This window comes from Oryctolagus cuniculus, chromosome 7 (assembly GCF_964237555.1).
Source record: "Oryctolagus cuniculus chromosome 7, mOryCun1.1, whole genome shotgun sequence".
NCBI classification, from domain to species: Eukaryota; Metazoa; Chordata; class Mammalia; order Lagomorpha; family Leporidae; genus Oryctolagus; species Oryctolagus cuniculus.
Genome location: NC_091438.1, coordinates 61,954,447 through 62,075,944, shown reverse-complemented (window position 1 = coordinate 62,075,944; position 121,498 = coordinate 61,954,447). Strand labels below are relative to the sequence as shown.

At 39.0% G+C, this 121,498-nt stretch overlaps 2 protein-coding genes across 9 annotated transcripts in view; both read right to left on the bottom strand.

Moving 5' to 3' along the window:
- Window positions 1-16,372: 16,372 nt before the first annotated feature.
- Window positions 16,373-90,300, bottom strand: LOC100344835 (mitochondrial adenyl nucleotide antiporter SLC25A24). Of its 3 annotated transcripts, XM_008264782.4 has the most exons (11): window positions 89,987-90,300; window positions 75,892-76,018; window positions 68,579-68,666; window positions 64,369-64,480; window positions 51,541-51,699; window positions 45,138-45,290; window positions 24,726-24,776; window positions 23,391-23,498; window positions 20,435-20,602; window positions 18,453-18,603; window positions 16,378-16,671 (listed from the first exon to the last, which is right to left on the bottom strand). In XM_008264782.4, the coding sequence occupies exons 1-11, from the start codon at window positions 90,167-90,169 to the stop codon at window positions 16,496-16,498; spliced, it is 1,476 nt and encodes a 491-aa protein (XP_008263004.1). In that variant the 5' UTR covers window positions 90,170-90,300; the 3' UTR covers window positions 16,378-16,495. The 3 variants fall into 3 exon arrangements, with proteins under 3 accessions (XP_051712179.1, XP_008263004.1, XP_002715499.1); XM_051856219.2 differs by lacking the exon at window positions 89,987-90,300 and having other exon boundaries at window positions 16,373-16,671; window positions 75,833-75,949; XM_002715453.5 differs by lacking the exon at window positions 24,726-24,776 and having other exon boundaries at window positions 16,384-16,671.
- A 13,403-nt stretch (window positions 90,301-103,703) lies between these two features.
- The window catches only part of LOC100344331 (mitochondrial adenyl nucleotide antiporter SLC25A24), a 91,846-nt gene continuing 74,051 nt past the window's right edge, over window positions 103,704-121,498 (bottom strand). For 5 of the 6 annotated variants that reach the window (XM_051856215.2, XM_051856216.2, XM_051856213.2 and 2 more), the window contains 4 exons: window positions 121,227-121,334; window positions 117,862-118,029; window positions 113,149-113,290; window positions 103,704-103,878 (listed from right to left, as the gene is read on the bottom strand). In XM_051856215.2, coding sequence (XP_051712175.1) covers window positions 103,712-103,878; window positions 113,149-113,290; window positions 117,862-118,029; window positions 121,227-121,334 — 585 coding nt within the window. In that variant the 3' untranslated portion in view covers window positions 103,704-103,711. The remainder of the gene's footprint in view (window positions 103,879-113,148; window positions 113,291-117,861; window positions 118,030-121,226; window positions 121,335-121,498) is intronic. The other variant, XM_051856217.2, reaches the window with a different exon arrangement.

The following is a 121,498-nucleotide window of genomic DNA, read 5'->3' as shown; positions in this document are numbered from 1 at the left end:
GATCTCTCTCTCTCTCTCTCTCTCTCTCTCTCTCTCTCTCTCTCTTTCTATATGTTTCTATTTCTGACTTTCATATAAATAAGTACAGTTTTAAAGTGTTCTTTCAATAGTTATATAAAATACCAGCTCCCAAGGGGAACCAGGGCAGGAATAGCAAAGGTACAAGATGAGCAGAGCCTATCTTCTTTCACCAGAGAGTGAGTACTCAGAGTATAGAGAGGGTCAAAAGGACACAGAGTCAGCTTGAAGGCATTGGCACTGGCCAAATCCAAGAAAATGTGGATATCACAATATGTGGTGTTAGCGTTTTATCTCTCGTTAAATGAAACAGGAACCCATCAGTCCACATGAATGTACATACAAATGGAATAAGAGAAACTTCTGTGCAGTAGACTGCCAACTAGTAAATATTGACAGAATTAGAATATTACCATTTGATGATCAATATGGCAGCAGTAATTTATTCAAGCAAGAAATATCAACAAAAGCTAATACCAGTGGCTGGCAGTTGGATCACAAACATGACATTTACCTCGCTTCAAAAACAAAACACCACACATTATGAATGATAAAGGAATAGTTTGCAGTGGAGAAACCTAGCATATATCACCTTCCTCAGATGCTCAAAGTACAAGTCATAAGCAATGGGACAAATGCAGATCAGGTGCCACCTGGTGGGATGAGGGAGAACAAAGGGTCATTTCCATGATTGGCCCAACAAAAAACACAGCCTGAATCTAATCAATAGGATGCTCTACAGAATCATCAGTCTGTAACCTTCAAATATGGAATAACAGTGAAGGTCAGGGGATGACGAAGGAACTGTTCTGGGTTGAAGGAAACTAAACAAATCACAAGTAAGCACAATGTGATCTCAAAGGATTATATTGGTTCAGTTGATGAAATGTGAAGGAATCTCTGGATGAAGGTATTTGGGCATTTTTTATAAACTGTGCCTGCAACTTCTTTGTAAATTAATTTTTAAGTGGAGAAAATTTTAACACCTTTAAAAAGCCCTTCCTAATATTCTTAGCTGTGACATTACTCAAATTTGCCTCTGATGCATTTTCCCTTGCAGTAGCAGCCTGAATAAAACTGGCTCAGTGTGAGCAAAACAAAAACAAAACAAACCTTGTAGTACTTTATTGTATATCAGTCGTATCAGTAGTGTGAAATAGTAAAGGAGATCAAGGTGACGCTACACAGAGGAACACCAGCCGTGTCACCAAGGGTCATGGCTGGGAACGGAGTCACAGCAGGTCACTGGACTCCCTGTCTCTCTCCACTCCTCCAACATTGCCTGTATGGGGAGGGGAAGCTGGGCTTAGGAAGCTGACATGCAGGCTGTGAAGGTGAGCGGGAGCCATGGTTGATCCATACCCACAGAGGACGTCAAGGAAAAGGGAGACTGTGTTCTGGGGGCAGGGCATGTGATCAGCTCTCACCTGAGAGCACCCACCGTTGGGTAAGGTTAAGTTGGCACCAGTTTCAAAAACACCTCTGCATGCTACCTCTCTTCTACTTGCTTTGGTGCCAAATTTACAGAAGAAAGGGTGAATTAAAGATACACCAAATAAACCCTAATACCCACTTTTCTTCCTATTTGTGTAGAAAAATTGTCAAACAGGCACTAACAGATGAGGTACAGTGTGTCCAATACACTCTGAGTGTAATTGGTAGAGTTTCTTACATACTTACAGAGTACTTCAAAAAGTTCCTGGGAGGGGCCTGCGCTGTGGCATAGTGGGCTAAACCTCCTCCTGCAGTGTTGGCATACCATATGGACGCCGATACTAGTACCAGCTGCTCATCTTCTGATCCAGCTCTCTGCTATGGCCTGGGAAAGCAGAAGATGGCCCAATCATTTGGGCCTCTGCACCCACATGGGAGACCTGGAGGAAGCCCCTGGCTCCTAGCTTTGGATCAGCCCAGCTCTAGCCCTTGTGGCTATTTGGGGAGTTAACCAGTGGATGGAAGACCTTTCTCTCTCTCTCTCTCTCTCTCTCTCTGCCTGTAACTCTACCTTTCAAATAAATAAATATTCTTTAAAAATTTGAGGGAAAATGAAATTAAAAGACAGGCTTATTTTGGTGCAAAATATTTTGAAATATACGGATAATCCTTTCATAGTATACATTTTTGTGAACTTCTTGTAGACCCCTAGTATTCATGGATTTCAAAATTTTTTGCACCAACCTAAATTTATCTTTATTCTATTTTCCAGGAACTTTTGGAAGTACCCTCCTAGTCTCTGAAAATATTCCTAACCATTTCAAATTCTCTCCACTTTGATTTCAAGATATATGCTATGAGAAGATTTGGATGGTGATATTTGTTAGGTGGTATATGGGTACAACTTCACTTATATGAAAATGGCATCTTCAACTCTGCAAAGGGACCTTGTACTTAAACCTGAATTTTGATTCTTATTCGGAGACATCATCAGTTTTCCTTGACATCCAGGTCTTGTAAATGTTTACCTGCTTCTCAGCAGAAAAGCAGATTCAAAGAAGAAGTGGCCGAAGGGCAGCTGGTCAGGAATGTCTGAGCCACGTATGGTGACAGAAGTGACCACTAGGCAGAGGAGAAACTGAGATTTGAGCTAGAATTTAATCACATCACAGGCAGCAATAACTGTCAAAGCAAACTAGCAAAGAGAAAGTGTGTCTCTTCAAAAAGGTTAATTATTATCCATGTTCTTCACTTGAGAAGTCAGGCAAATTAATAACACATTGATCATTAATTTATGTAGGGTAATTCAAAGAGAAGAGAAATAGTTACTTTGGTCTTTTTATATAAACTACTCCTACTCGTATTACAAATATGAAGTAGAACTAGAAGTAAAGAGATCCAAATGTTGAGGAGTTAGGTACCATATAATCTTCATCGTCATCATCATCATCAAAGTCTAAGAAGAAAAGGACTATAATTAAGACTGAAATAGAGGAGCTAATCACAAGAGATTGGGCAAGAATCTCTTGTGCACCGTGTGAATTGGCATATCCTCCCATATACTGTATTCGCTCAGCTCTGACATGTGTATCCAGTGCCTGCCATGTGTGATGCACAGCTCTCCCTCCACAGCAGACAGCAGTGATGGCAGCCACCAAGTCTCCATCCTCGTGGAGGATATGATCTAGTCCAGGGAGACAGAGAGTAACTGAGTCATACTTGAACTGTTCTACAGCTAAATCTGAATCACATAAATAACAGTGAAACCAAGAATCTATAAAACTATTTTTTAAAAAAGTACTCCCCTAACATTCATTTAACAGTTGTGCTGTGCAGAGAGAAATCTCAAACACGTATTTCTTAAAGTATCACTTGTATTTTTTAAAGTATCACTTTCTTTTAGGAATTTTTTGTTTGCTTGTTTCACACATTTTTGCTACATATTTTCAGAAACTGAGTGTCCTTCAAGGGTAACTTTGTAATATCTTCAAACACATCATCACTTACATCCTTGTGATCATGTGGACGTGTTTGGATATTTGTCACAAGTTTAAAACTAAGAGAAATTGACTTGGTACTTCTGAAGGAAAGGCAGCCTTTAAGAGAAAATGACCGCAATGAAATGTTGCTAAAAGCTCAATAGAGGGCGCCATAACTAAAAGATGAAGAATTGTAAAAGTTGAGGGGGCAGCGCCAGCAAGAAGGGATAAGAGGAAAGAAAGTAAATACACCTTAATTTTTTTACATCGTTAATATGGTTACATATCCTTAAAATATAAAAGATGTGATTTAAAACCTGGATGTAACACTTTTTTTCTGTTTTGAAAGAATTTTCTGTCCATATTCAGTCACTGTGTACACCAGTATAACTGAAATAAATAGGAGAAAGATAATATATTTATCATTTAAATTGTTTTATATACATAAACAATTATCACATCAATATCCTCCCATCAATAATATCAAAGGTTCATACTGAGTCAGAACTTTTTATAATTCCTGTGAGTGATTTCTCAGTGACTCAATCACCATGTTAAGGCCTGAAGTAACATTATGCTTTAAAAAAGGGAAGGCGGGGGGACAAGGGCAGGGCCAGCACTGGTGCTGTGGTACAGTGGGCTAAGCGTCTGCCTGCAATGCCAGCATCCCATATGGGCACCAGTTCAAGTCCCAACTGCTCCTCTTCTAATCCAGCTCTCTGCTATGACCTGGGAAAGCAGTAGAAGATAGCCCAAGTGCCTGGACCCCTGCATCCACTTGGGAGACCTGGAAGAAGCTCCTAGCTTCTGGCTTCTGGCTTCGGATCAGGCCAACTCTGGCCATTGTGGCCATCTGTGAAGTGAACCAGTAGATGGAAGACCTTTCTGTCTCTCCCGTCTCTACCTCTCAAGTAAACAAAATCTTAGAAAAGGGGGGAGGAGCTGATATGAGATGGTTTATTTTGTTTTTTTAAGTGGTGGTAAAGTATATAGCATTTACTATCTACACATTTTTCCGTGTACAATTCAATAGCATTAAGTAAATTAACATTATTATGCCGTCAATCTCCAGAGTGCCTCATCTTGCAAAACTGAAACTGTGAACCCATTACACACTAACTCCACCTTCTTCCCCTTCCCAACCCTGGTAATGAACCACTGTTCTACCTCTTCCCCTATAAATTTGATGACTGCAAGTACCTCATATAAATGAATCATACCACGTTTATGCTTTTATGATTGGCTTATTTCACTTGATGTTCTACATTTCCAACCATATTGTAAAATGTGTCAGAATTTCATTCCTTTGTAAGGATGAGTAACATTCTACAGAACGAATACTCACATGCCAGCTTTTTTATGCACTCATCCATAGATGGACACCCAGACTATTCCCACCTTCTATCTACAGTAAATAATGCAGACATAAATATGGGTGAACAAATAATTCCTCGAGACTCTGCTCTGAATTTTTTTTTTGATATATACCTGGAAGTAGAATTGCTGGATCAAATGGTAATTCTATTTTTAATGTTTTGAGGAACTACCATGTTGTTTTCGGTAGCAGGTTCACCATTTTACATTTCCACCCAACAGTGCACAAGGGTTGCAACTTCTCTACATCCTCACAACACTTGATAGACTGTCTCCTTGACAGGAGATATTTTGGTGGCTGTGAAGTGGCAGCTCATTAAGGTTTTACCTTGCATTTCCTTAAAGATTAATGATGTTGGACCTCTTTTCATGTGCTTTTTGGCCATGTGTATATCTACTCAAGTCCTTTACCCATTCTTAATCATTGTTTGTTGTTGCTACTTATTCTGGATATTAACTCCTTCTCAGATATTTGATCTGCCAGGGTTTTCTTCCATGCCATGGATTGCCTTTCACTCTGTTGTGTCTTTTAGGGCACAGAAGCATTTTTTTAAAATGTAATACAACGTATCTATTTTTTCTTTTGTTTCCTAAAGTTAGTTTTGTAACCCTTGAAACTTTCTGTTGTCAAAAAGTACCATTTCTGAAAGTTGCTGAATACTGGTTCTTCTTCATTGTTCTTGTTAGTCACCCCTTCTAATGTCTAAACAGTTTCAAATGTCTTCATTATACCTGTATGTGTATGGCAAATTTGCAGTTGCTCTTAATTTTTATATTATATTTTATGTTTTCACATAAACTTTATATGTAACCTTAATGGGATATAAAGAGCTAGTGTTTAAGAGCCCAAGTGCCAGAAACTCTGTGAGTTAACTATGCAAACAGGGAAGGACTGCAGCTGGGACTTAAGTAACACAGAACCCTGAACTCCGAAAGTCCCCAAAAGCTGTATCTCTGACTTTGACCTCATGTGGGCTCCTGCTTCCAGATTCTTCCACATGCAGATCCATTTCTTCTCTCTGATTTACTTTTCAGAAGCTCAGGCACTGGAGAAAGCCAAGCCTATCTTGATACACTCTACAGAGAGTGTATCAAATCCTTTTAAGGAACTCTTAGACTTAGGTTAGGTGCTCACCCCTGGAGCAATAGACAGTGTATGTGAGCCTGGGGTTAGGCCACAGCATTGCAGTTTCCACTGGAACCCAAAATAGGGAGTGGAGGAAAGGACATTTTCCAAAAGAGGAAATAGAGCTGTTTTCCATATTAAATATAATTGACTTAGGTTTCAGTGTATCAGATATATTTAATCCAATTAAGCAAATGCTCAAAGTCAGTTCCACATGAAAAAATTCAGAAAAGAAAGCATCTCTGAAATTATTTAAAATGGTGAAATGAAATCCAATTAAAAACTAAATTCATAAGCAACTTTGGAGGATCAGAGATTTTATTATAAAGTACAACAGGACTAAGAGACTATTAAAGAGAAATTTGAATTAAGATACCGACGCAACAGATAACTATTCCAAAATATGATGCAAGACCATAATGCAAAATTTTCAAAAGATGTGACAGAAAGTTAATTTGTGATTCTTGAAACCCTCACCCCGCTGCAGGTTGGAGGGGATCAGATTAGATGAGAACTCTGAGAGACAGCAGCTGCTGTACTGAGTGCCCCCTTCACTCACCACACCTCAGTCCCAGGACAAGGGATGCCGGCCCCTACCTCCAGCCTATGGTGAGAAACCTTGATGAGACCACCTGAAAAAACTGAAGTGAAGCCTCCTGGGTTTTGAGGACACATCAAATGCAATTACAAATGTCAGTTGACAGTTCAGGGAAGCGGCAAGTTACTCTCCCAAAATAACGAAGACTACGGAGTCCTTCTCCCATAGCAGGTGTGTGTTCCAGGTAACAGAGAGCAGTGTGGGATTGTCTTAGATCTTCTCAAAAAGGGCTGAATTTTCTCACAAGTAGTTTTTGGTAGATTCCTCATAATTTTCTACATGGATTATGATATGCCTTTGAATACAATCGCATGAACTCCTGCCTCAAGAGAGAATATCTGGCTGGTGCCACGGCTCAATAGGCTAATCCTCCACCTAGCGGCGCCGGCACACCGGGTTCTAGTCCCGGTCGGGGCGCCGGATTCTGTCCCGGTTGCCCCTCTTCCAGGCCAGCTCTCTGCTATGGCCCGGGAGTGCAGTGGAAGATGGCCCAAGTGTTTGGGCCCTGCACCCCATGGGAGACCAGGATAAGTACCTGGCTCCTGCCATCAGATCAGCGCAGTGCACCAGCCACAGTGCACCGGCCGCGGCAGCCATTGGAGGGTGAACCAACGGCAAAGGAAGACCTTTCTCTCTGTCTCTTTCTCTCACTGTCCACTCTGCCTGTCAAAAAAAAAAAAAAAAAAAAGAGAGAGAGAGAGAGAGAGAGAGAGAGAGAGAACGTCTTACCAGATTTTTGGAGGTCTTCCTGGACAGTGACTTACCTGTGTGTTCCAGCCCCCTCAGTCTCCCTGAACTCTGATCTGTGTTTCCTGAGCTCAGTGAGAGAGCCATACTCAGCTAGGGTCCCCCTTCTTGCACTGAGGCCTGGTAATTTCTTCCATTCAGAATGCACCGAGCTCATTTGTTTCCTTTTTCTCAGGGATCATAGTCCTGTATTTGATACTTGAAAATAATTATTTCATTCAGGAATACTAGCTTAGTTATGATCAGAAACAGAAGATTATATTGGCCATTTATATCTCTATTTTTGTGATTTACCCATTTTTGGCCCTTTCATATATTTTTATTGAAAGATTTTTTAAAAAAAATTTTAAACAATCTATGCAAACTCACTTATTTGAGGAGTAAAATCTAAAAATTAAATATTTCATAGATTTTTTTCTATATTTTTTCATCCTATGTATCAAATGTTTTCCTAGTTTGTGGTTATTATAGTTTTATTTGAACAATTTACTTACTAAGTATAAAAACATTTAGTCCATGCCAGTATTGTGCTGCCAGCAACAATGCTGGCATCCCATATGAACACCAATTTGAGTCACGGCTGCTCCACTTCCAATACAGCTCCCTGCTAATGTGCCTGGGAAAGCAGTTGAGGATAGTCCAAGTCCTTGGGCCCCTGCCACCCACATGACAGATCATGATGAAATTCTAGGCTCCTGGCTTCAACCTGGCCTAGCCTTGACCATTTTGGCCATTTGGGGAATAAACTAGAAGATGGAAGACTCATTCTCTCTTTCTCTCCCTCTTTCTTTCTGTAACCCCACCTTTAAAATAAGTAAAATCTTTTTTAAAAAAAAAGCATTTAGTCAAATGTATCAGTATTTTTACAAAGCAGCTCTATTGAGATATAATTCACATAGTATACAGTTCATTCTTTTTCAATACAAAATTCAGACTTATTCAGAAATATGTAGCCATCACAATTCATTTTAGATAATTTTCATTATCCTCAACACACACACACACACACACACACACACATGTTAGTAGGCTTTCTATCCTCCGTATCCTCCAAACCCTAAACAACCACTAATCTACCCTCCGTCTCTATAGAGTTACCTATTGTGGGCATCTCACATGAATGGAGTCATACAACATGTGATCCTTTGTGACTGACTTTTTTCACTTAGCTTAGTATTTTTAAGGCTCATCCATGCTACAGCAGATGTCAGTACTTTATTCCTTTTTATTGATGAATAATATCCCATTGTATGGGTATAACGTATTTTGCTTATCCACTTATCAGTTGATGAGGATACTTGAATTGCTTTCACTTTCTTACTATTATGAATGTACTGTTGTGAATATTCATGTACAAATTATTATGTGAAAATTATTTCATTTTACTGGGCATATTTCTAGGCAAGAAATTGCTGAGTCAAATAGTATATTTTTTTAATATTTACTTGAAAGGCAGGGAGACCACAAGAGAGTGCAAGATCTTCTATTTGCTGGTTCATTTCCCAAATGCCTGCAACAGCCAGATCTGGACAGGCCAAAGCCAGGAGCCTAAACTCAATCTGGATCACCCACATGGGTGCAGGAAGCCAAGAAGGGCCATCATCTGCTGCCTCCCAGGTGCAGCAGCAGGAAAAGCAGAGGTACCACAGCCTACTCCCCCAATATGATCATTTTGGTTAACCACTTAAGGAAATGCCAGACTATTTTCCAAAATGCTTGCACCATTTTACATTCCCACCAGCAGCTTATAAGGGTTCCAGTTCCTCCACATTTTGCCAAAACTTATTTTTTCATTACGGTGTTCCTGGTGGGTACACAGTTGAATCCCATTAGAGTTTTGATTTGCATTTCCCTGAAAACTAATGATCATGAGCATTTTTCCATGTGTTTTTTGGCCACTGGCATATCTTCCTTGCAGAAATTTCAGCACAAAGCCTTTGCCCATTTAAATGATTTTTTTTATTATGTAATTGAGAAGCAGAGAGAGGGAGAGTGCTCCCATCTCCACCAAATTCCCACCCAATCCAGGTCTCCCACGTGGGTGGCAAGAACCCAATTATTTGGGCCATCACCAGTGCCTCCCAGTGTCTGCATTAAAAGGAAACTGGAGACACGAACCAAAGTCAGGAATCAAACCCAGGGACTCCAAGATGGGATGTGAGTTTCTTAACCAGTGGCTTAATTGCTAGGACAAACACCTGCCCTTGCCCATTTTTTAAAAGTTGAGTTATTTGACTTTTATTATAACTAGCAATAGCTCTTTCTATATCCTGGAGGCAAGTCTCTTATCAGACATATTAATCATAATTTTCTTTCATACTATGAGTTGTCATTTCATTTTCGTGGTAGTGTCTTTGAAGCACAAAATTTTGAAAATTTTAATAATATCCAGTTTACTTTCTTTTGCTACTTTTGCTTTTATGTCACATTTAAGAAATCTGTTCCTAATCCAACTTCTCAAATATCTATGACCGGGGTCGGTGCTGTGGTACAGTGGGTTAAAGTAAAGCTCCAGTCTGTAGTGCGAGCATTCCATATGGGCACTGCAGCTGTTCCTCTCCCTATCCAGCTCTCTGCTGTGGCCTAGGAAAGCAGTAGAAGATGGCCCAACTCCTTGGGCCCCTGCACCCTCATGGGAGACCTGAAAGAAGCTCCTGGCTCCTGGCTTCAGATAAGCTCAGCTCTGGCTGTTGTGGTCATTTGGGGAGTGAATCAGCAGAATGGAAGACCTCTCTCTCTCTCTCTGGCTCTACCTCTCTCTGTAACTCTTTCAAATAAATAAAATAATTCTTTAAAAAAAAACCTATGACTATGTGTTTTGTTTTATCCCTTATGATGTATGTATCCATTTTGAGTTAATTTTGGTGTATGGTGTGAGGTAGGGTCAAGTTAAATCTTTTGCATGTAGAAACCCAGTTGTCTCAGCATCATTTGTTTAAAAAAACCATTCCTTCTCCATTTACATTGGCACTCTTGTAAAAAATTCATTGATTGTAAGAGTATTTTTGAGCTGTCAATTCCATTCTATTCATCTATATATCTATCCCTATTCTAGTATTACACTGTCTTAATTACTATAGCTTTCTAGTGTCTTTGAAGTTGGGAAGTGTCAGTACTCCAATTCTGTTCTGCTGTTTTGAGATTATTCTGTGACCTTTGAGTTTCCAGAAGTGATATGACTACAAAAGGCAGCTATTTTAAGTTGTTCCCCTAAGCTATAAAGCTTGCAAAGATACCCTTGCTTCCCTCTCATGAACTCCATTGGAACTTATAATATTTTTGAAAGATTTATTTATTTATGTGAAAGAGTTATAGAGAGAGCGAGAGATCTTCTATCTGCTAGCTCACTCCCCAAATGGCCACAGGAGTTGGGACAGGCTAAAGCCAGGAGCCAGGAGCTTCTTCTGGGCCTCCCACATGGGTACAAGGTCCCAAGCATTTAGCCCATCTGCTGCTGCTTTCCCTGGCACATTAGCAGGGAGCTGGATGGGAAATGGAGCAACCGGGTCTGAAATTGGCACCCATATGGGATACCAGCATTACAGGGGGAAGCTTAACCTACTAAGCCACAACTCTGGCCCCTTGAACTTACAATTCTAATCCAGAAATGTCCACGTTATTCAACTATAATGAACAAAAATCAATATGTTCAGCATATAGTCTAAGTTATTATTTAAGACAAAACAACAGTAATACTCTTGTAAATGGAAACTCACACACACACACACAAATGCCTGCTACAAGTAGATGAAAATTGTAAGCTAATATTTCTACCATTTGTATGTATATATGTATGTATACATATGTGTGTGTGTGTGTATATATATATATATATGTAATGAAGCTATAACAACTATGAAGGACTATCAACAAACCGGATAGAAATATTTGGGAAAGAAATGGCCAAAGAGCAGGAAGTTGTGATTAGGGCAACTGAAGATATGAAGTGGGGACTAAAATAACTCATGAAAGTAACAGAAGAAAAAAATTAATTTGGAATTTTACTTTGAAGGCTGCTCTAAAATTTTCCTCTGTATCTTTGGTTTTGGTGGCTTGCTGCTCTGTGTTCAGATAAGTTTTGTTTCTATCTCAATTTGTTGAGTATTTCCAATCTGTACATTTGTCTTTCACCAAAGTAGGGACCTTTTTTGGCTATTATGTCTTCAAATATTTTTTATGTATCATCCTCTCTCCTTTATGTCTGGGCTCTAATAAAATTTATTTTGACTTATCAATATTGTGTCACAGATCACTGAAACTCACTTTTCCCTAAATTTTTCTGTTCTTCAAATTAGATATGCTTTTTTTTATTCAGGGAGAGATTTATATAGAGAGATTTCCCATCCACTGGTTCGCTTCCCAAAGGTTTTCAATGGGAGTGTGGTGGTGGGGAGAGGGCACTGAAGTTGAAAGCCAGAAATTCAGTCCAGGTCTCCAAATTGGATGGTAGGAACCCAACTACTTGAACCATTACCACTACCTTACAGGGTCCATATTAATAGGAAGCTGGAATAAGGAGCTGGGGCCAGAAATCAAACGTAGGCTCTCCGTAATCACTAGGCCAAACCTCCAACCCTAGATAGTTTCTATTGCTCTATTTATTGCTTTTTCTTCTGCTCTTTTTTTTTTTTTTTTTTTTTACTCCTACCTGCATACGATTAAATTCTTTTCAGACGTTTTTCAATTCTAAAATTTCTACTTGGTTATTTCATAGTTTTCACTCCTCTGCCAAGTTTCCCAGCCTTTGATCCTGTCCATTTTTTCCTTAATCTTTTAATCTATTTATAGTAATTGTTTTATGCCTTTTTCTGCTGATTCCAACACTTAAGATTATCTAAAAGTCTGTTTATATACAGGTTTTATCTCTTGATTATAGGTGATGTTTTCCATTTTCTTTATCTGTAATAATACTGGACTTTGTTGACAATATATCATAGACTATGGGTTTTGTTTTGTTCACTAAAGAATGTTGGGTTTTGTTGTCAAATATTAAAGTTGCTGTCAGATCACTTCAATTCCATGAAGTTCTAGGCTTTTTTAGGGCAGGTTTATTTCAGCTCTTTGTCCTAAGGAGTATCATTTGATACTGGACTTAGTTCTAAGGCATGCCCCTTCTAGGGTTTTAATACAAAGTACACGGAATTTACTTAAGTTCTGCTGACTTGGCAGGATTTAAACTTCAAATTATCTTCCCAGAACCAGTCAAGTGCTGAAATTCTTACCTGACACATGCTATTTTATACTTCACTCCTTGAAGTATTATCCCTCTCATATGCAGTTTAGGAGACAATCAAGGATTTAAGAGTAATCTGCATGCATATTTTGGATCTCCTCACTCTCTGGCTGTCTCTTTATTAGGTTTTTCCTAATTTACAACTGGTGGGTTAGCTCCAAAGGCCAACATCTGTTTATTCAGTCCTGCCTGTATTTGAGTGTTCTACTCCATTTGTGAGCCAGAAACTGGGAAGAATCCTCAGGAATAATTAAATGTGGTTATTACCTGATTTACTTCCCTTCTTTTAATGGTCACATCCTTCCAAGTTTCTATTTTTGATTATGCTGTAGTCTTGTCAAATAGTTCTTTTTCATATTTTGTTCAGAGTTTACAATTGTTCTTTGTTGGAGGGTTTGCCAGTATGTTATTCTGCCACTACCAGAAACAGAACTCTCCAGATTCTGTATATATTTTAGAAGTTAAAATGATGGGCTTCCCTGATGGACTGAATATGGGGTATGAGAGAAACAGAACTCCAGTATGAATTCACAGGTGGTGGTATTGCTTGGTTGGTTGATTATGGTTTCTCTAGTTCTGTTTTTGTCATGACACAAAGTAATGAGTTTTAGTGAGGTGATTTAGGCTGATGACTAAAGATTCAAAAACAAAAGCTTTTATGAAAAAGTGGAAATATATTTTGGGAGGGGGGAATAGCAATAACACTTTATCCATCTCTAGACCCTTTGACATATGAAGTGTAGTTCTGTTTTCTGCTACCATCTAGTCCCTTGATCATATACAATCTGGTACTAACCACAACCACAAGTAATTCCCTGCTTCAGTCAAGACCATTCCTTAAGCATATGACCTACCCTATGCTATCCTGAATTTGCCTGTTCTAGATTCTCAACCATTTTCCACTGCTCAAGGAGTTTAAGGGTGTTTTAAAGATCTGTATTAGCTAGTGTGGACTATCATATCAAACAGCAAAAACAGTTAACTTAGGCGGAAATTTAATTTTTCACAGTTTTGGATGCTGGTAAATTCAAATTAAGATGTCAGCCCCTCAGTTCCTGGTGAGAGTTTTCTTCCTGACTTAAAGATAGCCACCATCTGTCTTCACATGGCAAAGAGAGATTTACCGACTAAGGGTTAGGCCTTCAAAATACGAATTGGTGGGGTTGGAAGACAGACAAAATTCAATTCATAGCATTACCCATGCTTGTAATGTCAATAGCCTTCAAAACCAAGATGAGTATAAACAAAAATTTGTCTTGCATGGACTGCACAAAATGATAAGCTGTCTAACCTCATTCTATTGAAGCATAGCATTGTTCTAAGATGATGCTCAGGCCTTAAATAAGATATAGATTCCTAGTATTATTGTGGAAAGAGTATTTGCTATGTGTCAATACAACTAAATTTATTACCAACTGTATAATATTGGATAAATTACTTACCTGAGTCTGTCTTAATATAGTAGTGACCTATTTTATAGAACTTCTGAGAGAATTAAATGAGACAAAGTAAGTTTAAAAAAAGCTACTAGAACTGTTACCTTTTGGTTAACAAAGAAATGGAAATTACAATGAAACAGGTTCACTTTATGTGGAGTCAACACTTGGTTATTATTGGTAAGTGAGCTCAGATAAATAATAATATTTATCTCCTCCAGTCTTTGAGACCCTTTAGGCTTTCTGTCTGAACTGACTACTGTCTAACATCAGAAGAAACAGAAGAGGACACAGTGCCACTACTTTGGTCATAACTATTGTTTGGTTCTAATTTCTAGGAGGTAAAAAACAGAAATGTGGTTCTTGAAAAAACTTGCCCACAGAGTAGCCATTATGAAGCTGTGACTGCAAATTACTTTCAATTCTAGTACAGTTGTACCCTGTGTGTCCCAGCTCCTTCCTTGCCTGCCAGGGGAGACCATCTTTATATATTACATAACTAATTTGGATTGTGTGATGGTTTTTGAAAAAGATTTGGCTCCTGAACTCATGCAGATGTTTAAACACTAAAGCCATATGTTAATGGTGTAGGAGCATGGAAACTTAATCCATTATGGTGTTTTGGAGGTGGTCCTAGTGGGAAGTCCTTGGATCATTAGAGGTGTGCCCTCAGAGGGTAGTTCTCATGAGAGTGTTGGTTATAAACCTGAGTTGGGCCCTGCCTCTCTCTCTGCTTCCTGACTTGCCATCTGATTCTTCCTCCATCTGTACTTGGTGCGCTCTCTCTTTTTGAAAGATTTTATTGATTGATTTATTTATTTGAGAGATGGAGTTAGAGACAGAGAGGGAAAGACAGAGAGTAAGGTCTTCCATCTGCTGATTCACTCCCCCAAGTGGCCACAACTGCCAGAGCTGGGCCAGTCTGAAGCCAGGAACCAGGAGAATTTTCCACGTCTCCCAAGTGGGTGCAGGGGCCCAAAGACTTGAGCCATCTTCCACTGCTTTCCCAGGCCATAGCAGAGAGCTGGATCAGAAGAGAAGCAGCTGGGACAAGAACTGGTACCCATCTGGGTTGCCAGTGCCACAGGCAGAGGCTTACCACACAGCACCAGCCCCATTGGTGCTCTCTCTTGCCAAGTAATACTCAGTGCCACCTCAGAACCCTGCCAAGCAAGCAAGAAGGCAATCACCAGATGCCAAAACAATAGGTATACCCAGTCTTTGGAGGATTAACCTCCAAAACTGTGAGCCTCACGTGAGATTTGCCTTTCTCTGGTCTGGTAGTCTATGGCATAAATATAACTCAAACTCCACAATTTTCTCCATTCCCCTACTTAGACCTCAGCTCCTCTCTGTACACAAGTTTCCTGGTCTTCCCATAGGCTGAGTAAAACACCCCTCAAAAAACTTTCCTCTATTTGTTTTAATTCTACATGAATTTTCTTGTTACTTACTTGGTTTCCCATGTCCCTTGTGCCCTGGAGAAGGTATGAAATTATCCTGGTTACTGGAAAATATTAAGCTTCACTATAAATTAATAATTTTGCATTGTGAGCTATATGTCATTTAAATCTAGCACCAAGAAACTAATCATTTTGCGGAAATCAGTGTAAATTTTTCATCATCAAAGCTAAGTATCAGACCCTGAACTTTAGTCAGCTCAGCTAAGCAGACCTCCATTTGAGATCTATCAGTGGCTAACCAGCCCATTTTCACTGCCTCGACCCACTTTAATTCCAAGAGAATATGATTTATTCTTTTATAACAATGAGCAGATATTCATATATCAAAGGGTTGACTTAACCAGCTATTAAGTTCAAATAAGAATTGCTTCAACAATTATGAAATAATGGATTTAATTTTTAAAATTCTTCCTCTCAATTGTTTTTTAACTTAAGATAAAATTTATCTAATGCTGATTTGTTATCAATGTCAATTTCCGTATAAAAGATGAAAATTTCAATAAGTGAAATGAATTAGCAGTGTTTGTAAATTCAAATAAACATGTCTGGAGAAATAAGAAATATATTAGCAGTGTTCCATCCACAATATCACAGAAGGAATCATGAAACAAACTTTCCATTTTTCTTGATGAAAAGAAACAGAGACTCCACTTATTTATTAGACATCAATTTTAGATGCACTGATTTTTCTTTTGGTATATAAAACATTTGAAAACGCAGCTTTTAAAAAATGTTTTTAAATACAAAAAGGCTAATATAAACTCCTGTACCTAACCAAATGTTTTAGAATGTTACTCTATGGAATTTTCAAGTCCAGTCAAAAAGAAATTTCAAGCTAGAATTCAAGGGAATTTACATTTCCAAGTGGTAAATGTAAATCAAATCCTGTGGGTATCAAGGTTTTTTAAATTATTAAATAACTTTACCAACATCATTATTTAATTTATATATTTTATAATTGGTAAAGAGAAAATATTTTAACAATAATTTAATACATTTTCTTTTAGGATAAGATCTCTTTATAATTCAGGAATTATCCTACAATTTGATGATTATGTCAATGACAACAATTTGGTATTTTGCATTTCTATTTTAATCCAAAGTATGGTTTCACTTTTTCATAAGCCACACAGCCGATGATTACTGCAGGAAGCAACTTTATGATGTTAGGGGTGATGCCCCTAAAAAATCCCTTTTTTCCTTCTTTTTTATATATTTCTCGAATGAGTTGAATCATTGGTGTTGTTTCCTTTTCTGCCAGGGCTGTAAATTAAGAAAACCAGTGTAATTCAATATTTAATCTTTAGATGTTAATATAGTCCAGTGATAAATAAGAATTTATGAAGACTGAAATTACTTCAAAGTATACACTCTCCTATCTATAAGATACTCCTGTGCTGTCCAATATGGTTGCATTAGACAATCATGACAATTTAATTAATTAAAATCCAATAAAACCAATAATTCAGTCCCTAGGTTGCACTAGCAAAATTTCTAGTGCCTGATAGCCATGTGTGACTGTGTCATCCGCACTAGACAGCACAGATATAGAATATTTCCATTATGACAGAAAGTTCTAGTGTACAATGCTTGAAAACCTTTCATGAAGGACCTCAAAGGAGCATCTGGAATGGGGTATGGCATGGATAGTTGGACAGAGGAAGGATGGGTGATGGGATGGGTAGATTTTCCAACTGGATGACAAGGAAAATTAAATCAAAAAGTCTGACTAAACAGAGAATGTTAAAGAATAACCGTTACCATATGACCCCTTAATAGGTTATCAAGAAGGTTAACAGTAGGGTTATGAAGGAGGTTTTGCTTCTTGAAAAGGACAAAGGTATTTTCTTAAAATATAAATTCCTGGGGTTGGCGCTGTGGTGTAGCGGGTAAAGCTGCCACCTGCAGTGTCGACATCCCATATGGGTGCTGATGGGAGTCCCAGCTGCTCCACTTCTTATCCAGCTCTCTGTTGTGGCCTGGGAATGCAGTAGAAGATAGCCCAAGTCCTTGGGCTCCTGCACCCACATGGGAGACCCGAAAGAAGCTCCTAGCTCCTGGCTTCAGATCGACACAGCTCTAGTCATTGCGGTCATCTGGGGAGTAAACCAGCAGATGGAAGACTCTCTCTCTCTCTCTCTCTCTCTCTCTCTGCCTCTCTGTAACTCTGCTTTTCAAATGCATAGATAAATCTTTTTTAAAAAATCTAAATTCCTAATATTTCACTCTGAAGGGAGCAAAACAGACATCCTCCCTAAGTATATTGGAATAAAAAATTATTGAGTTCAATTCCACAAATTTATTAAGTTCCTGATTCCTGATACAAAATACAGCATGACGGAAGAGCTAAGGGGGAATTATATGTTCAAATGGGGTAAGTATTAATCAATATGAAGAAGGCAAAACCTCCTCTATTGACCTGCACAGCACTTCCTAACTGTAAACTTTTTTTTTTTTTGACAGAGAGAGAGAGAGAGAGAGAGAGAGAGAGAGAGAGAAAGGTCTTCCTTTACCGTTGGTTCACCCCTCAATGGCTGCTGTGGCTGGCACACTGCAACCAGCGCACCGCGCTGATCCGAAGCCAGGAGCCAGGTGCTTCTCCTGGTCTCCCATGCGGGCACAGGGCCCAAGCACTTGGGCCATCCTCCACTGCACTCTCGGGCCACAGCAGAGAGCTGGCCTGGAAGAGGAGCAACTGGGACAGAATCTGGTGCCCCGACCGGGACTAGAACCTAGTGTGCCGGCGCCACAGGCAGAGGATTAGCCTATTGAGTCACAGCACCAGCCAACTGTAAACTTCTTAAAGAGATCATCACTAACTGAAAGAAATCAGGAGAGTTCTACACAAAACTTTGGAGAAGACATAAAATGTAAATTTACAAGAGGCTCTATCTAATAATATAATAAATTCAAGATTCATGCTTTAAATCAGAGCTTTTGCTTCACCAATTCTACAGTTTTTGTTTTTGAAATCTTCAATGTATACTCACTTAAAAACTACTTTTTAACTTAGTTATCATTACTTCATTAAAACAACAACTCACCTTCAGCCTGCATGCGAGTTCTAATGAGGTTCAGAGGGAAGCTGGCTAATTGGCCACAAGTATGAGATAATGTACTGCAGCCCAGCAAAATCATTATCCCAGGATCAACGGAGTTTTCTGCATAGTGGTCTAGCCAATAATTCTTCAAAAGCTTGCAGAGAAGACAATAGTAAATATTCTTTACTGCCATACAATTCTAAATAGGAGAGCTCTTCAGTACAGAAGGTCTATTCCTGCCTTTGTTTAAGGGATTGGTATACAGATGTTTTCAAATAAATGTATTTATTCAACCTCAGTTCAAGTTCTATGTTTGTGTGTCTCTGTATGCTTTGTTAACTTTGCTTATTTGTTTTTGTTTATGACGATATTCAAACACCTGAGCAAAACCCTGGAGAGTTTCACATAGATTAATAGAATGTTGGGGCTGGCGCTGTGGTGGAGCCGGCATCCCATATGGGCACTGGTTCGAGTCCCAGCTGCCCCACTTCCAATCCAGCTCTCTGCTGTGGCCTGGGAAAGCAGTAGAAGATGGCCCAAGTCCTTGGGCCCCTGCACCCATGTGGGAGACCTGGAAGAAGCTCCTGGCTTCGGATTGGCTCAGCTCCGGCTGTTGCAGCCATTTGGGGAGTGAACCAACAGATGGAAGACCTCTCTCTCTCTCTGCCTCTGCCTCTCTGTAACTCTGTCTTTCAAATAAATAAATAAATATTAAAAAATAGAATGTTGTAGATAGGAAGACTACACAATCTACTCTAGGTGAAGAAAACCACATTTTCTTTTTATAAAAGAAAGGTTAGTCTTTCCAAATCTGCCTTTCCTCAAACAGAAGTGGCTAGAAGAAATTATTGAGAAATAGTGGCTTTAAAACTTCACTAAGTGCTTTCAGAACTCTTCATTTATTAAAGGATAGCAACTTTACCATTATGTATTGGGACAATTATTAAAATGCATAATTTGTGCTTTTGAAAAACTGAACTTCTTACTCATGCACTATTACAGTCATCTAATGATAAAGAGAAATGTGCCAGAGCACTCTGGTGTGAAAGCAGAAGATACTGAACCATAGAAATTAAAGAACAGAGAGAGCCCAACATAAATAGCAGCAAAAATTTATTTTAATAGGATCACATAGCTAAGAATAGGAAAAGAAATACATGCTATAAAATTATATAAACACCTACAGAAATATAATTATACTTTTTAAAGTGCTAAGTACAATTAGCCAACTTTTGCATGACGGTGGCACTACTCGCCAAAAATACTGCTGGGTTTATGCTTTTGGAGAGCTGTCCTTCCTGGATTAAGAATGATTTAAGTTTTTCTAATCACGTACTCTCACTGGTTCTTATGACCAAATGGGAACTATCACAATGGTTTCCCTGAAACATAAATGATCATAAAAGTGAAATGATGGGCTGAAAAGGGGACAGGGGTGCCCTGGAATCTCCTTGGTCAGTTCCACCCTGTCATGGTGTCTGTCCTATCTCCCTGCTGCCCCTCCTCCCCAACCCCCAATTACTCCTCTCCTCAGCTCTCACTTTCACAACAGTGCAATAATACTTCAGTTTTCTGAATCCTACCCATACATCAGAGTCATCTAGGCAGTTTAAAAATCTGAGTCCTAGGGCTGACTTTGAGGTATTTAAATCAGAATATCTCAAGAGGTAGACCACAAAACTTATTTTTTTTAAGGAACACACGTAGGTAATTCTGCTATGCATCCAGAGGTGAGAACCACTATTTTACCAAAATTTAGGTCTGTAGTTATTATCAAAAACTAATTCACAATAAAAGCAAATAATTATTAGAGTACTAGATGTCTAATACATATATATGTATCTAATGATAAGTACAAACCAATTCAATTCTCTGTCAGAAGCTACTATTTAAAAAGTAATTTATGACCATATTTTTAAAATAAAACTTGTTGGACAACATCTTCTAATCTAACATATAATATCATATTATGATAATAAACTCACCTCATAAACAGCAAGATCTAAGCCTGCATATGGTACGATGCCCAGCATGTTAGGGAGATAACCCTTGAAAAATGTTCTGACACCTCCATGTTTCAGAAGCTTCTTGCCACAATCAGTGATCCCTGAATACTCTCCTGTCGTAGCTACTGCCAACCTGGTCTTCAGTACCTAAATGTGAAAGAATATAATAAAGATATATTGATCAAGTCCACCCAACCCATCTAGCAATCCTGTCAGCTATAATATTCATGTTTCCAAATTATTATATAAATAAAAAAGAAAGCAATCATAAACATATAGTTTTTAATAATGATTTTTTAAACATTTCTTTCTTTCTTTATTTGAAAGAGTTACAGAGAGAAAGGGAGAGACAGACAGAGATCTCCTATCTGTTGATTCATTCCCCAAGTGGCTGCAACAACCAGGGCTCACCCAGGCCAAAGCCAGGAGCTTCGTATCTCTCTCTCTCTTTCTCACTAATTCCCTCACTCCCTCTCTAACTTTTCAAATGTAATGTAAAACATTTTAAAATCTTTTTGAACAAAAAAAGATAACTCAGTCACATAACCCAGATAAATCTTCACCTCCTCCCTTTGGCTATTTTCCCTGCTTTCAGTTTTTCAAGTTGTAATTTCTTAAGACAGCTTTAACAGGAGTCAATCTCCTTTAGTCTTAACAAGCAATTGTTATCACTTCCCTGCATTATGGCAATTATTTTCCCATTTCTTCAGTCTTTCCCACCCTAAAAAGTTTATCAAGATTTCAGCCTCCAAAGTCTTATTATTTAAGGAATTAAAACTAAATTTCTTGGGCCGGCGCCGCGGCTCACTAAGCTAATCCTCTGCCTTGCGGCGCCAGCACACCGGGTTCTAGTCCCGGTCAGGGCGCCAGATTCTGTCCTGGTTGCCCCCCTTCCAGGCCAGCTCTCTGCTGTGGCCTGGGAAGGCAGTGGAGGATGGCCCAAGTGCTTGGGCCCTGCACCCCATGGGAGACCAGGAGAAGCACCTGGCTCCTGCCTTCGGATCAGCGTGGTGCGCCGGTCACAGTGCGCCGGCTGCGGCGGCCATTGGAGGGTGAACCAACAGCAAAAGAAGACCTTTTTCTCTGTCTCTCTCACTGTCCACTCTGCCTGTCCCCCCCACAAAAAAAAAAAAAAAACTAAATTTCTTAAAGTGCATTCAAGAACCTTTCTGATCTGACCCTAATACTTCATTTTTGTTACTGTCCAATCCAAACAGAAATGTCTACTTTTTAAAATCTCCATTCTTTTGTTCAAGCTGTTATTTCCACCTAAAATTCCCTTCCTTATAATCTCTGACTGACCAAATTCTAAACCAAGCTTTCATATTCTATTTTTTTTGCATCAAAATAAACATTTCTTTTTTTTTTAACTTTTATTTAATGAATATAAATTTCCAAAGTACGATTTATGGATTACAATGGCTTCCCCCCCATACCGTCCCTCCCACCCACAACCCTCCCCTTTCCCACTCCCTCTCCCCTTCCATTCACATCAAGATTCATTTTCGATTATCTTAATATACAGAAGATCAGCTTAGTATACATTAAGTAAGGATTTCAACAGTTTGCTCCCACACAGAAACATAAAGTGAAAAATAATAGATGATTTTTTTTAAATGATGATGAAATCAGATCAGACCTATTGTCATGTTTAATCCCAGTGAGAGTCAAGTTGGGAGTTGATAATTTCTTTTCTTTTCTTTTTTTTTTTTTTTTTACAGAGGATCAGTTTAGTATGCATTAAGTAAAGATTTCAACAGTTTGCACCCCCATAGAAACACAAAGTGAAATATATTGTTTGAGTACTCGTTATAGCATTAAATCTCAATGCACAGCACATTAAGGACAGAGATCCTACATGAGGAGTAAGTGCACAGTGACTCCTGTTGTTGACTTTACCAATTGACACTCCTGTCTATGGCATCAGTAATCTCCCTATGCACCAGTCATGAGTTTCCAAGGCTATGGAAGCCCCTTGAGTTCTCCGACTCTTATCTTGTTTAGACAAGGTCATAGTCAAAGTGGAGGTTCTCTCCTCCCTTCAGAGAAAGGTACCTCCTTCTTTGAAGACCTGTTCTTCCCACTGGGATCTCACTCACAGAGATCTTTTGCCAGAGTGTCTTGGCTTTCCATGCCTGAAATACTCTCATGGGCTTTTCAGCCAGATCCGAATGCCTTTAGGGCTGATTCTGAGGCCAGAGTGCTATTTAGGACATCTGCCATTCTATGAGTCTGCTGAGTATCTCACTTCCCATGTTGGATCACTCTCCCCTTTATTTATTCTATCGGTTAGTGTTAGCAGGTACTAGACTTGTTTATGTGCTCCCTTTGACTCTTAGTCCTTTCATTATGATCAATTGTGAACTGAAATTGATCACTTGGAATAGTGAGATGGCATTGGTACATGCCACCTTGATGGGATTAAATTGGAGTCCCCTGGTATGTTTCTAACTCTACCATTTGGGGCAAGTCAGCTTGAGCTGATTCTCGTAAACTCCCTAGCTAGAAATAATTTCTCCCCTTTAAATTCCCATAGCAATTTATATTGATATCTCTTCTAGAATTCGTATTTCCTATTTTACTTCATTACTGTTGTACATGCTTTATTCATCCTGCCACACTCTAAGCCACATGACAAAAATCCTTCTCTGACTGTTCTCAGGATCCTGCAAAGCACCTAGAAAAAAATGCCTGCAACTTATAGAGTAAATAATATAAATCTGCCTGGTTAATGAGTAAGTATTTCTATCAACAAATCGAATAACCTTTTTGGTCTATCTATAATGCTGTTGAGACCAACTGACATGACATAAAATTTAAATTCTGTAGTTATAAAGCTGTTAGTTTTACAAAATATTGATCTGAATTCATTTATAAGAAGTTTCAGTTTTCATTAAAAGCATGACTTTAGTTAAAAGTTTATAATAATACATACCTCCATGGGATAAATACAGGTCTGGGCAGTTGCTCCAGCCAATGAACCAGATATAAATCTTTGAAGAATTCCTATACGAGTATCATCAAAACTAAGCCATTTCTTATACTGGATGAATAAAAGTGTTGAAATGTATATTACTAAAGTGGAATATATAGTTTCTAATTTTATAACATTAACTAGGATAAAATTATATTAAAAAATTATACCAGATACCCAATATTAACACAATGCGGTAGAATATCTGATTTTAATTTTATGAAATTAATTGTCCAGTAAGTAAAACCCCTCAAGTCTTCTTTTGCCTTTTCTCTGTAGAACAAGTCAACAGTAATGTTAAATCACTTAAGCATATTTTTGAATGTTTTATTTCATAAGAGAAATGCAAATGACACAAAGGGGACAAGGATTATCATTTTTTAGCACCATATCTTACACATGGAAGGCACTTAGTATTGTCTGGTTACTGGATAATCAGGAATAGTAACCTAATGTTGGAGGCTCTATTTGTTACAAGGAACAATACATCCCGGTTAGCTCAAGTTTAAGGTAGGTTATTATAAGAACCTATGTTGAAAAGGGGAAGATAGAACTCTAAGCCTAATAGTCATGCTTCAGAAGGATCTAAAGGGGCCTAATGGGTAAAGCCACCGCCTGCAGTGCCAGCATCCCGTATGGGCACTGGTTTAGGTTCCGGCTGCTCCATTTCCGATCTAGCTCTCTGTTGTAGCCTGGGAAAACAGTAGAAGATGGCCCAAATCCTTGGGCCCCTGCACTCACATGGGAGACCCAGAAGAAGCTCCTGGCTCCTGGCTTAACATGGGCACAACTCCAGCCATTGTGGCCAGTGGGGGAGTGAACCAGCGGATGGAGGACCTCTCTTTCTCTCTGTCTCTCCTTCTCTCTCTATGTAACTCTGACTTTCAAATAAATAAAATAAATCTTTTTAAAAAAGGACCTAAAGTAAGGAATTTCATGGAGATTTAAACTGGAAAATCATTTAGTATCCAAGACAGCTCTAGAAAGCATGTGTTCTGGCTACTTCCGAGGCAGGATGATTTTGTCTTTTCTGGTGACTGATTATCAATGTGACTCAGCTGCTCTCTATGAGCTGACTTTCTGGTTCTCAAATCAGTAACTCCCCATCAGAAAGTATGATTGTTCCAGTTAATTCAGAGGGACCGCTATCTGTTCCCAGTAACCATTATGCTCTTTTAGGAACAGGGTTCACTCAACTACAGACTACCATTCTCCCTTTCTCCCTTGTAGTTAGGTTATATGGCTAAGTAATTAATTTTGGTCAATGAGATATGAGTGAAAGTTGAGTGTACACACCTTTTGCAACATCACCTTGAAGATGCTTGTCATGTACTCCTCCTCTTTATTCTGCCTGGGAAAAGGCAAAGATCCTTTGAAGCCATGTGCTGATGATGATAGTTACATAAGCCCTGCATCACTTACTTCTATCTTATTTAAGCCACTATGTTTTGGAATCCCTTTGTAACAACTGCTTATAATGGATCCTAACAAGCACAGGAATCAGTTTCTGGATAGAAGGTGCTGCCACAATGAAAACCTAAAATATGTGGTACTGGCTTGTTGAGGCACAGATATTACAGGTTAAGAAGGTGATTATTATTTTATTTATTATTTTTGTTATATTTGAAAGATAGAGAAAGAGAATAATATTCCATCTGGTTGACCCTCCAAATGCCCGAATCAGTTGGGGCTGAGTCAGTCCAAGCCAGGAGCTAGGAACTCAATCCAGGTCCCCCACATGGGTGGCAGGGACCCAGATACTTGAGCTATCACCTGCTGCCTCCCAGGGTGTATAGTAGCAGGAAGCTAGAAGTAGGAGGAATGGAGCCAGGACTTGAAAAAGGCACTATGATATGGGATGTGGGCATCCAAGCAACATCGTAACTGCTGCACCAAATACCCATTCTCATGACCTTTTTAGTGCTTTATAGGAATGCTTTGAGAGAACTGCCTCCTGCTATTACTTGGAAGATAGATCACGTGCTTTTTTGAGTCTAAAGTTCCAGAAAAACTAGTTGGGCAGTCACAGAGTGTTGGTTAGTGTTGCCTGCTCTCTGCTGAGTTTAGCACAATCTATGAGACGTGAGCTAAAGTATCTCTCTATTTTTCCGCCTCAGGACATTCTCTGAAGCCAGTTTGCAAGTAGACAGGGAAAGTAAGAGAGCTCATCCCACAGAATTCTCTGTCTAGCCTGAGAGTTAAGAAATGTGGACTTCAGGTTTGGTAGAGTTACTTGCTTCTCCACACTATTAACATTGCCTATTAAGGGTGTTGTCATTCAATTTCAATTTGTTTTTTCAGTTGTTATCAAAGTTGCCTGCTACAAAAATGGGGGAGACAGGCAAGCAGGGAGTGGGTGTCAAGAAAGACCAAGCAAAGAACATTGAAATAGAACACTGAAATAGAATAAAACATTGGAAAAGATCTCTGAATATGAATATTCTCGTGTGGTGTTAACGGGAAGAAGACAAAAAGTGAAAGACTTTTTTGCAAGAATTGTATTGCTAGAAAAAACGTAAGTGTAGCTTACAAAATCTTGTGTTTCATTGATATACAAGACAACTCTCAGGCCCCCAAACCTAAGCAGGATGAAAGCTGGCCAGGGTAGACACTTCTGGAGCCACATCACATCTAGACCATTCAGTGCAGGCTCACATTACCAGAGCCTCACCTAAAGCAAAAGCCTCTATCTCTTGACTTTCTGCAGCAGTGCCTTTTCCAAAGCTGTAGGAAATCATCCAGCTCAGATGTCTGGAGAAGGTAAATTACCCAGCAGCAACTCCAATATAATGTGAGATAGGAGCTGGTAGATAAATGCCTCAGTTTCCTTCCTTCAGATAGACAATTTGGGGAGGCATTTCGTATACTTCATAGAGATTGCAGCAGGATGAAGCTTCTGCTGGCTTCAGCTAAAACCTAATTTATGCAGCCTTATATCAAGTTTTCTTCTCCCTCTTCATTGTCACTACTTCCTTACTCCTGCTTCTTCCAAAATAAACTAGCTGCAGCCATGGGGCCATCATCATAGCACAGCAGATGCCAGCATCCCATATCGGAGTGCCAATTTGAGTCCCACATACTCTGCTTCTGTTCTGGATCTCTGCTAATATGCCTGGGAAGTGGCAAATGATGGCTCAAATACTTGAGTGCCTATTGCCCACGTGGTAGACCTGGATGGAGTTATTGGCTTCTGGCTTTGTTCTGGGCAAGCCCTAACTATTGCAGCCATTCCGGGAGTGAACCAGTAAATGGAAGATCACTCTCTTTCTCTCTCTTTCCTTCTCTCCCTCCCTCTCAAATAAATAAATAAACCTTTTTAAAAACTACCTGCATCTAGACTGCTTTGAAAAGGCTCCAAACTAGGATAACTGGTGTCACTTCAAAAGTGATCCAAGAAAGCCAGTCTGCTGTTGTTATTAGAACCAAATCAATGAACAGTCAAGTGTAACAAAGACCCAATGCACAGCAGGAAATAGGAAGTGAGCCTATAGCACATTGTAGAATTACAATTACTAAGATTCTTAGTCCTGGTGGCTTGGGATGAACTACTGGTACAAAGGAAAGTATTACAGGAAAATTCACAAAGACATGGATGTTAAACATCATACTCTTTTTTTATTATTATTATTTTTGACAGGCAGAGTTAGACAGAGAGAGAGAGACAGAGAGAAAGGTCTTCCTTTGCCGTTGGTTCACCCCCGAAATGGCCACCACAGCCGGCGCACTGCGCCGATCCGAAGCAGGAGCCAGGTGCTTCCTCCTGGTCTCCCTTGTGGGTGCAGGGCCCAAGCACTTGGGCCATCCTCCACTGCCTTTCTGGGCCACAGCAGAGAGTTGGACTGGAAGAGGAGCAACTGGGACAGAATCCGGCACCCCAACTGGGACTAGAACCCGGTGTGCCAGCACCACAGGCGGAGGATTAGCCAAGTGAGCTGTGGTGCCGGCCCAACATCATACTCTTTAACAACCAATGGGGTGGGGGGAGCACTGTGGCACAGCAGGTAAAGCAGCCACCTGCCATGCCAGCATCCTATGTGGGCACCAGCTCAAGTGCTGGCTGCTCCACTTCAATCCAGCTCTCTGCTATGGCCTGGGAAAGCAGTAGAAGATGACCCGAGTGCTTGGGCCCCTACAACTACATGGGGGACCCAGAGGAAGCTTTGGATCGGCTCAGCTCTGGCCACTGCAGCCATTTGGGGAGTGAACTAGCAGATGGAAGACCTCTCTCTCTCTTTCTCTCTCTCTCTTTCTCTCCCCACCCCCTGCCTCTGTCTCTCTGTAGTTCTGTTTTTCAAATAAATAAATAATTCTTTTTTAAAAAGTAATAAAAACCCCCAGAACCAGTGGGGGGAAAAAACAATGGATCAAAGAGAAAATCAAAATGGACTTTTAAAGAATCCTGACACAAATGAGAAAGAAAACAAGACATATAAAACCTTATAGGCATCAAAGGCAGTACTAAGAGGGAAGTTTATAGAAATAAATGACTAGATTAACAAAGAAGATAGATAGCAAATAAACAATCCAACTTTACACTGAATAAACTAGAATGGCAAGCAAAAAAAGAAATCTAAAGTTAATATAAACAAGAAAATAACAAAGACTAAAACAAAAATAAGTCAAATAGACAATGGAAAAACAATAGAGGGGTCTGTGCGCCAGTGCTCGAAGGGGAGTGCATGCCACACAGACAACAGCGGGGAGACTTGGGACGCTCAGGGCTCCAAGTCCACACATCGGCGCTGGAAGGGGAGGTGAGCTCAATAACCCGAGACATTGGTGGAGAAACGGGGGTCAGAATCTAGAGGGGGGCCGGAAAGTGCAGCAAACTCACTACCGGAAAGAAGGAAAAAAAAAGCTTTGGGGTTTCTCTTCCCCCTAACCTTGCAAAGGTTACAAGGCTGCAAGGCTTGAAGAATTCCCAAGAGACAAAGAGCAGGCCCCCTCTCTGGATTTGCATATCAATGGGGGAGAGCTAAGGAACTGAGTCACTACAATTCAGTAGCCTAGGCAACCCAGTGGGAGTCCAGAGAAGCCTAAAGGGGCTCTGGAACTCTGCGGGTAGAAGCCAAAGACTGGAAGCGAAATACCATCAATTCTGCACAGCCGTGCCATGCGGTGTTACTTACCCCCTGAATAAATAAAATAAATAAATAAATAAATAAATAAATAAATAAAAAGAGAGAGATTTACCACGCATAACCTGAGGGTGTCACCTTTGCACACCCTTAACCAGGAAGAACCAGGCAGAGCTCTCAGGCCGCACCCATCTCAAGCCTCCAAGGCTCCTCCAACAGCAGGCAGTCCACTTAACACGGACACAGTATAAAATAAAAAAATAAAAAAATAAAAAAACGCACAGTGACACAAGAAGAATTAACTATGCCGAGTAACAAACACAGAAATCGAGGGAACAAGATCAACGATGACACTATGATGCCTCCAAATAAGCAAAACACCCCAAGCCAAGATTATGAAGATGATGAGATAGAAGAAATGCAAGATACGGATTTCAAAAACTTTATGATAAGAACATTTAGAAGTTTTCAAAAGCAAATCCTTGAACTACAGAAATCCTTAATGGACAAGATTGAAAATCTCTCTTGTGAAAATGAAATTTTAAGGAAGAGTCAAAATGAAACTCAGAAACTAGTAGAACAGGAAAGTGTTATAGTGAAGAGAAATCAAAATGAAATGAAGAGCTCAATAGATCAAATGACAAACACATTAGAAAGCCTTAAAAACAGAATGGGTGAAGCAGAAGAGAGAATATCGGACTTAGAAGATAGAGCACAGGAAAACATACAGTCAAACCAAAGAAAAGAAGAGGAAATTAGAAATCTAAAAAATATTGTTGGGAATCTACAGGATACTATTAAAAAAACCAACATTCGAGTTCTAGGAGTTCCTGAAGGCATGGAGAGAGAGAAAGGATTAGAAGGCCTTTTTAGTGAGATACTAGCAGAGAACTTTCCAGGTTTGGAGAAGGACAGAGATATCCTAGTACAGGAAGCTCATAGAACCCCCAATAAACATGACCAAAAGAGATCCTCACCACGACACGTGGTAATTAAACTTACCACAGTGAAACATAAGGAAAAGATCCTAAAATGTGCAAGAGAGAAATGTCAGATTACTCTCAGAGGATCTCCAATCAGACTCACAGCAGACTTCTCATCAGAAACACTACAGGCTAGGAGGGAATGGCGAGACATAGCACAGGTGCTAAGAGAGAAAAATTGCCAGCCCAGAATATTATATCCTGCCAAGCTCTCATTTGTGAATGAAGGTGAAATAAAGACCTTTCATAGCAAACAGAAATTGAAAGACTTTGTGGCCACTCGTCCGGCCCTGCAAAAGATACTTAAAGATGTGCTACACTCAGAAACACAGAAACACGGCCATCAATATGAAAGAAGGGAAAGGAAGAACACCTACCAGTAAAAGAGCATGGGAAGCTCAAAGCATATACTAGAAAATATTTCCGGGAAAATGGCAGGGCAAAGTCACTACGTATCAATAGTCACATTGAACATTAATGGTCTGAATTCTTCAGTTAAAAGACACCGTTTGGCTGACTGGCTCAAAGAACACAACCCAACTATTTGTTGCCTACAAGAAACACATCTCTCTAACAAAGAGGCATGCAGACTGAAAGTGAAAGGTTGGAAAAAGATATTCCATGCCAACAGAAACCAAAAAAAAGCAGGTGTAGCCATATTAATGTCAGACAAAATAAACTTTAATACAAAAACTGTTAAGAGAGACAAAGAGGGACACTGTATAATGATTAAGGGATCAATTCAACAGGAAGATGTAACTATTATAAATGTATATGCACCTAATTACAGGGCACCGGTCTATTTAAAAGATATGTTAAGGGACTTAAAGGGAGATTTAGATTCCAATACAATAGTACTGGGGGACTTCAATACTCCACTCTCAGAAATAGACAGATCATCCGGACAGAAGATCAACAAGGAAACAGCAGATTTAATTGACACTATTGCCCAAATGGATCTAACAGATATCTACAGAACTTTCAACCCTACATCTACAGACTTCACATTCTTCTCAGCAGTGCATGGAACCTTCTCTAGGATTGATCACATACTAGACCATAAAGCAAGTCTCAGCAAATTTAAAAGAATTAGAATCATACCATGCAGCTTCTCAGACCACAGCGGAATGAAGCTGGAAATTAGCAACTCAGGAAACCCCAGAAAGTATGCAAACACATGGAGACTGAACAACATGCTCCTGAATGAACACTGGGTCATTCAAGAAATCAAAAGAGAAATCAAAAACTTTCTGGAAGTAAATGAAGACAACAACACAACATATCAAAACTTATGGGATACAGCAAAAGCAGTATTGAGAGACAAATTTATAGCAATAGGTGCCTATATCAAGAAATTGGAAAGGTACCAAATAAATGAGCTTTCAGCGCACCTCAAGGACCTAGAAAAACTGCAGCAAACCAAACCCAAATCTAGTAGGAGAAGAGAAATAATTAAAACCAGAGAAGAAATTAACAGGATTGAATCCAAAAAAACATTACAAAAAATCAGCAAAGCGAGAAGCTGGTTTTTTGAAAAAATAAACAAAATTGACACCCCATTGGCCCAACTAACTAAAAAAAGAAGAGAAAAGACCCAAATCAATAAAATCAGAGATGAAAAAGGAAACGTAACAACAGACACCACAGAAATAAAAAGAATCATCAGAAATTACTACAAGGACCTGTATGCCAGCAAACAGGAAAATCTATCAGAAATGGATAGATTCTTGGACACATGCAATCTACCAAAATTGAACCATGAAGACATAGAAAACCTAAATAGACCCATAACTGAAACAGAAATTGAAACAGTAATAAAGGCCCTCCCAACAAAGAAAAGCCCAGGACCAGATGGATTCACTGCTGAATTCTACCAGACATTTAAAGAAGAACTAATCCCATTTCTTCTCAAACTATTCAGAACAATCAAAAAAGAGGGAATCCTCCCAAATTCTTTCTATGAAGCCAGCATCACCTTAATCCCTAAGCCAGAGAAAGATGCAGCACTGAAAGAAAATTACAGACCAATATCCCTGATGAACATAGACGCAAAAATCCTCAATAAAATTCTGGCCAATAGAGTACAACAACACATCAGGAAAATCATCCACCCAGACCAAGTGGGATTCATCCCTGGTATGCAGGGATGGTTCAACATTCGCAAATCAATCAATGTGATTCACCATATTAACAGACTGCAAAAGAAAAACCATATGATTATCTCAATTGATGCAGAGAAAGCATTTGATAAAATTCAACACCCTTTCATGATGAAAACTCTAAGCAAATTGGGTATAGAAGGAACATTCCTCAATATAATCAAAGCAATTTATAAAAAAACCCACGGCCAGCATCCTATTGAATGGGGAAAAGTTGGAAGCATTTCCACTGAAATCTGGCACCAGGCAGGGATGCCCACTCTCACCACTGCTATTTAACATAGTTCTGGAAGTTTTAGCCAGAGCCATCAGACAAGAAAAAGAAATCAAAGGAATACAAATTGAGAAGGAAGAAGTCAAACTATCCCTCTTTGCAGACGATATGATTCTGTACTTAGAGGATCCAAAGAACTCTACTAAGAGACTATTGGAACTCATAGAGGAGTTTGGCAAAGTGGCAGGATATAAAATCAATGCACAAAAATCAACAGCCTTTGTATACACAAGCAATGCCATGACTGAGAAAGAACTGCTAAGATCAATCCCATTCACAATAGCTACAAAAACAATCAAATACCTTAGAATAAACTTAACCAAGGACGTTAAAGATCTCTACGATGAGAATTACAAAACCTTAAAGAAAGAAATAGAAGAGGATACCAAAAAATGGAAAAATCTTCCATGCTCATGGATTGGAAGAATCAACATCATCAAAATGTCCATTCTCCCAAAAGCAATTTATAGATTCAATGCAATACCAATCAAGATACCAAAGACATTCTTCGCAGATCTAGAAAAAATGATGCTGAAATTCATATGGAGGCACAAGAGACCTCGAATAGCTAAAGCAATCTTGTACAACAAAAACAAAGCCGGAGGCATCACAATACCAGATTTCAGGACATACTACAGGGCAGTTGTAATCAAAACAGCATGGTACTGGTACAGAAACAGATGGAGAGACCAATGGAACAGAATTGAAACACCAGAAATCAATCCAAACATCTACAGCCAACTTATATTTGATCAAGGATCTAAAACTAATTCCTGGAGCAAGGACAGTCTATTCAATAAATGGTGCTGGGAAAACTGGATTTCCACATGCAGAAGCATGAAGCAAGACCCCTACATTACACCTTACACAAAAATCCACTCAACGTGGATTAAAGACCTAAATCTACGTCCTGACACCATTAAGTTATTAGAGAACATTGGAGAAACCCTTCAAGATATTGGCACAGGCAAAGAATTTCTGGAAAAGACCCGGGAGGCACAGGCAGTCAAAGCCAAAATCAACTATTGGGATTGCATCAAATTGAGAAGTTTCTGTACTGCAAAAGAAACAGTCAGGAGAGTGAAGAGACAACTGACAGAATGGGAAAAAATATTTGCAAACTATGCAACAGATAAAGGGTTAATAACCAGAATCTACAAAGAGATCAAGAAACTCCACAAAAACAAAACCAACAACCCACTTAAGAGATGGGCCAAGGACTTCAATAGACATTTTTCAAAAGAGGAAATCCAAATGGCCAACAGGCACATGAAAAAATGATCAAGGTCACTAGCAATCAGGGAAATGCAAATCAAAAGCACAATGAGGTTTCACCTCACCCCGGTTAGAATGGCTCACATACAGAAATCTACCAACAACAGATGCTGGCGAGGATGTGGGGAAAAAGGGACACTAACCCACTGTTGGTGGGAATGCAAACTGGTCAAGCCACTATGGAAATCAGTCTGGAGATTCCTCAGAAACCTGAATATAATCCTACCGTTCGACCCAGCCATCCCACTCCTTGGAATTTACCCAAAGGAGTTTAAATTGACAAACAAAAAAGCGGTCTGCACCCTAATGTTTATTGCAGCACAATTCACAATAGCCAAGACCTGGAACCAACCTAAATGCCCATCAACGGTAGACTGGATAAAGAAATTATGGGATATGTATTCTTTAGAATACTATACCGCAGTAAGAAACAACGAAATCCAGTCATTTGCAACAAAATGGAGGAATCTGGAACACATCATGCTGAGTGAAGTAAGCCAGTCCCAAAGGGACAAATACCATATGTTTTCCCTGATCAGTGACAACTGACTGAACACCAAAAAGGAAACCTGTTGAAGTGAAATGGACACTATAAGAAATGGTGACTGATCAGCATAGCCCTGACTGTTAATGGACAACTTAATACATCATTATCCCTCTTAGTATTTTTTTTGTCTGTTCTACTTAATATGACTGGTTTAATTCTGTAATTATCACACAGTTATTCTTAAGTGTTGAAAATTAACTGAAATGTGATCCCTGTTAAACATAAGCGTGAGAATAAGAGAGGGAAGAGATGTATAATTTGGGGCATGCTCGGGCTGACTTGCCCCAATTGGTAGAGTTGGAAACATACCAGGGGATTCCAGTTCAATCCCATCAAGGTGGCATGTGCCAATGCCATCTCACTATTCCAAGTGATCAATTTCAGTTCACAATTGATCATAATGAAAGGACTAAGAGTCAAAGGGAGCACATAAACAAGTCTAGTACCTGCTAACACTAACCGATAGAATAAATAAACGGGAGAGTGATCCAACATGGGAAGTGAGATACTCAGCAGACTCATAGAATGGCAGATGTCCTAAATAGCACTCTGGCCTCAGAACCAGCCCTAAAGGCATTCGGATCTGGCTGAAAAGCCCATGAGAGTATTTCAGGCATGGAAAGCCAAGACACTCTGGCAAAAAGATCTCTGTGAGTGAGATCCCAGTGGAAAGAACAGGTCTTCAAAGAGGGAGGTGCCTTTCTCTGAAGGGAGGAGAGAACCTCCACTTTGACTATGACCGTGTCTAAACAAGATCAGAGTCGGAGAACTCAAGGGGCTTCCATAGCCTTGGAAACTCATGACTGGTGCATAGGGAGATTACTGATGCCATAAACAGGAGTGTCAATTTGTTTTGTTTGTTTGTTTGTTTTATTTTTATTTTTTTTGACAGGCAGAGTGGACAGTGAGAGAGAGAGACAGAGAGAAAGGTCTTCCTTTGCCGTTGGTTCACCCTCCAATGGCCGCCGCGGCTGGCGCGCTGCGGCCAGCGCACCGCGCTGATCCGATGGCAGGAGCCAGGAGCCAGGTGCTTTTCCTGGTCTCCCATGGGGTGCAGGGCCCAAGCACCTGGGCCATCCTCCACTGCACTCCCTGGCCACAGCAGAGAGCTGGCCTGGAAGAGGGGCAACCGGGACAGAATCTGGCGCCCCAACCGGGACTAGAACCCGGTGTGCCGGCGCCGCTAGGCGGAGGATTAGCCTAGTGAGCCGCGGCGCCGGCCAAGGAGTGTCAATTTGTAAAGTCAACAACAGGAGTCACTGTGCACTTACTCCTCATGTAGGATCTCTGTCCTTAATGTGCTGTACATTGAGGCTTAATGCTATAACGAGTACTCAAACAGTATATTTCACTTTGTGTTTCTATGGGGGTGCAAACGGTTGAAATCTTTACTTAATGTACACTAAACTGATCTTCTGTAAAAAAAAAAAAAAAAAAGAAATTATCAATTCCCAACTTGACTCTCACTGGGATTAAACATGACAATAGGTCTGATCTGATTTCATCATCATTTAAAAAAAATCATCTATTATTTTCCACTTTATGTTTCTGTGTGGGAGCAAACTGTTGAAATCCTTACTTAAGGTATACTAAGCTGATCTTCTGTATATTAAGATAATCGAAAATGAATCTTGATGTGAATGGAAGGGGAGAGGGAGTGGGAAAGGGGAGGGTTGTGGGTGGGAGGGACGGTATGGGGGGGGGGGAAGCCATTGTAATCCATGAGTCATACTTTGGAAATTTATATTCATTAAATAAAAGATAAAAAAAATGAATTAGAAAAACTATTAAACTTTATTTATTTCTATCAAAGACTATGAGAAACTTTATGTTTTTCCTTTGTCATTGACAATCAGAAAGCTTGATCTGAATTTCTTTATGCTTTGGGTTATAATGTGTGGCATAATTTTCTTTGTAATGTTACTCGTTCTTTTTTAAGTTTGTTTCTCATTGTAAAATATATTATACTTGAAATAACTTATAAACTTTATTAGGAGGAAAAGTAAATTACAAATGCATAAATTATATGTAAAGAGGTAGTACTTTATTTTTTAAGGTGAACTTTTACCTATTTTTGTTTTTGTCTATTTTTCCCTGAAATTTTTTCCCAAAAATTTAATCCCTAGACCATAAGCTGTGAACACTTAAGTCTGAACCAAAAGTTATTTGTCTCACCATGAATTCTCCATAATGTATACAGTATATAAAATAAAATATGTACATTAAAAATAAAAAAAGAAAAACAATAGACGAAATCAATATAAATAAGCCTTTTTTGATAGTGAAATTTACAAAGCTTTAGGTAAACTAAGGAATAAAAGACAAGACTCAGATGACTACAATTAGAAATGAAAGGAGGGCATTATAACTGATGTCACAGAAATAAGGATTATAAGAGACTACTATGAAGAATTATATACCAACAAATTGGATAACATGGAACAGACGAACAAATCAAAAGAAAAAAATACAACCTACTAAAGCTGAACCAAGAAGATATAGAAAGCCTGTTTAAACAGACCAATAACAAATAAGGAGATTAGATCAGTAACCAAAAATCTCCCATATGGCTTCACAGATGAATTCTACCAAATATTTGAAGAAGTAATACCATCAAAATCTCAATGTCATTATTTGTACAGAAACAGAAAACAAAATCCTAAAATTTATATGAACAAAAGACCCTGAACAACATGTCAGTGTTGAACAAAAACAACAAAGCTGGAAGCATCAGACCTCCTGATTTCAAAACACATAATAAAACCCAACAGCCCAAAGAATATGGAACTGGAATAAAGACAGATATCTATACCAAAGGAATAAAATAGGGAGCCTAGAAATAAACGCATATATATAATCAACTGATCTTTGACAAGGGTTGTGTAAGTTCCTGATCTATATTTTCTCTTATTTAGTAAGTTGCCTTTTCCTTCTACATATTGTTTGTGTTGCTGTGCAGAAGTCCTTGTTTTATTGTATTCCAACTGTGTATCTTTTCCTTTGTTGTCTGTGCTTTTTGGTGTCACAGACAAAAGAATAGGTTCTCCAATAAATGGCACTGGGGAAACTGAATATCCACATACAGAAGAAAGATACTGGACCCTTATTTCACAGAATAAACAAAAAATCAACTCAAAATGGATTAAAGACAAACATAAGATCTAAAACCATAAAACAACTAGAAGAATATGGAGAAAATACTTCTTGACATTCATTGTGGTCATAAATCTTAGCCGAGTGCAACTATAGGCTAAACCCTGTGAGTCTTCCTAATGAATCGCTGAACCTAAGGGTGGTTTTATGGACCCTGAAACAGTCTGAAATTTCAGTTACTTTATTTACACCTTTTCTGCTATGACAAATGACTTTCATATTTGCCTCATATTTGCATGGCTACATTTTTTATATAATTCTATGCATGCTAGGTATAAGGCCCTCCTTTCTCTCCTAGCTACAAGGAAGTGTATTATCATATAAATAGGTTGCAGTCTAGTCATTTAAAAAATAATAGTATATGCTCATAAATGCTTATGTTAGCTAATGTTCTAAATACTTTATATACATGTTAATTCATTGAATTCCCCCAAACAACCTTAATCATTATTCCCTCTATTTTGAGTTAAGGAGCATTTAAGAAAATCTTAGCACAGATTACCCCATTTTATATAGCCAGCAAGTGGTAGAGCTAGGACTGGAATCTGCCTCGAGAGTCAAAGACTTTAGCTACTGCTAGATGCAACCTCCCTTTGAAGAAAATTATTCATAAAATTTGGTATTTAATTATTATTAATAATAATATACAATTAACTCCAGTCGACCTTTGTAAGTCAAACTAAAACATCATAACACTGATTGAGAACTTCTACTCTCACATAGCATCAAGCACCGTCCTTAAGGTTGGATAAACTTATAAGTAAAAGAAGTTTATTTGACTCATAGTTCTGGAGGATCAAAGGCATGGCACCAGCATCAGTTTGGCTCTGATCCAGCAATCCCACTACTGGTTATATATCTAAAAGGCAGGAACATGTATCAAAGAGACACCCATACCACCATATTTATAGCAGCACTATTCACAATAGCCAAACTATAGAATCAATCAAGGTGTCCATTATCAGACGAATGGATAAAGAAAATCTAGCATATATATACAATGGAATGTTATTCAGCTATTAAAAAAGAATGAAATTCTACCATTTGTAGCAAAAAGGATGCAACTGAGGACATCCTGTGGAGTAAATAAGCACGACCTAGAAAGACAAATATTATATGTTCTCCCTTACATATGGGAGTTAAAAATTTTTAAAAAATAAAAAAAAACAAAGAAATGCTTATATCAGTATTGCTGCAACTACAGTTTTATCAAATTTTGTTTTATATCTTTGTCAAACTAACAGTTAAGAACGTTATACTACTATAGTTTTAATTATCTGTGATTATTTTGTAATTTACTATATATAGGTGAAACAGTCAATTTTCCATTTGATTATTGCTTACAGCCCTTAACTATATTTCTTCAAAGAGTCTTTTTGCTTTTAACTTGACTATAATGAAAATTAAAAATATGCTATCTCAAATGTGAATGAGAGAAGGGGAAAGTGCTAAATATTTGAATATATGAAACTACCACACCTAAAAATCTAATGAAAGCAAGATTTTATGGAACTATACACTATTTGACATTCACAACTACAAAATCAGCTGGGCCTCTGCACCCAGCAATCTTATTTTCTCAGTCCATTTGCTTTCCAACTATCCTAGAAAATTATATCATATATCCTTTTCCCTCAAACTTCCAACACGTCCTTGCTTCCAATTTCACTGAAGAAACTGAACCATGAGAAACAAGGTTTCCACAACCCTGCCAGCATCTGTGCCCATTTCATAGTACTTTTATGACGGCAGATAAAGTTCCTTATCAAGGTGAGCTTCTCCCATGACATCAGTGTCTATATTCTCTCCCCACTGAAAGATTTCCAGGAAGTTCTCTTAGCAGTACTCCTCTCTCTTTCCTGTACTGTTAGTCGTCCCCTCTCTACTGGATCATTTCTATAAGCATACAAACATTGTTTCTTCCATTTCTGGAAAAACATTCTCTTGATCTAAACCCCATCTAGTTGCCACTCTACTTCCCCTTTCCTTTTCACAGTAAAACTCCTTGAAAAAGTTGTCACATAGGCTCCAAAACAATAATAACAAGGACTTCAACACTCCACTATCATCAATGAACCAATCAACAAGACAAAAAAAACAACAAAGAAACAATGGAACTAATCTACACTATGGATCCAAAGGTATTTAATTAATATCTACAGAACATTTCATCCCACAGCTGCAGAATACACATTCTTTTCATTACTGCATGGAACGTTCTCTAGGATAGACCATAAGCTAGGCCATTAAGCAAGTCTCAACAAATTCAATAAACCTGAAATCATACCATGTATCTTCTGAACACAATGGAATGAAGCTGAAAATTAACAATAAATTCTAGAAAATATACAAACACATGGAGACTGAACAACATGCTGCTGAATGAACCTTGGGTCACAGAAGATATCAAAGAAGAAACTAAAAAATTCCTAGAAATGAATGAAAATGACATCACAACATATAAAAACTTATGGATATATCAAAAGCAGTGTTAAAAGGGAAGTTTATAGCAATTAGTGCCTACATCAAGAAACTTCAAGGGCATCAAATAAATTATGTAACAACACATCTCAAGGACCTAGGAAAACAAGAACAAACCAAACCTCAAATTAGTAGGAGGAAAAAATAATTAGAATTAGAGAAGAGATAACCAAAAGTGAAACAACAAAATGATACAAAAGAGCAGTGAAATGAAGAGCTGGTTTTCAGAAAAAAATTTTAAAGGCTGATACAACATTGGCCCAAATAACAAAAAAAGTTGGGGAGGACTCAAATTAATAAAATCAGAGATGATAGATCTGGCTGAAGAGCCCATGAGAGTATTTTAGGCATAGAAAGCCAAGACACTCTGGCAAAAAAAAAAAAAAGGACCTAAATGAAAGACCTCTGAGAGTGAGATCCCAGTAAAAAGAACGGGCCATCAAAGAAGGAGGTACCTTTCTCTGAAGGCAGGAGAGAACTTCCACTTTGACTATGACCTTATCTAAATAAGATCGAAGTCGGCGAACTCAAAAGGCTTCCATAGCCTTGGCAACTCATGACTAGAGCCTAAGGAGATTACTGATGCCATAAACAAGAGTGTCAAATTGTTAAGTCAACAATAGGAGTCACTGTGTACTTACTCCTCATATGGGATCTCTGTCCTTAATGTGTTGTCCAATGTGAATTAATGCTATAACTAGTACTGAAACAGTATTTTACACTTTATGTTCTATGTGGGTGCAAACTAATGAAATATTCATTTAATATATTCTAAATTGATCTTCTGTATATAAAGATAATTGAAAATGAAGAAAAAATCAGAGATGATAAAGGAAATGTAACAACAGACACCACAGAAATAAAAAGAATCATAAGAAATTACTACAAAGAGTTGTATGCCAACAAATTGGAAAATGTAGAAGAAATGAATAGATTTCTGTTCACGTACAATCTATTAAAATTGAGTCAGGAAGACACAGAAAACCTAAATAGACAATAACCAAGATGAGGAATAAATCAGTAATAAAGACTCTCTCAACAAAGAAAAGCTTGGGCCAGGCAGCTTCACTGTTGAATTCTACCAATCCTTTAAAGAAGAACCAATTCCAATTCTTCTCAACTATTTAAAACAATTGAAAGTTAAGGAATCCTCCCAAACTCCTTCTATGAGTCCATTATCACCTTAATTCCAAAACCAAAAAGGATACAACAAAGAAAGAGAACTATAGACCAATATCCTGAATGAAAAAGATACAAAAATCCTAAACAAAATACTACCAAATAGAATCCACCATCACATCAGAAAGATCATTCAGTATATAATGATTAAGTGATCAGTTCAACAGGAAGATGTGACTACTATAAATGTATATGCTCCTAATTACAGGGCACTTGGCTATTTAAAAGAAATGTTAGTGGATCTAAAGGGAGACATAGACTTCAATACAATTGTAATGGGGAAACCAATATCCTACTTTCAACAATGGGCAGATCAACCAGACAGAAAATCAGCAAGGCAACAACAGAGTTAATCAACACTGTAGCCCAAATGGATCTAACAGATACCTACAAAACTGTCCCTCCTACAGCTGCAGAATACACATTCTTCTTATCAGTGCATGGAACTTTCTCTAGGATAGACCACATGATAGGCCATAAAGCAAGTCTCAGCAATTTTTTTTAAATGACATAATACTGTGCATCTTATTTGAGCACAATAGAATGAAGCTAGAAATCAATAATTCAAGAAGCTCTAAACATATGAAAACACATGGAGATTGAACAACATACTCCTGAATGAAAATGGGTCACTGAAGAAATCAAAAGAAAAATAAAAAAATTTCTGGAAATGAGTGAAGATGACAATACAACATATCAAAATTTATAGGATACAACAAAAACCAGCTCATTTTCCTGATCTTTAAATTGTTTTTTTTTAGATTCAATCTTGTTGATTTCTTCTCTAATTTTAATTATTTCTTTTATTCTACTAGTTTTGTGTTTGGTTTGCTGTTGTTTTTCTAGATCCTTGTGATGCATTGATAGCTCATTTATTTGGTTCCTTTCCAATTTCTTGATGTAGGCACCAATTGCTAAACACTTCCTCTTAACACTCTTTTTGTTGTTTATGTGACAAGACTAGTGTCTCCTAATACTAACTGATAAAAAAGAGAGAGAATGATCCAACATGGGAAGCAGGATACACAGCAGACTCATAGAATGGCAGATGCCCTAAACAGCACTCTGGCCTCAGAATCAGCCCTTAAGGCATTCAGATCCAGCTAAAAATCCCATGAGAGTTTCTCAGGCATGGAAAGCCAAGACACTGTGGCAAAAAAAAAAAAAATTACCTAAATTGAAGATCTCTGTGAGTGAGATACCAGTGCAAAGAATGGGCCATCAAAGAAGGAGGGACCTTTCTCTGAAGTGAGGAGAGAACTTCCACTTTGACTGTGGCCTTGTCTAAATAAGGTGGGAGTTTGTGAACTCAAGAGGCTTCCATAGCCTTGGCAACTCATGACAAGAGCCTCAGGTGATTACTGACGCCATAAATAAGAGTGTCAATTGTTAAATCAGTAGTGGGAGTCACTGTGCACTTACTCCCTATGTAGGATCTCTGTCCTTAATGTGTTGTACTATGCGAATTAATGGTAAAACTAGTACTCAAACAGTACTTTATACTTTGTATATCTGTGTGGGTGCAAACTATTGAAATCTTTACTTAGTATGCACTAAGTTGATCTTCTGTATATAAAGATAACTGAAAATGAATCTTGATGAAGAATGGGATGGGAGAGGGAGTAGGAGATGGGATGGTTGCAGGTGGGAGGGAGGTTATAGGGGGAAAAGCTGCTATATTCTAAAAGTTGTACTTTCGAAATTTATATTTATTAAATAAAAGTTAAAAAAGTAAAAAAATAGAAATGTAGACCAGAATAGAAGCCCCAGAAATGAATCCATGCATCCATAACTATCTAATCTTCGACAAACAAGCTAAAATAAATCCCTTGAGAAAGGACAGTCACTTCAACAAATGTTGTTGGGAAAACTGGGTCTATGCATTCAGAAGTATAAAACAAGGCTCCTGACTTAAATCTTATACAAAAATCAACTCAAAATGGATCATGGATCTATATGAATGACCTGATACCATCAAATTACTACAGAAAAACATTGGGAAAACTCTGTAAGATTTTGGCATAGGCAAAGGCTTCTTGGGAAAGACCTTGGAAGGACAGTCAGTAAAAGCAACAATAGATAAACAGTTACATCAAACTCTGAAGCTTCTGCACTACAAAGGAAACACTCAACAACATGAAGAGATGACCAACAGAATTGGAGAAAATATCTGCAAACTATGCAACTGATAGAGGATTAATATCCAGGATCTATAAAGAACTCAAGAAACTCAGCAACAACAAAACAAGCAATTTAGTTAAGAAATGAGCAAAGGACACAAACAGGCATTGTTCAAAGAACACAATACAGATAGAAAAACAGAAACATGAAAAAAAAATGCTCAGTGTCAGCAATCTTCAGGGAAATGCCAATAATAACCATATTAAGGTTTCCCCTCACCCCAGTTAGAATGACTATCATCCAAAAATCAAAAAATAATAAATGTTGGCAAGGATGTGGGAGAAAAAGGTACCCTAACCACTGTTGGTGGGAATGTATACCAGTATCACCGTTATGGAAGACAGTACAGATATTCCTGAGAAATCTGAAAATAGATCTACTATATGACCTGGTCATCCCACTCCTGGGAATTTACCCAAATGATATGAAAGCAGCATATGTTTATTGTAGCTCAATTCACAATAACTAAGACATAGAATCAACCCAGATATCCATCAACTGACGACTGGATAAAGAAAATGCAGTACACACACACACACACACACACACGTACTATGGAATGCTACTCAGCCATAAAAAAGAATCTTTTGCAACAAAATAGATGCAACTGGAAACCATTATGCTCAGTAAAATAAGCCAGTCTCAAACAGACAAATATGTTTTCTCTGATATGTGGTAGCTAATATAAAATACAAAAAATACATAGGAATGAAGTGGACATCTTGTGATTTGATTGGTGGTTGTAGTCCTTGTTTATGCTTCTTCAAACAGTGGCCTTCCTACTTTTACTTGTTGAATATTATGGTTAGTAGTGCATCAAGTCTGTGATTACATAGTAGATTGAAATTATTTTTGTAAAAGATAAAGAAAAAAGAAAAAAAGGATGGAAGGGGATTGAGGGTGGGAGAAAAGGAAGGTAGGAAGTATGATAATCCTCTTAGAAGTCTACGTGGGAAATACATGAAATCTGTTCTCTTTATATTAATAAAATTTTTTAAAAAGAGTTGTCAGTTTTATCTTCATTTCCATCCTCTATTTCCCTCACAGCTGTTGTGATCTGATATGCCATATATATTTCTTTGTAGACTCCAACCTGTTGTCCAATTTAAATTCCACAGAAGCAAGTGGAGTTTCTCTTTGGTTGGTCACTTGGTTCTGTTTTCTGTTTTGTTTTATCTACTGTGACATGTCCATCACCTAGAAAGTGTCTAAAACATATGAGACACTCAAGAAACATTTATTGTTGAAAGAAATACTTGTTGAATGAGTAAGCACATCTTTATTTAAGTAAGATATATGTTTTTTTCTTTTTTTAAAAAAAGATTTATTTATCTGAAAGGCAGAGTGAGAGTGATAGGAGAGAGGGAGACAGAGAGAGAGAGGTCTTCACTAGTTCATTTTGCAAATGGCCACAAAGGCCAGTGCTGGGCCAGGCTGAATCCAGGAACCAGGAGCTTCTTTTGGGCACTCCAATGTGTGTGGCAGAGGCCCAGAACTTGGGCCATCGTCTGCTGCTTTCCCAGGTGCATTAGCAGGGATCAGAATTGGAGCACCAGGGGCTCAAACTGGCACCCACATGGGATACAAGTGCTGTAGGCTGCAACTTAACCTGCTGTGCCACAGAGCTAGCCCCAAGTGATAGGTTTTTAATATGTGCATTACTACCCAGTCCAATGTACTATTTATCTGTTTGCTTTTCAACTGCTTAAGAAAGGATACTATCAATCTTTTGTATTTTGCTAAAACTTTGAGGTTCTATAACATAGTGAACAAGGTCCAAAAAAGCACTTTGCTGCTACAAAAAGTATAAATAATAGAGAATTAAGATTTGCAGAATTAAGATTTGCAGTGAGGCTGGAAAATACGGAAACACAAAGAATCAAAATAAACTCATATTAATGCTATTTTTCTATTATCTTTTAGAAGTGCCCTCGTATTTGAAAATATATATCCCATCCTAAAATGAATTATTTTAGCAAAAGTAAAATCCTAAAGATTAACAAATTTTAAAATTCAGTACATATTTCATCTGTTAATCATTTGACTAAATTTAGAGGTTGACCCTCTAATCATTAATTAATATACTGAAAACTCCATAAAACATTCATATTATTCAAAGGAAAAATAATTATGAAATTTTGGTGAGGGGTTGAAATGAAAATTACTAATAGACATCATACATAATAATCCACAGAACTTCTCTTGTAAACAACAGCAGTATGAAAATGCAAAGATAATATGAATAAGCAAAGTCATTAATATTTGCATTGATAACTATTGCTTGTACAGTCTAGTTTTCATCAAAGAAATATTTAGGTTTTTATTAAAAATGTTCATTTTTAATAGAAATTTTAAATCTTGATCTTCATTTCAAATTCCACAGTCAATAACAGTTTACCTGCTCATAGGCCCCAATCTTGATTGCTGTCTCTGGTGCAATTTTAAAAACATTTACACCATTTCCTCGCCAAAGAGAAAGAATACCTCCCTCTTTTACCATCTGCTCAAATCCACTAATCAATTTCATTCTCCTTGTCTTTAAACTTTGAACCTAGAAACAAATAGCAGATTGAATGTTTTATCAATTTATTTTCCAGGCAATAGAGCATAGGTTTTGCTATTTCTAATGAAACAATTAGACTCAATGTATAAATCCATGATTTTCAACATCATCTTCATTTTCCTTCAGAAACATATAAAATTAATACATTAATTTTGCTCTTGTCCCCAAATACATACTTAAAAGTTACAGTAGTCCTCTGTTATTTGCACCTTTGCTTTCTGCAAGCTTGCTTTCTACAGTTTCCAGTTTAAAAATATTACATAGAAAATTTCAGAAATAGGCAATTCATAAGTTTTAAATTGCACAGCATTCTGAATAGTGAGATAAAATCTCAACCATCCCCCTCCATCTTGCCCTGGATGTGAATAAACTCTGGCCAACATATTCACACCTCTACTTGTCCCTTGGTCACTTAGCAGTAGTTATCAGACCAACCGTCATGGCATTGCAGGATATGTGTTCAAATAAGCCTTATTTTGGGAGGAGAGAACTTCCACTGTGACTACGGCCTTGTCTAAATAAGATCAGAGCTGGTGAACTCAAAAGGCTTCCATAGCCTTAGCAACTCATGACAAGAGCCTCGGGTGATTATTGACGCCATAAATAAGAGTGTCAATTGTTAAATCAACAGGAGTCACTGTTGCACTTACTCCCCATGTAGGATCTCTGTCCTCAATGTGTTGTACTATGTGAATTAACAGTATAACTAGAACTCAAACAGTACTTTATACTTTGTATATCTGTGTGGGTGCAAACTGTTGAAATCTTTACTTAGTGTATACTAAATTGAATACTAAATTGATCTTCTGTATATAAAGATAATTGAAAATGAATCTTGATGTGAATGGGATGTGATGGGATGGTTACAGGTAGGAGGGAGGTTATGAGGGGAAAAAGCCACAGTAATCCAAAAGCTGTACTTTGGAAATTTATATTTATTAAATAAAAGTTTAAAAAATAAAAAATATCAAATCACTAAAAAAAAGCCTTATTTTACAAAATAATGGCTCCAAAACTCAAGCAGAGTGATGTTGCAAATCAGAATATGACAAACAGAAATTATAAAGTGCTTCTTTACATGAAAAGGTAAAAGTCACATAACTTATATTACAGGATATTGTTATAATTGTTCACTTTTATTATTAGCTATTGCTGATAATTTCCTACTGTCCCTAATTTTTACAATAAAGTTCATTGTAGGCACAAATGTATATATAGGAAGAAACACAATATGTTTAGGATTCAGTACTGTCTCTGGTTTCAAGAATCTACTGAGGGTCTTCCACAGATATGGGGGGAACACTGTAATCTAAACCACTGAAGAATAAAATAAGGAAGAAAAAATATCTTAATTATCAGAGAATTTCAGCGTAAAGGATTTGTGTTGTTGCTAACAAAATAAGACATGATTATTAAAAAGTGCATTGAAATATGCACTAAAAAAAGAAGGGATGAAAATACAACAAATTTTCAACAGTGGATTCTCCTAGGTTTTGTCATCCAAAATTGATACATTGACTTCCTAAACCTCATTGTTCAGAATACAACATTCTTTGGAGAAAGGGTCTTAATAGAGGCCAACAAGTTCAAGTGAGGTCTTTAGGGTGGGCCCTGATCTGACAGGCATCCTCATAAAAATGAAGAAATTTGGACACAAGGACATGACATACACAAAGGGAAGACAACGTGAAGAGACATATAGAGGAAATTGCCACGTCAAGGAGAGAGACTGGAAATGGATTATCCCATACTGCCCTCAGAAGGAACTAATTCACCAACACCTTCATTTCAGACTTGTAGCCTTCAGAACTGCAACACAGTAGATTTCTGTTATTTAATCCAGTTTTGGTTTTGTTATAGCAAACTAGTACACAAAGGTTCCACAAACAACTAATGTCATCCTGTAAGCTATCTATGTTCTCTCATTTTCTTAACATATTATTTTTGATAAGGAAAATGTTGTTTTAAGAAAGTAAAAAATCAAACCATTAATAAAATATTCCCTGTCAGTAATATAAAAAGATGATAATGAGAGAGCAAGGCAAAATAGCCATTCTCATCTCATATAGGTAGAACAAATCTGGAAAATAACTTACCAATACATATGAAAGTACTACAAAAATTCTGTGGAGGGACCAGAATTGTGGTATAGCAGGTTTAGCTGCCATCTGCAATGCTAGCATCCCATATGAGCACTGGTTCAAGTCCCAGTTGCTCCACTTCTGATCCAGTTCCCTGCTAATGTGCCTGGGAAGGAAGTGGAATATGGTCAAGTACTGGGGTCCCTGCTGCCCATGTAGGAGACAGGGATGGAGTTCCAGGCAACTGGCTTCAGTCTGGTCCAGCCCTGGCCTTTGCAGCCATGTGGGGAGGGGCCAGCAAATGGAAGATCTCTGTCTCTGCCCCTCTCTCTATAACACTGCTTTTCAAATAAATGAAAAGCTTTTTTAAAGTTTGTGGGAAAATGAAATAGATAAGTTTATTAGTGCATAAAATTTTGAAACTCATGCATAGGTTTTTCATAATACCCATTTTCCATAAACTTCTTAAAGACTCCTCATATGGATGGATTTCAAATTTTAAAACTTATTTATCTGAAAGGCAGAGTTAGAGAGAGAGCAATAGCTCTCTCCCAACTGCTGCTTCACTCCCCAAATGGCTGCAATAGCCAGGGCTGGGCCAGACCAAAGCTAGAAGCATAGAAGTCCATTCGCTTCTTCCACATGGGTGGTAGAGGTCCAACCACACAGGTCATCTTCGCTGCCTTCCCATGTTCATTGGCAGGGAGCTGGATTGAAGTGGAGCAGCCCAGACTCAAACTTGTGCTCATATGGGACACTGGAATCCTCATAGGCTAGGTGGTGGTTTAACCCACTGCACAAAAACGCTAACCCTCAAAAAATTTTTGTAGCAAGTTAAACTTATCTTTAACTCTAGTTTCCATATTTTGAAAATGCCCTCATCTTCACATGTGAAAGCAGAAATGTCCATATCATTACTTTAAAATATTTATATCATTATTTAAAATGTTCATACCACTAGGCAAATTTCTAGGAATTTTTCTCTACAAGTACAAAAAGAGTCATAAAAAGAGATCTCCATCATAAAATTATGAATAATTATTTTTAAAAGAGGAGTATTAAAAACCACCTGCATGTCTAGCAATAAGAAAAATTGAGAAAACAAATAAATATTGCATCGTCATTAAAAACTCTAGTTGAAGAACATGAAGTAACTATAAAAATATGTTCAGGTTATATTGTCAATCATAAAAATAACAAAAAGTAATTGCTACTCTGTAAAAAATGCCTTTACAAAAGTCTAAAAAGTAATTCACTGAAGTGTTAATAATGATGATTTTGGGTGATGAGAGGATAGACAACGTTTTGGCTTTCAGCTTTTCTATTTTCCAGATTTTTCTCAGCTGGCATATATATTCATTGTGTTCTAAAAATACAATGTATGAAATCTCAAGCAAATAACTATAGAAACTTTAATGCGACTTTGATAAAAGAGTAACAATGTTATTTATTCATCTTATTTCTACCAAAACCACAGCACACTCAATTTTTGAGCATTCACTAGATGCCAGAATTATGCTAAGCACTTTATAACATTAAATTTAATTCTTTTTTTTTATTTGACAAGTAGAGTTCTAGACAGCGAGAGAGAGACAGAAAGAAAGTCTCCCTTCCATTGGTTCACTCCCCAAATGGCCGCTACTGCTGGCACTGAGCCTATCCAAAGCCAGGAGCCAGGTGCTTCTTCTTGGTCTCCGATGCGGGTGCAGGAGCCCAAAACCTGGGCCATCCTCCACTGCCCTCCCGGACCACAGCAGAGAGCTGGACTGGAAGAGGAGCAACCGGGACCAGAACCCGGCGCCCATATGGGATGCTGGCACCGCAGGTGGAAGGTTAACCAAGTGAGCCACGGCGTCGGGGCGCCGGCCTAAGTTTAATTCTTAAAATAACCCTGTATGATGATCTCCTGGGAAGATGGACCTAACTGGGAGTGACCCGTGGACATAAAGTAGCAAAGCTTAAATTCAAACCCAGGGCTCTCTGACTCTTCATTTGCGTAAAATAACCTCTGGTCTTACAACACACATGTACTTCATAATACTCCTCTCAGTTGTGTGAGACTCAACAGTAATACCTCCATTAATAAAGAGGATAAGATCTAGTTAACCTACTCAGTGTAAAATATGTGTATAACTGAAAGGAATGAGATCCAATAGCATTAAAGGACAGAGACTCCCTCCTTTCTTTCCTTCCTCTTGCCTCTCATTACATTATTATTCTCTCCCCATTTCTCACTTATCTTTCTTCTATCACCTTCCTTTTTTTCCTATTTCTTCTCTAGTTCCTTTCCTTTTCTGTCTCCCACCTCTTCCTCTTCCTATCCAGTCCCTGATTCCTTTCTCTTTTCACTCTTTCCATGTTCTGCTATTTACTCCATTCATTTTCACTCTCCTAATCCACTGACCCATTTTCATCCCCTTGGAGAGCCCCTACCTATCCCTACAATATCCACATATGCCTTTCTGTCTTGTGCACAGCAAGTACACATAAGGGATAATTGTTGTCAATATCACCTTCACCATCATCACACATATAGATTGCTTATGTCTATAAGATCCTAGTGTATAACACATATGCTTTGCATCTTTGCATTTCTAGCAGCTAGCAAATGATGAGCACACAACAAATACATCTTCTTTATTTTTCCTCTTGATTCCCTCCCCATCCTTCTTCCCTTCCTGTATGTCTCCATCTCTGTGTAGCCCTGTACTATATTCATGTTTTTTCCTTTACAACTCATTTTTATTTTTTACAGATCCAGTTACTGTGGAAGCTGAATTTTTCTGTTTCTACCCACAACAGAAGATTTTCCACTCCTGATGTTTCCTAACAACTGGTTGAATTTATACCCCTGACTGAATGGAACACAGGCCACACACAAAATCAAACATGCAGAAGGATGATGGGGTGTTTTACTATCTTATGTCATTTAAAGTATATTCCCTACACAAAGCCTTAGCCAAGACATCACTAAATATTTATGTGAGAAATAATAAGCCAAGAAGAAACAGCATTTACTTTCTCTGAACATTCCTATAGTGTTATGTGTATCTTCTGTCTGGGTACACAGCACGTATATCACATTTTATTACATACATAATTTTATATTTTCCTGATTATACTCTAAATTCTCTAAAGGCAAAAATTATAACTAATGTAACTGCTGTAGCCTCTAATTCCTATTAAAGTATCTAATATATAATAAGCTTTAACTAAATAAGCATTACAAGTTTTACACAATTTATTTATATTTTATAATAATAACTTCACAATCCATGACCAAAATGTCACCAATATTACCCCAAAAAAGACAAACACTCAGATATGCAAGTTTAATTACAAATTTAAACTAGATTGTGGATTACTGATTTTTATATCTGTGTAAAGAAAGTATTCAGCGGAGCCGCCGCTGTGGCGCAGCCAGTTAACACCCTGGCCTGAAGCGCCAGCATCCCATATGGTGCCGGTTCTAGTCCCAGCTGCTCCACTTCTTATCTAGCTTTCTGCTATGGCATAGGAAACAGCGCAGGATGGCCCAACTCCCTGGGCCCCTGCACCCATGTGGGAGACCTGGAAGAAGCTCCTGGCTCCCGGCTTTGGATTGGCACAGTTCCGGCCATTGCGGCCATCTGGGGAGTGGACCATTGGACAGAAGACCTCTCTCTCTCTCTCTGTCTCTGCCTCTCCTCTCTGTGTAACTCTGACTTTCAAATAAATAAATAAATCTTTAAAAAAAAGTATTCAGCAATTATTAAATTTTAATTATGGATTTTATTAAGCCATACACTATTTAAAACTACTACTGACAATCTATTACTCATTGACATAAAGGTAACTGGACAATATATTATATACTATATACTATAACTTATCATACATGATTCTTTATACTTCACTCATGGATTTATTTCTGAAAAACCATTACTAACAGGGTGGTTTTATTAATATTCCAAAGAAAAATTAATTTGAATTACATAGCAGTATCTTTAATAAAATTAAGGAATCATTTAAATATTGAAAATTTAAAAATTTACAATTAAAAATATATAAAACTGTAATGAAAAGTCATATGAAATGTGCCAAAATGTTTAAGATAGTATTCAAGGGCTTTTCCAGTTACTTCAACTCTTACAGGCTGGGTAAGATGCGCCAACTACCTGCATCATGACTTTCAAGCGGTCAAAAGGTGCTGTGCATGTCCTTGCGACGGCACTAGCTATTCCTGCTGCCACCAAACGCTTCCACCAATCTCCAGACTGCTTTTCTTGTTCAGTAAATTCATCTGGAATGGCTATACTCTCTCCAATGTCAACTGCCTAATAAATGAAAAAGAGAGAGAGAGAGAGAGAGAAAAGAACAAGACAATAAAGTGCAAACACTTGACAAACTAAAAGGATAACTTTTTATAAAGACAAAATATAATTTTATAAGAACAAAAAAGTTACAGAATATTAACAATTTCTTGATACCTGTACTAGGCCAAATGGTTTATAATAACACCTGCCATATAAATTTCTGTTAACTTAAAGTTAGTGATAAAATTCTCAAACTATCTAGATAATCACTTTCATGAAAAATGTAAATCCCAAGAGCAGGAATCATGTCCTAGTCATTCACCACAGTATCTACCACACACTAGGTAAGAAATACATATCTTCAAATTTTCCTTGCTTCATTTAAACTTCTTAAAATTCATTGTACACTTAGTCTGAGTCAGAAATTTGTAGTTTGTTTTAAAAAATATCTGTGCTTTATTGAGTTCCACATTTTACTTTATTTTCAGTAATCACACATGCTCTTGCTAAGCCTATCCATTTGCCTAAATGTGAAAGCAGTGTAGTTCACAGGAAAGAGTGTCAGGCAACTCAGAGGATCTCAGTTCCATCACCTGTCAATCATCATGGGCAAATCACTTCTCTGCTGCTTAGTTTTCTTGACATCATTTACTTATTCAACTAATTTCTTATTTTCCAAGCACATTCTCACCTCAGAGCCTTCAGACTTGACTTTCTCTTTACCTAAAATATTTTTCCTTGGGTCTTTCCATCACTTCCTTTCTTATAATTAGCACAATCTTAAATGAGTTAGTTTCTTTTTTTTTTTTTTTTTTTTTTGCTTTATTGCTCTACTAGAAAGTCAACCCAACAAGAGCAGCAACTTGGTCTCTTGTGTAGTTGTAAACCTAGATGATGGTAATTTAAAGAGCTTGATTAAAAATTAAAGATAAAAATTAAAAATGTAAACTTAATTTCTCAACATAAGTTCCATAAAGTAAAAACACTTTGATATGCAATATTACAAGCCATTTATTTCATCCACACGAACTAAAGTTCCTGGAAATTTAACCATGTTAATATAATATATTTTACGTTACTCCCTGAAGAAAACTGGGTGCCTTATCAAGATTTTTTTGAATTATGGAACAAAAAAAGTCAGAAGGAGACAAATACGTATTATAAGTTGGGTGCCCTGTGATTTTCCAGAAAAAAACTTTTGCACAATTGCCCTTTTTGATGAGAGGATTGAGCGACTGCATGGTTGTAGTAGAGAGGACTCTTTGGTGGAACTTTCCAAGGCATCTTCTTGCTATAGCTTTGGCTAACTTTCTCAAAACCATCTCCTAATAAGCACATGTTATCATTCTTTGGCCCTCCTGAAGGTTAACAAACAAAATGCCTTGAGCATCCTAAAAACCTGTTGTGTTGACATTTGCTCTTACCAGTCCACTTCGGCTCTATCTGGACTACTCCCACCTCTTTGTCTTCAGGACCATACTGGGAAAGCCATGTTTCCCTTCCTGTTAAACTTTTCCAAGAAATGCTTCACCACCTTGATCTAATTCATTAAATTTCCATCAAAACTTCTGCTTTTGTCTTCAGTGATTCCAATCACAACAGTTTTAGCACTAATTGAGCAGCAAGTTTACTCTGCTTTTAATTTTTCAATCAGAATTTGTAAGCTAAACCCACTGAGATGTCTAGGGAATGGCTATTGTGTCAGCAGTTAACTGGAAGTCCTCTCAAATTAGGTAATGAACAAGATTAATTTTTCTTTGCAAATTGCTGTGAATGTTCTACTGCTTCAGGCTTTATTTTCCAACATCATCCAGCATGATGTTGGAAAAATTAGTTATCAATTTGTAAACTACTGATTTCTGTGAGGCATTGACCCCATAAACTTTCATAAGCCATCAATGATTTCACCACACTTTCTCCACCATAAAGCTGAGGCTTGTTCTTGTTCCAATTTTAAGAGAATTCATGTTTCTCTAACAAGGACTCTTTGAAACTTATGTCTTAGCCTAGTTAGTGCCTCAAACTAGGTCCTGTTCGGACATCTTTATAACCAGTTAATGAATTTATTTCAATGAAAAAAATTTAATTCAGTTTTTTCAAAATGGTAATTTTCTAGGGCTGGCTCTGTGGCACAGTGGGTAATGCCACCTGCAATGCCAGCATCCCATATGGGTGCCATTTCTTGTACTTTGCTTAGTGCTAACAGCATTAAAATGCTTACTCTTTATTTTTGTTATTTTTTTAACTTTTATTTGGTAAATATAAATTTCCAAAGTACAGTTTATGGATTACAATGGCTTTCCCTTCCGCCATAACTTCCCTCCCACTCGCACCCCTCCCATCTCCCGCTCCCTCTCCCATTCCATTCACATCAAGATTCATTTTCAATTATCTTTATATGCAGAAGATCAATTTAGTATATATTAAGTAAAGATTTCATCAGTTTGCACCCACACAGAACATAAAGTGTAAAATACTGTTTCAGTACTAGTTATAGCATTAATTCACATTGAACAACACATCAAGGACAGAGATCCTACATGAGAAGTAAGTACACAGTGACTCCTGTTGATGACTTAACAATTTGACACTCTTGTTTATGGCGTCAGTAATCTCCCTAGGCTCTAGTCATGAGTTGCCAAGGCTAAGGAAGCCTTTTGAGTTCTCTGACTTCGATCTTATTCCGACAGGGTCATAGTCAAAGTGGAAGTTCTCTCCTCCCTTCAGAGAAAGGTACCTCCTTTTTTGATGACCTGTTCTTTCTACTGGGATCTCACTCACAGAGATCTTTCATTTAGGGTTTGTGTTTTTTTTTTGTTTTTTTGTTTTTTTTTTTTTTTGCCAGAGTGTCTTGGCTTTCCATGCCTAAAATACTCTCATGGCTCTTCAACCAGATCCGAATGCCTTAAGGGCTGCTTCTGAGCCCAGACTGCTGTTTAGGACATCTGCCATTCTATGAGTCTGCTGTGTATCCGCTTCCCATGTTGGATCGTTCTCTCCCTTTTTTACTGTATCAGTTAGTATTAGCAGACACTAGTCCTGTTTGTGTGATCCCTTTGATTCTTAGACCTATGAGGATGATCAATTGTGAACTGAAATTGTTCACTTGGACTAGTGAGATGGCATTGGTACATGCCACCTTGATGGGATTGTATTGGAATCCCCTGGCACATTTCTAACTCCACCATTTGGGGCAAGTCCGTTTGAGTATGTCCGAAATTGTACATCTCCTCCCTCTCTTATTCCCACTCTTATATTTAACAGGGATCACTTTTCAGTTAAATTTAGAAACCTAAGAATAATTGTGTGCTAATTACAGAGTTCAACCAATAGTATTAAGTAGAACAAAAAAAATACTAAAAGAGATAAAGTATTAAATTGTACATCAACAGTCAGGACAAGGGCTGATCAAGTCACTATTTCTCATAGTGTCCATTTCACTTCAACAGGTTTCCTTTTTGGTGCTTGGTTAGTTGTCACCGATCAGGGAGAACATATGATGTTTGTCCCTTTGGGAAGATAATCATGATTTTTTATCTTCAATTTTTAATGTGATGTATCACATTGATAGATTTGCAAATGCTGAACCATCCCTGCATACCAGAGATAAATGCCATTTGCTCTGAGTGAATGATCTTTCTGATATCTTGTTGGATTCAGTTGGCTAGTATTATTACTGATTCAATTTCTGTCTTGGTTATGGGTCTGTTTAGATTTTCTATGCTTCATGGCTCAATTTAGATAGGTTGTATATGTCCAGGAATCTATCCATTTCTTCTAGGTTTACTGATTTGTTGGCATACACAACAAAGAATCTGATGATTCTTTTAATTTCTGTTTTGTCTGCTGTTACATTTCTTTTTTCATCTCTAATTTTATTGATTTAGGAATTTTGCCTCCTTTTTTGGGTTAGTTGGACCAATGGTGTGTCAATTTTGTATATTTTTTCAAAAAGCCAGCTCATCATTTCGCTGATCTTCTGTACTATTTATTGATTTTAATTTTGTTTATTTATTCTCTATTTTAATTATTTCTTTTCTCCTACTAATTTTGGGTTTTGTTTGCTGTTGTTTTTCTAGGTCTTTGAGATGCATTGATCATTCATTTATTTGGTGCCTTTTCAATTTCTTGATGTAGGCACCAATTGCTATAAACTTTCCCCTTAACACTGCTTTTGCTGTATCCCAAAGTTTGATATGTTGTATTGTTGTCTTCATTTGTTTCAAATTTTTTTTTTATTTTTAGCTCTTCTATGACCCACTGTTCATTCAGGAGCATGTTGTTAAGTTTCCATGTGTTTGCATACAATCTTGAGATTCTTGACTTGTTAATTTCCAGTTCATTCCATTGTGGTCTGAGAAGATATATGGTATGATTTCAATGTTTTTGAATTTGCTGAGATTTGCATTATGGCCTAGCATGTGGTCAATCCTAGAGAAAGTTCCATGCACTGGTGAGAAGAATGTGTATTCTGCAGCTGTAGGCTAGAGTATTGTAGATATCTGTTATGTCCATTTGGTCTATAATGTTGCTTAACTCTGTTATTTCCTTGCTGTTTTTCTGTCTCATTAATCTGTCCATTGCTGAAAATGTGGTGCTGAAATCTTCCATTACTATTGTATTAGAGTCTATATCTCCCTTTAGATCTATTAACATTTCTTTTAAATAGTGAGGTGCCCTGTAATAAGGTACATATATGTTTATTATAGTCATATCTCCCTGTTGAATTGATTCCTTAATCATTACATAGTTCCCTTCTTTGTCTCTTTTAACAGTTTGTGTTAAAGTCTATTCTGTTCTTCTTAATAAGTTTATCTTAGGATGACTATGCCAGTTCCTTTTTTGATTTCTGTTAGCATAGGATATCCTTTTCCATCCTTTACTCTTTTTTTTATTTTTTTATTTTTAGCTTTTAATTTAACTTAAAAATTTTAAATTTAAGGAGAACATGTGGTATTTGTCTTTCTTTCTTTCTTTTTTTTAACTTTTATTTAATGAATATAAATTTCCAAAGTACAGCTTATGGATTACAATGGCTTCCCCCCCATAACGTCCCTCCCACCCACAACCCTCCCCTTTCCCACTCCCTCTCCCCTTCCATTCACATCAAGATTCATTTTTGATTCTCTTTATATACAGAAGATCAGTTTAGCATACATTAAGTAAAGATTTCAACAGTTTGCTCCCACACAGAAACATAAAGTGAAAAATAATAGATGATTTTTTAAATGATGATGAAATCAGATCAGACCTATTGTCATGTTTAATCCCAGTGAGAGTCAAGTTGGGAATTGATAATTTCTTTTTTTTTTTTTACAGAAGATCAGTTTAGTATACATTAAGTGAAGATTTCAACAGTTTGCACCCCCATAGAAACACAAAGTGAGATATACTGTTTGAGTACTCGTTATAGCATTAAGTCTCAATGTACAGCAAATTAAGGACAGAGATCCTACATGAGGAGTAAGTGCACAGTGACTCCTGTTGTTGACTTTACAAATTGACACTCCTGTTTATGGCATCAGTAATCTCCCTATGCTCCTGTCATGAGTTTCCAAGGCTATGGAAGCCCCTTGAGTTCTCCGACTCTTACCTTGTTTAGACAAGGTCATAGTCAAAGTGGAGGTTCTCTCCTCCCTTCAGAGAAAGGTACCTCCTTCTTTGAAGACCTGTTCTTCCCACTGGGATCTCACTCACAGAGATCTTTCATTTAGGTTTTTTTTGTTTTTGTTTTTGTTTTTTTGTTTTTTTGGCAGAGTGTCTTGGCTTTCCATGCCTGAAATACTCTCATGGGCTTTTCAGCCAGATCCGAATGCCTTTAGGGCTGGTTCTGAGGCCAGAGTGCTGTTTAGGACATCCGCCATTCTATGAGTCTGCTGAGTATCTCACTTCCCATATTGGATCACTCTCCCCTTTATTTATTCTATCGGTTAGTGTTAGCAGGTACTAAACTTGTTTATGTGCTCCCTTTGACTCTTAGTCCTTTCATTATGATCAATTGTGAACTGAAATTGTTCACTTGGACTAGTGAGATGGCATTGGTACATGCCACCTTGATGGGATTAAATTGGAGTCCCCTGGTATGTTTCTAATTCTACCATTTGGGGCAAGTCAGCTTGAGCATGTCCCAAATTGTACATCTCTTCCCTCTCTTATTCCCACTCTTATGTTTAACAGGGATCACATTTCAGTTAAATTTCAACACTTAAAATAACTGTGTATTAATTACAGAATTAAACCAGTCAAATTAAGTAGAACAGACAAAAAAAACTACTAAGAGGGATAATGTATTAAGTTGTTCATTAACAGTCAGGGCTATGCTGATCAAGTCACCATTTCTCATAGTGTCGATTTCACTTCAACATACATCCTTTACTTTTAATCTGTGTGTATCTTTGTTGGTAAGATGTGTTTCTTGTAGGCAGCAAATAGATGGGTTTGGTTTTTTAATCCATTCATCCAGACTATATCTTTAAACAGGAGAGTTGAAGGCACTTATACACAAGGTGACTTGATAAGAAATTACTTGGTCCTGTTATTTTTCCATAAATATTCCAATTATTTACTTTATATTTCACTTGTTATTTTACTGGGAGATTTTCTGCCTTCACCTTCTTTCATAGTGATGATCAAGTTTCTGTGTTTCTGTGTATAGCACATCCTTAAGCATCTTTTGTAAGGCTGGACAGGTGTTGTCGCTCCCCCTCTTCATGGAGGAACGACACTAAACCCTGCCTGGGCTTCATATCCGAGTCACGGCACCATTATGTCGCTCCCCGTCTTCGTGGGGGAACGACACAGGACCCTGCGCTGTTCTTTCGTCTGCTCGGCCCTCCCCGGGTTTGCTGCTGGTTCTTCCCGGTTGGCTACTATCCCTTCCACCTCCGTGGAAGGGCAGTTCCCCCTGGCCGCATTCCCCACTTCCGCAGGGGAGCGGCACACCGCCGGCCGGTTCTCTCGGGGGCTGCACGGGTTCCCTTAGATGTTCCCCATAGATGTTCCTGGTGCATGCCGTCTCTCTCCTCCTTTATAGTCCTCCTCCGCCAATCCTAACTCGGCTGCCCACACGCCGAGTACGCTGCTCTCCTCCAATCAATAGCAAGTCCTACAGTTTATTAGTTGAACTGGAGGCAGCTGTGCGGAAGCTGTTTACTTCTCTCCCAGCGCCATATTGTGGGAGAGCAGATGCATAGAATAAGTCTTAATTCCAGTAACTCAGTCCAGTCCGGATTGCTCCCCACAGATCCCCCTTTCTTTTTATTTTTTAGCGTTGATACGCGCCTGTCTTCGGTGTCCCGCGGCACACACTCTGCTCTACTTGCTAGAGTTGCCACAGGCTCTTACAAGTCCTATCAGGCAAACCGAATCCGGGTCCTCTCTTCGCCATGTTGTGAGGAGGTTTTTAGGCGCTGATGCGTGCCTGTGTTCGGTGCCCTGCAGCGCATGCTCTGCTCTGCTAGAACTGCCTGCAGGTGCTTACAAAACCTATCAGGCAAACCGAATCCAAGCCTTCTCATTGCCGTATTGTGAGGGAGACTTATTAGTGTTGGTTCGTGCCTATCTTCGGTGACCTGCAGCTCATACTCTGGTCGAGCTGCTTGCTGGCGCTTACCGCCTTAATCAGGCAGACCGAATCCAAGCCTCCTAATTGTTGTATTGTGGGGGAAGCCTTACTGATGTTAATTCGTGCCTGTCTTCGGTGACCTGCGGCGCATAAGCTGCTAGCCGCCCAGGTGCTCATCGCCTCACTTAATCAGGCAGACCGAATCCAAGCTCTCACATTGCAGTGTTGTAGGGAGGCCTTTCTATTTCTCTATTTCTCTATCTCCGCGCATTCCTATTTCTCCCATTTTACTTCTACCAGCATTCCTATTTCTCTCACTTTACTTCTAAACTTCTGTTTCTCTTATCCCCGCAGCTTCCCGCTCTCATTCCATTTCTAAACTTCTGTTTCTCTTATCCCCGCGGCTTCCCGGCTGCGCCCGCCCCGAGGCTGCTTCTCGGCAGCTTTCCGGCGCCTCGCCCTGCCGGCAGCTTCACGGCTCCGCGCGGCTTCGCGGCTCTGCGCGGCTCGGCTTCGCGCGCTCCGCGGTCTCCACGCCCTTCGCGTCTGTACCACGGCCTCGCGCCAGCCCCGTTCCCTATCTACTTGTGCCCCGCACGCTCTCTCTGCGCACGGCAGCCTCCGCGAGTCACACAGCGTAGCTTACGTGTCCGCCACTAGCATTCAATCTAAGTTCCCCGGGCTAGCCTGGCGAATTCAACCCAGCATACGTCTCCGCCCCACGGTTTGGCTTCCCGTCCTTTGCTCCCCGGGCTAATCAGACGGATCCCAACCAGGCTCACGTTTCAGCTTCTGGTTTCAACTTTTCGCCCCCTATTCCCGGGCTAACTTGAGAATCCCAAAGTGGCTTTCGTATCCGCCTCGGCCTGCCCCCCGCGGCTTCAATTTCCCTAACATTTTTCTCTACCCGGTATGTTTCCCCAAGCTTTCCTCCAACAATACTCCTCCCTCATTTCTCCTGGCCTCTCCCCACAGTCCATATCCGAGTCTGTTTGTTCTAGCTTTCACTTTCGCTTTCGACCTTAGAGATTTCTCCCAGCTTCCCCCCGTAGTCCGTATCTGAGTCTATACCTAGGCTTTCAATAGCTTCTTCCGGCACCCATTTCGTCCGGCTTTTCCCTAGGCTGTTTGCTAGTCTCTCTCTCCGGTATTTTCCCAGTTCTTCCCGTTTCTTCCCTCCTAAGTTTGCTATCCGTTCTAGGTTTCCTATCCGAGTCAGGTTTCCTATCCGAGTCACGGCACCATTATGTCGCTCCCCCTCTTCATGGAGGAACGACACTAAACCCTGCCTGGGCTTCATATCCGAGTCACGGCACCATTATGTCGCTCCCCGTCTTCGTGGGGGAACGACACAGGACCCTGCGCTGTTCTTTCGTCTGCTCGGCCCTCCCCGGGTTTGCTGCTGGTTCTTCCCGGGTTGGCTACTATCCCTTCCACCTCCGTGGAAGGGCAGTTCCCCCTGGCCGCATTCCCCACTTCCGCAGGGGAGCGGCACACCGCCGGCCGGTTCTCTCGGGGGCTGCACGGGTTCCCTTAGATGTTCCCCATAGATGTTCCTGGTGCATGCCATCTCTCTCCTCCTTTATAGTCCTCCTCCGCCAATCCTAACTCGGCTGCCCACACGCCGAGTACGCTGCTCTCCTCCAATCAATAGCAAGTCCTACAGTTTATTAGTTGAACTGGAGGCAGCTGTGCGGAAGCTGTTTACTTCTCTCCCAGCGCCATATTGTGGGAGAGCAGATGCATAGAATAAGTCTTAATTCCAGTAACTCAGTCCAGTCCGGATTGCTCCCCACAAGGTGTTATCAAATTCTTTCAATTTCTATTTTTTATGGAAGTCTTTATTTCACCTTCAATCATTAATGACAGCCTGGCAGAGTACAGTATTCTGGGTTTACAGGCTTTTTTTCTCTTAAGCCTTGGACTATATTGCCATTCTCTTCTAGCCTATGGGATTTCTGATGAGAAGTTAGCTATGATTCTAATTGGAGATTCTCTGAAAATAATCTGGTGTTTCTCTCATGCACACATTAGAAACTTTTCTTTATGTTTAATGTGGTGAGTTTGACTACAATGTGTTGTGGTGAAGATTTTTTCTGGTTATGTCTGTTAGGAGTTCTATGTGTTTCCTGTACTTGGACTTCCCTTTCTTTCTTCAAACTAGGGAAGTTTTCTGCAATCATTTCACTAAAAAAAGGTCTTCTAATCCATTCTCTCTTCCCATGCCTTCGGTCTCAGAAAACTCCTAAGACCCATATGTCGGGTTGTTTGGTAGTAGCCCCCAAATCTCCAAGACTGTTTTTTAGTTTTCTAATTCCTTCTCCTTCTCTCTCTTTATCCTTTTTTTTTTTTTTGCCTGACTATAAATTTTCAGAGGATGTCTCCAAATTCAGATATGCTTTCTTCTGCTTCACCGAGTCTGTTGTTAAGGCTTTTATTATTTATTATTTAAATTATTCAATTCTTCATTTCCAATATTTCATTTTGATTTCTCTCTAAAAATCTCAATTTCATGGGAAAAATTTCTATTCATGTCATGTATGGATTTATTTAATTCATGGGTTTGCTTCTGATTACTTCTTTTTTTATTTATTTTATTTGAAATCAGAGTTACACAGAGAGAGAAGATGTAGAGACAGAGAGAGAGAGAGAGAGAGAGAGGTCTTCCATCCACTGGTTCACTCCCCAGTTGGCTGCAATGGCCACAGCTGTGCCAATCTGAAGCCAGGATCCAGGAGCTTCTTCCAGGTCTCCCTCGTGGGCACTGGGGCCCAAGGACTTGAGCTATTTTCCACTGTTTTCCCAGGCCACAGCAGAGAGCTGGATTGGAAGTAGAGAAGCTGGGGCTCGAACAAGCACCCATATGGGATGCCAGCACTGCAGGCAGCAGCTTTACCCTCTACACCACAGCATTGGCCCCTGATTACTTCTAATTAATCCTATGATCAATTTTTTAAATTCCATTTCTGGTATTTCTTCAATCTCTTCATTTTCACATTCTAGTATTGAAGTGTTGTTTTGTCCCTTTGGTGGCATCATGTTTGTGGGGAGCAACTGAGACTAGGCTAAGTTACTGGAATTAAGACTTATTCTATGCATCTGCTATCCCACAATATGGTGCTGGGGAGGAGTAAACTTCTACGCAGCTGCCTCTCACCAACTTGACAAACTGCAGGAGCTGATCCTGCTCCTGATTGGAGGAGAGCAGCGTGCTCGGCGTGTGGGTAGCAGAGTTGGGATTGGTGGAAGAGGACTACAAAGGAGGAGAGAGACAACAAGCACCAGGAACATCTAAAGGGAACATCCGGATAACATCTGAGCAGCCCCCGAGAGAGCTGGCCTGTGGTGTGCCACTCCCCCACGGAAGTGGGGAAAGTGGCAGGGGGAACTGCCCTTCCACGGAGGTGGAAGGGTCGGCAGCCAACCCGGGAAGGACCAGCAGCAAACCCGGGAAGGGCCGAGCAGACAAAAGAACAGCGCAGGGTTTAGTGTCGTTCCTCCGCGAATGGGGGAGCGACAATGTTGTCTTCCTTATTCTTGTTTCTTGAATCACTGCATTTATTTTTAGGCATTTGTGGAGATACTTGTATTTTTTTTCTTTTTTCCCTTTGATGGCTTTTATCTTTGGACTATGCCTCTGTGTCTCAGTGGTTGTCCCCCCCCTCAGTGAATATTCAAAGGCATGTCTGGGTGTGGTCAGGAAGTTCTGTTCATTGTTCCAGAGTGAGGGGAGTGTTCAAGGTGACAACCAAGTTGGGGATGGTAATTTTTTTTTTTTAAATCAGAGGGGAAGTTTGTTCAGCTCTGCTGGCATAGTCTCACACTCACCTCCTCTACACAAAGGAAACCAATGCCTGGAAGCTAACCCTAGTGGATACAACATTCATCCTTACTGCCACACGAACCACATAAAGGATATGTGCAGTCCTCAGTGTGAGCACAGATCCCACAGCAATAATCCTCACCAGGAAATCAGGGAGCCCCAAGCATGTGGAGCTGCCCACGTGACTGCCCAAAGACCCAGCCACATCCTGCACCCTCTATTGCAGCTACAAAGTTTTCACAGTCATAGCACAGCTCCCACAGTCATGAGCACTCAGCCTCCTGTCAATTCTCCTAGCCAGACTCAGGTATCTCCTTTCAGCTGGTTGCTGGGCATGCAGACACCAGCTGGTACAGCTGTTATGTATGTCCAAAATGGAGCTCGCCCTCGCTCAGCTAGTTGTAGGATGCTTATATAAAAAACAAAATGCTTATATAAAATGGGCAGGTAGATTATATAACTGGATCCTTTGTGATGGTATATTGCAAGCCCCAGCCTCTACCTGTCAGAAAACAGGAAGAAAGACCAAGGTCTTTCAAAGACTTCATGATAGCAAAAGGCAGACAAAGGCAGCTGGTACAAACTGATTGGATCCAATATAGTGTTCAGATTAATCACTACCTGACCTCCAGCTTCATTATATCCTCATTGTAATGCATTAGCATCATAGAAATCATCCCTTTCACTATATGACATCCTACAAAAGTGGCCATATAAGGAAAGAAAAGAAGTAGATCCCTAGTTCCTAGAAGTCGCCACCTCTTTCCCAGAAATAACATAAATATTCCAACATCCCCTTAACATGCATTTCCTGGACTCCATAAACGTAGAACCCCTACAGCCCACAGGTGCTTTTCTGTCCATGGAGTATACTGGTCTTAACTGCTTTCTTTAATAAAATGCTCTTGCTTTCACTTTTCTGGCTCACAATAGATTTCTGTCTTCTGTTGAAGTCAAGAACAAGGCAAAAACCATGGTGACCCATCCATAGTCCCCAGCTGTCCAGTATTACTTTTTTGAGCCTAAAATTTTGAAATCCTAATATTTGATTTATATTTTCTATCCAGAAGACCCAATCAGGAACATCATATCTGTGTAAACAGAAAAATCTGAGGATACTTCAACAAGTACATGGAAAAGTGGTATTAAAAATAAGTGTGCAAAATTTCTTTTAAATTTATGCATAACATTTTCATAATATGTATTTTCATATTTAAGTATTTTGAAGTCCTCTCATACAATCAATTATAATAGCTGTGACACTTAAAGCAAATTAAATTAGTAAAATACAAAGTAATCTTACTGTAGAACGCTTCCAGAAACGAATAATTTCATTGATATTTGATGCAGGATGAAGTAAAAAGTAGTCCCTCCATTCATCCCAGTCTATTGTCATTGTCCCATCAGCGTCAATGCTGAAATTAAAAAAAAAGTGCCTATAACATTTGTATAATAAAGTTAGTGCCATTATTAAAAATCAAATACTTCTTAAATATTTATGTTGGGGCATTTATTTGTATTTCACGATTTTCATACTGGATTTTTAAAAAATACTTTTTAAAGAACAGTTTCAATTTTCAGAAAAATTGAGAGCAGAGTACATGTAATTGCTTTAAATCCTCAAATCCTATTTCCCCTATTAGTAACACCTTACATTATTATGAGACATTTGTTACACTTAACCAATATTAATACACTATTATTAACTAAAGTGCATATTTTATTAACATTTTCTTAGTTTTCAGTTAATGTTCTTCTTTGTTTCAGGGTCTCCTCTAAGAGGTTACATTCTGTTTAGTAATCATGTCTCTTAAGGCTCCCGAGAGCTATGCCAGTTTTTCAGTCTTCCCTTGTTTTGATAACCTTACAGTTTAAAGTACTGAACAAGTATTTAGTAGAAATCCCCTTTACTAGAATTTATCACATATTGCCTGTTTAATTATTTGTATGAGGGCTTTTAATGAAAAAGCCATTGTAATCCATAAACTGTACTTTGGAAAATTATATTTACTAAATAAAAGTGTTTATAATAAAAAAAAAGTTCTTGGAAAATGAAATTAAAAGATAAGTTTATTTTAGTGCAAAAAAATTTCAAAATCCATGCACACATTTGTTTATCTCACATCTTCCTGTAATCTCTTGAAGAGAAAAACAATTTCTAAGTCACCTGTGTAGCTATAGCACTGAGATTTTTGACAAATGAATGAGTAATAAGTGAATGAAATTGACTGAAGACCAACCTTATACCTTTTGGCTCTTCTAATATTTTTGTCTCTGATCCTTTTCTCCCTATTTATAGTTTTTAAAGTCAATTTTAAAATGACCTTGTATGAATTTAAAGCGATGAGTATTCATGCAAAATTCATGATTTACTTAATATTAAGACTCTCAAATTTTAAAAAATCAAACACTGCTTCTTCGTGTCTGAATAAAAGGTAAAACTAACTAAAATGCCTTTTCAATAGAAATTATAAAAAATTAATTCCAATCTGTCAACATAAAGATTAATCCAATTCTAGTTCCAACAAACACAAAATAGTAGATATAAAACTTGTATTCCCACTGGAAACAATTATGAAACTAGACATAATATCTGTTTTCAGGCACTGGTCTACTAACAAGAATAGGTTGTGGTACTTGAAGGAAGACAAACAAACGAGTTGGGCCCATCCAATTCACTCTGGCTTCTGGCTGCGGACACCTTGCAACTGTAGCTTGGTGAGTAGAAGCCTTAGAAGAGATGAGATGGATAGAATAAACAGAGACTGGAGCTCAATATTGCTGAAGGGACAGGAATTTGCAAGGCAAATTTTTGGAGGGCACTCTAGAAACTATGTAGGTATCCCTTGGACCTTTGGCTGAGCACCAAACTACACGTGACTCCACCAACCTGACAAAAATAGCTAATGGATATTAAATTCTGTAGATGATAGCAATGTTGGAGTTCAAAAAGGAAACAAATGATAGTAAGAATGGAGAAAGAAAGAAATGTTATATAAGGGGGGCAATGAAAAACACAACCACTGACTTCTCATAAAAAAAAAAATGCAGGCTAGCAGACACCTTAGTTACAACTTCAAAGTGCTGGGGGAAAGAACTGTCAACCTATGATCCTACAGACAAGAAAAATAACCTTCAAGAATGTCAGATAAACAAAAATATTACTATAAAATTCACCAGCATGCAATGCCCACTTCAATCTGCTTTCTCCTAAGACACTATATTGTGATCACCTGGAACTATCTCTCCTACTAGCCTAAACTCCAGACGCAAAAACTGTGGTTAGTTCACAACTGTATCCTGTTCACCTGTAGTTAGGACTCTAGGTCTGAGGACTCTAAAGTCACACATGCCATCACATTTGTCATTATAACTCAACAATATTCGATTCTATGCAGAGAATTATCAAAGTACTAGACATTTGGTGACATTTGGGATGAATCCACACTAGTATAATTTAAGGGATGCAGTGAAAGTCAGGGTTTGGGAACTCATACACAAAAGGATTCTAAAATGAATCAAAATGTGTACTTCACACTGATCGCTTCTCAAACCCAGGCAAGTGTGAGAATGAACACACTACCACCAAGCCTCTCTGGGCTGTGAAAGCAGACCTCACACGGAGCAGTTTGTGTTTCACAGGGAGAAAGATCATGGCATATTAAGGGGTGAGAGGGTCCAAAAAGCATTAGGTTCCCTTTCATCTCTCTGCCTTCTACTACCTCCTTCCTTCTGACCTTTTAAAATAACTTCGTATGGGACTTTAATTGTGGATTGGTTAAACCACTATTTGCAACTCCAGCAATCCACATCGGAGGGCTGTTTCAAGTCCTGGCTGCTCCTTCTGTTTCAGCTCCCTGCTAATACGCCTGGGAAGGCAGCAGAAGATAGCCCAAGAACTTGGGCCTTGCCACTCATGTGAGAAACCAGGATCAAGTGCCTGTCACAGCCCCAGCCCCTGGCCATTTGGGGAGTGGATCAGTGAATGGAAGATCTCTCCTTCTCTCTCTGTCACTTGGCCTTTCAAATAAATAAAATGAGTATTTTTAAAAAATAAAAAAAACTCCTTAAAATAAGTTGTATCTGTCCTTTATACAAAAACACAGTGGTTGCAACCTTAGAATCTTTTCTTCAAAAGCTTAAGACATCAAACAAATCAAAGTTTAAGATATAAAACAAATGATTATAGAACTGTTTGGTTCAAGCAATAGGGGGAAGCTAGGAGTGTGCTCTAAAATGTCTCCCCAACATTCCTCACACACACACACACAGTCCCCATTAAGGACAGTCTGAGAAACCATTACACTGGGAGTATGTATAATTTCAGTTTGTTTCTGTTGCTAAAAATGGTCACTCACCTAATGGAATTACTTTGGAAGTTGTTTTTGTTTTAAAATATTCCACAAAGGTTCAATACATTTTGATTAATATGTAATAATTGTACATATTTATGTAGTATTTCAATACTCCTATACAGTGTATACTGGCCAGATCGTAATAATGAGCATTTCATCTCCTTATCCCTGTCATTCTTATATTTGAATCTTTGAGCTCCTCTCTTTTAGTTCTTCATAAAATATAATATAGGCTGCTGTAAACTATAGTCAGCCTACTGTACTGTGGAACACTGGACTGCAGTCCTTCTCTCTGCTTTGGTATCTACTAACCAATTTTATTTCATCCCCCTCCCAAGCTCCAGTGATCACTATTCTATATTCAACTTTTTTTTAGCTTTCACGTAAAAAAAGAACATGCAGTATGTGTCTTTCTGTGCCTCACTTATTTCACTTAAAATAATGTCCTCCAGTTTTATCCATTTTGTTCCAAATGCCAGGATTTCTTTTATTTTTTTCCCCATTTAAAAGGTTTTTAAATTTTATTTAAGGTATACAAACTTCACGCATTTCATAAGTACAAATTTAGGAACATAGTGATTCTTCCCACCCTACCCTCCCTCCCACCCAATATTCCATGGTGCATTTATACCACTTTTTATTCATCCATTCGCTCATGAATGGTGTCTAGGTTGATTCCATATCTTAGATACGGTAAATAGTGCTGCAATGTCCATGGGAATGTAGGTATCTCCTTGATATGCTAATTTCCTTTCCTCTGGACATATCCCAGAAGTGGGATAGCTGGGCCATATGGTAGATCTATTTTTAATTTTCTAAGGAACCTTCATACAATTCTTCAAAATGGTTGTACTAATTTGCATTTTCACAAACAGTGTATCACTGTTTCCTTTTCTCTACATCTTCTGCAGCACTTTTTATTAATAGTCATTCTAACTAGGGTTAGATCATATTTTATTGTGGTTTCTACTTGTTCATGGATTTTAAGTTGCTTTTAAAGAAACAGATTCAAAATGAGGATAGAATTAAGCAAATTCTACAAGCAGATTTGTTCACAAAGTTATATAATAAGGGAGTAAATACCACATTTATAGTAATTAATTCCCAATATAGAGTATAAAATACAAATAAAAACTTAAAATAAGGATAAGGGCTGACCTTTTCAGAATCTTGTTTGCCTGAACTTCAGAAATATCTATACCCAATGATTTCACAGCAGCAATTACCTCTGAAGCTTCTATCATTCCTTTAAAAATGAGAAAATATCAAGTTAAAGAATCTGAAAACAAGGAAAAATATATTTAGAATGCAGATCATTAAAAGTCCATTATAATCTCATGTTCACAACCCAAAGCCTGAAAAGCTATAAAAAGTGAACTTTTTGGTGACGAAACTTGCCTTAAACTGACATGAGGTTGGGGTGGACATGTGGCACAGCAGTTAAGCAGATGGTTAGGATATTCCCATCACACATTGGAGAGTGCCTGGGTTCATGTTTCATAATATGCTCAGCTTTCCTTGTGTGGAGCTAAATCAATTTATATCTGCAGTACCCATTTTTTCTGCACTCCTATGTGGTGCTCACTTCTCTGTGGGGCAGCCTTTTAATTACAAAGAACCAGTACAATAACAAGTCCTTAAAAATGCAATAGCTTCAAGTCATTACTATTTCTCTTAGGCCTATACTGTATAAGTTGTTGCCAGAGAAAATGGCTGAGGAGATCGGTGGTAGTACCTTTTAATTTGCTGCTAATTTTTTACAGAGGTACAAATGTCTGAAGTCCCAGTTCCACTCCCAATTCCAGCTTCTTGCTAAGATGCATCCTGGGAGGCAGGAGGTAATAGCTCAAGTACTGGGGTCCTGCCACCTATTTGAGAAACCTAGTTGACGTTAGGGCTCCTGGTTTCAGACTGGCCCAGCCCTGGCAGTTGTGGACATTTGGAAAGTGAATTAGCAGATGGGAGATTGCGCTCTCTCTCTCTCTCTCCCTTTCAAATAACTTAAAAATAAATTTTAAAAAATGTTTAAAGGTAAAATGGTTAATATTAATCAATTATTTTATCTAATTTAGTGTGCATATTCATGTTTCTCTGTAGAAATGTTCATGTTCACAATTGCACAGTGGCGCCCAGACCCCACTTGCATCATATATGCATTGTTACTTTTCAAAAATCCAATTTTTAAATCTTGTTATACATTTGGCCTAAGAGTTTCCAATAAGAAGTTACAGATCTATAATAGATTCTTGATTATATGCAAAAAGCTGAAAAAGCTAATTCTGAAGATCTGATTCATGGACATGAAAATAAGGCCACTCAATGTTGTATAAGGTAAGATTCAAAAGAGATTAACATACTTAAAAAGCAGGACCAAATTCTTTTTAACATAAACATATCCTATGTTAAGTAACTCAAGTCAACAAATATATTTCATACAAACCTACGCTGCAACAAATGGGGAACTATAAACCAGAGACCACCAAAGAAATGAATACATTTCAATAAAAGGTACGGTGTAAGCAAGGTACACTTATGTATTTAACAAATATTTACTGCATATTTACATATGGTATTAGAAATTGGGATAATAGTTACTTTGGCAGGGACAGTGATTGGGAGGGTGTCGCTCCCCCTCTTCGTGGAGGAACGACACAGGACCCTGCACTGTTCTTTTGTCTGCTCGGCCCTCCCCGGGTTTGCTGCTGGTTCTTCCCGGGTTGGCTACCATCCCTTCCACCTCCGTGGAAGGGCGGTTCCCCCTGGCCACTTTCCCCACTTCCGCAGGGGAGCAGCACACCGCCGGCCAGCTCTCTCGGGGGCTGCACAGGTGTTCCTTCAGATAGATGTTCCCCGGTGCATGTTGTCTCTCTCCTCCTTTATAGTCCTCTTCCACCAATCCCAACTCTGCTACCCACACGCCGAGTACGCTGCTCTCCTCCAATCAGGAGCAGGTCCTGCTGTTTATTGGTTGAACTGGAGGCAGCTGTGTAGAAGCTGTTTCCTCCTCTCCCAGCGCCATATTGTGGGAGAGCAGATGCATAGAATAAGTCTTAATTCCAGTAACTTAGTCTAGTCCAAGTTGCTCCCAGTTGCTCCCCACAGGAGGGGTCACAAAAGTGATGCTTCTGAGATGCCAGTAGTGTTCTGCTTCTTGATCTGCAAGTGGCATTCATGCATGATCACCATGTAAAAATTCCTAATGTTTATATACCTATAATTTATATACTTCACTGATTATGTTCTATAAGAATGTAATCTTCCTAAAAAATAGTCAGGGTCAAACCTGAAATGCCATTTAATCAGAGCTCTCACTTTGGTAATTCCCCAGCTATGCCTTTGTTCAAGCTATTGCCTCTATTCAAAAAGCTCTTCTTCCATTTGTTTATATATTGATTCAGCACAAATCTAAAGTGCCTCTGGACAAAATTAAGTTTCTCTTGTATCAATTATAGTCTACTTTGCATAAAGCTATGTATGTTTATTTTCATTTAATCCAAAACCATGTGCTTCTGAAGATTTTGTTAGCACAGCTCCTGGTATATTAGTTCATATGTAATGCTCAAACAATGGCTGAATTAAAATATATTAAGTATATTTAAACTAAAAAAAATCTAAAAACAGAGGCAAATATGTAGGTAAAATATTAGTTATATAGTCCAAAATACAATCAAGAACCACGGATTGAAAAGGAGACTCAATGTTGCTTTTAATTATATGCAACAAGATTTCACTGTCAGACTTGAAATGGATTCAGTGGGATGACAGTATTTAGATGGATGGAGAGGAGAATTACAAGCATTCTAGCACTGTAATTCCAGAGAGAATTGTAAAATATTCCTTTCCTGTACCAGTAATCTATTGTTAACAAATCACCACAAAATCTAGTGGTTTGAAAAGAATGTATTGTTCATTGAACTTGGTTCAGCTGGTTGATTCTTCTGGTGGTCTTGTCTGGATCATTCATCTGAATTCAATAATCTGCAGGTCGAAACACACCTGGCAGTTGAATAGCTTCAATGACATGTCTCTCATCTAAGATGACAATGCAGAACAGTGATGACTAGGTGGACATCTCTTGCATGCGGTCTCTCTAGTAGGCAGCTAGATTTCTTTACTTGTCATTCAGAGTATTCAAGAGGCATCATTCCAGAGAGATAAGTCCCAGTGTACAAGTACTTATCAAGCTTTTCCAGTGTCTCAATGGATAAAGCAAGTCAAATGACCACGCCCAGGTCAATATGGGCTACACTAGGACACAAACCTAAGAGATGTGGTTCATTGGGATAATGCTATGGTTTGAATATGATTTCCCCCAAAAGCTCATGCAGGAGTTTCAGCCTCAAAGTCACAAGTTAATGGTAGTAAGAGGATGGCAACAATCTGACCATGTGTTTAGAAGTGGGACCTTTGGGAAGGGCTTAGATTTGATTAGCACATTAGCATGGAACTCTTATGATTGAAAACTGGTGGTTTTCTCATGTGAAAAAGAGAGAGCTCATAGGCAGAGACACACATGTGCTCCCACTGTGAGGTTATGCAGATCAAGAAGGCCCTTCCAAGAGCCTGTGTAATGCTATTTGGACCTTGTACATCCAGAATTATGACCCCAAATAAATCTGTTTTATTCATAAAGTATTCTGTCTTGGATATTTCATTATAGTTGTGAAAAATGTGACTGATATGATAGCTAATGTAAAGCAATATTATTTTATCCTCCAAAATCATAGTATTTTCATATGTAAAATGTAGCTGCTGTGAGAATCATCTATTATAAAAACAAGATATGCAGTTAAAGTAGCTAGAACAGATATAGCATATAGAATAATCCAATAAAATGCTCATTTCTTTCCCTCCATTCCCCTAATCCCTAAAAAACTCCATCCAACAAAGAAACTTGAAGGTGAAATTATGAATGGTAATTACCTTATTCACATATTTGCAACAGCATTCCATTGACATTTTGGAAGAAAAACACAGGGGTTTGGATATTTCTTTTTTTAAAAGATTTTATTTATTTATTTATTTGAGAGGCAGAGTTACATAGAAAGGGAGAGACAGAGAGACATCTTCCATCTGATGGTTCACTACCAAATGGCTGCAATGGCCAGAGCTGCGCCATTCTGAAAACAGGATCCAGGAGCTTTCTTCTGGGTCTCTCATGTGGATGCAGAGGCCCAAGGACTTGAGCCATCTCCTGATGCTTTAGCAGGTGCATTAGCAGGGAGCTGGGTCAGAAGTAGAGCAGCCAGGACTCAAACTGGCGCTCATATGGGATGCTGGCATTGCAGGCAGAGCCAGCTATTTCTTAATGAGAGAAGTTAAACTGATGAGTTTACCTTGGGGCTTGAATGCTCCCAGCTAGTGAGTCTAGTAGATCATCAGCACACAGGTCTCCATCCACCTTTGCTGACAAGCATAAGGCCTAGAAATCTCCCAGGCCGTGGGTATGAGGTGGTAAGAATTGAGTCATGTCTACCAGTAATGTGCATGAATATGTGATGAACTGCAAGAGTATCAAGAGGAACAATGACGTTGAAAGGTCTGATGCAGTAAGCCAGATCCAGTAATAGGACTGTAGACGAAATGTTGGCTCTAGGGTCAATGAAAAACTTGATACCAGAAATCACCTTATCCCAGCCACCCCAGAGGCACTTGTATACTTGTACACTTGGCTACACATACATATGAATTCAAGAAGTTGTACTTTGAGGTCCCAAATATTCTGGTATCAGACATAAACATAGAGATTACACTAATTACACATAAACATAGAGAGAGGAGTATATTAGTTTCCTAAGGTTGCTGTAACTTTGTCACAAACTGAATGGCTTAGAACACAGAAGTTGTTTCTCAGTTCTAGAAGACAGAAGTCCAAAATAAAAGTATCAATCAATCGGGTTCATACTCCCTCTCAAGATGTGAGGGAAAGACCTGTTCCATCCCTCTCTTTTAGTTTTTGGTACTTTCAAGTGTCCCCTGGCATTTAAATATGTTGCTCCAGTCCTGACCCCAAAATCACGCAGCAGTCTTCACATTATATTCTTTAGTGTGCCCTTGTCCCTGAGTCTCAATTTCCTCTTTGAAAGGACACAGTTCTAATGGAATTGGACCTACTCTAAAGGCCTCTTTTTTTCTTTTTAAATTTTATTTAAGGTATATAAACTTCATGCATTTCATATATACAAATTTAAGAACATAGTCTCTATGAAGGTTCTATCTCCAAATAAGGTCACATTCTGAAATACTGGAAAGTAGGATTTCAACATACCTTTTCAGGAAGACACAATTTAGTCCATCCTGGATGAGGTATTCTCTTCCTTATACTCAAAAAGCATCCTAGCCAAAGTAAATCTCCTGCTCTATGCACAAAGGTGGTGACTGAGGCATCAGATGTAACAGCAACACAAAAATAAGGCAGTGTAAGCAAAATACCACCTGAGCTCTGCAGATGGCGGACAGTGGTCCTGGTGGCAGCAGTAGAGATTCACCTCTATCTACAAGTACTGCTCAGGTGCTCAAAACAAGACGAGTGAGAACAGGGGTAGTAACTCTCTGAGAATGGTATCACTGCATGACTTTGGCGACTAAGCTGTGTTGTTCCAGCTTGACTTGTCAAGGCAGAAATTAACAGATCTGTAGTGCTATATTACTATGTTACTTTGGGATGTCCTCCTTGTGGTAGAAATTATTGGCCTCAGAGTGTTCTCTACTACCAAGATCTATAAGCACTGATTTTCAGTTTCACCAGGGGCAATATATTCTTATATTCTTACCAATGGTATTCTGATTTCACTGGCTATCTGACAAAATGATTTCAGCTTCATAAATGATAATTATGGAGTAACAATGCAGAGAAAAATTCCAAAGCAGCCCTAGAGTACAACTATCAGTCCTAAATCAACAGTAAATGATGAACTGGTCTAATAAGCAGATGTTTAGCACTGTTTCAGAAGCTTCTGGGTATTACTGAATTAGGAGAGTCCAGTTAGGCCTAAACATTCAGCTGAAAAGTACATGGAAGCCTAGAACACTGAGATATGGTTTCTAAGGAAAATGTGACCATGTTTGTAATCACTGTCCACTAAAGCTTGAGATACACAGGTTACACTTTGTTTCATTCAAGAATCCATCAGTAGAATCCTTAAACAAATGGATCTTTATGTACATTTAGAATTTGTCAATCAACAAAAGTTAGATTTCATACAACTTAACTACTAACATATATATTTCTTAAATAGGGTATAACTGGATTCTTTTTTTTTTTTTTTTTTTTTTTTTTTGACAGGCAGAGTGGACAATGAGAGACAGAGCGAAAGGTCTTCCTTTTCCGTTGGTTCACCCCCTAGTGGCCACAGCAGCCTGCGCACTGCAGCCAGTGCACCACGCTGATCCAATGGCAGGAGCCAGGTGCTTCTCCTGGTCTCCCATGTGGGTGCAGGGCCCAAGGACTTGGGCTATCCTCCACTGCACTCCCGGGCCACAGCAGAGAGCTGGACATGAAGAGGAGCAACTGGGACAGAATCTGGCGCCCCGACCGGGATTAGAACCCGGTGTGCTGGTGCCGCAAGGCGGAGGATTAGCCTTGAGGCGCAGCACCAGCGGTATAACTGGATTCTAATATCCCATAGGTGTTTAGCTACATACGGATGCAGAAGTGGTGTTGTATGTTTAGTCACTCTGATTTAAAGATCTATACCAAAACATAAAACACAACACAGCATATCTTTTCTCTGCAAATTAGTATGCATATTGATCATAGCACTATTTATAAGAGTAAAAGATTAGAAATATCCTAAATGCCTAACAATATGGTAATGATTAGGTAACTCATATTACAATTGGGATATTTCACAGCCATTAAAATTATGCTTGTGAAGAATATTAAATTAAATGAGCATGCTTACAATAAAAATTAGAAAAAAACAGAACACAAAATTATATATAAAGTGTGATTGCAATTTCATTGAAAGAAGGAAGGAGAGATATAAAGAAAGTCTATGAAAATATAAAACCTATCAAAATATTAATATTTTATTAATTAATATTAATATTATTTCTACTTACCAGTTTTACTTCCTTTCTGAAGGTTTTTGTTTTATATAATTTTCTTGCAACCAATATATTTTCATACTCACCAAGAAAATAAGAGATACCATTTAAAAACTACCATAATAGTTTCAGCTCATATATTGCAGATAAAGTGGAAATCCCTACTCACTAAGTAAAGAAGCTTTCAGTTCAGATGACACAGCCTTCTACAACAATTATTTTACCAAGATCCATGCAGGAATCATAATTCTAATAAACAGAATTTATATATTATTCTTAGAAATACAAAAGTTTCATCTATATAACTATCAGAAATAATTGAATCTTTGATAAAGGAAATAAATTAAAGGCTAGTAAAAGTACCGTTTACTACTGACAGCTATTTTCATGTTGAGCTAACTGTGGATGAACTATACACACACCATCACTATTTCTGTCCAGACTATTAAATGCAAGCTTCATTTTTTTCTCATGGTCTTGAAGATATCGCACAAATTCTTCAAAGTCCAATCCTGAATCAGCATTTTTATCCCCAGCCTGAAGAATTTCCTATAAGGAAGAAGAAACTCACTGCAGAGATATATCATGAATAAATTCACTAGATCAAGCTAACATTCGCACATTTCACTCTAATTATGATTGTCATATGCATCAGTTATCCTAGTTTTCAGTCACAGCCACAAGGCTAAGTATATTAAATGATTTTTAAAATTGTGCAATAGTAAAGTCAATAACCATTTTTTCCAAATAATTATGAACCTTATTACTAAGTATGTATCTGAGGTCAACAATAAATATCAAGATCCTCAAGGAAATAAAGACATTAATATACATAATCTTTGCCATTAGGGACAAAAATCTGTTAATTAAATGCAATAAAATATGTGAACTACTAGTGTGTCCCTAGTTTAATGATTTGATATCTAGCCTAGTAAATTGAGAATATGTGCTCAACTCTCACTGGGCCCTTATGTTTTCTTTTAAATAGAAAATTAATAATCTTAAAAATGCATATCATATATTTCTAGCATATTCCTCTCCTACACATCATTGTCTTGGTCATCTTTGTATCATCGATGACTAACATAAAGTAATGCATACACAATCACTTAATAAATATTTGTTGAATCAAAAAATAAATACTCTAATAATTTGATGGTACCAGGTTATAGATTTATATCCCTGTTTTAGTTTGAGTTGATTTTTGTATAAGGTGTAAGATAGGAATCTTGTCTCATACTTTGGCACCTGTAGATCCTATTTTCCCATCAACATTTGTTGAAAAGGCTATCCTTTCTCCAGGGACCGATTTTTGCTCATTTGTCAAGAATCTCTTGGTTGTACATAAGTGGATTGATTTCCAGAGTTTCTATTCTGTTCCATTGGTCTACATGTCTATTTTTGCACCAGTATCAAGCTGTTTTCATTATAACTGCCCTGTAGTATGTCTTGAAATCTGATATTGTGATGTCTCTGGCTTTGTTTTTGTTGCATAAGATTGCTTTACCTATGTGGGGTTTCTTGTGTTTCCATATGAATTTTAGCATCATTTTTTTCTAGATCTGAGAAGAATGTCATTGGTATTTTGATTGGGATAGCACTGAATCTGTAAACTGCTTTCAGTAGTATAGTTATTTTGATTATATTAATTCTTGCAGTCCATGAACATGGAAGATTTTTCCATTTTTTTGTCTTCTTGTATTTCTTCATTTGATGTTTGGAATTTTCATCATAGAGATCTTTCACTTCCTTCATTAAATGTATCCAAAGGTATTTAATATTTTTGTAGCTACTGTGAATGGGACTATTTGTGTATACAAAGGCTATTGATTTTGTGTGTCGATTTTATGTCCTGCAACTTTTTAAAAAAAAAATTTATTTATTTATTTATTTGCAAGTCAGAGTTCAAGAGAGGAGAAGTGGGGGGGGGGGGGGTAAGTGGGGGGTGTCTTCCATCCAATGGTTCACTCCCAAATTGGCCACAATGACCAGAGCTGTGCTGATCCAAAGCCAGGAGCCAGGTGCTTCTCCTGGTCTCCCACGTGGGTGCAGGGGCCCAAGAACTCAGACCATCTTCTACTTCTTTCCCAAGCCATAGCAGAGAGCTGGAATGGAAGTAGAGCAGCCAGGTCTCAAATGGGTGCCCAAATGGGATGCCGGCACTTCAGGCCAAGGCATTAACCCGCTGCGCCACAGCACCGGCCTCACGTCCTGCAACTTTAACAAACTCTGCTATGAGTTCCAATAGTCTCTTAGTAGAGTCTTTTGGCTCTCCTAAAAAAGGATCCTGTCATCTGCAAACGGGTATAATTTGACTTCCTCCTTTCCAATTTGTATCCCTTTGATTTATTTTTCTTACCTAAAGGCTCTGGCTAAAACTTCCAGAACTATATTGGATACCAACGGTGGAAGTGGACATTCTTGTGTGGTTCTAGATTTTAGTGGAAACACTTTCAACTTTTCCCCCTTCAATAGGATTCTGACTGTGGATCTCCCATATATTGCTGTGATTGTGTTGAGGAATGTTTCTTGTATACCCAATTTGCTAAAAGTTTTTTTTTTTTATCATGATAGGATGTTGCATTTTATCAAATGCTTTCTCTGCATCTATTGAGATCAACATATTGTTTTTATTCTTCAATTTGTTAATATATAACATTGATTGACTTGCATACCAGGGGTAAATTCCACTTGATCCGGATGAATGATCTTTCTGATGTGTTTGTTGTTGGACTCAATTAGCAGTATTTTTGTTGAGGATTTTTGTAACTATGTTCATGAAGGATATTTGTCTACAGTTCTCTTTCTACACTGTATCTTTTTCAGGTTTTGGAATTAAGACAATGCCGTCCTCACAGGAGTTTATGAGGATTCTCTCCCACTTGTTTTAAATAGTTTGAGGAGAATTGAAATTAGTTCTTTAAAAGTTTGGTAGAATTCAGCACGGATGTCATTCAGTCCTCAACTTTTCTTTTTTGTGAGGGTCTTTATTATTTTTTTGAAAATTAATCATATTTTATCGCATAGGAGAAAATATATTCCCATGGTAAGATAATATAATTAGTATTATTTACATACATTTAACTGTGGTTAAATATTGTCGCTCCCCCTCTTCGTGGAGGAACGACACAGGACCCTGCGCTGTTCTTTCGTCTGCTCGGCCCTCCCCGGGTTTGCTGCTGGTTCTTCCCGGGTTGGCTACTATCCCTTCCACCTCCGTGGAAGGGCGGTTCCCCCGCCACATTCCCCACTTCCGCAGGGGAGCAGCACACCGCCGGCCGGCTCTCTCGGGGGCTGCACAGGTGTTCCCTTAGATGTTCCCCTTAGATGTTCCCGGTGCATGCCGTCTCTCTCCTCCTTTATAGTCCTCCTCCGCCAATCCTAACTCGGCTGCCCACACGCCGAGTACGCTGCTCTCCTCCAATCAGGAGCAAGTCCTACAGTTTATTGGCTGAACTGGAGGCAGCTGCGTAGAAGCTGTTTTCTTCTCTCCCAGCGCCATATTGTGGGAGAGCAGATGCATAGAATAAGTCTTAATTCCAGTAACTCAGTCCAGTCCGGGTTGCTCCCCACAAATATCATATAAATACAGGTGATTATATAGATTTTCCTCATATATTACTGTGGGAATACAAATGGTATAATCACTTTATAAAAGTTTTTTATGAAAACTTTTATTTAATAAATATAAATTTCAAAGTACAACCTTTGGAATATAGCATTTTCCCCCCATAATCACCCTCCCACCCACAAACTAGCCCATCTCCTACTCCCTCTCCCATTCCATTCTTAAGATTCATTTTTAATTATCTTTATATACAAAAGACCAACTTAGTACATACTAAGTAAAGATTTCAACAGATTGCACCCACACAGACACACAAAGTATAAAGTACTGTTTGAATATTAGTTTTACCCTTAATTTACATAGTACAACACATTAAAGACAGAGGTCCTACATGGGGAGAAAGTGCACAGTGACTCCCGCTACTGATTTAACAATTGACACTCCTATTTATAACGTCAGTAATCACCCGAGGCTCTTGTCATGAGCTGCCAAGGCTATGGAAGCCTCTTGAGTTCACAAACTCCCACCTTATTTAGACAAGGCCATAGTCAAAGTGGAAGTTCTCTTCTCCCTTCAGAGAAAGGTACCTCCTTCTTTGATGGCCCATTCTCTCCACTGGGATCTCACTCACAGAGATCTTTCATTTAGGTCATTTTTTGCTGCAGTGTCTTGGCTTTCCATGCATGAGAAAGTCTCATGGGCTTTTTAGCCAGATTTGAATGCCTTAAGGGCTGATTCTGAGGCCAGAGTGCTGTTTAGCACATTTGCCATTCTTTGAGTCTGCCGTGTATCCTGATTCCCATGTTGGGTTGTTTTCTCCTTTTTAATTCTATCAATTATTATTAGTGGACACTGGTTTTATTTATGTGATCCTTTTGACACTTAATCCTATCTTTATGATCAACTATGAACTAAAATGATCACTTTAACTAGTAAGATGGCATTGGTACATGCCAGCTTAATGGGATTTGGAGTCCCCTCAGCGTTTTTTTTTCCCCCAGTTCAGAAGCTCAAGATAGTCACTAGGTCTTAGTCTCCTGTTATTGCTCCCCACCAGAGTCGGGTTTCTCTGCTCAGCTGATTGCCAGGCACAGACACGAACTAGCACAGCTGTTACATATGTCCAATACAGCACCTGCTCTATCGGCTCATACACCTTTGTAAAGTGAGTAAAGAGAAAGAATTGTGTCCATACCATCCCTTTTATTTTTTCTCTCCTCTAGTTAGGCTGATGTACCTTCCCCCACGGGGCTTCAAACCTTGTTCCCCTAGGCTCTTCCTGACGCTTTTCCGCCAGTGTCTCAGGCTACTGTGATCTTGTCTCACCTCACTTTCCTGTGCTGGTGTGGAGGCTCTCTGCAGCTGGAGTCCTGAGCTGTGGGCACCCACACCCTCCACGTAGGTCCACCATGTCCCTCTAATTAAGGAAGAGTTTCCTCTGCAGTTTTTTCCCTAACTCTTCCCTGAGACTACACTATTTCCACTTTTATTAAACTATCTTCTCCTGGACAAGATCAGTAAGCTTCCTCCCTATTCTGCCATCTCAGGAGGGTCTTTATTATTAATTCAATCTCTGCCTTGGTTATTGGTCTATTTAAGTTTTCTATGTCTTCATGACTCCATATTGGGAGATTTGTATGTCTGCAGAAATCTATCCATTTCTTCTAGATTTTCAAATTTGTTGGCATACAGCTGTTTATAGTAATTCCTGATGATTCTTTTTATTTCTGTGGTACCCATTGTTACATAATCTTTTTCAACTCTGATTTTATTGATTTGGGTCTTCTCACTCTTTTTTATTTTTGGTTAGTTGGGCCAATGATGTATGAATTTTGTTTACTTTTTCAAAAAGCTATCTCTTCATTTCACTGATCTCTTGCATCATTTTTTTGTTAGTTTCACTTTTATTTATTTATTCTCTAAATGTAATTATTTTCTTCCTCTTACTAATTTTGGGCTTGGTTTGTTCTTATTTTCTAGATTTTTGAGATGAATTGCTAATCATTTATTTGATACTTTCTTAATTTCTTCATATAGACATTAATTACTATAAACTTTCATCTTACCACTGCTTTTTCTGTATTCCATAAGCTTTTATATGTTTTTATCATACTCTTTCATTTCAAAAAATTTTTTATTTTTTTTAATTTCTTCTATGACCCACTCTTCATTCAGGAGCATGTTGTTAAGTCTCCATGTGTTTTGCATATTTTCTAGTGTTTCTTAAGTTGTTAATTTCCAGCTTCATTCCATTGTGGTCAGAAAAGATACATGGTTTGATTTAGATTTCCCTGAATTTGCTGAGACTTGCTTTATTGCCTAGCATATGTTCTATCCTAGAGAAAGTTTCATGCGCTGATGAAAAGAATGCATATTCTGCAACTGTGGGGTAAAATGTTCTGTAGATATCATTAGGTCCATTTGGTGCAGAGTGTAGATTAGCTCTGTTGTTTTCTTTGTTGATTTTCTGCCTAGTTGATCTGTTACACCATCTTACTAGAGGAAAACATCAAGGGAACTCTGCAAGACATTAGTATAGGCAAAGATTTCTTGGAAAAGACCTCAGAAGCACAGGCAATAAAAACAAAAAATAGACAAATGTGATTACAAATGCTAAGAAGTTTCTGTACTCCAAAGGAAACACTCAACAAAGTGAAAACAAAGGAAACACTCAACAACTGACAGAATGGGAGAAAATATATTCAAACTATGCAACTTATAAACTATTAATACCCAGGATCTATAAAGAGCAAGCACAGAGCCAAAGCAATAAGCCAAGTGATACCCTGCATTCCAGCTAAACCTTAAACTACTTTCCAATAAAACCTACTTCAAAAAGAATAAGGGGTGGCCGGCGCCGCGGCTCACTAGGCTAATCCTCCACCTTGCGGCGCCGGCACACTGGGTTCTAGTCCCGGTCGGGGCGCCGGATTCTGTCCCGGTTGCCCCTCTTCCAGGCCAGCTCTCTGCTGTGGCCAGGGAGTGCAGTGGAGGATGGCCCAGGTGCTTGGGCCCTGCACCCCATGGGAGACCAGGAAAAGCACCTGGCTCCTGGCTCCTGCCATCGGATCAGCGCGGTGCGCCGGTCGCATCGCGCTGGCCGTGGCGGCCATTGGAGGGTGAACCAACGGCAAAGGAAGACCTTTCTCTCTGTCTCTCTCTCTCTCACTGTCCACTCTGCCTGTCAAAAAAAAAAATTAAAATTAAAAAAAAAAAGAAAGAATAAGGGGTGATTATACCTGATGAGCAAATGTCAATGTAGGAACACAGGAAATATGAAGAAGGTAGCATGATGCCTCCAAAAGAACAAAATAATCCTCTAGAATTAGATCCTGAATGGAAGGAAATCTATGAAATGACAGATATAGAATTCAGAATAATGATTGTAAGGCAACTCAATCAGATGCAAGAGAATACATATTAAAGATAAGGAAATCATTGAGTGACACGAATGAAAATATTATTAAGGAGATAAACTTATTAAGAAGAACCAAATAGAAACTTATGAGATGCAATCTTCAATCAGTGACATAAAAATTGGTTTAGAGCCTTTTTAAAAGACTATTTATTTGAAAGGCAGAGAGAGTGAGAGAGAAAATGAATCTTCCATCCACTGTTTCACTCCATGAAAATTAGAGGGATACTATGGATGCATGTGGAGGGTATGGATGTGCATAACTCAGGACCCCAGCAGCCAAGAGCCTCAGCACTTGGCTTGCAGTTTTGGAGAATGAGGTAGGACTAGACTGCAGCAGCCCAAGCCACTGTTGATAAAGCTGCAGGAAGAGCCTGGCGTGAGTATAGCTTGGGTGCCCCATGGGGGACAGTGTACGTGCCAACTCAGAGGGAAAAAAGTGGGGGGCACATTTCTCTCTCCCCAACAACCTGGCACCAGCATCTTGTAATTAGATGAAAGGGAAGGTGCCATTTTGGACATTTGTAATAGCTGCACCACTCATGTGCATGCACCCAGCAACCAACCAAGTGGAGATGCCTAAGTTTGGCTAGGACAATTGATAGGGGGCTGTAGGATCCTTGTGTGCTTGGACTGTGAAAACATGGTGGCTGCATGGTAGAGTGCAAGATATGGCTGGGTCTTCGGGTAGTCACTGTGAGAGGCTCAACACATTCAGGGCTCCCTGATTCTCTGGTGATTGTCATTGCTCCTGGATCCATGCTCACACCAAGGACTGCATGGATCCTTTGTGTGGTTATTATGGCAGTACAAACGAATATTCCACCTGCTGGGGTTAGGGACCAGGCATTGGTCTCCTTGGAGGGGTGGAGGGGAGTGTGAGACTATACCAACAGAGCAAATTAAACCTCCTCTCTGATTTAAAAAAAAAAGAGAAAGCACAGAAATAACAAGAATCATCATAAATTACCATAAAGAGCTATATACCAACAAATCAGGAAATCTATAAGAATGGATAGACTCTTGGACACATACAATCTACCTAATTTGAGCCAAGAAGACATAGAAAACCTGACCAATAATCAAGATAGAAATTGAACCACTAATAAAGACTCTCCCAAAAAACAAAAGCCCAGTACCAGATGGCTTCACTGTTGAATTTCAACAATCTTTTAAAGCACTAATTCCAATTCTTCTCAAACAATTCAAAAAAGGGGGAAGGGAAAGAATCCTCCCAAACTCCTTCTATGAAGCCAGCATCACCTCAATTCCTAAACCTGAAAAAGATACAACAGACAAAGAGAATGACAGACCAACTTCCCTGATGAACATAATTACAAAAATTCTCAACAAAATACAAGCCAAGTGAATCCAACAACATACCAGAAAAATCATTTACCTGGACCAAGTGGGATTTATCCCTAGTATGCAGGGATGGTTCAACATTCACAAATTAATCAATTTGATACATCACATTAACACTCTGAAGAACAAAAACAATATAGTCATCTCAATAGATGCAGAGAAAGCATTTGATAAAATACAACATCCTTTAATAATGAAAACTTTAAGCAAATTGGTTTAGAAGGAACATTCCTGAATGCAATCAAGGCAATTTATGACAAATCCATGGCCAGCATCCTATTGAATGGGAAAAAGCTGGAAGCATTCCCCCTAAGATCCAGATGCCCACCCTCACCATTGCTATTCAATATAGTTCTAGAAGATTTAGCCAGAGCCATTAGTCAAGAAAAAGAAGTCAAAGGGATACAAATTGGAAAAGAAGATTTGCAGATTTCATGATTCTACATATAGAGGATCCAAAAGACTGCACTGAGAGAATATTGGAACTCATAGCAGAGTTTGGTAAAGTGGGCAGAATATAAAATCAACACAGAAAAATCAATAGCCTAGGTATACAGACAATGTCATGGCTGAGAAAGAACTTTTAAGATCAGTCCCATTCATAATAGCTCCAAAAAGAATTAAGTAACTTGGAATAAATTTAACCAAGCATCTCAAAGATCTCTACAATGACAATTACAAAACACTAAAGAAATAGAAGTGGACATTTAAAAATGGAAAAATCTTCCATGTTCATGGATTGATAGAATTAACATCATCAAAATGTCCAAAGTACCAAAAGCAATTTATAGGTTCAGTGCAGTCTCAATCAAAACATCCATGACATTCTTCAAAGATCTTGAAAAAATGTTGCTAAAAACATATGGAAACACAAGAGACCTATAATAGTTAAAGCAATCTTATACAAGAAAAACAAAGATGTGGGCAACATAACACCTGATTTCAAATCATACTACAGGGCAGTTATAATCAAAACAGCCTGGTGCTGGCAAAAAAACAGTTATGTAGACCAATGGAACAGAATAGAAGTGCCTGACATCAACAGATGCATCTACAACCAACTTATCTTTGACAAAGGAACTAAATTAATTCCTGGAGCAAGGACATTCTGTTAAACAAATGGTGCTGGGAAAACTGGATCTCTACATGTAGAAGTACCTTACATTACACAAAAACCCACTCAGAATGGATCCAAGACCTAAATCTACGATCTAATACCATCAAATTATTAGAAAACACTGGGGAAACTCTGCAAGACATTAGATAGGCAAAGAGTTCTTAGAAAAGACCCCAGAGGCACAAGGAATCAAAGACAAAACTGACAAATGGGATTACAGCAAGTTGAGAAGCTTCTGCACAGCAAAAGAAACACTCAGGAAAGTCAAGAGGCAACTGACAGAATGGGAGAAATTAATTACAAACTATGCAACTGATAAAATATTAATATCCAGGAGTGCCTCATTCAAAAGTTCTAGTTCCTCTGCTTCCAATCCAGCTTCCTGCTAATTCATAATCTGAGAGGCAGAAGTAGTCGGTCCCTGACACACACATGGGAGACCAGGGTTGAGTCTGGGCTCCTGTCTTTCACCTGGCTCAGCCTTAGCTGTTGTGGGCACTTGGGGAGTGAACCAGCAGATGGAAGATTGCTCTCTGCTCTCGCTCTCTCTCTGTCTTTAAAATTAAAAGAAATTAAAATTAAAATTAGAGTGCATTAATTAGGATGTTGAATGTAAGGATAGCTATAGAATGTCCATAAAAGGAAAGGAGAACAGAATTTAAATATTTCAATATTAAAAATAAACTATGGATGGGCATTTGGTCTAGAAGTTGCTTTGGAATTCCAAATTAGAATGCCTGGGTTTGAACTCCAGCTATGCTCCTGATTCTACCTTCCTGCTAGCATGTCCCCTGGGAAGCAGCAGGTGATGGTTTAGGCAGCTGAGTCCCTGCCATATGTGGGAGACTCGTATTGAGTTGCTGGCTTCTGGCTTGGCCTGGGCAGCTGTTGTGAGCATTTGGGATGTGAACCATTGCATATGAATCTCTCTCTGTATCTCTCTCTCTCTCTCTTTCCCTGACTCTATCTCTATCTCCCTCTCAAATAAATAAATATATGAGAAAAATTATTTTTAATAAATCAACATTTTATAAAAGAAGACAGTAATTTAGAAAATGAAGGACAAAATGACTGAGTAGTAGTTACAATTAGTAACTACAATTAGTAACTACAATTAGTATTAATTAGTTTTTATTAGTAACAATCTTAAATGTAAAGGAATTAACTTTCCAATCAAGAGTGATTATTAGAATGAACAAAAAAAAATAAGATCCAACTATATGCTATCTAAAAGAAATGCACTATATATCCAAAGATACATGTAGGTTGGATATGACAGCATGAAAAGGATACTCTATGTAAACAGTAATCACAAAAGAGCAAGGTAAATATACTATTATCAAACAAAAAGGACTGTAAACCAAAAAGATTTACAAAAGATAAATAATATATATTATTATTGTCATCATCTTTATTATTATTATATACTAATTGGTTAAATACATCAAGATGATACAATTATAAATATTTATATGCCTTGTAACAGGTCAGTAAAATATATAAAGCAAAACTTTACAGAATTGAAAGAAAAAATATATAATTACACAATAATAATTGGAGATCATGATACCCTACTTTAATAATATCTCAAACAACAAATAAGTAAGGAAGTAGAGAAATTGAAAAAACACAATAAACTAACGAGCTCTAATAGGGATATAGAGAATATGCTATATAACAGCAGCAAAATGCACATTCTTCTCAAAGGCATGTAGAATATTGTCCAGGAGAAATCATATGCTAAGTCACAAAAAAAGTCTTAACAAGTCTAAGAAGAAATTTGAAATCATACCAAATATTTCAACTGACCACAATGGAAAGATGCCAAAAATCAACAGAAGAAAGGAAAACTCACAAATAAGTGAATATTAGCACATATTGAACAACTAAGAGGATAAAAGAAAAAAAATCATAAGGAAAATTAGAAAAATCTTCTAAGTTAAAACAAAAATACAACATATCAAAATTTATGGGATATGGCAAAATGGTACTAACAGGGATGTTTACAGAGATAAATGCCTACACAAAAAAGAAGAAAGACCTCAAATTAACAATCTAACTTTACAACTTAAGAAAATAGAAAATGAAAAAAATCCCTATGAACTGCGTTAAATCTTTTCTCTTTATAGTAATTTAAAAAATACACACAAAAGTGAACTTCACATATTTAAAGTGTAAAAAGAGGAGAAAATAAGAAGACTAGTTCCGGTTGGGGCGCTGGACTCTGTCCCAGTTGCTCCTCTTCCAGTCCAGCTCTCTGCAGTGGCCCGGGAAGGCAGTGGAGGATGGCCCAAGTCCTTGGGCCCTGCACCTGCATGGGAGACCAGGAGGAAGCACCTGGCTCCTGGCTTCGGATCAGCGCAGCGCACCGGCCATAGCGGCCATTTAGGGGGTAAACCAACGGAAAAGGAAGACCTTTCTCTCTCTTTCTCTCACTGTCTAACTCTGCCTGTCAAAAAAAAAAAAAAAAAGAACAAGCTATACCCAAAGCTAGTAGAAGGAGGGACATAGAGATTAGAGTAGAGACAAATGGAATAAAGAAAAGAAATATAACAGAAAATCCAAAATACTAAAAGTTGGTTTCTCAAAAAAATCAACAAAATTGAAAAATCTTTCACTAGATGGACTAATGAAGAAATAAAGAAAGTTCAAATTACATAAATCAGAAATTAAAGTAGGGACACCTTATGGGTTGAGTAGGATTTGTCACTCCTGAACTCACACAGCTTTGTTCAAACTCTGATGTTTTAATGTTCATGTTGATGGAGTAAAGAGTAAGGGTTAAGACTTGATCTAATTGTGGTGGCTAGGAAGTGGGGTCAATGGGAGGTTTTGGGTCACTGGGGATGTGCCCTCAGAGGGTGGTTCTCAAGAGATGTTTGATTCTTTCAGTTCAGGTCAGCCTTGGTTCTTCCTCCCCCTTCCTGGCTCACCAGGATAATTGTGCCTCTGCATTTGCCATCATCAGCTGACATCAGATGCCAGAATATGTAACCTCAACTGTAAACTGAAACAAACCTTTTCTTTTCCAGAGAAGTGCTTCTCAGGTATTGAAGTAATGAAAAGTGGACTGGGAGAGGACATTACTATCACTTCTACAGAAATAAAAGGAGATTGATAAAACAGCACTATGAAAAATTATACACAAATTGAATAACCTAAAAGAGAATGATAAACTAGATACATAAGACCTACTGAGACTAAATCATAAATAGGATATCTACATATATCTAATGAGAAGATTGAATCAGTAGCTAAAAAAGCTCCCAATAAAGAAAAGCACAGAACCTGATGGCTTCACTGGTGAATTCTACCAAACATTTAGAGAACTAATCTCAATCCTGCTCAAATCTTTCCAAAATATTTAAAGGGCAGCACTCTTTAACTCATTCTGTTAGCCCAACATTACCTCAACACAAAAGACACTACAAGAAAAGAAAATTACAGACCAATATCCCTTATGAACACTGATGCAAAAATCCTCAACAAAGGAGCCAGCACTGGACATAGCGGGTAAAGCCGCCGCCTGCAGCTCCAGCACCCCATAAGGCACCGGTTCAAGTCCCAGCTGCTCCTCCTCTAATCCCATTCTCTGCTATTGCCTGGAAAAGTAGTAGATGATGGCACCTGTGAGAGAGACCCAGAAGAAGCTCCTGGATCCTGGCTTTAGATTGGCACAGCTCTGGCTGTTGTGGCCATCTGGGGAGTGAACCAGTGCATGGAAGATCTCTCTCTCTCCCTCTCTGTCTCTCTGTCTCTCTCTCTCTGTGTGTGTGTGTGTGTGTGTGTGTGTGTCTGCCTCTGTAACTCTGCTTTTCAAATAAAATAATTAAATCTTTTTTAAAAATTCTCAACAAAATAACAGCAACCTAAATTCAGTGGCAGATTGAAAGGGTTATACATCATAATAAGTGAGCATTATTCCTGGAATACATGTATGGTTCAACATAAGAAAATTGATGCATGTGGCATATAATATTAGCAGAATGAAGGGAAGAAACATGCAATCATTTCAACTGATGCTGAAAAAGCATTTGACAAAATGATAAAAAAAAAGTCACTAAATTGATTAGGAAAATAAAGAAACCATCTCAACATAATGAAAGTCACATATGAAAAACCTACAGTGAACAATCAGATACAATGGTGAAAGACTGAAAGAGGACTCCTTTAAGATCAGGAATAAGGCAAAGAGACCTACTTTCAATGCTTCTATTCAATATAATACTAAAAGCTCTAACTAGAGCAATTATAAAAAGTATGTGTAATGAAATAAGCCAATCCCAAAAAGGCAAATATCATGTCTTCTCTGTTATGTGCTAGTTAATATAGAATAACAAAAAAAATTATATATGAATGAAGCTGACATGATTTGATTATCGTTTTTAGCCCTTGTCTATACTCTTGTGGAACAGTAGTCTTTCTACTTTTTACTTATTGAATATTATTTATAGTGGTGCATTAAGTCTATGATTATAAATTAAATTGAAATTACATTATTGCAAAAATGAAAAAGCTGCAACCAGCGGATATAAACTCTGAAGACTGCTTAGCATTGTTAGAGGGAAAATAAATTTCCTTCTCTTCATATTCTGAAATTCCATTTACAAACTTTTAAAATAGTCAAGACCAGGCTAGAATAAGAAGACAGCCCTAGCTGAAGTGTAAACCAGAGCCCAAGGTCTGACTCCCCCAGAGCCTCGGTGTGGGTGTGAGAGAGGGAGCAGCCCTGGGGCACCCATCTGTGCCCGTCAACGGGAGGAGCTCCTGAGAAAGAGACGACCCTGTCCTGATGAATTCACAACGGCCAACATGTCCCCCAAGTTCTGTGAGGGGTGAATTTGGACCCATCTCCAGAAGCCACTCCGCAGGTGCCGAGAAGTCCAGAAGGCTTTCCTCGCCGTGGAGGGAAGGATGGGTGGCGGTCTCCGGGCCGCGCTCCGCTGCAAGACGAGGCCGAGGAGAACCCCACCCTTCCTCCCCGCCTTGGAAAGGAGCCTCAGCGGCCGCGGGTTTGGCTTCGCTCGGCGCCCAGCTCCCCGGGTGGCTCACCATCTCCGAGTTCTGCCCAAACGAGGAGCTCCAGTTTTTTAGCCCTTCCTTGAGCTCCAAGATGTCCACCACGCCGTCCCCGTTGTGGTCCAGGTCTTCGAAGAGGATGCCGTAGCGTAAGTAATCGTCATTATTCTGGCAGGCCGCCGCGGGCAGCACACAGCCCCACAGCCAGCGCAGCATGGCCGGTCTAGCGCCGACCACGGCGGCCTCGCCTGGGCGCCCCGGCCCCGGCACAGCGCCGCCTGCCGCCGCTCCCACGACGTCCGGGCTGCGTGAGGTGCGCGCCTGCCGCAACTGCCTGGCGGGGGCGCCCGCGCTCAGCTCCGCGGCGGGTGACCACACCCGCGCTGCGGGCTCTCGGGCGCCACCTAAAGGACCGCTAGTGGAACCTCAGTGCACCGCCCCCTGGGGCCTCTGGCAGAGGCGTCACCCGAGAATCGCTGCGCCCTGCTGGCTGGTTCCTAGCAACTTCCGGTGGGGGCTGATGCGGAAGCCCAGGGAAGGCTGGGCAACCAGAGCACGTTCCTCAGGTGGCGTCGAAAGAGCACTCGATGGTCTCGAATCTCTTGGCACAAACTCCTTGCTGAGCCTCTGGGGCTGCGGCAGACGGTGGTGCCTGGAGAAGTTAGTTGCTGGACCTGCTCCTGAACCTCAGCATGCCTCGTGCCTCCGTCCCAGGGAAGGCCCGTGCATTTGGGCCGGGGAAGGGAGGAGTCCCCGCCCTTGTCCTTGTCCCGTGCCAGTGTTGTTTCCAAGATCCCAATGCTCCTTCCCCACCTCCCCTAGCAGGTAAGGCCGCTGTAGTCACAGTTCAGCTGCCACCACCTGCCTCACTGAACTTCCTTGTCACGAGACCCCAGGGACACCTTACAATCTTGGAGGTTATGCAATCCAGGTCCTGTTTAGACACTGCTGACCACTGCCTTCCATGAGGAAACACCTTTTCCTTTGTCTTCCGGGTCACCTCACATTTCTGCCACCCCCTGGCCTCTCGCAGCTCCTTCTCCAGCTCCTTTGTGGGCCTGAGACGTAAAGTTGAGGCCTTGAGGAGTTGCAGCAGATGGCCTTGAGGGTCTGTGGTACTAAGCTAGCTACATAATTTGTCGCTAGTCTGAAGCCTTGTGTCCTCAGTCACTGGTCACATCCTTTGAAAACTTGTGGCACGTTTGACAGGCCCAGACCAGCTCAAGTGATTGGGTCCCTGCTACCAATGTGTCAGACTTGAATTGAGTACTGGGCTGGGCCTCAGCCATTGCAAGCCTTTGGGCATTGAAGCAGTGAACCAGCAGATGGGAGTGCTCTGTCTACCTCTCTGCCTCTAAAAAAAAAAAAACAAAAAACAAAAAAACACCACCTTGGAAATCCTGAATTAATCCAAAAGAGTGTAAAAATAAAAGCAAAAGCAAAATAAAAAAAAATAGTTGGAACAGACAAAACCAGATGTTAAACTTACAGCTAGCCATGGAATTAATTTCATTAAGAATGGCATTCTAAATACCACAATTAAAAGGCAGTGCAAGCAAAACCCAACTACAATAGTCCTCCCCTATGTGCAGTTTCACCTTTTACAGTTTCAATTACTCAGCCCACACAATCACATTCGAAAAATGTCTGAGGATATATAACCCAGCACTTCCACCCTTAGCTTTTTACCCTAGAGACATGGAAGTGTGTCTCAAAAAGACTTAAACAACAATGAGTGCATTTTATTACATGGAAATTATGCCTCAACCAAGTTGAATTTGAACAGTTAAGTAACAGCTATCACTAACTAAAAGTTGAAAAGTTTTCCATAAACACACACTATTCTGTACATTTCAGGTACTTAAAGATAAGAAACAATAGTGGAGTGTCATCAAAGTGCTCACCAGAAAAAAAAACTCATTAAATTTATCATATATGGTTATGTTTCCGTCTCATCACCTAACAACTGGAACAGAGTCTCATTCAGTTTCCCCAGAACTTAGCAGTGTTCTGGACACTTACCCGACATCAGTTAATATGTAATTATTAAATCTATGGACAGGGGCCGGCGCCATGGCTCACTTGGTTGATCCTCTTCCTGTGGCACCAGCATCCCATATGGGCGCCGAGTTCTAGTCCCAGCTGCTCCTCTTCTGGTCCAGCTTTCTGCTGTGGCCCGGGAGGGCAGTGGAGGATGGCCCAAGTGCTTGGGCCCCTGCACCCGCATGGGAGACTGGGAGGAGGCACCTGACTCCTGGCTTCAGATCGGAGCAGCTCTGGCCGTGGCGGCCATTTGGGGAGTGAACCAATGGAAGGAAGACCTTTCTCTCTGTCTCTCTCTCTCACTGTCTATAACTCTACCTGTCAAATAAAAAAAAAATCTATGGACAAAGTTAGACTCTCCAGAGAAATTTTTTTTTCTATTTCATTTGACAAGCAGAGAGAGAAAGACCTACAGAGTTTTTACCCAGTGATTTTATTCCCCAAATGCCTGTGACAGCCAGGGTTGGGCCAGGTAAAGCTGGGAGCAGGGGGAGCAGGGACCCAAGTATGTAAGCCATCTTCTGCTGTCTCCTAGGTGGCACATGAGCAGGAGAGAGTATTGGAGAGAGGCATGCGGTAAGAGGTACAGGCATCCCAAGCAGTGACTTAACTCACCCCTGAACCACATGCCTACCTCTCCAATGGGATGCTAATTTCACTGACCTTTTTCTATGATTTGGGGTATGTTTGGTAAAGGCAGAGAACTTAAAATCTACAATTTTTGTTTTTGTTTTCACATATCTCATTGTTAACCTCACTGAATTGTAAGATTACCCAGGCTTAGAGCACTAGAGAGTGCTGTTTCAGATGCACATGAGCTTGACTCCCAGCTCTAATGCTCATGCACACCTGAGCAAACTACAGTTGGCCCTCTGCATTCAGATTCAATTAACTGCACATCAAAAATAGTCAGAAAAATATTTCCATCTGTATTACATATGTATGTATTTTCTTGTTATTCCCTATACAGTGTAACTGCTATTTGCATATTAGTCATTGTAAACAATCTAGAGATGAATTAAAGGATATGAGAGGATGTGCACACATTATATGCAAATACTATGCCATTTTATAGAAGGGATTTGAATCTCCATGAATTTTGGTACCTGCAAAATCTTCTGAAACCAATCCCTATGGATACTAAGGGATTATTGTGCTTAATTTTTCTAAGATTTCGTTTTCACACTTGAACATAGGGGTAATAATATTACCTACTTTATAGGATCATTATAAAAGTAAGTAAAATAAGGATGTAAAGTGCATAAAATACACGATGTAAAGAGCTTATAACTGGCCAATGGTAAAAAGTTTGCTATTATTGCTATTTCCTTTATTAGAAATCATATCCTTAGAGTAGGCAATATGGAAATTTTCTTAGTAGACTATTTTGATACAATAGTATCAATTGTTTAAAAATAACTCCAGGTGCAATGGCAGATACAGTAGATTGGCACTTCTGATCCTCACTCTTCTATTTGGAGATCATGTTCAAAAGTACATTTCTAAACTCCTTTGAAGCTAAGGTTCTGTGTGAAAATTAGATTCCTCCAATTAGATACATTACATAAAATGTGGTGAGAGGGAAAAGTAGTGTAACAGCTTCCACTGGCTGTATCAGCCAGGATACAAGGTCATGCAGATGAGTTTATACCAGCTTTAGTGCCTGGACTCAATATTCCAATGTTTACTCACCAACATCATGGATATTTTAAAGCAGATTTGACAATAGTGGTGGCAACTAAAGTCACTGAAGTTTTCATTGCAGCCATGTTCATTAGTCTAGTGTTCTAGTTCATTAGTCTAGTCTATTTTGTTTTTCTGAAAAGGGCCAGACAGAAAATATTTTAGCCCTGGATGGTCCCATCTAGTCTCTGTTTATCCCTCTTTGTTTTTCTGTCTTCACTGTATCACCATAAAAGGAATATTTAAAACAACAAATCCTCAAAAGACACAATTAAGAAAGTTAATTTCAAGACATAGACTGAAAAATCCACAATGCATAATGTTTTAAGAAGTATTTATTTGAAAAGCAAAGTTACAGAAAACAAGAGAGAAAGAGAGAGAGAATCTTCCATCAGCTAGTATACTCCCTAAATGGCTGCAATGGCCAGGGCTGGGCCAGGCTGAAGCCAGGAGCCAGGAGCTTCACCCGGGTCTCCCACATGGAGGGAAGGGGCCCAAGTATCTAGTCCATCCTCTGCTGCTTTCCCAGGGGCATTACAACAGAGCTGGATCAAAAGTGGAGCAGCCAGGACACAGACCAGTGCCCATACGGGATACCATCACCATAGGCAGCGTAGTCCACCACACCCCAGTGTAAAAATTTTAAGAATGCATATAAATCACTAGGAAATAGGGGTGGGAGGGTGGCTATGGGGAGAAGAACCACTATATCCCTAAAGCTGTACCCATGAAATTTGTAGTGATTAAAAAAAAGGTTTCTAAAAAAAAATCACTAAGAAAAAAGCAAATGACCCCTTAAAAGTTAGAAAAGACCAGGGGTGGACATTTGGCACAGCAGCCAAGATGCCACTTGGAACACCCATGTTCCATAACAGATTAGCTCAAGTCCTGGCTCTTCCCCTTCCAATCCAGCTGCCTGCTAATGCACCTTGGAAGCAGCTGACGACAGCTCAAGCATTTGGGTCCCCTGCCACCCACATCGTAGACCCAGATGGAGAGCCAGCCAAGATCCCTTGGCCTCAGCCTGGCCTAGCCCTGGCTGTTGCCTGCATTTAGTGAGTGAACCAGCAAACAAAAGAACTCTCACTGTCTCTCTGCCTTTCAAATAACATGAAAGCAAATTTTTAAAAGTAACTTTAAAAAGGTATCAAAAAACTTGGAACAGGTACTTCACTATAAATAATATCCAATAACTTTTAGTTTTTAATTTTTTAAAAAATATTTATTTATTTTGAAAGTCAGAGTTACACAGAGAGAAGGAGAGACTGAGAGAAAGATCTTCCATCTGCTGGTTCACTCCCCAGATGGCCACAGTGGCCAGTGCTGAGACAGGCTGAAATCAGGAGCCAGGAGCTTCACACAGTTCTCCCTTGTGGGTGGCAGGGGCCCAAACATTTGGGTCATCTTCCACTGCTTTTCCTAGGCCTTTAGCAGGGAACTGAATTGAAACTGGAGCAGCTGGGACACAAACCCATACTCTTGTGGGTGCCAGTGTCACAGGTGGTGGTTTTACCTGCTATACCACAATGCCAGCCTCTCCAATGACTCCTTAACACCCATTTAACATGTGTTTTATAAGACAGCTGGGTCCCAGAGATTGTAGCTATGCTCTAGCCCCAGGAATTCTGCAAGTCTGATAGTCTTGAATAGTAATTTATCACTGATAATAACAGTCAAATTAACTTCTATGTTTTCTGAAACGTAAAACTGCTTGTTCAGACTCTGTTTATTTAATAATTCAGAAGGGACCTTTGAACTTTTCTCTACCACCTGTTCCTAAAGGTAAGGTGACCTCTAACACAGTTGAATTCTATTAATATAATTTGAGAATATTTTTCTATCTCATTTGAATTCACATAGCTGCCTATCTTGTAGAAGGATGGATAAATATACTCACATTTATGATTGAATGCCAAATAGGAATAAGAAGAAATGAAATAAAATTACATGTATCAGCATAGATCAACAATATTAAGTGAAAAAAGCGATTTGTATAAAACATATATAATAATTATAATTTATAATTATGGATACATTCATATGTAGAAAAATTGACATGTGCATAGGAACAAAACACAGTAACTTCAGGATGATTACTTTAGAAAAGAGGTAGGAAGCAGAATGACAGAAAAGTAGTATAGTGAGTACATGAGAGCCTGATTTATTATTTTCTTAATCAAATGCTACATAGTTAATTTTTAAGCATAAAGATAAAACCAATTTACATTTTTAGTCAGAATAGCAAAAACTGATCATTTACTCATTCAATAAATGAGAGAGATCAATTCAACAATAAATTCCTCCAATCTCAAATGTCTGTTTTGATGATGTTATTTTCATAAATACTCCACAACTTAGAATGTTTGAATTTATTTAACCAAGTCAGAGAACATAAGCCAAAATTTTATTTAACAAAAACCCAGTCCCAAAAGTTAAGGAAACTCATAGGAAAAAATCAAGACAGATACATGAGGGAATCTGTAGCTGTGGTAATCTTAAATTAAATGTCAGATTTGGGAGTGTTTTTAATTTATCTCATCAGCAACAAGACAGAAGACTTTGTCTTCTAAATATTGAATGGGGGTGGCATGTGCATTTTATAACATCTCATTGTGGCACTCAAATATTTAACTATAGTCAGCAACATTTCACATTTTTCGCCATCCCTTTCCTTTAACTTTGAAGCTTGGAAAAATAGTGATTTTATATGTGTGTGTATTTCTTTGTATATGAATAATATCTGTAAATTTATACACATACATATATCTAACATGTTAGTATGCACATATATATGTAAACAAGGTGATTTCAAAAAGTTCATACAAAAGTGGAACTAAAAGATAAGTTCATGGACAGGCATTCAGTGCATTAGTTAAGACACTGTTCAGGATGCCTGTAACCCACATCCTAGTGCCAGCTAGTTCAAGTGCCAGCTCCACTTCTGATTCCAGCTTTTAGCTAAAATGCATGCTGGGAGCCATCAGGTGATAGCCCATGTACTTGGGTCCCTGCCACCCACATAAGGGACCCAGAGTGAATTCCTGGCTCCTAGCTTCAGCCTGGCCAACGCTTGGCTGTTGCAGACATTTGGAGAGTGAACCAGCAGATGGAAGACCTACCTATCTCTCTCTTTCTCTCTCTCTCTCTCTCTGCCTCTGCCTTTCAAATAAATAAATCTTAAAATTAAAAAAAAAAAAAGAAAATCACACTTTATCCAACTGGAACTAAAGCAGACATAGCCTACCAAACATCCAAAGACACATCTTCACAGAAAAGCCTTCAAACCATGACAGTCTGCCTTTAACAGCAATAGACAACTTCTATCAGATGCATAAATATCAATGTGTGGACACATTAACTATGAACAAGCAATGCAATATAGTACCCCCAAAAGGAACATAATAATGCTTTGGTATCAAATTTAGTTATCAAAATCCAAAGAAAGGGAAACTGATAACGAATCTAAAAGAATAATTATAAGAATACTCAAAGAGATACAAGAGAATACAGATATATACGTAAATGAAATTGGGAAATATGCATGATATCAAAGAGAAATTAATTCCAAGATTTACAGATCATAAAAAAGAATCAGTATATTCCAAGATGGCAGAATAGGGAGCAAGCTTACTGCTCTAGTCTAGGAGAAAAGTTAAAAAAAAAAAAAAGTAGAGAGAATGCAATCTTGGGGAAGAGTTAGAGAGAAAACTGCAGAGGAAACTCCACACAGATTAGAGGGACACTGTGGATCCACATGGAAGGTGTGGATGCGCACATCTCAGGACTCCAGCAGCCAAGAGCCTCAGCACCAGCTTTGAAGAGTGAGGTAGTATCAGACAGCAGCAGTCTGAGCCACTAGCAACAAAGCTACGGGAAAAACCTGGCATGAGTCTGGCTTGGAGCCCTGTGGGAGACAGTGTACCTGCAGAACTAGAGGGGAAAATAAAAGGGGGGTGAGGCATGTATCTCTCTCCCTAACTACCCAGCTCTGGCGTCTGGTACAAGCTGAGAAGAGGGCAGGGGCCATTTTGGACATACGTAACAGCTGCATCAGCTTGAGTAAGCGTGCCCGGCAACCAGCTAAGAGATACCTGAATCTGGCTGGGAGACTGAAAGGAGGCTGGGCGCTTGAGACTGTGGGAGCCTTTTGTGCTGGAACTGTGAAAACACTGTCACCATGTGGGAGGGTGCAGGGTGTGAATAGTCACTGTGGGTAGCTCCACACGCTGAGGGCTCCCTGAATGCCTGCTGAGTCATTGCTGTGGGATCCATGCTCATACTGAGGACTGCACAGATCCTTTGTGTGGGTCTTGTGGCAGTGCAGATGAATAGTGCACACAGTGGAGCAAGCACCCGGGCATTGGTCTCCTTGGAAGAGAGGAGGTGAGCATGTCACTTCACCAATAGAGCTGATCAAACCCTCCACTCTGGTTAAAAGAAAAAAAAGATTTACTACACCCAGCTTGTGTGTCACCTTGGACACTCCCCTCACCCAGGAGATCTGAACAGAGCTACCAGGCTACACCCAGCACATGGCTCTGTATATTCACTAAAAAAGGAGATACCACTAAGCCACAGAGGTATGTTCAAAAAATAAGAACCATCACAGGGGAAAAAAAAGAACTCCACAAATGCCTAAAAATAAATGCAGAAATTCAAGAAACAAGAGTTACAAAAATAACATGATGCCCCCAAAGGAACACAAAAACAATTCAATACTAGAAAGTGACGATGAAATGGTTGAAGAAATGCCAGAAATGGAATTCAAAAAATTGATCATGGGATTACTTATAAGTAACCAGAAGCAACTCCATGAATTAAAGAAATCCATACATCACATGAATGAAAATTTTTCCCATGAAATTGAGATTTTAAAGAGAAACCAAGGGGCAGGCGCCATGGTGTACTAGGTTAATCCTCTGCCTGCAGTGCCAGCATCCCATATGGGCACCGGTTCTAGTCTTGGCTGCTCCTCTTCCCATCCAGCTCTCTGATGTGGCCTGGGAAAGCAGTGAAGGATGGCCCAGGTGTATGGGCCCCTGCACCCACATAGGAGACCAGGAGGAGGCACCTGATTCCTGGCTTCGGATTGGTGCATAATGATGTCCATTATGGCCATTTGGGGGGTGAACTGGCAGAGGAGGACCTTACTCTCTGTCTCTCTCTCTGTCTGTAATTCTACCTGTCAAATAAATTTAAAAAAAAGAGAGAGATAAATCAAAATGAAATATTAGAAATGAAGAATTCAGTAGATCAAATAAAAAATGCAGTGGTAAGCCTGAACAACAGACTCCGTGAGGCAGAAGAAAGAATACATGAAATCTCTGGAAAATTTTATAGTCAGACCAAAAAAAAAAAAAAAAAAAAAAAAGAAAGAAAGAAATTAGAAAACTAAAAAACAGTGTTAGAAATTTATGGGATACTATCAAATGACCCCAACAAAGAGGGTCTTAGGAGTTCCTGAAGGCGTGGAAAGAGAGAATGGATTATAACACCTTTTTAGAGGTACCTTTTCTCTGAAGGGAGGAGAGAACTTCCACTTTGACTATGAACTTGTCTGAATAAGATTGAAGTTGGTGAACTCAAAAGGCTTCCATAGCCTTGGCAACTCATGACTAGAGCCTAGGGAGATTACTGAGGCCATAAGCAAGAGTGTCAAATTGTTAAGTCAACAGCAGGAGTCACTGTGTACTTACTCCTCATGTGGGATCTCTGTCCTTAATGTGTTGTTCAATGTGAATCAATGCTATAACTAGTACTGAAACAGTATTTTACACTTTATGTTCTGTGTGGGTGCAAACTGATGAAATCTTTACTTAATATATACTAAATCAATCTTCTGTATATAAAGATAATTGAAAATGAATCTTGATGTGAATGGAATGGGAGAGGGAGCAGGAGATGGGAGGGGTGGGACTGGAAGGGAAGTTATGGGTGGGGGGAAGCCATTGTAATCCATAAACTGTACTTTGGAAATTTATATTTACTAAATAAAAGTTAAATAAATAAATAAAATGGGAAAAAATAAGGCCTTTTTAGTGAAATAATTATGAAAACATCACTATATTTGGAAAAAGAATGGGACATCTAAGTACAGGAAGCACATAGAATTATTAATAGACATGAGCAGAAAAGATCTGCACCACACACATTGTAATCAAACCGTCCACAGCAAAACATAAAGAAAAGATTCTAAAATGTGTATGAGAGAAACACCAGATTACTTTCAGAGGATCTCCAATTAGACTCACAGCAGACTTCTCATCAGAAAACTACCAGCTAGAAGAAAATGGAAAGATATATTCCCAGTCTTAAGAGAAAAAAAAAATGTCAACCCAGAAAACTGTACCCTGCAAAGCTCTTATTTATAAATAAAGGTGAAATAAAGCCACTATGGAAGACAATATGGAGATACCTCAGAAATCTGAATATAGAACTACCATATGACTCAGCCATCCCACTCCTGGGAATTTACCCAAGGGAAATGAAATCAGTATATGAAAGAGTTACCTCTACCCCCATGTTTATTGCAGCTCAATTCACAATAGCTAAAATATGGAATCAACCCAAATGTCCATAACCTGAATACTGGATAAAGAAATTATGGGATATGTACACCATGGAATACTACACAGTGGTAAAAAAAAATGAAATTCTGTCATTTGCAAAAGGAATGCAACTGGAAAACATTATACTTAGTGAAATAAGCCAGTCCCTGTGCCGGCCTGCGGCACAACGAACTGGGTTTTCCTGAAACAGAGAGTGGGAATTCGGGGACAAGGACGCAAAGAATGGAGCCAAGACAAGTCCTGATCAAGGCTTGTTTATTGAACAAATCCAGTAGTATTTAAACATGACCAGTTGTTTACAAGAAGGAGCACAAAAGATTTACATATCAAAAAGGCTTTTAAGGTTACAATAAAACACTTAGGTGATAAATGCAGGTTTCATGTGTGACTGATTATCTATATTATCTCTTGTGAGAGGTTTAGGTTCTTCCTGCCTCTTCCCGGAATCTCCCTAGCCTAATTGTGCCGGAAGTCTCCATTCATATGTTTAAGTGTAAACAAAGGGAGAGACTACCTGTGGCTGCCCACAAGTCCCAAAAGGACAAATATTATATATCCTCCCTGATCTGCGATAACTAATAGAGCACCTAAAAGGTAATCTATAGAAATGAAATTGGGGCCAGCATTGTGGAGTAGCGGTTAAAGCCACCGCCTACAGTGCCAGCATCCCATTTGGGTGCCGGTTCAAGTCCTGGCTGCTCCACTTCCCATACAGCTCTCTGCTATGGCCTGGGAAATCAGTAGAAGATGGCCCAAGTCCTTGGGCCCCTACACCTGCGTAGGAGACCTGGAAGAAGCTCCTGGCTCCTCGCTTCGGATTGGCACAGCTCCAGCCATTGCGGCCAATTGAGGAGTGAACCAGTGGACGGAAGACCAACCGACCTCCCTCTCTCTCTCTCCCTCTCTCTCTCTCTCTGTAATTCTGACTTTCAAATAAATAAATAAATCTTTTTAAAAAAGGAAGAAATGAAATTGAATCTTTGAGAATCAATGACTTCCAATAGCCCTTGTCCAGACTGTTGAGCAACATTCTTTTTTCATACTATTTGTTACTCTTTACTTAGCAAAGAGTTAATTGTATGTAGAGTTAATTGTATGTATATAAAATTAATTGAAAATAGATCTTAGGGCCGGCGCCGCGGCTCACTAGGCTAATCCTCCGCCTAGCGGCGCCGGCACACCGGGTTCTAGTCCCGGTCGGGGCACCGGATTCTGTCCCGGTTGCCCCTCTTCCAGGCCAGCCCTCTGCTGTGGCCAGGGAGTGCAGTGGAGGATGGCCCAGGTGCTTGGGCCCTGCACCCCATGGGAGACCAGGAAAAGCACCTGGCTCCTGGCTCCTGCCATCGGATCAGCGCGGTGCGCCGGCCGCAGCGCGCCGACCGCGGCGGCCATTGGAGGGTGAACCAACGGCAAAGGAAGACCTTTCTCTCTGTCTCTCTCTCTCACTGTCCACTCTGCCTGTCAAAAAAAAAAAAAAAAAAAATAGATCTTAGTAAAAAATAAAAATGGCAATAGGAAACAGAAGAGGAAGTGGGGGGTACAGTGGGAAGAATCACTATGTTCCTAAAGTTGTATTTATGAAATGCATGAAGTTTATATTCCTTAAATAAAAGGTTTCTGGGGCAAAAAAATAGAAAATATATTGCCAGAGCTCCCCCCTCAAAAGAAAAGAAAATGGAAACTCTAGCTGCCTGTTTTGATTGGTTTATTTTATGTATATATGTTCAAATATTGCACTGTAACCCCCAAAACATACAATTATTATAATCAAAAAATTTTTAAAGATTTTATTATTTAATTGAAAGAGTTACAGAGAAGGAGAGCCAGATGCAGATAGAAAGAGCAAGACAGAGAAAGGGAGATCTGCATCTGCTGGTTCACTCCCCAAATGGCCACAATGGACAGGGCTGGGCCAGGCCGAAGACAGGAGCCAGGAGTTTCATCTGAGTCTCCCACATGGGTGCAAGGGTCCAAACACTTGGACCATCTTCTATTGCTTTCCTTGGCACATTAGCAGGGATGTGGATCAGAAGTGGAGCAACTGGGATTTGAATGGGCACCCATGTAGGATGCTGACACTATAGGTGAAGGCTTAATCTTCTGTGCCACAGCGCCAGCCCCAGTCAAAAAATTTTGAAGTCAGAACACTTCCCAAAACCCAAGAATGTGGAAAACACATCACAATATTTCCAACCTATGCCATATTTGCTACTCATATATTTTATTCTTAAAATGAAGAAAAAATAAGTGGCAAAAATACTTTACTATTCATCCTTCATATAAGCTTAGGATTACAAAAGCTAGTTCAAATCAGTGTTTCTTTATTAAAACCTAACAACTTAAAAGCACAATAAAGTACTGAATAAATATGAGGAACTAGTTAAATAGTTTTCCTGCCTTAAAAAAACACACACAGATTTAAAGTACAAGAGTTCTTAAATTTTTCTAAAACGTATCATTCACATTGGTGGCTTTCTTGTAAAGTTTTTAATATTCAAAAGGAGAATAACATGAGCAAGTCCATATCTACAAATAAGCATTCTAGGTAAAGGAGCACTAGATCACTATTACTCCATTCACAACATTCATAGGAGACCGAAGTGTTCTGACGCCATGAAATTCTGTTTAGGAGCTTCCATATTTTGTTTAACTTAGACAAAGGAAAAAAAGAGGCTCAAACTCCAATGTTTTGCTATTAATTATAATTTTAAATGTGTTGATTTTCTTGTAATGCTTTCAAATAGATTTAAAATATGCACTTAAAGCTTTGAAATGGTAGCTTTTTAAAATAGAAAGTTCTGGGGCTGGCGCTGTGGCGTAGTAGGTTAATCCTCCGCCTGCAGTGCTGGCATCCCATGTGGGTGCCAGTTCCAGTCGCGGCTGCCCCTCTTCCGATCCAGCTCTCTACTATGGCCTGGGATAGCAGTGGAAGATGGCCCAAGTGAATGGGCCCCTTCACCGCATGGGAGACCGGGAGGAAGCTCCTGGCTCATAATCAGCGCAGCTCGGGCTGTTGTGGACATCTGGGGAGTGAACCAACGGAAGGAAGACCTTTCTCTCTGCCTCTCCCTCTCACTGTCTGTAACTCTACCTGTCAAATAAGTAAATAAAATCTTAAAATAGAAAGTTCTGAAAAGTTTCAAAATCGTTCAACTGCGTATCATAAAATTATATTAGGTCATATAATTAGATTATATTCAGTAATAGAAACTTAAATACATAGTTCTGTGCTAATTAAAATTTAAAGAAACTTGAATAGATATTATAAATATTTACGATTTTGATGCATACATAATCTATAATTGTTGCTTACATAAAATTAAAATTCAATATTTAAGTCTAACTTGTTTATCTTTTTATAAAATGGATATAACATCTTTTCATAAATACTCTTGGAATTTAAGGAAAAAGATTAATTTATGATTATAAGCAAATAGAAAGATAACAATTTAAGATTTCATTTCTAAAATATTCCAAGGAATGGTTTTATTGACTCATAAACCACACAGTTTATACATACTGAGGGAAGCAATTTTAAGAAATTTGGAGTCATGCCTCTGAAAAATCCTGTCACTCCACTCCTTTTATAAATTTCAGAAAAGCAGCTGATCATATTTAGCTTGGGGACTCCTAGTACAGGTAGAGAATGAAAGGAAAGGAAATAAACAATTAATTTACATTTTGGCTTTCTTTTTCATTTCTTTAAAATGTATTTGATTTTTTAAATGACACATTAGAATTATATGTATGTGGTACCATGTAATGTTGCTACACATATATATACAACATAATGTTCCAGGTAAATATGATATTTTAGCTTTCTTTCAAGCACTGACTAACATGCTATAATAGATAATAAAATATTATTAATTAAATTCTCTTAGAAGCAGCCCCAACAGAATTTATCTGGTCCAACATAGCATATAATTAGTGATTGTGATAGAAATAACACTACTATTTCATTGTTTTTCCTTTTAGGAACAAAATCTGCCCACTAGTTGTAAGATTTACTTATAAATATTGTAGACCTTAACAATAAAAAAAATTCCCTAGACACATGGAGGTACCTTTATTCAACATCTCATGTCTTAGGAATATTCCATCTCAAAAACAAATCAAATATGTTTCTCATTTAATATTTCTTTTCTCAGGAAATGGCTCCATGATTTATCTAACTTTTGAAGCTGAAAACCTAGAATGCATTCATGACATTCCCCTTTCTCTCATCATGCAGTTTTACCCTCTACATATCCCTCAGGGGTAGGTGTTTGGTGCAGTGGTTAAGATACCACTTGCATCCCACAGTGGAGTGCCTGGATTCAACTCCTAGCGCTGTCTGATTCCAACTTCCTGCTAACACATACCATGGAAGGCATGATGTGATAGCTCAAGTACTTTGGTCCCTGCCACCCATTTGAGTGACCTGAGTTGAGTTCTTGGCTCCTGTCTTTGGTCTGTCATAGTCCTGACTGTTGAGGGCATTCGGGAAGTGAACCATGGATGGAAGATCCAACTCTCTTCATTCATTTTCCCTCTCCCTCTCCCTCTCCCTCTCCCTCTCCCCCTCCCCCTCTCTCTCTCCCTCTCTCTACCTTTCAAATAAATGAAAATGCATACATAAATATCTCTCAAATCCACTTGTCTCCACATCCACCCAACCCTCCAATCTCCAAACTACCACCATATCTTGCCTGGACTATTGTAACAGCTTTTCACCTACACTTACAAATTTATTTTTGTTTTTATTTGAGAGGCAGAGAGATAGAGACAGAGTTGGGAAGAAAAAGCTCCCATCCACTGGTTCACTTCCCAAATGCCTGCAATGTCTGGGGCTGGGCCAGGCTGAAGCCAGGAACTCAATCCAGGTCTCCACATTTGGCCAGGAACCCAACCTCTTGGGTCATCACTGCTATCTTCTGGAGTCCAAATTAGGAGGAAACTGGAGTCAATAGTCACAGCCAGGAGTCCAATCCTGCCTCTTTAAATATTTAATTCTACATCAGCCTTCAGTTCTCACTTCAAACAGTACTTCCCCAAGAGTCTTTCCACATTGCCTCAGATACCTCTCTTGGCACTCTGAGAACCCTATTTCTTTGTGGCTCTTACCACATTTTGCAACTCTGTATTTCTGTAAACATTTAATTAATATCTATCTTTCCTATTAGACTATCAATCCCATAAGAGCAGAGACCAATGTCTTATTTTTGCTCACTCAAAAGCTTTGTATCACCAATGGCACAGTACCTGACAACATTCTATCTAATCCTTGTTATTACATTCCCAAAACTGATGTAGCTAAATTGAGTAAAAACAAGTAGAGAATTGAAAAGTATACCTTTTACTATTTGTTTTAGTCTAAACATTTCCTGTCTCCTCCCACCCCCTTACAAATTCTTCTAAAGTCTAAAGAAAGTAACTTGAAAATTTAAAAAATATGTACTTGCCATGGAATTCCTTGAAGAATGTTTTATTACTTCATGTAATTTTTTTAATCAGATGTGAACATTCCCTCCCTCCAGTCTGTATGACTTTGTAAAGCAATATGAAGCAAGCTTACTTTTTTCTGATGTTGAATCTATTTTTCCCACTGATTTTTCACCAATTTATTATGAAAATTGTAAACTCCAGAAAGAATAGCTCATCGGTTATTTGTATACTTACCATTTCACATTTGGTATTTTCCATACTTATTGTCTTTCTCTCCTAATGTGTGTGTGTACGTGTGTGTGTATAAGATCTGTTTCACATATGTATGAGCAATTTGACAACAAGCTACATACATCATGACACTTAACCTTAAATACACCAAAAGAAGGACATTAGCCTACATAATCACAACATAACTACACCTTAGAAAATTAAACAATTCTTTATACCATCAAGTACCAAGTTGTTATTCAAATTTTCCCAGATGTTCCAAATAAAACAAACACCACTATTAACAGATTTGTTTTCAAATTAAGATCCAAACAAAATTCATCATTGCATTTGGTTGTTATTTTTCTCTGTTCTTTTAATTAAGACTAGTACCACGGGGATGGTGCTGTGGTACAACAGGTTAAGCCTCTGCCTGAACACCAGCATCTCCTATCTGAGTGCCAGTTTAAGTCCTGCCTTCTCCACCTCAGAGCAGCTCCTTGCTAATGTACCTGAGAAGGTAGAAGATTATGGTCCAAATACTTGGACTCCCTGCCACCCATGCTGGAGACCTGGGTGAGGTTCCAGGGCCCTGGCTTTGGCTCAGCCCAGCCCTGGCTGTTGTGGTCATTTGGGGAGTGAACCAGCAGATAAAAGATTTCTCTCTGTGGATCTCTCCCTCTCACTCTGTAACTCTGCCTTTCAAGTAAATCTTAAAACGGGGGGAAAAAAAGACTAGTACCAGTCCCTTACTACCAACATTTTTTTTTCCCATGAAAATGATTTTTTAAGAGTCTGGGCCAACTTTCTTATACTATATTTCACATTCTGGATTTGTCCGATTGTTTCTTAATGGTATCATTTAACTTGTTCCTACATTCTTTTTTCCTATAGGTATAAAGGTATGATGCCAGTAAAATATTCTTGGCAATACTTCCATAGGAGATGCTGTGTACTTCATATTATACTACATCAGGAGGCACATGATGTTAGGGTTCTTTTTCTGCTATCAATGTTAAGTTTAATCACTTAGCGTGATAATCACCCATTGTTTCTACTGTAAAAATATGTTTTCCTCTTTGCAATTAGCAGGAAATCTTATGGATGACACTTTGGCACTATGGGAACATACTATTCCTCAACTCTGCTTAACTAAATGTCTTTTTTTTAAGATTTTATGTATTTGTTTGAATGGCAGAGTTACAGAGAGGCAGAGGCAGAGAGAAACAGAAGTCTTCCATTCGCTGGTTGGTTCACTCCCCAAATAACCGCAACAGCCAGAGCTGGGCCAATCTGAAGCCAGGAGCCAGGAGCTTCCTCCAGGTCTCCCACCCAAGTGCAGGGGCTCAAGGACTTGGACCATTTTCCACTGCTTTCCCAGGTGCATTAGCCAGGAGCTGGATCGGAAGTGAAGCAATCAGGTTTCAAACCAGCACCCATATGGGATGCTGGCACTGCTAACAGCGGCTTTACCCACTACGCCACAGTGCCGTCCCCACTAAATGGTTTTAACACCCACTGATTGTCCTAGCACTCAGATCTTCATTTTGAAATGTCACTACTCACTAAAAGGAATAAACAGTCAACTATAGATTTTAGGGCAGGGAAAATACATGTGACTACAAGATATCTTTTTCCAAAATACACAAAAGATTTCAGAAATTAATGTGAATATATGAAAAGAGCAAAGGAAAATTTAGCTTTGGTGATGCCAGAGTAGGTCGAGTCATACTTAAACTAAAATAACAATTGAAAGTTGAAAAAAAAAAAAAAACACAAAGCCACTCTTCTAAATAATGAGAGAGCAATCAGTACAAACAAAGGCAGGATCCCTGTGAGAAGAAAATCCACTGAAGGAAGCACTGCATTAACTATGTTTTTTTTTTTTCCTTTAGGCCACTTGACTATTTTCAGCATAGGAGAACAGGGTCAAAGCAGAAGAGGAAGTGTGCCTGAGCTGAGGAGACAGAAATCCAAATTCAAAGATGCCAAAGTACCTGATATCTAAGGAGCAAAATTCTGAAATTCAATTAATATTACTGAAGTGAGCCCAAAAATATCTGTGCTGAGGTACTGCCAACTCCAAAGCTCGTAAGATGAGACTCCAAGAAACCCAGCAGGTAAAAAAAAAAAAAAAAAAAGCAGTCAGAAGGAGGATCTAGGGGAAGATTTTAGCAGCAGCCTGGTTATCACTAGAAAAAGGTTGTAGTTCACACCCAAGAAGGATGTGGGCCTTGGTAATCAATTATCTTAGCCTAGGATCAGCAAACGTTCTCTGTAAAGGACCAGACAGATATTTTAGGCTTTACAGGCTGCATGGTTTCTTGCAGCTGTTCAACTATGCAGCTGTAGTGTGAAAGTTGCCAATAAATGAGAGTGCCTGTATTCCATTTAAAATTTATTTCCACAAACAGGTGACAGGTTAGATTTGACCCACATGCCATAAGTTTGCAACCCTTGATCTCAGCTTCCAACTCAGAAAATCAGATAGAAAAAAAAAAAAAAATAAAGAACATAAATCAATGAAGTAGAAAACAAATATACAATTGCAATAGAGAAAAAATCAACAAACAACAAATAAACTAACCAAACTAAGAGGGACAAATCATTAATATCAGAAATGAAAAAGGAAACATCATTATAAAATCTACAATCATTAAATGTACAACAAAAGAAAATTATGAATGACTGTATTCTGATAAACTTACACGTTTTAGTTGAAATGAGCAAATTCTTTGAAAAACACACTATCTCAGAATTTCCAAAAGAAGTAGAAAGCCTGGGCCGGCGCCGCGGCTCACTAGGCTAATCCTCCGCCTAGCGGCGCCGGCATACCTGGTTCTAGTCCCGGTTGGGGCGCCGGATTCTGTCCCGGTTGCCCCTCTTCCAGGCCAGCCCTCTGCTGTGGCCCGGGAGTGCAGTGGAGGATGGCCCAGGTGCTTGGGCCCTGCACCCCATGGGAGACCAGGAAAAGCACCTGGCTCCTGGCTCCTGCCATCGGATCAGCGCGGTGCGCCGGCCGCGGCGGCCATTGGAGGGTGAACCAACGGCAAAGGAAGACCTTTCTCTCTGTCTCTCTCTCTCACTGTCCACTCTGTCTGTAAAAAAAAAAAAAAAAAAAAAAAAGTAGAAAGCCTACACAGTCTTAAAAGACTTGAAGTCTGTTCTGCTTTTACAAATTCAAATCTTTAATTTAAAGCCTTTCATCAAAAACATCCAAGCGCAAATAGTTTTACTGGTGAATTCTTCCCAATATTTAAGAAAAAAATACCAATTGTACACAAATTCTTCCAATGAGTAGAAAAAGTGGGAATGTTTCCTAACTCATTTTATGGAATTGATATAACCTTAATACCAAAAAACTGACATCACTATAAGAAAAGAAAACTACAATCCAAATTTCTCATGATTATAAATGCAAAATTCCTAACAAAATATTATCTGTCAAGTCCAACAATATATAAAATTGTAATGAAACATGACTAAATGGAATTTTTTTCCAGAATTAAAAGGTAGTTTTAACACTTACAAATCAATACAGTCACAGAGAAAATTACAGTATTATTATAATAGATATAGGGAAAGTATTTGATAAAATTCAATATGTAATCATGATTGTTCCCATGGACTAGGACTACAAGAGGCCATCTTTACTTGATGAGGTGTATATTCCAAAAGCCCACTGCAGGGGCCGGCGCTGTGGCACAGCAGGTTAACGCCCTGGCCTGAAGCGCCAGCATCCCATATGGGCACCAGTTCTAGTCCTGGCTGCTCCTCTTCCCATCCAGGTCTCTGCTGTGGCCTGGGAAAGCAGTGGAAGATGGCCCAAGTGCTTGGGCCCCTGCACCCGTGTGGGAGACCTGGAAGAGACCATTTGGAGAGTGAACTCTCTCTCTCTTTCTCTCTCTCTCTCTCTCTCTCTCTCTGCCTCTCTTCTCTCTGTGTAACTCTGACTTTCAAATAAATAATAAAATAAATCTTTAAAAAAGAAGTCCACTGCAAACATCCTACTCCATGGTGAATTATTAAACAATTTTCCTGTGAATATGAAGGAGATTAATATATCCCTCTGCCCATTATCATCACAACATTGCACTGGAGGTCCTAGCCAGTGCCATGAGGTGAGAAAAAGAAGCAGGAAGCTTAAAGCCTGGAATGGAAGAAAGCAAACTGTCATTCTTCACAGAAGGTAAGATTGTGTATGTAAAAATTACAAAAGGCAGATAAACTATTATAATTAACATACACTTTTAGCAAAGTGTGAAGATCAGTGTTCTAGACTCAAATACATCTCTAAAAGCTGGGGGGGAAAGCACCTAGAAAATGAATTTTGGGTAAATCCATTTATTATAACAACAAAAAAATTAATCACCAATAAAAAACACCTAACAAAAAATTATTCCATCTCTACACTGAAAACTATAAACCATTATTAGAAGACATTAAATAAGATGTAAGAAAATGGTACGATATATCATATTCATAGATTTTTTAGGATATAAATTATTCCCAATTTTATCTATAGATTCAAAACAATTTCAAAACCTCAAAAGAATATTTTTTGTGTGCATTGACAAGATGATCTTAAAACCTGCACAGGCAAAAAAATTTACATAAGGGCCAGCATTGTGGCACAGCAGATTAATCTGGCATCCCACATGAGTGCTGGCCAGTCCTGGCTGCTCTACTTCCAATCCAACCAACTGTTAATGCACTGGGAAGGCAGCAGAAGATGGTCCAAGACTTGGGCTCCTACCACCCACATGGGAGACCAAGATGGAATTCCAAGCTTCTGGCTTTGGGCTGAGCCTGGCCTTGGGCTGAGCCAGCCCCGGCTATTGCGGCAATTTGGGGAGTGAACCAGCAGATGGTTCTCTCTTTCAAATAAGTAAATAAATCCTTTTTTAAATTTGCATAAAGTCAAGGAAATAAGAATTGTAAAAATAATCCTTTAGAACATTGGAGGCCTTATAATACCTGATATAAAGATGTCTTATAAAAAACTATAGTACTTAAGACAATTGACTGCTGAGAGGATCAACAAATAGTTAAAGAACACAGTAGAGAAGTCAGAAACAGGTCAACATACGTGAAATAATCTGATTTACCAAAAAAGTCAATGGTAAGAGAATCATGTTGGATCAATTCATAACTATATGGGAAAAATAATTGAAAATGGATCCTCATAAAAAATAAGAATGGGAATAGGAAAGGGAGGAGGAAGAGGGGTAGGATTGCAGGCAGGAGTGAGAAAAAGGTGGGATGAATCACTATATTCCTAAATTTATACATATGAAATGTATGAAGTTTGTATACCTTAAAATAAAGGTTTCTAGGTAAAAAAAAAAAAAAAGAATGCTTACAAATCAGAAAGAAAAAAAAGATAAACAGTCTAATTTTTTTTAATGAGCAAAACATCTGGTCAGGCCCTTTACAGGAAAGGACATCCAAATCTTAAAAAGCACATAAAGAAGTGTTCAACAAAATTATTCAGCAAAAAATGTATATTAAAGCCATGAAGAGATGTTATTATACAATCATGAGAAAGCCTAAATTAAAAGATATACAGTAAGAAGGCTGGCAAAGATGTAGAGCAGCTGGAACTCTTACACATTGCAGTTACAGTGTAAATCAGTATTAGCACTTGGGAAAACGAATTTGGCAATATCTACTAAATCTTAATATATGTTGACTATATGATTCAACAATTCTTCTCCTGGTATATATACCTGAGATATATGATGCTTCTGTTTTCCAAAAGACAAGTACATGAATGTTCATAGCAGTTTTATTCATAATAGCCCCAAACTAGAAACAAACCAGATATCCATCAACAGTACATTGGATAATTAAAGTGAGGTACCCATATAAGAGACTACTATATGGCAAAGACTACACGCAAAAACACACATGGTTTTTCAAGAATCTACATAGCTTACAAGAACAGGTAAACTTGCTTATTGATGGTGATAAAAGAATAATAATTACATTGGGTCGAGCACGTTCATTGCCTGGGATCATTCTGGAATGATGGAAATGTACTGTGGTAGTTAGTTACATAGGTGTATACATTTGTAAAAATTCCTGCAATCAAAGGCCATAAATTTTTATAAATTTTAAAAGATTTCTTTGCTTGAAAGGCATAATGACAGAAAAAGAGGAGAGACAGAGAGAGATCTTCACTCTTCAAATGAATGAATGAAGCCAAGAAGCAGGAACTTCATTCAGATCTCCCATGTAGATAGCAGGGACCCATGTATTTGGGCCGTCACCTGCTACCTCCCAAGCACATTGGCAGGAAGCTGGATCAGAAGCATGGAGTAGCTGAGACTAGAACTAGGCACTCCAATATGGGATGCAGGCATCCCAAGCTGTAGCTTGACCCAAAGTGCCACAATGCCCCCCGCCAACTGAAGTGAAAGACAGAATATACTTTTTTGGACTTCAATAACATTTTTTGCTAATTATCAGCAAATATTTAATTGAATTCTTTCTAAGCAAAATAGACTCACTGCATCTCATGTTGTAAAAAAGTTTTAAAGTCATTTTGAGGATATTGAAATTTTGACTCCCTTATAATCACAATCTTATGAACTCTGGGTTAAGAATAAACTGTATGTGGTTGGTATTATGGTGCAGTGGATTAAGCTGCCGCTTGCAACAACAGCATCCTGTATCAGAGTGCTAGTACGAGTCCTGCTAACTCTGCTTCCAATCCGGCTCCCTGTTATCGTGCCTAAAAGGGCAGCAGAGGATGCCCCAGGTGCTTGGGCCCCTGTCACCCCTGAGTGAGACCAGGATGGAGTTCCAGGCTGCTGGCTTCCACTTGACCCAGCCCCAGTTCTTGCAGTCATTTGGACAGTGAACCAGTAGATAGATCTCTCTTCTCCTCCCTTGCCCTTCCTCTCGCCCTCTCTCTCTCTCTCTTGCGCGTGTGTGCACGCGTTTCTTTCAAATAAAATGAAAAACTTTAAAAAAGGATAGGACTTCTCCAGTGTAGCCACACATAAACACTGAAAGCATTGTATTGCATCTTTATGTTGTTATAAAATTCAAATTTGATTTTTGAAACTCAATTTGAAATAAATAGCACCATTATCACTCATATGAGAAGAATTTCCTAATTTTGTGTTCTTAAGAGAGCTAGCACTGAGTGATGAAAACGAGAAGGATTCTAAGACTGTCTTCAGAGCAGAAAATGGAAACAAAATCCCTAGGCCATGTAGGGTTTTTTACACTGTCATCCTTCTCACAAAAACTCACCTTGAACCTGCATGTTAGTTCTCACTAGGAAGAGGGGGTAGCTGACAATCTGACCACAGAAGTTAGACAAGGCACTACATCCCAGCAAAATCACCAACTCAGGGTCTTCCGCTTGAGTATTTAGCCAACGAGTCCTCAAAAGCTGACAGAGAACAAAGTAATAACACACTTTAACAACTCCTACAAGATAAACCAAAATAATAAAAAATTAATCTCTCTCTCACCCTAGGCATAAATTCTTATCTTCTGTGTCACATTATAGCAGAAAGTATCAAATACAGAATGCAGCAATCTAGTCCAAAGTAGCAAGAGCCTTAGGAAATACAAGAGTGTGCAAAAAGTATGTGACAAATATAGGTTATGAAAAAACTATGCCTGGATTTCCATTCTTTGCACCAAAACAAACTTATCTTTTAATTCTATTCTCCACAAGCATTTTTTTTTTTGACAGGCAGAGTGGACAGTGAGAGAGAGAGTCAGAGAGAAAGGTCTTCCTTTGCTGTTGGTTCACCCTCCAATGGCCGCCGCGGCTGGTGCACTGCAGCAGGCGCACCACGCTGATCCGATGGCAGGAGCCAGGTACTTATCCTGGTCTCCCATGGGGTGCAGGGCCCAAGCACTTGGGCCGTCCTCCACTGCACTCCCTGGCCACAGCAGAGAGCTGGCCTGGAAGAGGGGCGACCGGGACAGAATCTGGCGCCCTGACCGGGACTAGAACCCGGTGTGCCGGCGCCGCAAAGCGGAGGATTAGTCTAGTGAGCCACAGCACCGGCCTCCACAAGCTTTTAAAAATCTCTTATGCATTTATAAACCACCCATTTTTAGTCTAATTTAAGGCAATTAGTAAAACCTCCACTATTTCAAGGACTCAAATGGCCTAAATCTTACCTCTTTTCCTGAATATCAGCCTAGCAATTAGAACTATCCAGAGGTGTTCTCTGTGTACAAAGAACCATAAGTAAGACAACCTTAGTGATGGAAGTTGATGACCTGCCCTGGTTCACCAAAGTTCTGATTGTCTAACATTTAGGGAAGCTTAACTTGTCAGACTGCATTTCCTCTAAGAGCAATATTTTGTTTCAGGATCCCTTGACACTCATAATAATTATTTAGGACACCCAAAAGTTTTGTTCATATGGGTTGTATCTATCAATGTTAAATATCATATTAGATATTGAAACAGAAAAAATACTATACACAAGAATGCATTATCAGCCATCAGAGCAATGATGTGCCTCTGGGAAAACCCCATGCTTAAAAGAAAATGAGATTGACAAAGGTAAATAACATCTTAGAGTTACAAAAATACTTTAGACTTCATAGACCCTCAGAAGCAGTCACAAGGACTTCCTCCCTCCCACTCCCAAGTCTGCAGGCAATGATTTAGCTACATGGTTAAATTGACTTTTAAATACCAAAATAGTTTTAATATCTAAAAGTGCTCAATAAGGGCAGGCATTTGGCACAGTGGTTAAGATACCATGTGGGACACTTGCTTCTGTATCAGAGAACCTGGGTTCTGATTCCAGCTTCCTGTTAATACACACCATGAGAGGCAGCAAGTGATGACTCAAGTACTTGTGTCCCTGTCGCCCATGTGGGAGACCCACATTGAGTTCTGGGCTCCTGGCTTCAGCCTGGCCCAGCAGCAGTTTCTGCAGGTATTTGGGGAATAAATCAGCAGATGGAAGTAGCTTTACCCTCTATGCCACAGCACCAACCCCTAGGAGGATACAGTTTGACCCATAACAAGCAGTCAGTGGCTTTATCGAACATTTTTATTATTTAAAGTTTTTAAATTTACTTTTTTTCACTTTATTTGAAAGGCATAGAGGATGGAAGATCTTTGTCTCTTTCTCTGCCTCTATGCCTTTCAAATAAAGTGAAAAAAAGTAAATTTAAAAACTTTAAATAATAAAAATGTTCGATAAAGCCACTGACTGCTTGTTATGGGTCAAACTGTATCCTCCTAGGGGTTGGTGCTGTGGCATAGAGGGTAAAGCTACTGCCTGTGATGCCAGCACGGCCCCAGTTCCTGTCCCAGCTGCTCCACTTCTGATCCAGATCCCTGCTAATGTGCCTGGGAAAGCAGCAGAAGATGGCCCAAGTGCTTAGGCCCCTGTACCCACGTGGGAGACCCAGAAGAAGCTTTGGCCTGGCCAGCTATTACAGCCATTTGGAGAATGAACCAGTGGATGGAAGACTGACTCTCTCTCTTCCCCAATTCTGCCTTTCAAGCCTTTAAAAGAAATAAGAAACAAATCTTTTAAAAGAAATTGTACCCTCCCAAAACTCTTATGTTGAATTCCTAACCAGCCTCCATATCTCAGAATGTAACTATATTTAGAAACTGTATTTTAAGATAAAATGAGGTGTTTAAGAAGTGATCTAATGCAATGCGACTGGTAAACTTATGAGAAGAGGAAATTAGATGAAGACACGCATGTACACAGAGAAAAGATCATGTGAGGACAAAGTGAGAGGGTGGCCATCTGCTAGCCAAGGAGAGATATCTCAAAATCAAACCTGCCAACCTCGTAATCTTAGAATTCTACCATCCAGGCCAGCGCCGCGGCTCAATAGGCTAATCTTCCGCCTGCGGCACCGGCACACCGGGTTCTAGCCCTGGTCAGGGCGCCAGATTCTGTCCTGGTTGCCCTCTTCCAGTCCAGCTCTCTGCTGTGGCCCGGGAATGCAGTGGAGGATGGCCCAAGTGCTTGGGCCCTGCACCCCATGGGAGACCAGGAGAAGCATCTGGCTCCTGCCTTCGGATCAGCGCGGTGTGCCGGCCACAGTGCCATTAGAGGGTGAACCAATGGTAAAGGAAGACCTTTCTCCCTGTCTCTCTCTCTCTCTCTCTCTCACTGTCCACTCTGCCTGTCAAAAAAAAAAAAAAAAAAAAAAAAGAATTCTGCCATCCAGAACTGTGAGAAAAGAAGTTCCTGCTGTTTAAGCTGACCAGGCTGCGGTATTTTGTTAAGGCAGCCCTTGCAAACTAATACATTGCTTTTAAAGATTTCCTCATTTAATGTCTCCCAAACTTGGCTAATTGTCAGACTCACTTAGGACTTTTATTTAAGTCTTCAACAGCAGATCAAAGATTAGAAATCAGACTACAGTAGGTTAAGGAAAGAATAAACAGAGTAAATAAAGTATAGATGATACTTCACATCCTTTGGAGGGAAGTTAACAAATGAAAAATTGATGGTAGACACTTGATGGAGTAACAGAGAAAAAACTTGTGTCTGCCATGTTTAATTTTGCAAAAGAGACCTGAAGGTGATCACCATCTGATAAAAGGGAATATTGATGGAGCAAAAATGTGGATCAAGAGTCAAGTAAAATAGTCAACCTCAGCAGGAAAGAGAGATAGTATCTCTGAGGAGAAATTGATTATCATGATGATGGTGATGATATTTCACATATACATAGCACTTTTCACATGCAAGGGCATATCTAATCATTTCACATAATTTAATACTCATAAAACCTCAAAAAATAGGTCCTATTATTCCCTTACAATCCTCCTGTTTACTTTTTTCTGTCTTCATTGTGTTGGCATGATTAGAATCACTTGGCTTAAAACTAGCTCTGCTTACTCCATACTCAGTCCCTTGCAGCCAAACATTGCTGAAAAACTAAACAGCCATCATGATTTGTCTCATTTGAAATTTATAATCATCAAAGCTTAAGTGAATCCTTAAGTTTTCCCTAGAATGACAGCATACTTCCCTTATTCTGCCAACATATTGAAATATTATTTCATATTTTTCCACTGTTTTAAAACTTCTAAAATCAGTTGATCCTAAAGTCCATATGGAAATGTAAGAAACCCAAAAGAGCTGAAAAATGAAAAACCATTCTTCAGGTTTCACAGGACCCAGCTTCAAAACTTAGTACAAATCTACAGTAATCAAGAAGAGTGAAGTATTGGCATAAGAATTGGTATGTAGATGAGTGGAATAGGATTGAGAAACCAGAAATAAACTCTTACAGTTATGGTCAACTGATTTTTGACAAGGTTATCAAGACAATCAATGAAGTAAGTATGGCGGGGTGGAAGGTATTCAGGACTACCAAAGACAGAGGGAGTTAGATAAGGAATGGCCATGTTCAACAGTCCATCAAAATCAGCGACAGGAAATCCCTAAAGTGAAACTGTATACCAATAACATGGAAATAGGTTATAATTATTTTTGTATTACTTTTTCCCTTTTATTCTTCTCTTTTTTTTGTTTCTTTGTTTGATTTTGGAGAATCAAATGACTATAATTGATTTAGAGATCACCAGAATTACCAAAAATCATTCACAAGGAAACCCAGAACAAAAACACCTTGAACCAAATCAGACTTTAGACATTAGGAAAAATTTTGGAAAGCCAGGCAATGTCATTCTGTCTTCTTGGTGGTCAAGATGGTAAGTTAAAAAGCAGACCTGTGAGTGTCTGGTACAGGTGCACCAGCTATACTGAAAGTCAGCAACAGATGAGTCACCAAGGGAGAGTGACCTGGGTGCAGGGAGGGAAGGGAGGCTGAGGACAGTGCTTTTAGGAAGCCAGCACATACTCCTGAGGATGGGCAGCTAGCGAAATTGACTGTGAATAACATGCTCATTACTAACCGCCTTAGATGTATGAGCTGATAAACATTTAGATATATTGTATTTTCAGGTCTAATAAATCTATTGTAAGCCTGTCGTGAAAACAAACTTACCTCATTAGCAGTAATATCTACGCCTGCATACGGTATGACAGCCAAAAGACTAGGAATGAGGCCTCTGTAGAAGCCTCGAAACTTTTCGAGCTTCCAAATCTTCCTGGCACAATCCAACATCCCATAGTACTGTCCAGTTTTGCTTATGGCCAGATTAGTTTTTAGAACCTGAATGTGAAAAGAAGTAATGTTATAAGATTATTGATAGTTATCTAACTCAGCAGTTTGGACTAAGCTAAATTTGAATTATGGGCTGCAGAGTTCATTCATTATTAAAGTTTTTTTAAAAAAACAGTATAATCTTAGGTCAAACTGTATTTTCAATGACATATGCATATATTTTTATACTGTTTCCTGGGATATTTTAGTTTTCCAAAGGAGTATTTTACAAATATAGTGGTTAAATGCTTTTGTTAAACTTATGAATTTAACTATATTGGAAGATAGTGTCTGAATTCAGTGATGTCTTTCTTTTTTTGGTCCAAATTACACATGAGTATAGCCACAGCTTTTGTGCCATGGTTCAGATAAAGAACTGAAAAGAAAAGCTCCTATAAAACCCAGTTTTCTAATAACTCTAATATTAGGATTTTAGTCACATCTACATATATACTCATATACATATATACACAAACTTTGTGAATGGCTACAGAGTTTTATAAAATATTTACCATATAAGTCAATGAATATTTTAGTCAATATTTCTAAAACCTGACTTTTTCATCTTCCTTCTCAATCTGCTATACTTGCAGTTAACTGAGACAGCTCCATCCTTTCGTTGCTCAAGACTAAAAATTTAAATCATCCTTATCTCTTCTTTCTTACACCCTACATCTAATTCCTTAGGAAATTCTCTTGGTCCTATCTTCTGGAATCTCAGCAACCATACTGTTACCATGTGGAGTAAAGCACCAGCCTTTTTCCTGAATAAGTTCCATCACGTCTTAACCTTATCACCTAGTCTATTCACAATCCAGCAACCAGGGCAATCTTCTTGTAGTCAGATCTACTATAAACCTTACAGTGGCTCCTCATAACACCAGGGTAATAAGCGAAATTACTCTGATCTCTGATCTGCCCCCTTCCATCCTCTAACCTCATGCTCTACAACTCCATATACACTTTTGCTCCACACACCAGCTTCTGAGCTAGCCAGACACATTCCCATGTTGGGCCTCTGTATCATGTCCTGTGCCTGCAATGCTCAGCCCCAGGCATCCTCCTGGTTATTCCCTTATTTCTTTTCACATCCTTGCCTCTCAATGAATTTACCCAACCTCTTTAAAACTGCCACTCCCATACCCCAGGCACCTCTGCTTCCCCAAACACTGTTCTATTATTTTCTTTTTCCATAGCACATACCAGCTTAGAAAGTACTTTTTATTTTCTAAAATACTGTATGATTTACTTACTCCTAGTGTACATTGTTTATTTTCTGTATCCTCTGCTTGAATATAAGAAATTAGTCTTAGGGGTCAGCACTGTGTGCAGTGGGTTAACGCCCTGGTCTGAAGCACTGGCATCCCACATGGCAGCCGGTTCGAGACCCAGCTGCTCCACTTCCCATCCAGCTCTCTGCTATGGGCTGGGAAAGCAGAAGATGGCGTAAATCCTTGGTTCCCTGCACCTGTGTGGGAGACCCGGAAGAAGCTCCTGGCTCCTGGCTTCAGATTGGCGCAGCTCCGGCCATTGTGGCCAATTGGGGAGTGAACCATCTGATAGAAGACCTCTCTCTCTTTCTCTCTGCCTCTCCTTTCTCTGTGTAACTCTGACTTTCAAATAAATAAATAAATCTTTAAAAAAATTAGTTTGTATGGGTGGCAGGGACCCAAACACTTGGGCCATCACCTGCTGCTTCCCAGGCACATTAGCAGGAAGCTAGGTGGGAAATGGAGGAGCTAGGACTCAAACTGGCACTCTGAGGTAGGATGCTGGTATCTCAAAAGCCACGCCTGTCCCCCTCAGAGGAAGTTAAGAGTATATTGAAACTAGGCTTAAAAAGAAACTAGGTTTATAAATGTAATACATTTTCATAATTAAACAAATTCAACAAATCAGCTAAAGAGCAACACTGAAACAGTTACGGAATAAGTTCATGACCTGCATACCAAGTCAATTAATTCTTCCAAGAACATAAATCAGAAAGGGAAAGTGTAAAATAGAGACTTAAGAGCTTTTGGATATCATCAGTAATTCTGATATTCATGAAGTAAGAGTTACAGAATGAGTATAAAAATATCAAAGAAGAAAAACATAATTTAAACTTTAATAGCAAAAAACTTCCCCGGACTCGAAAAATGCAAGTATTTTCATTGAAAATACCCAAAATTAACAAAGTAAGTTGAATAAAAAAGGTCCAAATTTTAACATTTCATGATGAAATTTCAGATAAACGAAGATTAAAAGATAGTCTTTAGAGTTCCAGATTACTAGAATTAAGGAGAATAATGCAAAATGGCTAGAAACATGTTAAACATAAAAATCCAGCAATAAACATTAGGAAAAATGTTGGAATATGATAATAACAATAATAAATATCACAAAGTATCTAGTAATATAAAAGCCTCAAAATACATGAGAAAATTTGAAACCTCTATCAAAGAATAAAAGATCAAGAGAGAGAGCAAGAGACTTCTTTCCTGGATGAGAAGATTCAATATTGTAATTATCATTTCTATCCAAAATGTATTCAGTGCAATCAGAATCAAAATCTTAACTGGACTTTTTTTGTTGAAGAAATTTGGCAACCAATTCTGACAATCATATGGAAAGAAATATCACACCCTCAGGCTGGCACCGCGGCTCACTAGGCTAATCCTCCGCCTAGCGGCGCCGGCACACCGGGTTCTAGTCCCGGTCGGGGCGCCGGATTCTGTCCCGGTTGCCCCTCTTCCAGGCCAGCCCTCTGCTGTGGCCAAGGAGTGCAGTGGAGGATGGCCCAGGTGCTTGGGCCCTGCACCCCATGGGAGACCAGGAAAAGCACCTGGCTCCTGGCTCCTGGCTCCTGCCATCGGATCAGCGCGGTGCGCCGGCCACAGTGCGCCGGCCGCGGCGGCCATTGGAGGGTGAACCAACAGCAAAGGAAGACCTTTCTCTCTGTCTCTCTCTCTCACTGTCCACTCTGCCTGTCAAAAAAAAATATATATATATATATCACACCCTCAGAAAAAGAAAATACAAAGCAGGAACAGAAGTGCCAACTTAGATATCAGGGCTCTGGTGATACTGCCCTAGCAATAGATTTTCCCTACTCAGTATGATTTCCACCACTGATAAGAGGATTGCAGCTCATCTGAAAAGAAAAACTTAGCCATAATTTTCATTTTAAAATGCGGTTAAATCACATTTTCTTCAACAGTGCTTACCTCCATCGGGTATATAAATGAGAGTGAAGTAGCACCAGCCAAACAACCAGACACAAGCTTCTGGAGAGTTCCTAATTTGGCTCCTTCTTCACTAAGAAACAATTTATACTGTGCAAACAAGAGGGCAAAGGTGTATCAGTACTCAGAAGCCTCAGAGGGCATACAACTTATTCAATATCAATGACTACTTGGGCATTTAATTGTAGTTAAAAACCACAACGCAGGGGAGGGCAATGTGGTGCAGCAGGTTAAGCTGCCACTTGGGAAATCCA

Bases quoted from the DNA above. Each gene is read 5' to 3' on its own strand.
- LOC100344835 (XM_008264782.4), bottom strand. From the start codon at position 90,169: ATGCTGCGCTGGCTGTGGGGCTGTGTGCTGCCCGCGGCGGCCTGCCAG. The intron at 76,019-89,986 runs GTGAGCCACCCG...TCTTCCTTATAG, and splicing joins TTGGGCAGAACTCGGAGATG to GAAATTCTTCAGGCTGGGGA. The intron at 16,672-18,452 runs GTGAGTTGTTGT...CTTAATTTACAG, and splicing joins AACTCGCATGCAGGCTGAAG to CCCTGGCAGAAAAGGAAACA.